This window comes from Pseudopipra pipra, chromosome 8 (genome assembly GCF_036250125.1).
Source record: "Pseudopipra pipra isolate bDixPip1 chromosome 8, bDixPip1.hap1, whole genome shotgun sequence".
NCBI classification, from domain to species: domain Eukaryota; kingdom Metazoa; phylum Chordata; class Aves; order Passeriformes; family Pipridae; genus Pseudopipra; species Pseudopipra pipra.
In genome coordinates, this window is record NC_087556.1 from 7,769,556 (window position 1) to 7,913,734 (window position 144,179).

Here is a 144,179-nt window from a genome sequence, read left to right on the forward strand (position 1 = left end):
GCCTTCTGGCAGGAAAGTGCATGGCCAGTGACTTGGGTTGAAGAAACATGGTCATGGTGTCCCTGTTCCCTAAAACTCTCTCATTGATGGCTGCTGATAATGTTCTAGTTCGAAATAACGGGGGCGAGCAGTCCAGTCTGACCTCCCAGCTGAATGGAGCCTCCTGCATGTAATGAGTTCAACTATCAATACAATTGTTTCTAGCAATTCTGAATCAATTTGGTTAGTTCCTGAGCTTTTTTCCACATGTTGTCTTAACTGAAGTAACAGCAGGTTGAGCATGAAAGCAAGAAAGAAAGCAGGAAGGGAAAAAATGTAAGGCAATAAAATATATTTAGTATGCACAATTATGGGGGGGGAAAATAGCAAAGCTGTTCTCCCCCAAAGCATAGACCTGTGAAAACTGTTTTTAAACCGGATGCAATGTTAGTAATCTAACTGCTGTTGTCCTCTTTATCCTGCAAAACGCTCCTGTCCATGGCAGAATGAGCTGGAATCAGTAGTTAAATCCTCTTTAAATAAGCAGCAGTTTCTAAATTGTTTCTGAGCTTAACACATGGCATGTGGGCCTTCCATGGCTCTCCTGCCTGGAAGGCATCTTTGGTAGGATGAAATGAACTGTTGCACCAGCGTTCCAGCACATCAGCTGCTCTGTGAGGGCTCTGAACATCACTTTGTAGCAGCTGCCAGGATCACATCTGTTACCTGTTGGGGTGATGCTCAAGTGCCTCTCATCTAAACCAGGTGTCAATGTCAGCCGAATTCAATCTATAATGTATGGACTCTGAGTGGAGTTTAAAATTTGGTGTTTAGATGGACTGCATCTGTCTGGTGCCCTTCACCTTTCTCCTTCACAGAGGACCTTCAATTCTCAGCTGAAGAACAGAACCTGTGCTTTTTGATTTTGTGTTTAGCTTTGCAGGCTGTCAAAGGGTCTCATGGGAATGACCTTACAAACTCCTCAGTAATAAAATTCTGCAGAAAATCACAGCAAACCCCAGAATAACTGCTCCATTTACATTCCAATACAGGGAACAGCACTTGTGATTCCTGGCTCCTGTGCCTCAGTGAATTCTTTTGATTCTGAGCAGTGAAATGGCCAAGTATATGTACAGCAAGGCAGATGGGATTGATTCATTAGAGTTCAGTAGGTTATCATTACTGTAGGAATAGGTAATGACATATATTCTAATTAGAAAAAAGACTCAGTGGTTAGGGTAAATTAAAGGCTAGAGCTGATTTGACCCCAATCAGTACAAATGAGGATACAGTGCTCCATCATGCCGACAGCCCCAATAGCATCAGGGTTCAAAAGCCATCTGTTCCTTCCAGCCTTTCACAAAAATGTGCTCAAGGGTGTTTCTAGGACTGTGGTGTTTCAAACTTCAGTCTGTTCACACAAATGGGAGCGAGCTGGGCTTCTGGAGGGCAATCACTTTAATTCTCACTTAGATCACTGGGAAAATTTTAGCATCCTGGCAGAAATGGTGCCAAGGCAATGCCAACCTACTGCCCGTGTGTGGCCTGAGAGCTGTGGATTGTAGGTTAAAATATGAACTCCATCACCTGGTCAGAGTTACTGAACATCCACAGGTTTGCAAATCATAGTACAAAGAGATAACAAGCAATCAGCCTACTGGCTGTTGTTTTTACAGTTTCTAAGATTCTTACATAGCTCAAATAAAACTAAAATTGAAATTATCTCATTGAAAGAAGCATTACCACTAAAACATATCCAAGCATATTTCCCAGCACTAGGATGGAAGTCAGGTTGCTATCTAGTAATTGCTACCTATAAGCTTCTGTTTTATACTAAGACCAGTCAAACACAGGGTAGGACATAGCACTTTGGATAACTGCAAATGGGGAGCAAGAGGTCAAAATTGTCATTAATGTGTTAGCTGGAAACTTTAGCTAAGCATTTTTTCATATTCACCTGCAAGTAATATGTCCTAACAATTCATTCAGATGAATGCACCAGTTTCCATTTCTCAAACTAATGGATTGTTTTGTGTGGTCTTGGGCTTGAACATGTATTAACATATTAGCTTCCCCTTTGATCTCATATTTCTGGTCATTTTTGCAAGTCAAATGACTAAAACAGAGTGTTTAAGCCATTTAAAAGGAGATGATTAGGCTTTGGAGCATAATTTCAAGGGAACAGAAAAGCAAATGGAGGCTTTCCACATCAACTACAGCAGATGCAGGAGGGGTGAAGGAATGTCTAAACCAGCTGGATAAACAAGAGAAAGAGTCCACAACAGACCTGAGAAAACAGGTATTTAAAGTTTTGCTCACCTCCATATTCAATCCCTTCACAGTTTTCAGAGGACAGTATACTCTTGGCACTCTGGTTCTATAATCTCTTAGTGAAGACTAAATCAGCAGTGAAATCAGGTACATGGTGAAGAACTGTCACCAGGTATTCACAGCTGGACTCCCATGTGGTCCTGAAAATATGAAAGCAAGGATTAAAGTGTGCTGCAGTCTCACTGTAGCTGCTGCAAGTCAAACTTGGAATGTTTAACTTTTATGAAAATGTGCAACTAGCAATCAAGGTCTTAGTGATAATCACAGTTAAGGAAGACTTTGTCATACAGTCCAAACTGGAAGAGAATTTCTTGGGTAATGTATCATACATAGGACTTATCAGAATATTAATATCACTAATAGAATATTACTAATTAGACCTTATAGGTTAATACAAGAATATAATAGATAATAAGAATATTTAATAATAGGAATATAATATTTAATTTCTTAAAATATGACAACAGGCTCCCCAGGGCAGTGGTCACAGCATCAAGGCTGACAGAGTTCAAGAAGCATTTGGACAATGCTCTCAGGGGATGGGCCTGTGCAGGGCTAAGGGTTGGACTTGATGATCCTTGTGGGTCCCTTCCAACTCAGCATATTGTGTGATCCTGTAACATTGTAATTCTTGCTTTTTTATAGCTCAAGAAATCTAACAGAAATAGAAAACGTAAAAATACAACCAATACTTCATTAAAGAAGGAACAAAGTCCAAAATATAAACTGAGCAATATTTGCTTATTCTGTGCAAGAGAAACCTCTCACTGGTACAACACTTGTGTGGTTTTGATTCCAAAAATAGGGAAATAACCTTGGAGTAAGCTTTCCATATTAAAGCAGCTTTCTTCAGTTGATAAATATTGGCAAAAAGTCTTATGAAAAACACAGCTTTAAAATGTAACAATATATAGCAATGCATAACATAGCCAACTTCAAAGTGCATTGTAAAAACAGTTTGGGAAGACAGAGAATTGTCTTTTTCCCCCTCCTTTTTAATTTTTTTTTCTGTATAATTCTACACTGTTCATCAATTTGTTCCTAAAAGGATTAGCTAAAGTGGAGTTTAGATTCCTTACCTCACTTAGTTCAGTTCTTTAAATTTATGGATTGCTGATGCTTACCTCTTTTTGGTAGAGAGGTCTCTCTTCCTCAGTCAATTATTTTTCACATCCTTGGCCCCTGCCCTGCCTAGGCAGCTGTACAGGAACTCTTAAGCATCTACAAATGGTGCTAAAGTTGGACCTGGATACCTTCCAGTGAGGAAAAAACATTTAATTGAACTAGTTCTGTTTACTACAGCTGTATCCAAGGTCAAAATGCTCAAAGGAAGGGATGATTCAGTCACAACCACAATTTAAAAAAGATTAGAAATAAATCATACAATCTTATATTTGGTAACTGTTTAAATTCCACTGGCTTACAATGATGTGGAGGACTGAAAGAATGATGGGGCAATGGCAGGTTTCCCTTGGCTGCTTTACTTCACTCCTTCACCTCTGACTTCTAACATGTTAAGAGCTCTAATGAAAGAAAATTAAAAAGACACTACCTGCTCTGGGCTGTGGTAGTTTAGGTTTTACATCACATTTTATTTTTCATTCATTGACAGCTCAGTAATACTAAAACAGGCCCTGAACACTGGGGAATTAATGTATCAGCCACACCATCCCTGTGAAATAGGACAGGAGATCTGTATTTCCAAGAAATACTTCAATGCTGAATGTTTCCACTGCTGGGTGAGCAGCTTGGCACACTTTGGTCTAAGGGCTTCCTGGGTACAAACCACTCCCATGTTCCAGCCACTTCCATTGTTGCTATGGGGGTACCAGGCATTTCAGCAAGATATATCTGCTGTCTGAAGTTGATCATCCAGGAATGTAGAATGCTTCTGAAGATTTGACTTTGTGACTTACTCAAGTTCATATAGCAATTTTATAGCAGAAACAGGATGCAGAATTCTGGCCTTAACTCTAAGGCACCACAAAAGCCACGGCCATTAATTTTAGGTGGGGGGGGGAAAGGTGGGTTTTTTTTTCAGAGTGAGAAGAAAGAAATGCAACTAAACAGCAGCATTCTGTGTACTGCTGGGCCAGATCTTGTTGATGGAGTACCATGTTGACAACGACACATTTTATTCAGGATGGAAATCACCATATCACATAACTGGAGGTGTAACCTGCAGTGTGGGGAGTTTGATTCTGAATATTTCTGTCTCTGCTCTGAGGTGCAGAATTAGAATTTTAGCCTTACTTTTATCCTTTCTTGAACTTGGGGTTTGACAGGAGTCTGTCAGCCTTTCTGTTCTGCTCTTGGGAGCATTAAAGTCACACATGAAAGGGAACCACAGGTTAATTACTGTTTTCTGCAAGCCCTCCTTAAAGGCTACTGTGAGAGCACAGAAGAAATAATTTACAAAGTTTCAGGATCATGTTTCACAGAGCCTTTTTTCATGGTTGCTTTTTGATCGTAAACTCCATCTTAGTATTCCACCAATAGATTTGAACACATTGGGAGTAACTTTATTGGCAGCTAAACATGTGCTCATGCTATTTCCATGTATTCAAATTGGAAGGGAGGGCAGGAGCAAAGCAGGGAGAAAAATTCTCTTGCTTTGAAAATTGAGAGTGATTTAAAACCTTGTTGGATGAACAGAACAACAACAGAGCTCAATTTCAGAGGTTTTCTGATCAGCTTAAAAGGTTGTGGTAGGGATCTTTACCAATAGAATCGAATAGTAGAAACTGTGTGGAAGAAGAGTTCACTTAGAGGGAATATCTGTTAAATTACAACTAATTAATTAAATAGGTCTTCAACAGCAGATGTCACTGAAGCCTTAAGATTTAAGAGAGGATTTCAGAAGGCAGAGGAACTGAAACAAATGAGCCTTGGTGTTACTTTAACCTTGAATATACTTAGCATGTACATTACTTTTATTACTCTGAGATTCTCATCTCTAGAAGATGCAACAAATTGGCATTTTTTATTGCATTTTTTACTGTTATATTTGACTCTAGCTTCACTAATTTATGCCCGTGTTTAATTTTTTCTCCTTAAAATATCCTTTCACATTTATAGCTCAACTTTATCAGCAATAATATGTGTAGGAGGCATTCAGATAAAGATTATTCATATTAGCCTGCAATCTTCAGCCCCTGCTAAGACTCAGCCTGTTCCATGCAGCCTTCAGAGAGGGAATATGCTGCTGTAGCATTTTTAATATGGGCAGAGAACCCAGGGAAGGAGCGTCCTGAATAAAGACAGGAGAGATTAGCCTCCGCGTTGAGTGAGAGTGATATTAAGCTGCTAAGTTGTCCCACTTTTTCAGGTCTTCTTAATAAAGCTGCTTAAAATGGAAGGAAGCTTAATATCTGCGTTTGTAGCAGCCCTCACTGGTACAGCTCAGGACAAGGAAGTTTTGCATAAGCAGAGTCTGATTTTTCTGTGCCAGATTTTGACCTTATATTCGGCTTGTTTCATCATTCCCTATTAACGTAATGCAAACGTAATTCAGTTTTCTAATGAGAAATTGAGCCAGCCTACCTGACTGCTCTGAAACAAAGTGAGCCGACAGTCACAATCAATTAGGGCCAGTGTGGATAAGCCCAAATATCCATATGGATGCAGTTATAAAACATCTATATCTGGTTATGTATCTTAGAGGCTTACATTTTTAAGCACCTTTTGATTGGGGTGTCAGACACTGGGTTATCCAAGCTGAAACTTCCATGGAGGACGCTTAGGAGAATGAATCTACCACTCTTCATTTTATGCACTGTTGAGATGATTTGCATAAGAGAAATTAGATAATGGTACAAGTGTCACATGCTTTCCTGTCAAAATGTGTAATGGGAAAAAGGCTGTTTTTTTTTTCCATTTTCATCTGCTTCTACTAAGCTGCCGAAAAGAAATCAGTTTCCCAAGCTCTTCTATATAGTTTCCTCATCCAAAATGTCTGAAAGCACCATTATTCATAACAGTAATTCATTCCTAATGTGTAAAAATAACCTGGAGCAAGGTCAGACAAATACCTTGCATTAAAATCCTAACCTTAAAGTGTAAGAATTGCAATAAGACAGTCTGAACCTCCAGGTAAATATGCTGGATTTGGGCAGGGTGAAGAGGAAACTAAAAAACCAAGGGAGGCATATACATCCCATTCTCCCACGTGGGCACAGTGGGATGTGGCACAAAACCTCCCATGTCCTAGGAGGTGTTTGCCATCGCGTGGTTGAGCAAATCTCCCCTTCTCTCTCCTTCTTCTCATCACCTTGTGTGGCAGGGTTGGCTCTGGCTTGGCAGATAATCACAGACACACTGCTTTCTTACCCAGTGCAACACAGGGAAGGCTGAGCTGTGCTCAGCTAACATGGATGAATAATGAATACCGTGCTGGAGATGTTCAGGCTCAATCCCTGCACACTGTGTAAATCATTGAAAGAGTCAGTAATGTTCCTGCTTTATTACAACTATTCACCAAAGGGCACTCTTGATGATTCACCTTAGAAATTTCAGAGATGCTCTGTTTTGCAAGAGGAACTCTTCCTACATCAAGCTGACAAGATTTCCTGGTGTACACACAGGCTATACTTTGTATCTTTTGTTTTGGATTGCAAATAATGAAATCTGTAGTTACGATTGCCTGCTGCTGATGAACAGCCACAGGTTGAGAAGACTCAATTCTTAGTTGTACTCTCCAGGGACCACTGGGATTAGTCCAGACAGACTCCATATAAACAAACAAGCCAAAAAAAATATTCAGTTTATACTGAAATATTATCACAGGTCCTATAAGACATTGTTGAAGAGTCTCACCATCTCAATTTTAGCTGTTTGCTTAATTGCTTCAGCTCTAAATTGCTCCAAAGAAAAGAGTACTCTCAGGCACAGAAGTAAATGGGATGGCATACAGATCCTGACAAACCATTTAAATGTGTCTGTGGAGTAAAATACAGCTTATGTAAAGAAATCAGAGTCAAAGAAGAGGCAGTAGGTCATTGTGACAGTAGAATTACTAAGCGGAATAAAGACACATCACAGGCTGTACCATAATCATTGTATAGGACAGCAATAAAAAAATCATGATTCTATTAAGAGTACATGATGATAAGTAAGTAAAGATTGGAGCACAGTGTGTATACCCAGAGGAAGGGATGTGCACTCATAATGCTTGGAGTTTTCTGAATAATGGATGCTCAGCCATTTAACTAGAGAATTTCTCCAAAACATTTTCACATGCAATGTATGTTAACTGCTGGTAACTGTGACAGCCACCGAGGAAGGAGCATCTCAATGCATTCTTTTCCTTTCCTGCTGTTGTTCTGCATCTGTTTCAGGCAAAAGGCAATTTCAATAAATTGTTGACATTTTTTCAAATAAACAAAATAAACAATAAACAAAACAGAGTAGTAAATGAAACACACACTCTAAAACATGTATTGATTACTGAGAAGGTACATTTCAGAACTGCTCTGAGGTGGTGTTATGTCCAGCTGCGACAGCTGTGCCATAAAGAAGGATTGTACCAAATTGCCAGTTGCCAAGCAGAGGAGCCGTGGTGGCCAGGAGAGCAACAGGGGCTTTTATGTTTGTTTGGAGACTCGCCTCAGTTCCCAGCACTGCAGAACACTTCTCCAAAGCAAGGATGCTTTGCCTGTCCTAAATTTAATCTATTGGAAAAAATCTTTTAGATTATAGCTGTGTCCCTTACTGACCCTCAGCTCTTACCAGTAGGTCTTGGTGCCAGTATCTTAATTTTTCATTTTATGCTGCTTGCTTTAACAATGTGTTCTTTGGCAGGCAGCCACGTCTACAGCACTCTGCTGTTGAAATGGCTGCTCTGTGCTGCAGCTGTCCATTTACTTTATGAACTGATCAGCCACTCGAATGTAATTTAAGAGAATGGGAACAAGTCATAGTTGAGGGCACAAAGTATCAGCTGGTTTGCTGTATGCAGGTCTGTCCTTCAGAGGTTTTTGAGCCCAAGTTGTCTTACTACATGTTTGTTTTTTAATTAGTGCATAATGTGAAAAAGAATGACCTGACATGCTGCACAAAGTGGGTGAATAAAACCAATACTGCCCTTGTGGAAATACTCTTAGTACCAGGAGAACTCAGGAGTGACACAGTTGTCAGAGTGAACGTGGAGCATAATACTTTTCCTACTTAAATGTTATTACAGGTCTAGAGGGCGGGGTAATTTGAATTTGTAATGGCATTAGCTTTAACATTTAAATAGAGTAAAGATGATCAATCCTTAGAAGACATTCACATACTAGAACTAAACTGTAAGATGGATTTTTATGTGAGAGACATTTCATAAAATGTCCTATTTGCCTATAACAGTAGTGGGTGAGAGAGATTGTGGAGAGGGTGCTTACTGAAGGAAGGGAAACAAAAACAGCTACTGATACCACCCAAGCACTGTGTTGACATCATGTCTGGTAAACAAGGGAGGAATGGAACCAGAAATTAATGGAACATAATTGATGTGCAGGCAATTAGAACTAACTGGCAGGCAGGGCAATGGGGGGATGACTCTGCTCCTTATGTTTTTTGCAGTGATTAGAAAGTGTGGGAAGTGACCGTGGAGAAAAGGCTGGCAGGATGGAAGGAATTTTACTGTCATCTCTGCCATCTCTAGTATCCCTGGGATTTGGAGAAGCACACCTGCTTCCCCCACACCCTCCTCAAAACTGCATCATTACTGGGCCTGATCTAGGGATAAACACTGATTAGGTAAGCCAGAGATAAGGAACATTGAGATTGTGGTCTCATCTCCATGAGCAAACAAAACCTGGGAAGACCTCTTTTTTCTTCTCTGCCTTAATTTTCTTCTCCCATCTCTTTCTTTAAAAATCTGGGCATTGGCAAGACATGAGTTGCTCTGTCTCAGTATTTCCATAAGCTGCCTGAGAAGCAGCTAAAAGCAATGCCTGAAATGGCTCAGCAATGGTTTATCTTTGCCAAGTTTCTGAGTAGCCTGGGACTGAGTACTTGAATTCATTCCTCTAAGAATAGGCTGCCAAGGTTATCATATATAGAAATATATATGAGATATATATTCTTATAGCTATAAATAGATGTAAAAAATGGAGGCAGGAAAATGAATGATGGAAATAAACAAAAAACTAAAATACGGATCTAGTTTTTATTCTTAAGTACAAACAAGAAGCACCAGGGCCTGTAATAATGATAATTTTTGTCCTCTCAGTAAGAAATGAAGCATCTTTGTAGACAGAAGGTCTCCAGTATATTCCTTCCTTCTTATTCTTCCCCTGTTTATTTGTAAGCTAAACAATACAGAATTTACTATGCTATTTAAAATACAATCTCCTGCAGTTGACTGCATTTTGATATGGAAATATATTCTGACTTGTATATATTATTTTACAGAACTCAGTGTTGCAGAGCAAATATAAAACCCATTCTCTCTAATCTGGTTTTATTCTTTCTGTTTACTATCCACATGGATGAACTTTTACTGCCAGCTTCATTCCCTCTTGGCAGTGACCAAAGACCATCTAATACAGAGCCTTAAACATATTATTAGCTTTTAAATGAGTAGATTTCATATGAAATTACATGCTCTGCAAAGACAGAGGTAATGGATATTAGGATCTTTATCTCAAAGGAGCCGTAAAGGGAACACAGAGAGATTTAATTCACAGTCACCAACTGGGTCACATCTCAGTGCAGGCGATGTATTATTTCTGACAGACAATATGGTCTGATGGCTATTAAAAGAGCAACAGAGTAAGTTTTAGTCCCAACCCCGTCCTTGGAGATCAAACTGCCAGTGGAAACTGGTATTCTTAGTGGTTATCAGCATTTCAGTCTCGTGACCATGTGCTCTTTATTTTGTAAGGTTGAATCTTATGTTAGTATTTGGGCAAAAAGGGCAGAGACTAATTAGACATGGATGCTGAAGAGGATTTCTTAGCTTAGAAGAGAGATATGTTGGCAGTGCAATATGTATTCCCTAAAGCTGTTTCAAAGTTATGTAGAACTACAGGATTATGGTTTTCAGCTTCTTTAATCTGGTACCTTTATCATCAGAGCTTTCTAAATTTGTAAGAAGTTCAAATCATCCTCTGTTGAATTAATAATTATGGAGAGATCTGAAAAGAACCATCAGTATATCTGTGGGTTGTTTCTCATCCATATTAACTTTTATTGTAAGAGTTGACATCTGTCATCAGCTGTGGATCCCTTGTGGATCTCTTGGTGCATGGAAGCTGGAATCAACATACTTTTGGGAAACAACATGGGGAAGAGAGCAGGAAGCTCAGTGGTTTTTATGATCCCTAACAGTAGTGAGAGACTAGGTATAATTTTCTTGTTAAATCCTCTTGAGGATGCAGGAAAAATGATTGTGTCTTCCAATATAGCCTTAACTAAAATACTAATGTTTAAAATTTATTTATGAGGGCACATTATTTTAAGCAATAATTTTGTATGTTCATTGTGCCTAAGCCAAAAGTTTATGAGGAAATGTTTCCAAATCCATCATGCATGTACAGGAAATATGTGTTTAGAATGAATTCATTGAAATTATATTTGAAAATAAAATATTTGAAATAAAATACTACTCAGGTTGATACTGAATCTACAATTTGTACGTGGAGGAGCAGGACAGAACTAGAAGTGTCACAGGACTGCAGATCCTTTCTTGAGCTTTTTTAAAAAGCCAGTAACCTTGGTTACTAATGTACTAACACTGTCAGGTAAGCATTTCTGCATTTGAAACTACAGTGGACTTCCAGCACTCATGAAATGGCATCTATTCATTCAGTGGCAAAGGGAGATTGATATAAACACTGATTTAGAAAGCAGATCTAAGGACCATCATGTTTCTATCCGACACATACATTTTAATTCACTCACTGAATATGCAAACTGTATATTTAGCTAAGTACTTAAAATTGGCCTCAGGTGTAAAATTTTGCAGATTGTACTTGTGTCTCCCCAGTGATACCCTTGTTTATCTCTCTCATTAGAGCAATCCCACATCAGATATTAAAAGCATCATCGAGCGAGTGCAAAGTAGGGGCTTCCACCCCTCCAGGGAAAAATGACAGGCCTATTTTTTTTTAACTTCTCTCTTCAATACTTCCTGAGACCTGTTCTTCTCTTACTAACAGAGTCACCTTCTGATTTGGAAAACTTTTTTCTGTCTCCTTTGTAATTTTCTGATTCCCCTTCTTCCTAATCTCTTATTCCCCCCTGTTTTCTCCCACCTTTGGACCACTCTGGGTCATCTGCATCTAGAGAGATAATGCTTCATATTCTTACCTGCAGCTGCTTCTATGCTTTCCATAAGCAAAAGCCTTTCACTGGGACTATAAGAGAAGGACAGTTCCAGGGAAAACTAAGGCTCATTTCTCTTAGCTAGAGCCTGCAATACTTCTCGTGATTTAGATGCATCAGCAGCACATATTACTATTTTTTAGTATTGAAATACTTCACTTTAAATGCACACTCTCACACTGCCTCTACAGGGATGAAGGGTGCAGGTATTTATATAGGTGATTGGACCTGTAAAGAATTCTGTCCTAAAGAAATATAACACTAAATTTTTTTTCCATCTAATTTTTCTCTTGTGAAGTATTTTGGAATCAGTAAGAGAATTTCAGTTGCTGAATTTTCCCATCAGTTCGGGTTGTCATCTTGGCAGATTTTCACAGGATTAATAAGGTATCTTTTTATAATAAAAATGGCTCAAAACCCCTTTTCCCTCTGGACACCACAGTGCATCTGAGCTAATTATGATTAGAAGTTCTGGCTCCAAAAGGAAACTTTTTCCCCTGAAGTGCTTTCTGATGAACACAAGAAAATTATGTTCCATGCAAAGGTGTGTAACACTGTGTGTCACTCACACAGCAGCAGAATCATGAGTCTTAGCAGGAATTAAATCCTATAAACATACAACAATACATGTCACTGCATGCAGTGGAAAAGCTTTAGTTCAGGTAGTACCATTGTCACTTTGGTAAGTGAATTATTTAAAACATTCCCCTTTCACCAAGATACTTCGTTCCCCATAGATACTGTATTCAAATCCAGCAGCTTATATCACTGATTTAATAGGAGCTAATATATTACTGAGGCATTATGTTACTGATTAATTCTCTAGAATATTTGCCCTCACTTTTTCTTGCAACTTAGAGTCATTTTACCAGAGTACTGCACTGTTCTTGGAAAAGAATGGCCTTGTGTTTTAAAAACATAACATAAATAGAAAAACAACCAACAGACATCTAAAACATCTTTGCAATCAAATAAACAGACTGGAAGGGATACTGAGTACATTTACAGATGACACAAAACTGGGAGGAGATGTTGACTCCCTCAAAGGCCCTGCAGAGAGACCTCCACAAATCAGAGGTCTGGGCAATCACCCACCACGTGAAGTTCAACAAGGGGAAGTGGCGGTTTTTGCACCTGGCATGGGGCAACCCTGGATGTACGGACAGACTGGGGAATGAGATGGTGGAAAGCAGTGCCACGGAAAGGACCCTGGGGGTCCTGGTCACTGGCAAGTTGAATATGAGTCAGCAGTGCCCTGGCAGCCAGGAGGGCCAGCCCTGTCCTGGGGGGCATCAGGCACAGCCGGCCAGGGGAGGGGATTGTCCTGCTCTGCTCTGCACTGGAGTGGCTTCACCTGGAATACTGGGGCAGTTTTAGTCACTGCAATATGAGATTTTAAGCCATTAGAGAGTGTTCAAAGGAGGGCAAGAAAGATGGTAAAGGGCCTTGGGGGGAAGCTGTGTGAGGAGCGGCTGAGGGCACTTGGTCTCTTCAGCTGGAGGCGACTGAGGGGAGACCTCACTGCAGTTACAGCTTCTTCATGAGGGGAGGAAGAGGGGCAGGCACTGATCTCTCCTCTGTGGTGACCAGTGACAGAACCCAAGGGAATGGCCTGAAGTTGTGTCAGGGGAGGTTTAGGTTGGGTATTAGGAAAGGGTTCTTCACCCAGAGGGTGGTTGGGCACTGGAACAGGCTCCCCAGGACAATGGTCACAGCACCAAGCCTGACTGACCTCAAAAAGTATTTGGTTCATACCCTCAGGCACGTGGTGTGACTCTTGGAAATGGTCCTGTCCAGGGCCAGGAGTTGGACTTGATGGTCCTTGGGGGTCCCTTCCAACTTGGCAGCTTCTGTGATTCTACTAAAGCAAATTCTGAGGATACATTCATGTTTGCAGAGCACCAGGATTTCCTTGATTTCAAGAGGTCTAGAGCACAAAATATTTCTCATAACTATCTTGACAGTGAGACTGAAAGAGCAGCAGTTTTTCTCATGATTTTGCATGTAAATTTTTGTGTGCCAGCATTTTCTATCTCCCAATGTAGATTGAAAACACATTTTTAGCCATTAAAAAGCCAGAGTCATGCTGTTTAGAACTCGTCCTTGAGCTTTGTGACAACCACGGAAAGCATTATTATTTATTGCACACATTTCTAAAATAGTTTAGTCTGTTTCCAACTTGTTGCTATCTACAGATAGCAATTACTAACTCAGAGGAAAACACCTTCCACACCTGGTTTAAAAGCACAGCAGAACCCTTACTAGACAAAGCAGTGAATGAATCTCTGGTGCCAGTATTTCAGGAAACTGTCAGAATCTCTTGGGATAATGTCTTCAGAAGTCAATATATCAGAGGCAGGCACTGGCTTGTAATAATAAAGTTACTGTTTTCTCTTTATGAGAATCCAGCTTTCCCGCTTGACAGGAAATCAAGTATTTAGCACTCATTGCAACTGAATTTTGTTTGACCTTGAAAGCAGTTTCCAGAAAGATTCAGTGTTAAGGAAGGACCCTGGAGACAGATTGATGGCTTATTGTCCAGCCTGAGCCAGGCTGGGCTACTCAACTCCACAAGGAGGAGCAATCCCTAATGACCCTGGTAAATTGTAACTCCAACAGCCCAGGGTCGCTGTCTAGCAATCATCTAATTATCCAGTAGCATTCTCCAGATGATTCTCAACACCTAGAACAATTTTGTTTATTTTTATATATATACACATACATGTATATCAAGGTTTATGTAAAAGTTGCATTTTATAGAAATATATTTTTACTTGTACACACATGCATATACAAACATTGCTTTCCTGAGTAACTAGAGTTAATAAAATAGGAGTGATGGAGTAAGTAAAAAAAAGAAAAAGCCTTATAAGGTATTTTTTGAGATAATATCTCATGATTTTTCCAAGTTACTGTGATTTTGGGCATATAATGTTACTGTCCTTGATGTTCCTGTGGAGCTCTGAAACACTGTGATTCAATTAATTACTGCTTGGTTACATACATAATTTTGGATAAGGTCAACTCATTTCTCAGTGCACATGTTACTGCCACGTGCCCAGAGGAAAAGCAATTGCATCTTTTAATCTGTATCTTTGAGCTCTGTTTTTTTCATTGCCATTTAATACTGCAAATGTAATGGAATTTCAGCTTTCATTTTTTTATCTTCTGATGCTTTGACATGTTCAGACATGAAAAATTAGGGTCAAGTACATACATGGGACAAAACTATTTTTGAAGTCCTGACCTATGTTTTGAAACTGCTGTTTGCTACTGGTACAGTCTGCTTGTATTTTCCTTTAAATGTCTAAGTTAATTTAAACAAATTAGTTGCATACTAAAAAAAAAAAATAGCATGATTGAAGTAGCATTCATGGAAACAATATCATTTTGTTTGAGTCAATTCCTTCCTGCAGTCTGCTTCAGCTATGAATCAAGACTTGGAAAATGTATGATTGCTCTTAAAATATATTCACGTTTCATCTGAGCAAGTGGGAAGTATTCCCTGTGCCAGCTTCTGGTAAGCTGGAATCCTGCACAAGGTCCAGCTGCTCCATAAACCAGCTGCTCAGCCAAGGACTGTCCTGTGGTGCACAGGCAGCAGGGACTCCTGAGTGGGCTGAGAGATGAGCCAAGATCAGGGAGGTGGAATATGGTTTGCATCTATCAGGCGAGACACTGAGCTGTCACTGTGCCTCTCCAGGAGGATTTGTAGCCTCATCATTTCAGGTTGCTGTGGACAAAATCCCTGGGAAGTACAGCTACAGTGCAGGATCTGTTTGCTTTCCTCTCCTCATCGGCACTGACAAGTAGATAATTAAATTGATCAGAGGACATATTGTGATCATTAATGCCTCCTTGCTATACACAAAATACATATATATCTGTCTTAGGTTTCTTATACTGAAAGAGGGCAGGTTTAGATTAGATATAAGGAAGAAATTTTTTACTATGGGGGTGTTGAGGCACTGGAACAGGCTGTCCAGAGAATGCTCCATCACTGAAGTGTTCAAAGCCAGGCTGGGTGGGGCTTGGAGCAACGTGGTCTAGTGGAAGGTGTCCCTGTCCACGGCAGGGAGGTTGGAATGAGATGATCTTTAAGGTCCTTTCCAACCCAAACCATTCTGTGATATCACTTTATGATTCTTATATAGTCTCTCACAATGTTATAGAATATCTGACACTGGTAAAAACAGTACCTAAAGAAATAAAATTATAGCTTATAAAGGTAACTCCTTAAAATTCTAAAGCAAAATATCAAGTGTTACAATGAAACAGATGCAGACAAAATGCAGGAATTTTATTTAAAAGAGATTTGAGGGAACATCATATAATCAAATTATTGTTAGGGCTGGTGAAATGACTGGGTGTCGTAGCAGAGAGGGTAACACCGAGTTTGCCAAGAATCCAACTGGTGTCTCAGCTCTCTGTGAGTTCAAGGTACAGCCTCATCAGCAAGGGTAAAAAGGAACAACTGCACTCTGTATATCACATTTAACTGTGAGCTAACAGCATGTAGGAATCTTTGCTCACCACACCATCCAGGTGTCCTGTGCTTTCTAAATATTTTTTGAACAAGACTCAAAAGAATCATATTTAGCTCTTCATTTCCAGCTGTGAGTGATGCAGACAGTGTTCCCTGTGAATGAATGTCAACATGAATGTTGTACTTTGAGCAGTCAAATGAAAACAAACACAGAAATGTGATGCTCTTCCTGTAGATATTCTTTTCCTAGAGGCTTTCTTTCCTTCTACATTTTACTTATAAATGTGTATAGCTCTATTGCTCCACTATCCACTTTGGTCTGTGCTGATTATAAGAAGATTACTAGTTCTGCAAATTTCAGGATTAAATACTGTAATGATATTGAAAATGGAGGGCACTGGCTATATAAACAGGAAAGGTTTCATTTCGTCTTCATTAAACATTTTAAGGATTGTAGTATTTAAATTGTTATTAAATTAAAATTAGCAAACCCACAAATTATCCACATTAGCCAGTTTAGGATTAGCATTCATTTAAAACAGGATCCTTTTTAACAATGTTTACATAAAGATAAGCCATACAATCCCAAATATATTTTCACAGTTTCTACTGAATTCTAGTGAGATTTTATGGAATTCCAGTCAACTTTTCTCATTCTGTTAAATTTGGAGGCCATTATTAGTAACATAAGTATGCTGTTTGTTGTGCACCATAATGACTTCACAGACTAAGAAAAAAATCACAAACACACTAGATAAATTCCCTTAGCAATGTCACTAGTAAAAGGCTATTTTTTGAGTTCTGAGATTATCAGCCAACCTTTCAGTAATGAAATGCAATAAAAATTTTTATCTGGCCTGATTTAGAATATTTTCTAATTATACAGACGGAAATAATTTCTGCAGCTGTAAATCAAGCTGAAAGAAGAGCTTTTACTTACATTTCAGAATCCTCAAAAATCCCACTGAATAATGGAAATGTTAGGTATTTGTATTCCTCTGGCCCTTCAGCCTATGTGAATGCAAATTAAGTTGCAATGACACATAAAGAAGAAACCTTATCAGACTTACATGAAATATATAATACCCTAATTTGTTTTAACGGTTAGAGACCAAGAAGCATTATCTGCTTTAAAAATAAATGAAAGAGAGAGCATCTGGATTTTAGAAATGTGCAACGTGATTTTACTCACTGCCTAGAAAAGCATTTCTGTGTTTGGAAAGGTTGGAGTGCGGCCCCTGAAGACGCGGAGCAAAAAAATGCCTGTATTTTAGAAGCAGCTTTAACTAGACTTCTTAAATAGTTTAACTACTCTGTTTACATAATTTAGATCTAAGTAGGTCTAAATTAGTTAGACTAAAGTCGTGTTTTGAAACATCATGCATGGTCAGCCCTTAGAAGAAAGGGCACAGCAGCAGCAAGGTGTAAAGACTGGCTAAGGTTTCAGTGGCAGATTTTACTGAACTGGTCCAGGCTTCTTCTGCTGCAGCACCACCGAAGAATAAAAGCAGTTTAGGCCGGTGTAAATTCCCTGTTTTTCCCAGCATAAGATAAGAAGGCTGAGTTCATCATTCACTCACCAAACCCATAGATACAGCAGCACTGCCTTTGCACATCCAAGGTAGGCATATGAGCCAATTGTTTAAATAACAAAGCAGCTGTCAACTGGCAATGAACAATTCTTCATTTAAATAGTACCCTCTTTAAATGTTACCTAAATATTTAGCAAGTGGTAGATATCAATAAGGCCTGAAAAGATATCAAATATTCAAGTACTTAATTTGGATTATTTTTCAAGGCTAAGAAAAATAAAGGACTTAGTCTTAAATGTGATATGGTGAATGTGTATTTCAGCCAAATGAGTTTGAGCTCATCTCTGTGTTTTCCCATATGTACACAAAAGAAGATGCAGTGATGGGGAACCACTAAAAAGACCTCAACTTGCACCAAGCAGAATTTCCTATTAGTTATTTTATTCTTATACAATTATTTATTGCAGAATGCTACAAAGTTTAGTTACCTGTGGACACCATGCATGTAAATAATACATATACACACATCTGAACACACTCATGTAAGTATTTCTGCATGTGACATTAGCCCATTGTTTTCCTTCTTTATTATCTCAGCAAACAAGCTCATCAACTTGAAATATTAATTTTAGTACATAATTTTTAAGGTAGTACAAAAATGAAGTTACCTGTCTAGTTTAAAAAGTATAAGAAGTTGCAAACTAAATAGGTAAGTCTGGAGACAGTGACTCCTTAGTGTCAAAATAAAACTTGGAAAATATAAAGGATGTGTTCCTTAATGAAAGAATTATTGGTAGAGACAAGGTTAAGAAGGCAGCTGACAGTTCATTTTTTGATACCTGTCGATGAATAAATTTTACAGAATCATGAGGTATTTTGAAATGAACAATTTCAACCCCTAACCAACTTCATGTACTGTCATATATTTAATCAAAAGTCCACCTAGACCCCCAAGGAGAATATTCATGTGAACATCAATAACTGCACATCCAGCAGTGCAGCTGGTGTGGTTGGTGCTTGGTGTTACCCTCTGCTCTGTCTCTGGGTTTTGGAAGAAGCACAATGCCAGTGAGTGAAGGGGATAATAAGCTTCTAGTCCATCTCCCAGCATAATATAAGGTCCATTTAAATCAATTCAATATAAAATCAATGCAAGGTGAAAACCTCAAGCTGAAGACATCAAATATTAAACTGGCAAGAAAAGATACTGCACTTGATCATGGCTAGATCTCAGTTTGCAGTCTGTCAGTAGGAGGGTTAACACTATCTTCTGAGTCAGAGGCTGGAGTTGTGTATGTAATGCTTCCCTTTTTTGAAGTTAATTTTCAAAAACTATGAATTCTGCTTCAAGACTGGATCTTAATCTGAAGAGCCTATATAAACATGTGAAAATCTGTTCTGTGTCTAAACAAATAGAGGAGGTTCTCAAATCTGTCCTAAAATATCTCTAGGTGTTTTCTTCTTTTATGTATCTACTTTGCTTTCAGAGTTCTGTTTCATAATCATTTCCGGATAATAAAATATGAGTTATACCACCACTTCCAGGTCAGCACACACAGTTTATGTGCCTCCTTTGCGCTGGTTACAACTGTTCCCAGTTCCCTGATCTTTGTTCCTTGATCTCCTCCACTGTGCCTTTGGGTACCTGCCTCAGAGATGCACATAGAAGCTGCTCAATTGCTTTGTGAGCTGATGTTCAAGTGTTGGCATTGAAGAAACACCTGCCAGTGCCTACAGAAAGGCAGTGGGAAATTTAAGACTCTCATAGTGAATCTGTAATATCATTTCACCCCCTAAGTGAGTCTGTAATATAATTACTTTTACTTTTGGGAAGGAAATAGAGAAGAAGTTAGTTGGAGGAAATTTCAGTGGGAACAGTGAAGTCATTTTGATGAACAAAGTAGAGAAAAATCAAACCTATGCTAGTGCAGTTGATGCTCAGAAGCTGAGAAGGACTGCAAGAAAGGACGATTGTGTGGTTAAAGCACTGATGCCCGACTGAGGAAATCTGAGTTCATTTCCTGGCTTTGCTATCTCTTCGGCTTTGAGCAAGAGATTTAATCTCTCTGCTTGCCTTTTTTTCTTCTCTCCTTCCTGTACCACAGGGGAGTCATTATGCTTCAGACTGTTCTAAGAATAAATGCATTAGTGTGGCTGGTACACTTTAGGCAAAAAGACATACAAAAGCTTCAGTTCTTGTTCCTTGTTTTTTCTAAAAGGTCTTTCTGCTGCCTATGGGGCAAATGTACTGGTGTCTTCATGCCCTGTGTCTAGAAAGATGAGGAGGCACTTGCAGTGCCTGTGCTGGCATGTGCCTAGTTTCTAGTGAGGAGGCTGTGGTGAACGATGCTTATCGATTACAGGGTGTTGTTTTTTTCCTGCACAAATGTAGCTTGAAGCTACTGCTTGTCTTCCTCCCTTCTGGGAGGCCTGGAGAAGCAGGCAGGTAAAAACTTAGACAAATTTTTGAGAGAAAAAACTTTTGAAAGAAAAGAAACTTTGAATCCCTGAAGTTGAGGCACAGCGATACAGACGCTGAAATGCTGTGACAACACAAACATGAAGGTCCCAAATTGGGGGAGGTGCAGAAATACAGGCCCCAGTGGGGTGTTAAACAGGGATTCAGTGAAACCACCCTGATCCATCTAATGTAACCACCAGCATGGAACTTCCTGAACCTTCTGTCAGTGCCTTCTAATTCCCAGCACAGGCAGAAAATTCAAGGAAATTGAAGTCTCAGTTCATTCTGTGAGCACCAGCATGGAGAAAGCCTGGTCTCCCGTGGTTGACTGCAAGAGTCCATCGGGATTTCCATGTAGCTGAGTCATCTGTGAGGCCTTTCCCCTGCGAGTGCTCTCTGTTGCAGTGTGGGCAGCAGGACCAGGGCACTGATCACCCCCCTGTGCTTGGCATTGCTGAGGCTGCACCTCGAGTGCTCAGTTCAGCTTTGGGCTCCTCACTTTAAAAGGACATTGAGGTCCTGGAGCGAGTCCAGTAAAGGGCAACAAGGCACGTGAAAGGTTTAAAAACACACCTTGTGAGAAAGGGCTAAGGCAGCTGGGGTTGTTTAGTCTCAAGAAGGCTCAGGGGCGACCTCATCACTCTTCACGACCACCTACAGGAGGTTGCAGTGAGGTGGGGGCCGGTCTCTTCTGCTGTGCCTGCAGAGACAAGAGGAAACGGCCTTAAGCTGAGACGGGGGAGATCAAGGTTATATATTAAAAAAAAAATATTTCACTGTTTGGGTGTTCAGGCACTGGAATAGTTGCCCAGGGAGGTGGTGGCGTCACCGTCCCTGGAGGTTTCTCAGAATATTCTGAGTTGGAAGGGACCCACAAAAATCATCGAGTCCAGCTCCTAAATGAATGGCCCGTGAGGGGATCAAACCCACAACCCTGCTGTTATTACAACGGTGCCTGGACCTGGCGCTGGGTGACGTGGTTTAGTGTTTCAGGGGGTCACAGCGGTAGTTCTGGGCTGACGGTCGGACTGGACGACCTTAAAGGTCTCTTCCAGCCCCGATGACTCGATGATTCCCTGCCGCAGGGCCGGCACACCCGCAGGCCCGCTCGCTTGCCCTCGGCCGCGCCGGCGGGCTCGGTGATGGCTCGGGCGGGCTGGCACAGGGGCAGGCGGGGGCTGCCCGGGCGGCGGGCACGCTGAGGGCTCAGCGGCCATGGGCGGGGCGGCTCCGCGCGGGCGGGGCGGGGCGGCCGCGCTGACGTCAGGGCGGCCGAGGGGCGGCTGCGTGTCCCCGCCTCGCTGCGCCCCTCCCTGCGCGGGCCGGGCCGGGCGGGGCCGGCGGCATCGGGGCGCGGAGCGGCCCTGCCCGAGGAGGCGGTAGGGCGGCGGTGAGTGTGGGGCTGGCCCCTCACCGGGGGCTGTTCGCCTGCGGGGCGCGGCTGCTGCCCTGCTGCGGTGCGGGAGTCGCGGCCGGGCCGGGGATGCTGCAGCAGCGGCGGCCGCGGGGGCTGGGGAAGGGCGGGAGCGGGCGGGGCGGCCTCCTGAGCGTCCCCCCCCTGCGCGTCCCCGCGGCCGCAGCGCTCGCCCCCGGCCCGCCGGGTGTCACGGCCCACTGGGTTTCACGGCCCGCCGGGTGTCACGGCCCGCCGGGTGTCACGGCCCGCCGGGTGTCACGGCCCGCCGGGTGTCACGGCCCGCCGGGTGTCCCGGCGGGCCCGGGGAGCGCCCTCGGTGCCGGCCCCGCGGAGGTTTGTGCGTCCTTTAATTGGGTGCGTGTTGGGTGACACGCACCTGCAGGAACAGCTGCTGCGAGCCCCGAAGGTCTGGTGGCTCGGGGTTGTGTATCTCGAGGTTGTGTATCTCGAGGTTGTGTATCTCGAGGTTGTGTATCTCGAGGTTGTGTATCTCGAGGTTGTGTATCTCGAGGTTGTGTATCTCGAGGTTGTGTATCTCGAGGTTGTGTATCTCGAGGTTGTGTATCTCGAGGTTGTGTATCTCGAGGTTGTGTATCTCGAGGTTGTGTATCTCGAGGTTGTGTATCTCGAGGTTGTGTATCTCGAGGTTTTGCGTCTCCGAAAAGGGGAAGGAGCAAAAGTACCCAGTGTGTGGTTGTTCAATGGCAACAGCGAAATAAAAAAGGATAGTAACGGTGGAAAATAATAATAATAATAATAATAATGGTGGAGTATCCAGTTTAGCTGTTCAGGTTTGTACCGAGGGGGTGTTGTGTACGTTGTGGTGATTTCGCTTTAATGACACTGAGACTCTGCTTTCGTCACCCAGAGCCTGCTGTTCACATCGCGTTCTGTCAGATGTACTTTGGCACACAATGAAACGTAGGCAACCTCAGCCTTTAACTTTGAGCTGGAGGAGGTCGAACTGTTTATCTTCGGTTAAAGAAAGCAAAACTGCATGGGAACTTTGTGCTGTAGCAGAGTGTTAGTGTCCAGGCCAGACAACAAATTAAGGTAAGGATTGTCGATCTGGTTCTCCGTCTGGTACGCCGTGTAAAGATGTTAACCACTTCTCAGGGGTTTTGGTTCAACTTGTAGGGTCTGTACTTCGTTTTTTTAGCAGGTTTGGATTTAGTGTCTGCGGGCTTTGAGCCTCAGTTTGATGCGGAGGTTATGAAGGTATTAAAAATGAAGTGAAGTTGGACGTAAGGTCTCATTTTGTTACATTTTTATAGTTGAGAACCACTTTACATATTCTCTGAAACTTTAAAAGTTTCATGTTTGAGGAAATCAGAAATAAAAAACTCTTCATCAGGTTAGTGTGAGGCAGTAAATATTTACATTGTTTGGTGATACTGACTGAAAATTGCCAGATGTTTTCTCATGTATATAATGATCACATAACTCAGGCCCATTTTGAATTAAATGCCTCCAAGCTGAAGAGTGATTGCCAAACAAATGAACATTAGTAATAACCAGCTACCTAAATGTTAAGGATTTATGTGAATTACAACTTAGTGTAGAAAAATTAATTTTAAAGTCAAAGTTTAATTTTTCCTCATGGACAGTACTTTTCATTATTGAAATATCACTGTTTGGGCTCCAAAAGCTGCCCAGTATTGTCTTCTAACTAAAGCTGTTGAAACTGTAGAAATGTTTCAGGTTTAGAAGACTTTATATTTAATATTTTTGACCACTGTAACACCTCGTGTTTTTGAACTGAAGCAATAATTTCCTGTATATGAATACAGGAAAAATAAATGTCTCAATTAACATAATGATCTCATTTAATGTATTGTTATACTAATGAGTAATCCTGTTTAATGGAACTGTTCATGTAAAAGCTTATTGGAGTAAAATCCATTACTTTTGGACCTGATCATCCTTTAAGAGGGATTGGTTATTTGGAATAAACCAGTTAGTAAGAAGTGTTGGCACGGGCTCTCTGGATAAAAAACCATCATGCCATCAATCTTCAGATGAACACTGAAATTGTTAGAAAGTGTTGGTGTCTCAAAATGGATAAGAGTTGAAGGAACTCTTCTAACTGAAGGTAGCCAGTTAGAGCAGTGGTTTTGGTGTTCTCTTTTAGCCACTATTTGGAAGTGTAAACAGCAGCACCATCTTCTTAATTAGAAGCTTTCAGGCAGGGTTGAGTTCCATGCCAACAGGAACACTAAGGAGATCAAAATACTAATGGCGCTTTCGATAATTAGGTTTAAAATCCTGTATTGTGTTTCAATTGGAGCAATAAAAAATAGCTTATGTAAATCTCTGGATACCTGAACACATGTATGTTACAGTAAAATCCCAACAGCAGTAAAATAATTATCCCAAAGTTGAAGTTTAGCTGGGCAAGACAGGTCTTTGCATTTCTTCATAGCTTTGGGACACATACTCCAGTTCACTCTTAAACTGCTATCAAATAGGTGCATTTTGGAAGACATTCTGAGAATGTTGTTTCCTCCTTGATCAAAAGTAGCTGGATTTGCAGAGATCTGGACTTTGCTCACTAGCTCTTCTCTGTCCTAAAAGGAAGATCTCAGCTGCAGCAGTTCTGCTGATAATATCCTAAAGTAATTGAAGGAAGAAAGTCTTCTCAGGGTGGGAGTGCTTAGCCCTGGTCACATGGGGAACTGATGTCACAAGTTCTCAGTAAAATGACTTTTTGTATGAGCACTTTGTGCTGAGCTGAGGTCCTGCTCTGCAGAGTGCATTTTAATGGCCTCGATCGTGTGGCAGTGTTGGCAAGGCTCTCGCTGCAGGGAGGCTTGGCTTCTTAGCCAGAGGAAGTGGCTGATAAGGATTTGCTTTGATGAGGTGGTTGAACAAGTATAGATCAGGAATAACCCTTAAATTGCAAATAATTTATTCCCTGAAGCCAAAGAAATTCTGTGCTTTTAGGCTAATCAGCCCAGGTGGCTTGTGACACACACAGCACAGGGGAAGCATCCAGGGAGAACTGAAAATCCTGGTTTCTTTTTACTTAAAAATACCTTGTATTTTAAGCTGGACACTCAAGAATCTCTTCTAGATAGATACAGAGATTGTCACTACAATGTGGATTACTATGATACAAAACCGACTCGTTTTTTTGTAAATTGTGTTAAAGATAGGCTTTATTTAAATGCATTTTTTTGGTCTTATATGTTAAAATTATCACGTAGACATGTTGATATATAGTTTTGATGAGTTGGGGGATGCTATGGCTTTTTTTCATCTCAGTAAGGCAGACTTGCATAGGTGGGAATTTGGCAAGGCCCAAGCTGCTGCTGTTTGTGCTCCTCTCCTCAAGTCTCCTGCCACTGTCTTTCAACCTGCATAGCCTTGTCCATCAACGGAGTTAAAAAGAGAAAAAACTGATCTTTTAACCATGAAAGCATTCTGAAATGGTAATTTATAAAAATAAAACTTTACAATGACTAAATTTGAGATCTTGATTAGCCAAAACAAATTATATTTATCACCTTCCTGTAAATTTTAGGAAACAATAAGCATAGATGAGTAACTCTGAAACTAATCCTGTGGACAAACTGTCACTGGTAACTGAAGTTACAAGTGTCGGTTTCTTGGAGAATCTTTTTTTTTCCCAGGAAACTGACCTCGGTGGGTACATTCCAGGATAGCTCTGTATCAGAAAATCGGTAGGAAAACACAAAATACAGGCTGCCAGTCTGTGGGAAAAACATAGTGGTGTTTGTTATGACAAGTTGTTTGGTACTCAAATATTTTTAGGGAGTTTGGTTTTGAGATTGGGAACTGATTTATAGCAGTGCATTAGCCAGAAGCTGGATGTGTCTAACACTAATGAAATTAAATTCAATAGCAAGAAAATGATAGTTAGAACATGTGGTTCAAAAATTAACAAGTTTCAACTGAAAGCTGTAATACAGCAGTATTTTTTGGTTAAGGGTGGATGTTAAAGAGAAGTCAAACTTCAAATAATACAGGATCTTCTTGAAAGCACGTGGATGTGAAACAAACTGCTGTGTTTGTTAGCAAGGAGAGCAGAAATCAGTGGCCCTTCCTTGCAATGCAGGGAGTTTACAAGTAGTTTTAGTAGTTTTCCTTGGGAATCTGTGCAAGACAGTGAAATAACCTTTAAAAGAATTACTAGTAGGGCTCTGGAACTCCTTGCTTAAGGCAGTCATGGATGGAAAGTTTAGGGGCTCAAGGACAGGTTACATAAGATAGTGGACAAGAGATCTGTGGAGGGTTCCTAAACAAGCTGCATCAAATTCAAGAAATCCTATGAATTGAAAGCAGCTGAATGTTGAGGAAGGCACATTGAATATTTGCTCTGATCATCCCTTCCCTGGTACATTTTTTTTTTTTAAGGCTACCCTAGGAGACAATGGGATTTTTGTATTCCTCACCTTTAAAATAAAATTGACTGTCAGAACTATATGGAGAATTGAATCTGGGCATTGAAGTGTCATGATCCAAACCTAGGGAAATATCAGGATTTGTATAATATTTCCAGCTTATCCAGGATTCACTGTCTATCTTTCATGATAGTAGTGTTGAAGATTTTCTTTGGCAGTCCTTTTTCTAGTATTTTTTTTAATCCAGCAGTGGCTGACTTAACAGTATGATTTATTTTTTTTTTTAGATATGTAGCTATGTGTTGACATGTTCTTGCCTGAAGATTATGATCTTATGTAAAAAGCTAAACTATGCTGAAATAGCATTGGCAGTATGTAGAAAAGAAGATCTCAGAACTATTTTCTTCTGTCTTCCTTCTGGTTCATCTTATCTAATCTTGCTCACTTATTACCTGTGAACCTCTTCAAGCTTATGGAAGATATCTCAGTAGCAGTGGCTCTATGAATTACATGCAGTCTCCCCCAATTATTCCACTTGTCATTCAGCTTAACCTATAACTATAATTCTTAGGCAGGAGGAGAAAGAATGATCATGTGTGGCTGCAGGGGGAGAAATGCTTTTATATTGGTGGAAAGGACAGCCTCCTTGCAGATTTAAACTAATGGAAATTCTTAATCTTTAAATAGCCACATAGATAAACTGTTCAGCAGTGGTTCAGACAGGCAGTATTGTTTCTGTCATTAGTCATTATTTAATCATTACAAAATACATACTGAAAAATATCTGTTTGTACCACTGTAAGATGTTCTAGCTCAAGGCATCTCAATGTTTTTCCATGGAGAAGATGCATCAGTTGAATAAACAAACTAGAGGGGTAGGATGGACAAGATGGCAGTCTAGAAGGGATATTTCCAGTTAAAATTAGTTCCATTCCAAGTTTCACTGGGCTTTCAGCCTGCCTGTTCTTATCAGCAAGAAAATCCTGCTCCAGGTACATAAGTAGCAGAAAATGGTAACTGGAAGCTGACTGGAGAGTATTACTGAATCAATAGTGAAGTCTTTCCAAGGAGACTTAGAGGTGGGAATGGTGTGTTGGAATCATTTGGTGACAGTGGGTAGTGCTGAGGAAAAAAAGGATGCTCCTCTGTTGTTATGTGAAATATTTGCCAGAGAACAGCAGGTGATTCTTGCTGGTTTGCAGTATGACATTGCTTTTCAGACAGATGTGATCTTTCTGGATTTATTCTTACAAGGCAGATTAAGTTACCAATGTGAAATGCTATTGCTGAAGGACTAATACCATCAGCAAAAGCAGTGGCCTGTTTCTGCTCTCAGTTGCTTTGGTGCTGACACAATCACAAAATTTTTGAAAGGAGGGATCGACATCCACCATTTCACTTGTAGAAAGCTTTAATTCTAGACTGCAGTTGATGTTTAGGGTTTTGCAGTAAGTCTTAACCACAGCATAAAATTTAATTTGCCTTTATGATATAAACAAGGAGTGTCACCTTTAAAATTGTTCTGAAAGATATCTTTCTGACTGCCTTCTACCTTATTAGCCATGTAGGAATGCCAAAAATCAGGGATCTGTTTGAGAAACCTTAGAAATAAGACTTTGATGGGAGAGATCAGAGTCTTTCCAATACGTAGGTACACACACAGAGACATGTACACAATTGTGGCTTATTTTGCCACAGAAATCTTGCCAAATACAAGGGAGTGTTAAGACAGCAGAGGAGAGGAACCTAGATATAGATGTGCTTTATAGTATGTTTGTTTGGGGGTTTTTTTGTGGTGGTGGGAAATGCTTGAGTAACAGAATAGTTTTTTGCTTCTTTGTAGCCGAGTGACTTTGTCTTTAGGTTGCAGGGCATTAGATCTGTCAGGCAGGCAGGTACTGTCTGTCTGTCCTCACTTTGGTTTTTCCCCTTTCTGTTTATTATCCTTGCAAATTTGGTAACAATTTAAAGTGTCATCAAAGAGTTGAAGCAAATAAAGGCTCTTTGTGTCTCTCCAGCAAAGATGTTGAGAACAATGTGTCTTTTGCAGTTTAAGAGCTTTTAAGCAACCCTACTGAGGAAGCTTGACTTGCTCACTGAGATTGAATCTCTTGAATTGGTTCAGTTCACAGAAGGCTGTTTGTTGTGTAACGTAACAAATGAAGTAATCCACATAATTTAATTCCCTTTAACAGCCATGTTTCATCACTGGAGCTAGATACTTGTCATGACTATGTCAGTGGATGTCAGTTGTTTCTGATAGATTACAATGTATCCCGCCCACCTCTTGTGGTGTTCTCAGGATCAGCACACCTAATGCAGTGCTCTGTCAGCTGCACCTTGTGTCCTTTGGGTTTCCAGTGACAGCCACACTGTGTTTTGGGTCGTGTGTTTTGGAGTTGGTCATGCAGGGACCATGTGGTGTTTATATGTGCAGGTACAGAGTTGACTTTGGTAGCCCAGGTTTAACAAGACCTTTTGAAGAAGGGAATTGAAGACTTCCTCAAAGAGGATGCATCAGATGAATAGCAGCTTCAGAGGGGAGTGGTGCCTCTCCAGTGGTTTATTCCAGTTGCTGGCTGACCTCTGTCCCTGAGAACAGTTAAGCTTCATTGTCATTTTCTAATGCAGAAGAAACTGTCATTTCACTTCATGTCTATTTATGAATGAACTATAATAATCTGCAGTAACATTTATGAGGAATGCGAAAGTGCACTTTTAATTCTCTTTCTTCCTTTTTGCAGACTCTGATATTCTATTTTATTGGGAGTAATATAACCCTACCCCCAGGTATCATCTTCCATCTCCTTTTCTTTGTGCTGAAGCTGCTCCTTGCTGCAGCTGGTGAAGCATCTGGACCTTGACGGCTGTCTTGCAGATAAAATTTATATGACATTTTTTCAATAAAGTCTTAAGGAGTTTATGATAGCTCATATCCTGTTTGGTTTCAACCTTTTGGTAACGCTTGATGTAAAGATTTGGGGTTTAAAATGTTTAGTCTCTGTTTTGCTAATATGCAAAGCACAAATGGGCAAATGATTAGAAAGCATACAGGTCTGTGCAGATAGCACTTAGCTCTTTTTTGCTTCCTTGAGGTGCTCAGTGTAAAGAGCATTAATGGCAGAGTGAATTGAGAGTGTGGCCCTTAGGGATGTGAGCAGAGTTTTTTATTCTGGAAGTATTTTGGTAGCTTTCTTCTACAAAACAGAGCTGCATTTTGCTATTTCTTTTTCTCCAGTAAGTGCTTGTGTCCTCTTGCCTTACAAAGCATTAAGAAACCCTGTTCTGATGAATCTGAACAATGCCTTTAAAGATGGCAAGAGATGTCATATTTTTTGCTGTATTGACTGAAGATATTGTTCAGTGTTAGAAATATAGAAATCTCAATCTCTTCATGACATATTTCTTATTTTCTTCTCCCTTTATCTCTACTCATTATCATGTTCTTTGTCCTAGTGCATTCTGACTGACAGTAAGTAAAATTCAGCACAAGAGCAGCTTGGATGACTGGTTTGCTTGGTGTTTGATAGATCTACCCTTACAAGTGGATAGAACATCATAAGCTTGAGGGAGGAAGAATAGAGAAGGACTTGCCTCTAAGCTGTCTTGAGATCTGAAAACAGAATCTCACAACTTCAGACACAGAAGAACAAGGTGATTGCAGAGAAATAGAACAATAAGCACTGTCTTGGAATTTCTTGCCATGCTTCGTGGCAATGGTACCTTCAGAAAGCAGACTGTCAAGGAAGCTGGTGTTAACCACTGCAGCTTGGACATAGGAAAGGGAGAGAGGCTAAAATTCATGGATGCCTACATAAAGCATTGGGCATTGATTCAAGATGAGAGGTGTTTTGGAGAAACCGAAGAGAGGAGGAGTAAGGCAGGGTTGGAGGATTTTACTGCAGAGCTGGTAAATTTTATTGGATCTTGCAGTTGAGAAGTAGTGGCGTTTTTGACTGAGCTGAAACTGGTCTGTGCTGGGTAAACAACATAAAATATATGACAGTTGTGAATACTCAGAGTTCTGTCTTGGAGCCATCAGAACTTCTAGTTGCATTCTGATTCAATGTAATTCGTACAGCATGCAAAACTTCCTCAGGACTCATGATCCTTGATTCCCCAATGCTTGTCCTGCTCAGAGCAGTTGTTTGCTGGGCAGATCTGCCAGTTTTTTGCATTCTGCTGAGCTCCCATGATTCTCTTAAAGCTACAACTGATTTGCAGCCGTGCTCCTCATCTTGCAGTGTTCTTAAGTAGGTGATAAAGAAGCCTTTTGCTGCATCTGTTTTAGGGACCTCCCTGATTTTTCCCTTACGACATTCAATACCTCCCTACACTGTTGGAAATATGATATATTCACATAACTGCCCTAATGCATTTTTAGTTACATTTTTAAGAAAAATAGTTCTTAAGTTATGTTTGTTTCACTACAAATCAGTGGTGAAAAGATCTTCAAACTGTGTGTCCTGAATAGAAAAACAAATAAATAAACAAGAAGCTGTGGTGCTAAAACCCAGAGATGTAGAGAGAGGTGGTTTTGTAGGTCGTGCACAGGACAGAGTTGAAATGCACGTGCACTTAAATTCATGTGACTAAAACATAAATCTGGAGCTGTTGGCATAGCAATGGGTCTGCAGAATGGAATTGATCTCTCCTGTCACCAGCCTGTCAGAGATGCCTCATCCAGTAGCTGTATATTCCACGCTGCTGTGACAACAGGAGGAGAATTCAGTCCCACTAATGGCAGTCTGGAACTTGAAAATGCTGTTAGCTTTCTGGTGGCGTGGATCATAGGGATCACAACGTTTTAAGGAGCCCAAACTTTGAAATGCATGAACCTTAAGCTGTCTTCTGCTGTAACAATCATTCTGCAACACGTAGGGCAGAGTCTCAGATGCAAAGCTGAACTTAGCTGAGAAGCTAATGTGTAGGAAACTGCTTTCCTGGGGGTATTGAAACAAACTGTGAATGAAGTGAGAGTCAATGTTTTGCTTTGTAGTTGAAACTAATGGTGGAGGATTTTGTCGAGGTGTAAATAATCCTATAGAGAAAGTACAAAGGAGAGTGAGAATGAATATCCTTTTGCTTATCACCAGGATCTTGAATATCCTTGAAGGTAAGGAGGTAGCAGCTTTTCTGTTAATTCAGATTATACTTCAGAGAGGGTCTGTGAGTTTTAATTCCTTTTCCCTGGATCATTATGTAAGGCTAGGCTCTTTATAATTAGCTTAATTCCTGATTAGACTTGTGTGCACCAGATAATATATTTCCCAAGGCAAAGAATATAAAACTTGTTTGCCCAAATGTCTGTTTTAAAAAATCCATAGATTGCTTAAGTCTAAAAATACTTTGAATTTCTTTATAATACAGCAGACTACAATTTAAATTACATTGAACCTGAATTTTGTGGGATGCAGAAATCATTCTATAACTTGCAGGTACTGTGGTGCTTGATAAGGGAGTTTCCTTGTTAGGATACTGTAATCCTTAGCAGTAAATATTTGTCAAGATTAAGGATATTTTAGAGAATTTAGTTTCCCATTTTCTGGGAAAAACCTGCCAAACGTGATGCTGTTTAGTTTTGGTGTTTACTGGTGGCAATATATTTCAACAAAACAAATGTAACCCAAATTTGAAAAAGTGGCACAGTAGTTACAGTTAAATAGCTAATAAGATACAGACAGTATTGTTTGTCTTTTAATTTAATTATCTGAAGTGTTTTAAGCAGTCAGTAGAGTTTTCTTGAAGGTAATGTGCTGTCTTTGCCTAATCAAGGATAAATGAGCAAGCACCCTTCCTAGAGAACTGAAAAGTCTCCTTTTCAAGTTTAATGTGCAGCACTTGGTGGAGGATTAAAGTAATCTAATTAAATGGCCTCATTTAAATTTTGCAGTCACCTAAGAGATGGTAGACAGATGTGAAAAGGGAATTATCCATAAAGCATGAAAGTTAAATTAGCAGCTTTCTAATTTAACTTTTTTAATTTGGAAGATTTCTTTACAAGACTTGCCTTTTCTTTAGAGTTGGGTTATCTTCTGAGGGATCTGAGGATTCTGATGCTTGCTGGGAGTCAATTCATCCGGATGCTAAAGGCCATTTTTTTGTTCATGGAGTTATTTTAAAAAAAAAGGTGTACTTTATTGCCTTTACTGTATATTGTTGACATAAAGTAAATATCTTTGACATTTGCTCTTAAAGCATAATGATATTTTCCTTTGCGAAGTGTGCGGGTACAATGCAGGCAAAAATCTAACATTAGACACCTAAATCCACATAGAGGCAGGTGTCATACATGATAAATTAAATATTCTGCTGTTTCTGGGGAGGAAACACTTATGTACTTCTTTGTAAACTTGGGTGAGGGTTCTGTCTCCTAAGTGCAAGAATTCCCTGAGTATTTGAAAGCTCAGGATTTATGTATTTCAGAATGGAAAAGCCCTGCCAGTTGTAGGATGTGGATTCTGATGTCTTCACAAGTTAGGAGCCCCTAAAAGCCATGTCTCCAGTACATTTCTCTTTCTATCTTTGTAATGGAAATCTCCTTCCAGAAGTGATGCTCCGGGGCATCCTATTCACTGATAAAATCCTAAAGGCACTTCAGTTTGCATGAATTTAATGCCACTGTGATTTTATCTAAAGTGTTTCTTAGTGAGGTCTTGCAGCTTGGGGAGTGACTCACTTTAAGGTGATGCTTGCTGTGGTTACACAGGATAATTTCTGTAGTTTGAATAAGTATAATGTTACTTGCTGTGTGTTGGTTCTCATTGTGATTGCCATGGTTTAAAGATTTTCATTTTTTTTGCAGTCTGCTAGATGTGTATAGGTCTGGGAAAAGAAAAATATGGGTAATGGTTTAAGGGGATGACATATGAATGACTGAAATTCTGTCTTTACACCACTGTAAGACCAATGGGTGGAACTGATAAAAACAAAATCCAGGCTAGCAAAGACAAGATATCCTTTTACAACTGTCCTGAAAAAAAACCCCAGAAAGAAACCTGGTCTTGCAAATACAGAATGTAACACAAGGCTAAAACGTGTCTTAAGATGCAACATTGAAACTTGGAGACTTCTCAAGGTGGTGGTGTCGGAATTACAAGTCTTTAATAATAGCATTTAGACAAGATTGTATTGTCTAGCCAGGCACACCAGCAGACTGGTGCTGTACGAAGGGGTGATGGAGGCATAGTTAGTTATCCAAACCATGGGGCTGGAAATGGTCATGAGTGGGAAAGAAAGAGAAAGTACATCAAAGCAAGGAGATCACAATTCTCAAGGCAAAAGTTTTTGAGGCAAAGATATGTGTGTAAAGCAGAAATGGTTTTATAAAATAAGTTTGATATAAAATAGACCAAAATGACGTGACTGTAAGTTGAGATATAACAAATCTTCAATTAAAGAGTGTGGTCGAGTCCCTGTATTCCAAATCAGGTGGATGGAAGCAAAATTCAAGATATGGGGGAATGCATGAATTCTACAAAGATCTTTTTATCTCACACTTTGTTAGCTGGGATTTTGTGTCAGTGCATTGCTGCACAGAAGTAAAACTCTAGAATATACTCACTAACACTGACCTTATGCAACTGTTGCCCTTTACTTCAAGTCTTGTACATGAATAAGTAGATTTCCAAAACAATTTCCATACAAAGAGGGGGAAAAAAGTGGCTAGGAATGTTAATCTTGATTTGGGGATATCAGTAAGGTCTGGGAAAAAAATTTCATGGTGAGGGTATATAATGAGTGATTATTTCCTGTGTTATAACATCGACATTGGGGAAACAGAAAATAATCTCAAAAAATTAGCTTTCAGTCTGATTTTATTTTTGCAGGTTTACATTGCTGACCATGGGTTTGTGCTATGTATATTTGTGGCTTTTAAGAAAAAATACTAAATATCTAAGCTTGTAATTTAATAATTGTATCACAATTGAAAAGTGCAGTTTGCTGGTCAAAATGGGTAAATGGAAAAAGAAAACAACAAACCAAAAACCCCAGCCCAACCCCTTTTTAAGTTTATTTTATAGATTTCAAAAGGAAGGAAAAGAAAAGGCAGTTTATGTAGAGAAGGAAAGCTGGGGGAGGGAGCTGTGACCTGAAGAACATATTACTGCCAAATATGTTCTGGTGGCAGATATTTCTCTGAAGTTCATAAAATGTGTACAGGTTACTTTTTATCCCCAGGGTACAGTTAGGCACAGGAATGTAGGAAGCACACAGATGCAAATGTATATAAAACTATGTTGTTTAATGTGTGGGTACTCCAGGTTTAATGTTTGTTTGGTTTTTTTTTTATTTCTTAGATTCAAGCACCCTTTAAGGACCAATGTACCCAAATAGCTCATGGAAGAAAAAAATCAAACCAGAACATCCTTGGTTTCCAGGCTACCGAAATATGGAACGAAAACTTTAGGGAGTGTCTTACAACCTGTGCCCAACGGGACGGCCCTTAACTTAGCAGGGGGTCATGGGGGCAAAAATTTCGGCAAGCACAACGGCACTGGCCGCGGGTCTTCCTTCTCTTTCAACTGGAAAAAATCTACCAGATATCAGCTTAACGATCAGAATGGGAGAGAGGCCAACTCTAAACGCAACTGCAATGAAAAATTAATCGATTCTGAGAAGTACCCTCAGTCTCAAGGAGCATTGGGCAACGATGAGCTCAGGGTGGGTTTGAACAGTCCCGCTTCGGTTGCGTCAAAAGCAGCAAAGCAAACCAATATGTTTGTATCTTCTACCGAGGACTTAAACCCAAAGTCTTTACCTGGACTCTCTGGTTCAGCTAAATTCACCAAAGGTACCCTGCCAGGAAGGACCTCATATTCTGGACTCAATGCTCCAAGATCAAATTTAAATGGATTTTATGGAAATAGGCCAGTGGTAGGTTTGCAGAGACCTAGAGCTAATTCCAGTGCCACAAGGACAAGTTCAGGAGAAAGCCTAGCACAATCTACAGACAATAGCAAGGCTTTTTCCTGTGAAAAAATGGTAAGATCACAAAGTTTTTCACATTCCATTCAGAATTCTTTCCTTCCCACTGCATCTCTAACCAGGTCACATTCCTTTAATAAAGCTGTGGATCTTACAAGGCCTTATCATAGTCAAAATCTGGCTGCCAGGACGTCTCAGAGGTCTACTTTGCTGTCAAGAAACGCGTGTCAGTTGGATGTACCCAATGGAAATGAACCGATGAAGTATGGGTTTACCAGACCGTACTCTGGTGTGGCAGCTCCTTGTTCCAAGAAACCCCCACTGTCAAATGGATCTGGGTCAGCACCTTCCTTTGGATACAGATTAAGTCGTCCTTCTCTGCTCAAGCCTACCAGGCAGCGCTTTGCTGGGAATACTGCTGTGGATGGCAGCAAAAGTACCTCTCCTGACACACATGCCGTGGAGAGCTCTGAAATTTCAACAAATATTAACAGAGCAGTTGAGAAAAACAGTATTATAGAGAGCAGTGCTCAAAGAACAGGATCTGATGAGGGCCTGCATGAAAGTCTGGGAAAACATGGGTCAAAAGTCATGTGTATGAGCGATGATGGAGATGAAATATCTATATCTTCTTTGTCGTCCTCTGAGAAGAATGATTTGAGTGAAGATTTCAGTGATGACTTCATAGATATAGAAGATGCAAACAGAACTATACAAATACAGCAGAAGGAGAGCTGCCTTCAGGAATTAGAGCACGGGAGCATCACGTCCATTGAGCCGTTCACGTCTCTCAAGGAAAGTGGAGGATCTCGCTGTAATGCTGATGAGTGGCTTGATATAAATGTGTCTGGTAAATACTTGTTTTTTATGTTCTGTTTGAAATTTTAGGTACTAAATCAAAATTCTCTGACAGTAGTTATTTAATGTAATTGCCCATTGTTTGTGAATTGTTTCAGAATACAACTTGGCTCTCTGCTGGCATATTTGTTTTCTTATGCCTTTTCTGCATAATAGTTCTTTCCCAATCATTAGAGCTCTTTGTGATAAGAATGAAGGTTACCTCCTTTAAACACATTTGTGATATGGTTGTATCCTTGCTTTGCCATTCATTTTTCTGGGATGGTGATATTTTGAGAAAATTCCAACTCCTCCTCCTTCCACTTCTGTAGGCAGAGAACAGCTGTAACTGCTTCTAAGTGGTGTAAATAAGTGTAGGATGTCTAATTTAATAAGTTAAATTATAAATAGGAATGTTGCTGGTTTTTTGTTTTTCCTGATATGAATTCTTCAAACATCAGCTGAAGACACCAGAATATGCTTTTGAAAGCCACATTTTCAAGTCTTTGATGGGCTGCTCATGATAAAAGCTTGTTTTGAAAGATATTGCAATTGAAAGACTAGATCCAAAGCATATATTTTTGAACCCACCTTCTAATATGTTAAAGAGATACAGAATTCTAGAAAGTAGCTTTCACTGTGGGTGAATTGGGGCAGCATAAAAGGTTAGCAAAGATATAGGTTGGAAGAATACTTAGTTGTAGCTACCAAAACAGCTTGAGCATTTTTCCCCTCTGGGATAAGGGAACAATACTGTAGAATGCTTTCAGATATTCTGTTACAGTATAGTTTCAGAAAAGTTAACACCCCAGTAATACACATTGTAACATTTATTTTTTGAATATTGGATTGTTTTTGGAACCTTAACTATTCCTGTTCTCTTGAAGCAGTGGATGACAACAGCGAAAGCACAAAACATACTACCGAGAATGTCATTTCTTCAGAGATGAACTATAGAGCTGGGTCCTCTTTTGAGCTTTCTCCATCTGACAGTTCTGATGGCACATATATGTGGGATGAAGAAGGGTTGGAACCTATAGGAAGCGTCCATCCATGTGGAAGTTACGACTCTTCGGAGATGAACAGCATAGTATGTATTTATACACAGAACTTGAATGATTGATTGTATTGGGTTAAATTTATTGCTTATTAAGTGTATTTTTAAAATATCGATGCATTTTTTTATTTGATAATTGTTTCCTCTTTTTTCTGTAGTTGATGGCTTTTTGAAATTTTTTGTTTAGAAACTCCTGTTTCTGGACCGGAGTTAACAGACATTTTTTTTTTCTCTAAAGTAAGGACAAAGCAGGTCACTCCTTATGCAATCTCATAGTAGTGCTCACAAATAAAAGAATTTAATTTCTGCAATTGATAGGTTAAATAATCTCTAAACATAGGAGTGAAAAAGCAAGAAAGTAGCTATTGCCTCTCTAACTTCTTACATGTGTTGTTTCAGTACTATGTGCCTAGAGGGTCTCTGTGAACTGAAGATGACTTTTGATTTCTCAGTTTGTTCAGGCATAGAATCTTTCAGGTAGATACCTGGCTGTAGCAGGACTATGTGCATCTCAACTGTGATGCATAAGGTGCATCACAACCTTTTTCTTGTTGCTAAACTTGAAGCTGAACTGCAGGAAGCATCATTCAGTCTGAGGGATGGATGGAGAGTTGCTGTGCTGTGATCCTCCAGCTGAGGTCAGGGAGCCAACCTTGGGATTTTGGTGGGCCTGAGGAAAATACTGTCTGTCCTGTTCATATTCCCTTATCTTTGAATTAAGACTTTTGAATTAAGCAACTTGGATTTTATTAACATGATAAAACATTTTTAACAATCAGAACATCGAACAAAACCTATTTGGTATAATCAGTGTGTGTTTCAGATACTGTGTCACCACTGCCAATTTAGTAATGTAGATACCCCTTTCAGACTTGGACAGAGTTTGTGGCATCTACTTAGGCTTTGATTTGTAATTTTAGTAAGGTTCTTTGCTGCAGCCCAAGAGCAGAACAGCAGAGATTGCTCCTGAAAATTGGAAATAGATATGTAATTATCTTCTTTATGTATAACTACATACGAATTCCTGATATATTTTTAGCTGCTTGTGGTATTGTTTGCTCAGTCTTAAATTATGGTATTGGGATGTAAGGCTTGAAAGAATTTAGCAATGGTTATTAACTTTTTGTGGCAATTGTGGCCAACTTGGAAAAGCAGTTTGAGACTTTTGTACTATCAGTTTTGTAGCTTTATTGGTGTTTATAGGGAAAAAACCAAGTTTAATGTAGGCCACTGCAAAAACAAGCACCCTTATCCACAGATACATCTGCATATGTCAGGAAAAGAGAGAAGTTTTTAAACTTTGTGCTTGGTAAGTTATAAATATAGATATTTTGATACATACTGTGTAATTTAACAAACAAGTGGAGGATGCTTCTTTTACCATGCTTTTGGACTATATATCTGAGTTTTGACATGTGACCTCCATGCATTAATTTGTGCATGTGTATGAATTGATAGTGGATCAATGTTCTGATTGACAGAAGCTGTTGTAAGCCATGTGGAGCAGAGGTGCATTAGAAGCCTTTGTTTGCTATTTTGGTTTCTTTCTTTCTTTATTGAAATTAAATATTTTTTAGAGAGGGCTTAAAAATGGAAGAATGTATTTACTAGGTTTTGAGGAGGTGGAGAAAGGAAGAAGTGGTAAGGCTTGATGTTGAATCTAGAAAGTCATGTGTTGTTTCCACCCATTTTGATTTTGATCCTGTTAGTGCTTCAGAATTTCAGTGCTTACTGTGCTATGAATTTTTATCTGAGAAAAACATCAATAATACTTGTTTTATTTTTACAAGGCAGAAATGTATTTTCAGTCAGCTTGGATTTTGAGGGGGGAAAATGTAGCTCTGAAGTGTTGTGTTGCCTTTTAGTGGTGTTTTTTGGTGTTTTTTTTTCTTATGCTTTTTGATTTTGGCAGAAATCATGATATATTCGATTTATTTAGCCTAAAGATTAAACGATTATTGTTTGTAATCTGAAGATGCAGATGAGTTTCTGATGTGATGATTCATTATTTCTGAAGAATTAGGTTCTTGGATAGGTTACTGTAAGCTTTTGTTCCATGTTTTTCCGTTTCTCTGCAAGCAAGGAGTATAAGGACAGGTTAGAAAAAAAAAAGAATAATTATTGTGATTAGTCAACACATCTCATGTTTTGATTGCTGGGAGATACGTGATCAAATTATGCAGTTTCTCCTGTGGTGAGGTAAAAGCAGTTCATATCTGTGTGTCAAAATCCAGTTGATGAGAGTCAGATTTAAGAGTTTGGAGTGCTGGAGCTAATGCCAGCCAGACTGCCCCTTGGATTTAGTGTTTCCAGGGCAATCACCAGAGCAGACCGTTGGTTCTGGAGTTTCCGTGGCACAGGCTGGGGTGAGTAGAAGCAATGAGGCTGAGTAGCAATTCAGGGAACTAGATGGGGACTAATTGGTCGTGTAATTTGCCTTTTTTTTTTTTTCATTTCCATCCTGCTGTTGTATCGTTTGTCCTTTAAACTGTATCCTCCTTGGTATCAACAAAGTGCTAAATGCATTTCCTAAACTTTTCCATAGATGGCAGTGCAACTCCTATTGGGTGATCTTAGATTCAGAGTGTTTGGACTATCTTTGAAAAAAAGGCAGCTTTTGCACAGGGGGGTTTAACTGGGCTTCTGGAATGACAACCAGCATAGGAAGGCAGTGGAAGGAGCTTACTGGCCCCTCAAGCTTATTGCTCCATTTTTGCAGGAAGAAAAGCAGATAACTTTGCTATTCCCAGTACATCTTGGTTTTAAGGTCACTGGGGAAAGAAGAAAATAAATTTGGTCTCTTTTAGGGCAGTCCTTCTGTTCTTCACTGAGTGAACAGCTATGAAGAAAACTTGCAATCCAGTGTTAGAGGTTAAATAGTATCATCTAAATAGTATCTAAATAGTATCATAAGGTGATGCTGTGGGGACTTACAGCTTGGAGGGAAATGTGTGAATATTTTGTGAGGATGAAAACATTTTTATTATTTCTAATTATGTATCAGAAAATAACTCATTCCACTATCCCTGCTTTTGTTCCATTTTCAGTTTTGAGGGCAACAAGTGGATTGGTTAACTTTCTAACTGCTGGACTCCTTTCACGTTTCTAAGCATTGATTTTGTTGGTATTCTTTATACTCTTTTCATCAGCTGGTCTTTGCTGCTGAGCACCAAATCACTGATGCTATTCCTGCTCAGTTCTGTGTGAGAGGACTGATGATTAGCAGAGCAGTTGATGGCTCTGTAAATTAGCAACATAAACAATATTTGTCTGTATGTACTCTCACTCGTGTTTAGCTGTGCTGTTTGCTCCTGTCCTGTGTTTCAGCTACTGCTTGTAACACCCAGCTGCTTCACTGTTGTGTGGCAGAAAGCTGCTTAGCAATGTGAGCTTCATTTCACAGCCTCTGAATGGGTAGTTAGAACTGAAGCTTACATCATAATTAAAAGCAAAAAAGCCTTGAAACAAAATAAGGAGTTACATGGCAGAAAGGAAGGGGAAAAAACCAACGAAGCAACCAACCTTAATGGAGATTTACACATTTGCTGTGTCTCTAAGTTTGGATTTTGCTCATGATTGTAATGATTGCAAACAACAAAACTGCAGTTTACAGAGCCAAGCTGAAACCAGTGGTTGAGTTCTGTAGTTCCTATAGATGAGTTCTTTCATTGAAGGAGGGGACTGTTAGTATTTTGCTTGCCAGTGCCTATTCAGCAGCTGAGAGGGCTGGCAGTCCCTCAGTAAATGTCTGGTAGTTACACATCTGCAGGACTGTGTCTGATTTCTACTGTGATCTTGGAAATAGCTGCTTAGGACTGAAGTCATTTTACTTTGGAGTGCAGGAAACATAAACGTGTTTTTTCCTGTTTCTTGGAATGGGGACTTGTGCTGTAGTCTGATATATCAACCTTGCTGGACTGTTGTTTTCCTTAGTTTCTGGAAATACAGTTTACCATACATGTGAGCAATGTAGCCCAAAACATGCATCCTGACTGGAATCTCGTGGCTCCTTTGCTTAACCAGAATGAAATGCTCTCTTGTTGTAGTGAGGTTTGAGCTGTTGTGTTTGCTCCTGTCCATTGCATTAAGTAGACACATGAGAAACATAAGCTTTAATAAGTGTTTGCTCAGTGTAAGGCTTTGAATATTTTTGGAAAGTGCAAGTCCTTATTTACATTTAGAGTAGGATAGATAATAGAGCTGTTATTCTTCTGAAGTATGTGCTTGTTTTTAAACTATTCTAGTACTTAATAGTCTGCAGGAAGTAAAAATTTAAACTGAAAATATTTCACTTTAGTGCTTTCTTTAATATTCTCTAGAGAACAAGTTGTTCTGATATGATTTGGTTTTTCTTCTTTTCTCTTAAAGCAATTTCATTTGGGCAAATAGGTTTAGATAGGAAGCTTTTACGAGTGTTCCTTGTATTATCAGATCATATTAAGACCCTGTCTTATAAAAAGACAAAAGAGATGGAGTCCTCTGACCCCTTTTTACTGTAGGCTCCAGGAAAATCTGAATTTTTGTGCTGTGTTAGTTCTTCCTGAAATAAAAAAGCCAGTATTTTGTGTATATGCAGAGTGAGCATCAATGTAATTATAAGGACATAGGATTACTGAATAATAATTGAAATCTGGCTTGAAGAGACAGATGGGTTTTAACTGCTTTGCTGAGAATTTAATTGCTCTTGGGATGAAATGTGGATCTCGTTGGAATGAATCTGTTTTGACACGTGGCCAGACTTTTAGCTGGAGTATGAAATAGTTACATTTTTCTCTTCTTCTGGGCCATTTTTGAAGTCTTGTAAGTTTTGTTTTGTTATATTTTTCCGTTTTGTGATTAGAACTTGGGAAAGGGCAGTTCTTTTTAGATGGGTCAAAGTGCTTTCTGGTTCCTGAAGCACTGGTACTCACAGTGAAATGTGCTCTACTTCCTAGAGAAAGAGAAAATGAATTGCTAAGATAGAATTGTTTAGTTCAGTCACTATTTCTTTCTGTAATTAAGTTATTTACAAGTAATTTAGTGTTAATTACCTTAATTTTCTTTAATAATTCACTTCTCAAAATGGCTTTATAGTAAGCTTTAAATTGCTGGTTTGATTTCTCAAATGAGTAATTTATTACCTGAATTCAGACTTGTAGCATTTGTAGTTCTAGTACATTTATTTTCTTAGAGTGAAGTGTTCTAGGTATTGTCTTCTACCCATCTTCCTTCCTTTAGTTGAACTTTCTCTTCAGGAGGTTAGTGCCAAAGCCTTTAGTTCTTGTTCTGTGAGAAGCCAGGCTTTTAAAATTCTGGGCTGTTGGGTTGCAGCTGTAATAAAAATAAAAGTGCAAGTAAGCTTAACATAATGTAAAAGTGTGGAATAAAGCAGCTATCCAGATCCATAAGGACTGTTTTTAAAGTATTATTTGGGAGGTTTTTATCAGTTGTGATCCCTTAGAGATTACCACCTGAGATAAGATATCCCTTGCCCCGTGATTTTTTTCGTGGAACTGTGTAATAATATGATAGAAGTGCTGAAATTAATTTGGAAATGGTACAATTCCAGTTGCAAATAGGGTAAACACTGAGCCTCCGTTCTGTGCTAGCAGCACTATATAACAGCCATTAGAAGCATTTTCAGCACAATTGTTTTCTGAATTAGAAATAATGTTTACAGAGTTGAACACAATCTAAGTGGTATACTGAAAATGAGTTGCACTGTTAGGAAATTTTTCAGAAGAAGCAGTGGCTGATTTATTGGGGCATTCAGTGGAGTATTCAGAAGATCTTGTGCTTCATTTTCATTCATTAACAGGGTGTAGTGAAACTATGTATCTTTTCTCTACACAGACTTTTCTTTTTTTGCTATAACTTTCTGAAAGAGCAGTTGTGAAATGAATCCTTTGGGTGCAAACTAGTTCCAAGAAGCACACATAAAAAGCACTTTTCATCAATGAGGTAGTTAAAATTTGATTCTTTTTTCTGCTTTTCATCTTGCAAGGAGCAATAAAGATCTTTCTCAAAGCTGAGAACAGCAAAAAATGTCTTTTTATAATGACAGTCTGCTGAGATGCACAGTGTTAACTAATTGCATTTCCTCCTTTCTTAGAATACATGTTTTTGGCTGGCAAAAGGTTAATGCAGAGAATTAATTGCAAGTTGTGCTCCCATGATGCTTCCTAAAAGTAATTTGTGCACTGCAGTTGGGCACTTCCTTAAGAAGGGTCTGAATTTGTTCTGTGACTGAAAGCAAAGGATAGTTTCACCTCAGTCAGTGCCATTTTGACTAAAATTCATTATGACACTAATAAATACACAGTTCTAATTTTGTTTGTTGTTAGTTTAATTTTTTTTTTTTGATAGTGATTTTGATACAGTGACAACTGATGACACTACTTGATGTTCAGCATGTTAGTGAGGGTGTGAAGTTGAAAGGAAGGATAAGGCATTGTTCTTGTGGTATAACTATTTAGTTAAGTATAATTGTTCTAGTTTTGGGGAATCTTGTACCTATACTGGGCTAATTTGGATTTTGCAGTACCTGTTGCCTTTTTGGCACCTGAAGATGCTGCCTAACAAGTTTGTAAGACCTCAGAGGTTTTAGTCTTTATTGCTGCTGCCAAGTTTATCTGGTCACTGTTGTAACAGAACTGGTCCACAGAGGAGGAAACTGGGCAATCTCTCCCTGTAGGTGAGTGAATGGATACCAGGATTCATTAGTGTGTCAGATAATGGGACTGACTGTGAGAATGTAGTGCCAGTGCAGGGGGAGGTAATTTTATCTGCCTGTTACTCAGAAAGCATTCAAGCAAACCAATGGTAAAGGCACTTCAGAAATCAGGAGGTGTGTATGGGCAGTAAGGGGAAGTCTCGGTGGCAGGAATGTCTGATGGGGTGTGGAGACACTGCAGTGTACAAAGTATCTGTGGACCTGCCAGGCAGTGACTAAGAGCAAACCCAGAGGGTGTCAGATGCTTTGCATTTGTGTTGTACCTCCTTCAGCATTTCCCTCTGTGCCCAACAAACTGGAGAACATGTTTTCTGATAGAGCTGTATAGCACACAGCATCAGTAATGTGGAAGGGCAGTGTGGAGGTGGTTCTGTCCCCTAGGACAGATTGAATAATTCACTGGTCCTTCACATTCCTTTACCCAAAAGCCTGGCTTTTGGGTTAGGCCAATATTTTTCTTGGCAAGAGATATCAAAGTAGCACAGCAAGTCTTCAGTGAGATTTTAGCTTTTACTGATGCATTCTAGAAAATGACAAGCACCATGTCTGAATTTTTACTTCTGATACAGAAGGATTCCTTGGAAATACATAATCTGGTAAGCTGCCGTTTCTGTTTAGGTTATCCACATGAAAAAGCTTTCTCTTACTCAGTTTTCTAAAATTTATAAAGTGGTCAAACTTCCTGCTCAGATATATAGGGATTCTGGGATTGGAATCTAATACAGGTGTCAGCCTTAAAGGTGTTTTTCATTCCCATGCAGCTTACCAGCAGCTGCTCTTGTTGGTAACCTCTGTTTAAGCTCATAACTTCATGTCCAAGTTCCACAACTCTTTGTCCCAGCAGCTCAATGCCATGTTCCCAAATCTGACAAAAATTATTCTTACTTAAATTGTATTGTTCTAACTTCATAGTTTTCATTAGGTCAATGTAATTGTTTTCATTTTTCCAGTATTACAAGTATAGAAATCTTGTGGCATTTTTTTTTCATATTTTCGCTTTCTAAGAATCTTTGGCATGCCTAAAAATTTCTATTTGGAAGACCACTGGAGTGCTCCTTTCTGACTTCAAAGCCTCAAAAATCAATATCAACTTTTTGCATTTAGTCTTCATTATGAACAGATAATATTTGTGAGCTTACTGAATTAATGGGAGAGCATCTTTTGATTAACATGTCCACAGTTAAGCTTTTAGTAGAAAACTGCAACTGCTACGGAAAACTCAGTCTGTATTGTTTGTCAGTACAGAGCTGAGAGTATGAACTGGTTTCAGATGTGTTAGCAGGGCTCCTGAGCCATCCCTTCAGCTCAGTTTGCTGGCAGGCACTCTTCTGCTCATGGCAGAGAAAGGAAATGTCATGAAAACAGAGACTATGATTTCAGAGGCACTACCTTCAGAGTGAAAACGGCCACCATCTACCCTCCCACCTCTGCTCTGGTCTTCAATTTCGGAGTTTAACAGCAAGGGGAGGTAGTGAGACACCAAACTGCTTAATGAGATGGCTCTTCTGTCTGTGTCTTGTGTGCTGTAGGTGTCCCTGCTGTCAAACATGATTAGGAGGTTATATGACTGAATTATAGTGTGCAAACCTCTTGTGATGTTGGTTTGAGATGTCAGATTTCAGATGTTTGTGAACAACCTTTTATGGCAAATGACCTTTTTCCCTTTGGGCTGAGGAGGCCTTGGAGAGCTGCTTGATTCAGAACTGACATACTTCTGAATGTTCTTTGGACTGGTAAAACTGAGTAAGGCAGCTTCACTTATACTCCTGTGTTTTGTTTGTGATAGCTGTTAATGACACTTTTGGATTTGTATGCTGGAGAGAGGGAGAAAGCAACAGCTGATGTGAAATATCAGAATAAGTACTGGTAGAAGTTAGCAATGGTTTTACTTCATAAGCTTGTAAGGAACATTTCCTGTACGAGTTGGTAACTGCATATCCACTGTTGTGTTTTAATGGGAGTCTGTGCTATTCTTTCCAATTTTTTTATTTATTCCACCAAGTAGCATAATTTTACAATGGCAGAAAGACTTCAGATTTATTCTACTGTACTTCATCAAACTGTATTGCTGATTTTTTTTGAAGTCTCACATGTTGTTTTCCTTACTCCTAGGAACTCTTCAAAACACTGAGCAGGTGCTCAGATTACAGTATTCTTCAAGTTGGAGTGTTTTTCAAAGTTATCTATCTAGTATAAACAAGAAAGCATTTTTAAAAGATATGTAAAACAAACTGAGACATATATCTAACCCATTTAAATGGTTTTCTGAACATTTTAGAGATAACTTGATTAAAAACACCTGGGCTGACACACAGTTTCCTTTTATTCTTCCTGTTTATCTCAAATGATGTTCTGATAAGTTATTGGAACATTGCTGTTGAATCTTTCTGTATTATTTTCTCTTGTGAGGCATCAAAAATTTAGGGGAGAGGCATTGTCTTGTACACGTTGGGGTGAATTGTTTTTGCAGTGCACACAGCTTTGGTCCCTCTGAATGAAGTGTGTGCACCCAATTTCAGTCTTAGTACCCCCCCAGTTCTAAACACGGGGTTTTCTTGTTTTTTGAAGAACACTTGACGTTGCATTCAGGCCATGTTGATACCAACTGAAGTCTGATATCACCTTATAACTCTTAATTGTCATCCTTCTTGAAACTAGAAAGTCAGCAAAGCACCACTTTCCCCCATGTGAGGTGGATCTGAGTAAAGAGCATTTTGGTGTTTTTGTGTCCTTGGCTCACACTGTTGAAATGTATCAGGGTAAGTGTGGTGAGAATACACTTTTGCAGCAGGATGATTCCTGAGTTGTTAACAGTTCATTCAGAGATGGGTCAAAATAGAATCGTTCCAAGGTAGTTAGGAGGTATTTGAGGATTGTTTTGGTTTTAAATAGAAACAAGTATATTAAGCCGACTGTGTAAGAATAGAACACATTAATGCTGTGTAAGGTGGTGTGTTCAGGTTAGTCCAGAAGTCTCTCAAGGGTGGAGTTAAAGCTTACTGCACAAGGAAACTTAACTGAGGTCCTGGTAGCAGCTTGTGCCCCAAATCCTCTGAATTTTGAGGTTATTGTTTTGTTCCTTTCTCAGCTGGGAATTATTTGAAGCCTCCCTATTTTCCTCTAAGCCAAACCTCGCTCTTCTGATCCAAATGCAAGTCAGCGGAGTGAGAATCATTCACAATTAACTCTGCCAGTTAAGAGTAGCTATAGCAATTACATACTGCTTTATAGTGTAAAAAACCCTCCATTGTTGGTTGGGTAAACTGTAAAAGCAATGCTGAACTTCTGGTATTGTTAGTTTTTGTGCAAACAGACTGGAAGCAGTGAGTAGGAGGGACTGCTTTTCCTCTGCCTCTGCTGCTCCTCACTGCTCATGGCTTTCTATTATCATGTTTAATAGTGAACAGGAAATTCACTGCTTAAAAGCATCTGCCTGTTTAAAAAAAAATTAGAAAATCTTAATTTTTGCTGTAGTTCTGCAGAAAGATGGTTAAAGTGCTGTCTCCTGTTCAGTTTTCCTTGTGGGCTCATTACTGGAGGCTAGATGGCAGTCAAGGAATGCTGCTTGTGGTGGAGCTTGGGCTGTGTGTTTGAAAGTGCTCTTGTTTATGAATTAGTGAAGTCTCAAGAGAATAGCTAATATTTCTGTTTTCTTCTTTCTCTTCCTTCATCGTGCTTTTGAATTTCAGATTCCTTACGCAGTCTGACATCTGATTTTATAATTTAAAAAAAATAAAATTATAAGAGCAGCAAGCATAACAGCTTAAGATACAGTGGGTAATAACTTTGGCTGATAATTAATTCCTGTATATTTACAGTAAACCTAGGTGGAACATACAATGCCTCTATAAAAATGTTTTCAGGAATAGTAAATATTTATTTAAAACCGTTGAATTTAACAGTTGAACATGAACTTTGTTCTGAGAATCCAAAACATTTTATGTTAGATGGTTGCTGTGACAACAAATGTGTTACAGAGCATGGACAAAATTACAAAATACTTGTTTGGATGTTTTGCTTCACTGTCTTTAATGTGACTTGTAATGTAAAGCATTTAAAATAACTTCTTATCCTAGTTTTGGTATCCTGCAGAGTTCTGTCCTGTCTCCTCTGGGTGTTTTTCTCTTTTTTTCTCTTTGTCTCTATCGGGGGTGTTGTCAAATGCTGAAAATAGCATTGAAAAAGACCCTGAAGGTCTCCTTCTTCTCTTCTGTCAGCCTTGAATTGTGTTTGACTTTGGCAGTTATCCTTTAGCTGCCCTGCAGATGACTTATCTACCCAGTCTGTTTAGGGTTTGTTTTTAAAAGCTACTTCTGTTTTTCATTCTTCAGGAACCTGAAATGATGCTTTGTTGGTTTCTGTGCTACTCTCAAATGCTTCACTTCTCTTGAGTTTTTTGGCCAGATTCTTCTGTTATTCTCTCCTTTTACTCATGTTTATCTTCTGCTGTGGACATTTTCATCATCATTGGAAGCAACACTTAAGTCAGTAAATCAGTAACAAAACTAATTAGTTATTTTCCTTTAACTGCTTATTTCTTAAAGGTAGAACAAACAAATGAGGTCTGAGCTCATGAATTGTGGAAACAGGTAAAAATACTGTTCCTAACATTCACCACCAGTTTGTGACTACCTCAAAGCAATTGCTTTTCAAGCAAAATATCATAACTTGGCATTGGAGCTCAGTTGGAGCTCAGGCTCTTCTCAGTTCTGTGAACACTCTCTGAAATTATTTGAGGGCTGTTTATCTGGAACTGCTTTGTATTTTTGCACTAGCCCAAATTCCTGACTTCTTCCTTTTTTTCCTTAATTCCAGTGTAATATACATTGTGTTGTAAACTTTCACTGGTCCACGTTTTCTATGTTTAATAGGGAGAAAATGTAAATATATCTCTTTCTCTTCTAACTTGGGCATTTTATGCTTTATTTTTGGCTGCGTTATAACCTCACAATACTTAGCTTGAGAAATAGGAAAGCTGAGAATCAGGCCTCTTGCCTAGGCTGCTAAGCTAAATGGAACTCAAATTGGTGGACTGAAAAACACTGCTCTTCAGTGGAAGAAAAAGCTTATGATGCATGTTGCATGAGGAATTTTTAGAAACTGAGCTTTATGAGAAGAATATTTTGCTATTCCAGTTTATTGTGGTTGACATTGTTTTACATTGAATTTAAAGTTGTTCAGCTTCAGCAAAAGTACCTGCTCTACAGTACCCCAGTCTTCAAAACATTGGTCTTAACTTATTATTGATATGTCTCTTGAGGAAGAGGTGCTGAACTCCACACATCCAACAAATTGGGCTAAAACCCTGAGCAGCTGTTGGGTGCTTGTTGAGCCTGTGCTAAGACATAGCACCTGAGGACAATCACTGTGGAAAGAATTTGCAGAGCATGGAAGTAAACTTGCTGGATGTGGTGTAATTACACACCTGGTGTGCCTTATTCTCACCTCTTTTAGTCTTTTGCCTTCTCTTTATTCAATATGAGGGTTTCCTGCTGTTGGGGTTCTTGGGTTACTCAGTTCTTATACCAGTACTGACAGATCTGTGTTTCACCTAAACCTTTCCCTGTTCTATTACAGGAAGCAAGCAAAGCACTACTGCCTGTGGACAGTGGAAAAGCTTTGTGGAGAGAGAGGTCAAGGGGACAGCATTGTAGTTTGATTTGGGATTTTGCAGTCCCAAACTTAATCTCTGACTAGGTTGTACCATCTTGAAAATCTAATGCTAAATCAGCCTTGTGAAAAACACACCCCTTTCAATATGCATCATTCTTTTCAACTATAGAAATAAAATGGAATTCTCCTTTTTCTGTAACTTGTAATAATTGCTGAAACATATTATTCTGTAGGGTTGGAGTTGATGCACTTTTAAAAAAATTTTTTATTTCCTGTTCTGTTTGAGCTCATTGCCCAAAATCACTTGATGATGCCAATTGCTGTTAAGCACATATTATTAACTGTGTTAGTGCCAAGTAGTTAACTGCAGTTCCTTTTGCAGTAGAAAGAATAACAGTGGAAGACTTTAAATATAGGGGGGTTTATGTACTAATGTGCTGATGAAACCTCCTCTTTATCTTATGGCTATTTCAAGATGACATCTACTTGGATATTATGTTTCCCAAGTCACCAGCACTGGGAAATGCTCCAAGTGCTTTCACACATGGTGCAGTGATTACAAAGACTTGGTATTCGCAGTTGTGTTTTCCAGCATGGAGTTTCCTTTCCCGGAGTTTCCTCGGTGTGGGGAGGAATGTATAATTACAGAAGCATAATGAAATGTGCTGTTGACAGAAAAGTATGCTTGGAATCTCAAGTGCTGTCCTTCTCTGACACCATTAAAGTTCCAGAGTTCTGATACAAAGATAGTAAAGTGACTTATCCAGGTTTACTGGTTAGCACTCTGACATACTATGTTTTTATACTGTGCATTTTTCAATGCGATGGCAAAAGTTTTCTACTTTATGTGTTTGTGGCCACAGTTTCCACTTTATTTGTCATGCTCATTAAAGTTCCTGCAGTAGAGGAAAATAATGCTTGTTCATACTAATTTTGAAGATCAAAGCATGGCATAGAAACAATTTATCAACTAACAAACCAAAGCTGCCTCTCAAACACACAGAATTGTTTAAAAAATATGGGTTAGTTAAAAATCTGTTAGTTCCGGGAAAAAACATAAATAAATGGAAAAAAAAAAAGAAGTAAATTTCTACAGGCAGTTTGTTCTCTCAAATATTAAACCCATGTTTCATTTAAATGGATTCAATTTCTTTGTGAAGCTTGTCCATAGTTGGATTTATTATGATTCACAATTCCTTGATATGTAGGTTTCCTGTTTTTTCCAGTAGATACACAGAATACTATGTGTAAACAAAACAATGCCAGTAGGACTTTGAAATATAACAAAAACAGATGGTTCTGTCTCAAGTGTTCCATCTTTCCTTTATATTGCTCATGTTTTCCAAAGTGCATATCAACTATTTTAATCTCACGCTCTCCCTCCTAAGTCAATAAATTACTTGCCCTGCAGAAATGCAAAATGTTTAATGTTCTATATCACAAAAACCTCCAAAATCTTAAAATATACTTAGCTCTTGTCACCATTTCTAATAAAATACAGTAGTCCTTTGTGAGCACTGTAGGAAGGCTGCTGAAGAAAAGCTGGAACAGCAGTTCAGACAAATGCCTGTTAATATTGTTCCTTTACATCTTCCATACATCTGTGATAAAGTAAATATCATAAATGATAGCCAGCAAAGGGATAACTTTCCAAGGGAATATTGTTTTGTAGTGTGCTCATAGTCTGTGTTCTATTAAGTATTTAATGATCATGTTTTGATAAATAATTATAAAGCACTTTTTTCACTTGATATTTGGTAAATTTTTCAATATTGGTCCTCTGAATCACCTTTAGGGGTAGCAGATAAACCCAAGAAAAATCTGCATTTCTGCTATTAGAAAAAAGGCAGATGTCAAGTGCCCAAGTCTGACCTTGGGCTTTAAAGCTATGGCTTTACTTGTGAGATCAAGAGTTAGAGCTCTATATCCATTAGCAGTTTCCTCAGACCTACTTTGTGTTATAATCATTTGGTATTAGTAAGTTTAGTTTTCTTTGAATAATGAAGTAAAACACTGTCTGGGTTCTCTGGTCAGGTGCTGCACTTCATTTGCTGCTGTGCCTTTTCAGCTGTGTGGTGCTGGCAGTGTCTGACTGTGCCATGAGCTGGGGTTCTACGACCTTGATCTTGAGTTTTTCCTGCTCTTGCTGTTCTTAAAGGAAGAGGGGTTAGTCTGTCTTTTTAACACAGACTAGACTTGCCCACACTACAGTCCTTATTCTTTAATATACCTGCCTGACTATATTGAATATGTGTAATTCCATTTAGAACTAACTCTATATTGCATTTTTTTTGTGCTGTTAGCACACCCATGCAATATGACTGTTAGCCCTTATAGGAACAGCTTTGTAAGAGCCACAGTGTTAAAGACAAAAGGAAGCAGAGCTTAATGCTGATAATAGCATATTTGAAGTTTTACTGGCCCAAAAAGTCAAGATAACATAGGTCCCCCCACTTCCTTTCAATGATGTCATGATAGTATGAGAGCTGAAATAAGGAGATTCAACATCTTCTTTTCACAAAGCTGTTTTTTAATTCTAAGTGAGCAAAGTAATTTAGTTTTAACATGCTTCCAACTGGGGAGAAGGCAGGATATTAATGAATAGAAAAATACCTGGAGTATTCCATTGGTGTCAGGCAGAAAAAAAGTTTTAATCCATCTTTGTTTTGTCTCTCACTGTTATTGTTTCATATCACTGGAGGTGTGATGACTGTTGTTTGTATAGATGGTCTCAGGTAAGATGCCTCTCTAAAGAGGAGGTTGCTGGTAACATCGTGTGTACAATACCAACGTAACAAAACACTGAAATAATCCTTTTATGACAGAATGGTAAATGAAATATCATAGCACAGTTGTATCTCACTTTTTCTTTCCTGCAGGATATCTTGAATAATCTTGATTCATGTGATCTTGAAGATGATGATCTTATGCTTGATGTGGACCTACCTGAGGACCCACCTCGTGACAAAGGTTGGTAAATCAGCCAAGCCATCTTACACAGTGAAACTGCTTCGTGGGCTTAAGAGGTTTTTGAGTTGCTTTGCTCTGACTCTTGATTTAATAAGTCAATGCACTCTTCACATTGTGTTGTTTGGTTTTTTTAAAGTAACAACTGTTTCTTATCTGAAATATAGGAAGGGCGGTATTTCTGTTTCCCCAAATACAACTCATATTTGAAGAATTCTAAAGTTAGAAATTTCCTGCCTTTTTAATAAAGGTACAACCTTGTTTCATATTGGTTTTTTTTCTTAAAATTATTTCAGTAGAATCAGTTACAAAGTTTTAAGTTAGTCTTTCAGTCTCATGCTTCAGATACATTTGAAAATGTTGGGACAACATTTTTTTTTTTTTTTTTGCTTTGTTGAATGACAGTGTCATTCTTTGAGATAAGTCTTTGTTTTCTTCTACAAAATATCTCCTATATATTGTATACAAATTCAGGGTAACAGAAACTTTAAGGTGTGATTTTTTCAAGTTGTCTTTTATGCACTCTTACTTTCAGTGAGGGTGCTGGCCAGCTTCACCAAGAGAATAGTGGTACCTAGATGCTGTTGAAGAAATACAAATCCAGAACAGAATGAAATTGGTAAAGGAAATTACGGCTACACTTTCTCAAATCCTAGAATGGAAAGCTTTGAGGCATTTGCTTTTAGTTATTGCTGACCTACTCATAGGAATTGTTGTTGTCATGTGAATATGGGTATTAGCTTTACCTCCAAGTTCAGTGGAGGTCAATATATTTTCAAATGAACAGAAACACTGAACATGGAACACTGTTAATGCCCTACCCTGTGCAAACAGGCACTGAGAGAAAGTAATGTTCAGCTGCCTGCTAAAGTTGGAGGAAATTTGGCTTGTTTTGAAAGCACTTCTGAGTTCTTTGAGTGAAAAATCCTGGATGTATGTAAGATATGAAGCCAAAATAACAGTAAATACATACATAGTTTTCCATCTACCACAATGGTGGCACATCATGTTTTAACAGTGTGCACATATGAAATGCAGTATTTAATCTTGTAAATCTCAGAATGAGTCTTCTAAAGGACTTATGTGAAAGGCAATTATCGACAACATTGCCAGTATGAAACTTTTCAGCCCTGACAGGTGTGAAATTTTTATTCTTTACATAACTAATTTTTCAGAATGGGTAACAATCCCAGCCTAGGGCATATTCTTTCAATAAGGGTAATTCTAGTTCTGTTGGGAAAAACTAAGAAACGATTTTAAAGGGTAGATCAATTTCTCATAAGCTTCCTTGTTTATAAAACATGCACTGCACTTGCATCAGTAATTCCATTACAAATTATTTAAAAACTGCTAGGAAGGCATGTGTTTTAAAGGTGAATGTTTGCCACAAAAACATTAAAAGGTAATTACTGTTAATTTTGTCATGTTTTTAGAGGTTGGGTTTCCTTATAAAATTAATGTGGCATAAACTGGGTATCTCTGCTTCTTCTCTTGAAATCACTCTATTTTTAGCAAAGAGGGTCTGAAAAGCAGAATTCCAAAGCCACTTCCAGGCTTTCCCTTATGTGAACCTGACCACCTGAAAAAGCAAAACTTCTTGGTTAATATCCATGTGTCTTTACTCAGTATCTCAATTTAATTTTCCACAGGTTACTTATAAACTTAAGGAGGGCTTATTTTGCTGTTAATTTTCATGTGTTGTGACCTGTAGAAGGATATTGCTAAAGGAAAATAAACCTTCTGTTACTTAAGTTGAATAAGTTTATTTTCTTATGTAATTTTTTGGTTATTGAGCTATGTGATAAAAACTATGCAGCTCTGAGTTTTTGTTATAATGATGTGTAAACCCCTTTTTGCCAACACTTTTTCCACGATTCTGTGTGACCTCACTGACGTCAGCCTGTTAAGGCTTTCCAGGTCCTCAGAAACTCTCCTAGTTTCACTTTGGAGTCTGGGATGCCGCTTGGCCACTATTTATAGAAACAGTTCTAGCTCAACAAGTATGCAGGGAGCGAGGACGGCAGTTTTAAATCACAGGGTAAGGCTGGGCTCCCTTCCCAAGCACACGCAGGCTGGGAGCTGAGCAGGAAGGAAGGCCTGGTTGTGAGCGGCTGGTGCGCAACTTGTCTGAGTAGGCAGCCGAGTAAACAATGTTCTCCTGTGTGGAGTTTCTCCCAGCAAAGGACTGCCAATGTGAGGAAAAACTCCTTGGGTAAGTGAAGGAGAAAGTGTGGTGGCAAAATAGCAATTCCTGACTGCTTTTGCCCTGTCTGACTGCCCGGTTTTGCTGTTTTGGCTTTCTCTCTAGTTGTTTGCAGGCTGTTGCCAAATTTAGCATTTGTTCCCTTAAGAAGTTTGTGGAATCTGTGGGGCTTTGTAGAAGTTAGTATTTTGAAGAGATTATGTGGTTTCCTTGTTTTAAATCATGCTGGTTCTCCAGGTAAATAAAGATTAAGTGCCTCTGAAACTGAAAAACAAGCATGAATAGGGTGAGCAATATCTGTATTCTAAGTAATGAAACTGGTCTCTTTTGGAGTGCAGTACTCTTCTCTTTTTACAGTGTTGTCTTGCTGTGTTTGTGGGTCGTTAGAACTATTTAAAGGCTTGACAATACGGTCCTTAAGAAAGACAGGAAGCAGTTACTTCTGGATTTCTTTTCTTCCCAATAGCTCTGCCTCCTCCTAATGATTTTCTACTTGAACTGGAAATACTATTAAGGCTGGATTCTGTAGTTTCTCCTACAGGTTACTCTTATTCTTGGAACAAGTTTATATGTTGGTAAAAATGTGACATTGTTATATAAGTCTGCTTGACACTTCTAAAATACACAGTTTTGTATCAGTTAAACAAACAAACCAACCAGATTTTACACTGCATTTGTTACTAGCACATAGAAAATATTTTATTTGCAAGGTCCTGGGAACGAATTTTATAATTTTTTTTTTAACTCTATGCTCTCTGTAGAGGAATGTGAAAATATGAGTCGTTATGATAGACAAGACAGAAATGCTAGACAGCACCAGGAAGGATTCTGGAAAAGAGCACCACAGCAGCGATGGAATGCACAGGATCACTATCATCTCGGCCATACTGATCATTATATCCATGGTAAAAATGATTTGAACAGGTAAAGCACTTGTCTTTATTCTCCCAAACAATGCAACAAACACTAATGAGAAATTCCTTTTGGCATTGAAGGGTCTCAAGCAATACTGAGTACCATGACATTTTCTGAATAGTTGTATGTCTGAGTGGGAGCATCACTGAGGGTTGTAACAATTTCTTTACAAAACTTATGCTTCTGTTTTTATTCCAAATACTTGTTACTTGTGTTGATGTGATACTATAAAAGCTTGACTAAAATACCTTATGTGTTCCATGGAAAACCATTACAATGTCTTACTACTTGCATGTTGTAAGTTTGGACAGTTTGTTACTTTTTAATTTGTTGGTAAATTCAACGTAATCCTATAGTCCTAATAGGATTGAATGACAGTTTGTAGAAATCCTGATGACCAAGCTGATTTGAGGGCACTGTAGTTGTTAGTCTGCAAGAGGCCTCCACAAGTAGGAAGGAAAGCTCTGCATTTAAGTGAAATGGCATTGACATGTTCTGATGTATTTATTTTCTGCCACAGCGTGTAAGTATAGCCCACGTTACATAACGCCCTCCTTTTTTTACTAAATGCTTTCTAACTCCAGTTTGTCACTGCTGTTGTTTTTAAGTCTTGAATTCTTTTTCAGGGGATCAAACTACCGGGAATCTCCTGTTGGTCACTTGGAAAGCTACGGAGCACCCAATTTGTACCAGGCTCCCCGCCAGCTGGGGGGTTTACCGGAGAATACTGTGATGCTGGATGAAATGACCCTGCGGCACATGGTCCAGGACTGCACAGCTGTCAAAACTCAGCTCTTGAAGCTCAAGAGGTTACTGCACCAGGTGAGCTGCTTAAATGGAAGAAAAGCAGTAAAGTACGTTGGAGAGTGAGCCTAGGTGGGCTTATGTTTGTTTTTCTTTTTTGGCCTTATTAGGCTATTGGCATTTCGTTTATACGTTGAATTACAGTGTTCAAGAAAGTGGGCCTTTTTATTGCTATTTCAGGTAGTACTTTTTCTGCTTCTTGAGTGCTATACTGACTGCAAAAAGTATTAAATACTGTTATCTTACTTCCCTGAGGAAATGTCAAATTAAAAAAGAATATCCGTGGATGTGAAGACCAGCTTTTATTCAGTAAGATCCAAAAAAGCTGGGAGTTAAGAAAAAATTAAAAAATATTAAAATTAATCCCATTGATCAAACTTGCATTTAGCAAGTCAATGCTAAGAGTTTTTTCTTAAGGCTTTGTTTTGCTCATTCTTTTCATCCTTTCTGTGTGTTTTGACAAGAAGCTTAGCAAATCCTACTGGGTCATCTCTATTGGAAGTGTTCAAATTTAACCTTCCTATTTTATGAATTGTCATAAGCTTTTAAGGAGCTTTTTCATTTCACCTCAAAATGTAGCAAGTTGTGGGAGTAAACTGCTAAATGACTCAGCAGAAGTATGACATTTCAACTACAAAAATTCCTTTGTTTACATGAAAATAATGAGCAGTCCATGAGACCTTCTTTGGAGGCATATACGGATTAGCACTGGGAAGTATTTGTATGATGTTCTCTTTTAAGAGTAGATTTATTGCTCTTCTTTTCTAATAGGATAATGTAATGAAAAGAAGTTTGTACCTTAAAAGTAAGACACTAAAACAAAACATAGCAAAACAAAAAGCAAATCAACCTTGAGGCTAATTCAAAGGTGTGACTGTGCCTTTTAGAAATGGGAGCATTTGCATCCTGTGGTAACTGAGATGTATTTCTATGTATTTCTGCTTCTGTCAGTGGGAAAACAATTGTAACAAAAATAATGTATTGTCAGAGTGGGAAGGTGTGTTCTTAGAAGCCAGTGTTGGTGGACTGCATAAACTTTGTCCCCAACAGCCCCAAGCATGCAGTTAATACAGAGACAGCAGGGGACTTTTTATCCAGAGCTTTTAATGCCTTTAACGCAAGGACAATTAGGCAACTTGAGAGAAGATCTCTGTGTGTGTGTAGTTCATTGTGTAAAGGCATGCACATTATAGCCAAATAGTGTGTGGCCCTGCAGAATGTCATATTTAAAATCTTGATCTAGTTTATAATAGCCAGACTTTCCAAAGAGGTTGTAGAACAAAACCTTGCCTTCAAAAGCTGAGATAAAGCTTTTTGAAAGAACTTAAATGCACAAAATGAAACAGTTACTCCTAATAAGTACATTTTTCAAAATTTCCTCCTTCTCGTGTCAAAAGCTTGATCTTCTCCCCCTCTGTCCCTTTAGCAGTGAGTTATTAGTAATAACAGGTATCACTCTTCCCTTCAAACTTTGTCACTCATACTTCTATTTTCCTGACCTAACCTAACCCTATTTTGACTCACTGCTTCCAAACCCCATCACTGGACTTGTGAATGTTTATTCTACTCCCCTGTGTATTATCCAGTCTTTAAATCAAACAATATGAATAGTAATGTAAAGGTAAATTAGCCTGCTGCAGAGTGGAAAACTTTAGACCTTTACTACCTTCATTTACTAAACAATTAGGGCAAAACTTGTATGAAATATCTTTTCATTGCGTAAAGTGTTAAATTCTTACTGTAAACATCAAACTCCATGCTAACAGGAGTGAGTAAAAATATTGCAACTTTTTTAACTTCTTCTAAAGAACAGAAATACATTTTTGAAAACAATTAGTTGAACTTCAGCATTCTGAACTCTGAACTAGGACTTGATCTCAACCTGGGTCATATGACAGATCTCTTCTTGCAAAATATAAAAAAGCAAGGTACAAAGTCGACTGCTTTCAAACTCTGGCTCTAATAAGGAAGCAGAAGTTCTTCTATTAGCTTCACCAGCATTATACATTTAAGTGTATGTCTTGCCTTTCTCCAGTTATGACATTCAGCAATAATATTTAGTTTGAATAGGTAGAAATAGAGCTGTAGTCAGGACTTAGGCATGAGGTCTCACAGGAACAGTTATAGTGAAATAGGAAGAGTTAGTAATTAAATTCAGTTTTATACAATTATCTAATCATCTGTAGTGTGACTTACTGTAGAGCACAGCATGTAATGAATGTGTACCTAGCAGAGTCCTGGGGAGACTTAATGTGCTGTACTGGATTCATTGCTGTGACTGTAGCTCACATAACTGTATGTAAATTACCTTGAGTATTACCAGCAGCATGGGCTTGGTGTTGCATTCCAGGTTCTGCTTGGAAAAATAAATAGGTATTTGAGTAATACAGCCTTTTCTGAACTCCATGTGGCCAGGATAACAATGCCAGCAGTACACGTGCTGTCTGCTTACTCCTCACGTGCTGCCAAATCCCCGTATCTTCAAACAGTGAAATCAGGAATAGGACTCTCTCTCATGCAGAGTTTTTAAAAATTTTCACAGTAGTAAAACCTTCTCTGACTTCACAGTAATGTTATGCTACTTATATGGAGTGAAAAATGTAGATTCTTCTTACACTAAGTGCAGTTGTAATTATTTACAGGGAGATGTACTACAGGTAAATGTTCTCTCTTTAATCCTTAACTGGAGTGCTACCTTTGTGTTGTAAGAAAGAAAATGCTTTGGAAGTCTAATTCTGGTAATAATTGACATGTAAATGTTAATGCCTCTTAAACATGGACTAAGGTACTTCATCTGCATGCTTAATAGTAAATAAGTTTTCTTCTGATCTTAAAAGTTTCTTCCTCCTCCTCAATTAATTTCATAAACTTGCTGCTCTGGGTTGAGGCTACAGAGCTAATGTGTAAATACAATTTTAAGTAAGGATGTTCTTTTTCTAATGCCCTGGAGCCTTTGATCTAGGCAAGGATCAACCATCCTCTGTAATAACTTCCTTCAAGACTGGCAGCAATGCCTTGCAAGCACCCTGTGTTATCTCAGATCAGCCCTGACTGCTGTTTTAGGGAGGACTGAAACGAAGCGGTTCACAGAACTGTGAGATCTGTGAAGCCCTTTTTAATGTGAGAAGCATGTTTTATAAAAAAATGTTTCTTTTCATCTTACCTTTCATGAATGGAAATGACATTCTATTTTTCAACCACAGATCTTCATTGTAACTTATCAGATATGAGCAGCACATTTGTATGAAGAGGTGTGAATGAAAAGGTGAACCATGGAGTGCAAAATTGTTAAATGCATCAGTACATTTAGATTAGTGAGTCACTTGTGTACCTTTGAAATACATATTCATTGTGTTCTTTTCTTTTTGCATCTGGCAAGATCTGTAAGAGAGATTTATCTTTGTTTATAAGAAGCCTGATGATAAGGAAGAAACAGGTTTATGAAATGCAAAGACTTTTTGTGTCATGTATTAAGTTGTATAAATTACCCCTACAATTATTATTATTTTTTCTTAGCCACAGAGTAGTTCACCTCAGTGACTTAACTGTGCTTGAAAGAAACAGAACCGAAAGAAATCAACAAACAGTAGCAAAATCCAACTGAAAAACTGTAGGTTTCAGCAGCTGGTTAACTTTTGGACTGTCACAATAACAGCATTCCACAGTGGGCAATGGAAACTACATGGCAGTGGTTTGTAGTGATACCTGAATGGAACTACACTTGAAGGGCCAAGAAGTCAGCAGGTGAATAGCACCCTCTGCTTGATGGACACTTAACACATCTTCACTGTTCAAATGAGTAATTCATACTGAAGGAATCTTTGCATTGAGAATTGAAAGCTAGACCTTGATAAAAATTTAATAACCTCAGTAAACTTCAGCAGCATTTTTCAGCATTTTTCAACTTCCTATTACACTATAGATAGTGTAATAAGTATATAGATAGTCTAATGTTGAAAGAATTCTCAAGATGAAATTATCTGTATAGTCTTAGTAGTGTATTTTAAAATCCTGTGTATTAAAAGGCAACATATGCTGTTAGGGAACCACAAGATAATTGCTGAAAGTGCAAATGGGTTGATTTTTGCAACAGAAGAACTTAAAATATGTTAGTGTAATGATAACAACTTTTGTCTTTCAGCTTTAAGCTTTATATCTTCCTCTCAGGCAATATGGGAGATTTCTTCTGAGAGAGGATACCATTTATCTTGTTTCTTTTATTCTTTTAGAAGTTCTGTAGTTTTTCGTTATTTTACATGTGCTTTTAACTAAAGCCTGCAAGTAATATGACCCAAAGAAAGCAAGGGGAAAAGGGAAGCTGGAGAGGACAGGCAGTGAGAACAGCTGTATGCTGTATAGAGGTGTATGTTTATGATGTTCAAATATGTTCCCAGGACTGTTATGGTGTTTTGAGTCACAGAGCTTGATTTTTGGTGTTAATCTTTAATTTTTGAAAGAAACAACATAAAATGAGAACATGTAGCTGTTGAGAGGATAGAAGAAAATACAAGCAAATGTGGCATTTTTGAGCTGCTGAACTGCTCAGAAAAACTGCAGTGCTCAAAGCCCCACAATCCATAGGAGGTAAACTGCTGGTGGGAATAATAAGCACAGCAGGTTGGAAAGGTAGTGAGGATTTTTTAGTCTGTTCTTTACTAAATACTTGTATCTGATACTCTTCTTCATAAATAGTAATCTGTCACTAAGGAAAAATCAATGTTTAATGTTCAGTTTACAAAAAAGCAATAAATGAGTTCTTTGGAAATTTGTAAGGTGAAGCAAGCACAGGTGTGTCATTGATACTGAAGATTTCACACTTGTAAAATATTGGCATGAGAGCATGGTAAGTACAGCCACTCACAGGTACAGGTTCAATTTGTGACTGTCTTTGGATGAGTTGCAGTGTCCCTGTGACAGCCATGGTGAAGAGTTATTCCAATGAATATTAGCTCATGTTTCTTGAGATGGATTAAAAATGACAGATGAAGACTTGAGACTGTAATCAAGAGCTTCAGTTAGACTGTAACATTTGGGAGCAGGTTTGTAAAAATGTTTGACGTGTAGAAAATTATTTGTCCAGAGAAACACAGTGCCTGACAGTGGGGAAGAAATAATTGTTACATAATTTGCCTATGTGTACACTTAAATTGTATCTGTAACTCTCACTGAGTTTGTCTTAAAACAGTAAGATCAATTGCTTTGTAGAAGATTGAGATGGTAATTATTTTCTCAGCAGATAACTTTTGCAAAGGAGTATGAAGCTTAAGTAATATTCAGCATTAAACCAAATTACTCTGATAGCCATGACTGAAAAACTTTAGACATTTCTCTGGATTTGTTGTGTAGGCACTATGCTGATAAATACTAAAATGTTGTTGTTGGGGGGAAATTACATCATTTCATACTTGTCTTCAAAGGTTAGCATAAAGGTTTTCTCAGAGCAAGCTTTTAGTCTTGGAGTATTCCAAAAGTGAAGAGAATGTGTGTATGGATTTTTCTGCACCACAACCACCTGCTCCCTTTATGCAGGTATTAGTAAATTTAGGATGGTTTTTTAAGTCTTGCTTGAGTATTTTCTAATGGTTTCTGACTTCAGGTTTGCTGTAATTTTATAAGCCTCTTGAAGACATGTCTTGAGGTGTGTGGTTACCTCAGGGTAACCACATCGGGACCCCCCAAAACTAGCCAAAAGCTGAAGTGTGTTCTGTTGACTTAAGTCCAGCAAAAACTTTCCAGTGCATGTGATGGAGTTGAAAATCACTCTAGAAGGTAGTGGTTGAAATAAGTTTCTGTAACGAGCAACAGGGAAAGAACTGTGAAACGATCAGTCACTGCTCAATTACTTGATTGTTTCTTAAAGGAGTATGTTATATTCTTGGATTAAACATTGCATGTGAATATATATATATACACACACACACATACATATATATATACGTATATAAATTTATATAAAATTAAAATAATCTCTAACTGAAGACTATCCCTACATAGCTCATTAAGTGTGGAAGTCTGCAATGTTAATCCTCCATCAGTTTACGTATTTCAGGCTATGTACCTCAAGCCAAGTTTCATAGATTAATCCAAATGTGTTCAAATGGGAGGCTTGAGTTTCCATTGACAGTGTTAGAGCTGGTTTTTTTTCAGTTGCCCTGTGTTCTTTACATGTGTATTGAGATAATTAAGGCAGCAGTAAGGGAATTGATGCAAATGAACTTAGTTCCTGCTTTGCCAGTGAATGAGTCAGGTATAGTATAGGGCTGATTTAAATCACCAGAGACTATGTGACATACTAACCTTCTTTGTAATTAGGCCTTAATCTGCTGTTGTGGAATGTTTTATTGCTCCACTTACATGCTTTTTAATGGCAATAAAAAGTATACCAGAGGTATAGAGCTTTTAAAAGCCATGCAAGGTACTTTTGCCTGACATGGCTGGTCTTGTTTTGTGGGTTTTTTCCATTCACATGATTACTCCTTCCCAATTGTAGTAATTGTGACCATCTGTGGCTTTACTTCGAGTGTGTGACAGAGCTGCAGCTATTCCTACAGATCTGTGAGGAGGGGAAGACTGTTCATGGCCCTTATTTGGGCACTGTACATATGCACAAGGAAGGCTTTCCTATCAGGGAAGAAAAGGGGAAATTAGGGGTAAGGGAGGTCAGGCATTGTAACAGGTTTTGCAGAGATCTGATGTGTCTCCATCCTTGAAAGCAAGTTTGCAATGGAGCTGTTTCAGCAAGTAGTTCAAGCTTGTGTTCTTGTTTTGTTCTCTGGTAGAATGATGACAATGTGTCGCTCCAGGACATCAACCTCTCAGTTCCATCGAGTCCAGAACCACAAGAACCTGAGTCCACTTTTAAGGTAATTGGCACTGACTGACTCCACAGAATTAGAAATACAAACTCGTTTGTATTTAAAAAACACACCAAAAGTGTGTGTCACTCTGAAGTACTGCTTGTTGCTTCTTTCTTCTGTTTAAATGCAAACCTAATGAATGTTTATACACTTCCTTTTTTCAGTTTTGTTAAAATAGAAGGGTTTATTTGACCTTTGAAAATACAAACTTACAAATGGTAGCACAGATTAAATAATTAAAATAACTTGTTGCAGTCGTGTGGGAATTAAGAGCTGTAGAGTAACTTTTTCCAAAAAACTTTTACCTGCTTGCTAAGTACTAGAATTTGAAAAGACAGTTTTTGCTCTGAAGTGTAATCATACCATACTTATTCAATTACTTGCTCTGTTTCACTACTTTTTACTGTTGGCTTTAGTTTAAAATATCTTTCATGTAAGTTAAGTTTTCCCCAAGATGATGCAGGTATGGCAGATGTAACTAAAAAACAATGTGAACCCCACAAAGGGAGTTGCGAGGTTATTGTTTTACAATGGATATTAAAGGTGGAAGAAATCACAATGGATATTCCAGACAGGATCATCTTTTATGGTCACAGACTTGTAATGTTGTGCTTTCTGTGGTGGTAAGGTTTTATAGCATGGCCTCTTATTGTAAAATTAGTAGAGAAAGATACTAATTCTCTACTTATGGGAGGGGAATAGTATTTACTGAAGGTATAATGAAGTTATAAATACTTCTTGAAGAGGAAGAACACTTAAAATCTAATTCCTGTTTAGGGCTCATCTGTCCAGATCCTGGTTTCAGGGCATTAGAGGTTTGTTAAAGCTGTGGATCCATATGCATCATCCTTTAGGAACCCTGGTTTCTACATTGATAGCATTTAGTTGTTGTATGATATGTAGTTCTACAGTCACCTCCCTCAAAATCTTAGAATTTTAGTCTTGGAGAAAAAACCACTGCTTTTTAACTTAACAAAAACCTGTGAGATTTAACTGACATTTTGAATTGTCACTTCTTTAATTGATACTAGCATATGGTTTGAAAAATTGCACAACAAATCAGGTGTCATCCTGAAGCAATAACTATTAACATCTTTAGTGAAACTGGAATAGTAAATGCATGCTGCTAAATGGAAGTATTCCCCTTAATTTATGGCCTAGCTGTAATGGGCTGGTTATAAAATATATGCAAACTATCATGTGATGAAAAATGAGTTTTTAAAAAATTCATTCTTGCATATTTACCATTTTTTTTAGTCTCTGAACTTTGCATAATTATAATGTCTTCATTATAATGGCCTCTTAAAGAGACTTCCAGTCAAGCCTCTTCACTCTGTAGTCTGTCTGCCTACAGCCCATCTCTCCATGGGAATGGGAGGAGGAAAGCATGTGCTGTTACTGCCAGTCCTCCATGCACATCTGATGTAGTATGTCCTGTAGGGGTGTGGATTTAGGCTATGTAGTCCTTAGAGAAAACCTCATAGTGCTCACTGTTCTGTTGCAGATGGATGATCTGCTGAATGAGATCAGGCAGCTCAAAGATGAACTGAAGAAAAAGGATGAAACAATCAGCCAATTAGAGCATCAGCTTGTAAGTATAATGCTAAAAGTTTAGCAAAATCCCAAGAGTGCACTGCAGAGTGGAACTAGGCAATTCTGGTGAAGGCTTTAAGGCAGCTAGACAGCTAATTTTTTTTCCTGCACTTTCATTATAACAAAGGAAGGTTTGGGTTCTACTTGAACCCACTTGGCTCTTGGGTTGAGAACCTCTTGTTCAGTTACAGCAGACTGATTCTACATGTCCCAGTGTGTTTGCAGTTGTGCTCCTGAAATCTTTAATTCTGTAGACTAGTCATGATTTGTATGTGTGGCACTAAGCAAGGATATTTATACCACTGTTGAAAGTATTTAATTTCCAAAACTGTTTTGAACATAAAGTTCTAGAAGCTGCTAAAAACTATCAATGGGCAAAGATAAGGCTATGTTTAAAGTGTTTTAAAAATTAACAAGTATTGGGCTTACCATTCTTGAAACTTTTGTTGGTAGTTTTTTTATCCCTCTCCATTCCTCTGCTGTCTGTTGGTTTAATAGAGAATTACACCATAGAATTTAAAGCTGAGCAAGTTAGTATTCAAACTTGATTTTTTTTTTTTTTTTTTTGAAAAAGCAATAAAAAGCATGTTGAATAGTCAGATTAAATTGGCCAAATAAGGACAAGTTACGGGGACACTTTTGTAATAAAAGGTTCAGGAAGACACCTCAAGCAAAAGTCACGTGTGCCTTTTACCTCTTTGCTGTTGTTCTGAGTTTGGATTTTGCAATGTGTATCTCTGCTTTTGATTCTGGTAAATTCACCTGCTGTGACAATTCTTGTAAAATAGCCCCATGTGTTCAAGCCATTTCAAACCGCAGCAAGATCTTACAGATAGGGTAGATGAGATGCCAACAGGTTCACACCATATTTATCATAGTTGGAGGCAGTGTTTTGTGTGATAAATAATGAAATGTCTAGCATGTGCTTTTGTACATATGTGCAGTGGAGCTGACCTGTGCTCTTCTTCTCCCTGTCTCGTTTTCATCATTCCCCCTGAAACAAAAATGAAAGGTTAAGATTGGGCTTTCTTCTCTGCTGTTTAAACAACAGAATTCCAGATCACTTTTTCCAAAAGTCAACATTTGTTCTGGATTACTTGTAAATACACTTTGGGAAATGCAGCAGTTGTGCAGCACTTTAAAGAGTATTTCTACAGTTTAATCATATTGTGCTCTACAGTCACTTAATGCATGATGTTTGAATGCTGGGCCTTGACTGTACTTTTCAAGAGGCTTAGTTGGTTAACCTCTAACTGATTCTTGTTTCTTTTTTCTCTCTTTGGGGGTGATGAAGGCCACTAGATGTAACTGCCAGAAGGACAGTCAAAAACCTGCAGGGGCATCGCGCACGCACGCTGATAAATTCACACAAACCTCGTGGAGGAGGAGTTCTGTGAGTACTCTGTGCCCTTCCTTCCCGGTCACCACCACCTGCAGTTCGTTCTCCACTTCTAGTACTTTTGCTGCCACACAAATTGGCCTTCTTTAAGAGATTCTGTGCTGTATGTGGGAGTAGTATCCTTCCTGCAGTGCATCACTTGCATTCTTTTGCAGCCCTTTTATTTGTTGCAAACATTTCTTTTAAATTAAGTAATTAAATTTTAGAAGTTGTCTCTTTAAATAATCACCCTTTGTGCTATTTAAGTTACAGTCAGTCCAAGCTGTGTATCTAGTCATACTTAAAGTATTTTCTTATATCCTGACTTTAAAGTCATAGCTATATCTTTGGGGTTTTTCCTGATCAGATTTTCATTGTTGACATTCTCATATTTATTGCAGAAAAGCAACTAAGTTTCAGTGCATAGATGTGAAAGCAAAAGTTAATATTTTTAATATTTCTTCTTATTATTTTGATAATTAATTTTAATAATTTGACTCATTAAAAAGATTATTGGGTGAAAATCACTTTGACAAAAGACATCTTCATTCCCATATGTTGTTGCATGGTTCACATTTGCTTCCATTATATAAAACTTATATTCTTCATGAAACACTAATAGAACACTTAAGATGGGGAGAGACAACATATTTGATATTATGTAATAATAGGAAATTACCTTTGAATCCAAAATAAGGTCTTTGTCAGTCACCAGCAAATAGCATTTGGATCTTGAAGCTACTGCTCTAGCTAGAAAACCCAAGGGGTTTTATTAAAAGGCTAAAAATGGGTTTGATTTTTTTGTTTCTTAGTTTTTACCCTGTGTTGAAGTACCTGATTTAAGATTGTGGTGAAGGCAAATCACCTCTGCTATCCTTCTAAAATTACTCTTTTAAATTTATAGGACTAGGGTAGAAATACCACCACACTTTATGTTCAGCATGTGCTGGCAAACAGCTTTATGCAAGCTTTCCAACCTCCTCCTGTCTGATAAGAACTCAATGTAAAAAAATCATAACCTTAAGTAGCTTTTGGTTTGCTTTGACACCTCTGCTCCAGAATGTACATGTCATGTCTTTGTTTACCCCATTTATTTCTTTTACTTTGGAGCTTTTGAGCTCTTGCATTGTTTCTTTTTCCTATGATTTAATTACATGTGTGTGATGTTCATGTCATGTTTTTGTGCACTGATACTGTTATAGTGGCTGTTGTTTTCATGTTCCTGTTTTTCTATCTCATTTTTCACATTAATTCAGAAACAGATTAGTAATCATAGAATGTTAGTTGCTGACTACACAAGTTTTAGTTTGAGCATCTTGTGGTATTAATTGATAAGACAAAAATACTGGAGAAGATGTGGAATTTGAGTTGCTGTCTCAAGCAGAAGGAATCACTCAGCAGAAGTGTCTGTTTTGGTCAGGTTGGTCGATATATTTCTTTTGAGCTATTTAGTAGTTTTGTTCAAAAAGACACATTTTTTTGTCAGGAGGAAGTTTGGGTTAAGGGGCAGTATCTTTAAAAAAATAAAAACTACTGTGTTTATGGTTGTGTGTGTGGATATATGTAATGATACACATATGTAGTTGTGGGCCTATGATCATTAGATGCAGATTCCAAACATCTCAGTATTTTTATCTACGTGCAGAATTTCTCATGAAGTTGATAAAGAACGTAGGAAAATTCATGAAGTATTGACAAATTTCAAAATACACTGCTTCTCAGGAGCTTTTATTTGTGAGTGATACCTGTGAAGTTTTGGGCAGAATGTGTTGGGTGTGTTTTGGGGGTTTTTTTCAATGTCTTCACTGGCATGTTTGTAAGTCACAGGGTTTCTATAAGCCAACAGAAACTGGTGGGAGCTCCTTAATGTGGGATTTCTTCAAGGAGGACCATAGTTTGTTGTAGCCAAGTTTTGGTTCTGATGACCAGACGTCAACTGTCTGGGTTAATGCTTCCTCTACTAACATGCATTTGGATGTTTCCTTGCATGGCTTAATAGAAGTATAAATGTATGGAACCAGTTTTGATCTAGAACCCAACATCAGAAAATGTCTCTTGTAGTGGAAAGGAGACACAATCAGCTCTTACTTTCTTGAGGTAAGAATACAATAAATAGAACCAAGGAGACACCTGAGTAAAATGTATTCTCACTAGTAAAAAAAAACCAACCCAAAAACGCTCTTAAAGAAATTGTTTTGCTTTATTAGCATTCCTGTTCAGCTTATTTTAGTGGTCTTAGGAGTATAAGGATTATTGGTCCTAAATGTGGTATAAATCATGAAACATTCTTAATGTTTATGAAATTATGAAGTTTTTATAGAGACTACTTTTTTTTTTTTAAACTGAATTGTAATTAAAGTCTTGGCAATGAGAGAATAGCTCATTTGAGGCATATAAGCTTTTTGCTTCTTTAAGTTTAGTAATAGTTTTCAGTGTTGGTGAATATTTAACTATTTTATTTTTTCCTATTAGTACTGACCTGCCAGTCACTTTAAATGATTGTGGATATCAAGGAGTTACTTCAGCTCAGTTATCAAAACTTTCAAGATTAATGTGGCAGTTTATAAATTCCTTGTATTCAATATATTCTCTACAAATCAGAACTGATACAATGTGCTTATTCCTGAAGTGTAAATAGCAGTCTGGGATCACAGTAGTTTAACATTTCAAGGAATACTTTAAATGCTTACTGAATATTATTTCATAAAGAATAGATGCTAGAATAAACTAGGAAACAGTGAGAGTGGAAATCAGCTGTTATAAGACTTCAGTTAGAAATTTAAGACCATATGAGTTGCAGCAATTTGTTGCTATTCAACTGGCCATTTGAAATAACTAATTTTTCTGCTCACTTCATGGTTCTGCCAGTAAACAGGCAAGTGAATATCATTAAACATACTCTTTTTTAAAAGTCATGTTTGTATCTGTTTCTTTGTTACTAGACATTTCTAGAAAATGACCTGTTCTGATGTGATGCTCAATTTTGTCTCGTGGTTTTCTCTTTAGGGACCAGAGCTTTTTAAAGTACTTTTAGAGTTTTTTTTAGTATTTAAATTTAAATATGCACATAAATGGAAGCTACATAACTTTAGATTAATTTTTGGAACTTAGTGCTCATGTAGTAAAACCTAGTGGCTGAAAAACAATGTGTTGGAAATTGGGCACCTTACAAATTAATTGGTAGCTACCTGTTGCCCCGTTGCTGTGTCTGTGACATGGCATTTCTTGTAAGCAGTGTCCTGAAAGGATGCTCAAAACTTAGGTAAATTCTAACTATGTATTAGTTTTGATTAACTATGCTCTGGATAAAGGCTTTTACAAGTATTCACTGACAGAAGAGACCATGACATTCCTAAAAGGATTTCTTACAGATCTCTTATACAGAATTCATTGCAATTAGTTTATGTCTATCATTTAATTATCATGGAAGAAAATAACTGAAACCTGGAAGAAGATAAAAAATACCTGAAGAAATTAATGTTCATGGACAGCTTGCAAGGAAGAAAAAGTGAGCATCCATTGCCACAATTGTCTTGCAGGCTTTGCAGCACTGTTTCTGTAGTACTAAATACTGGTATTTACTTTGAGAGTAAAGGGGTTAGATGTCAAGTTTTTGTTGATAAGTGATTTCGTTTCTTGAACTGAAAAGACTGTTTGCAGATGCTGAGAAATAAAAGACAAGCAAGCAAATTACAAAGCCCTGAATCTGGTTGAAGATACAAAGGATTCTGACCCCTGGGGTCCAGTTCCTTAGCATAACACAACTCCTAGTTCATGTCTGCTTTTCCATTCCCTGTACAGTGTGTACAGTAAAAGTATTTCCCCCTGGTATCAGAGCAGCTCACAGTGATGAGAATAACCTTTGCTTCCCAAATGTGGGTACAAGGTCATTCTTGTCTCTGATGAAATGACAACAGAACCTGTCAGTGTTCATGGGAACATGCATGTTCTTGTTCTTATCTACATCTTTTTTCTCCTTTTGCCTTGAGAGATTCTCTGCCTTCCATTTGAAATTTGTTACACTTCATAATTCTAAAGCCTTTCCTGTCAATTGTTTTGATGAACCTTTGTAATACCTTGGCTGTCTTTGTGTACTTTTGTCTTTTAGGTCTTATTACCTCCTTCCATCTTAGCCTTAAACCTCCTGTATGTGTCAACTCCCCAACTATGAATTTAAACTTCCAGGTTTTGAAGCCTAGTCCCTGTATATTAGTGTTCATCTTCACATCCAGCCTTGGTTGCTGTTTGCTTGATGGTCCATTCTTACACACCTTCTTGGTGAGATGGAGCCATAGCTCAACCAGGTGGTCATGTTGTGCACCTGTGTCTTGTGCTGTGACTGTGCATGACAGGGAGGCACATCCACAGAAGAGAGGTCCCTTGAACCCTCCGCAAGCAATTCTTGTTGGGGGGTTTTTGGTTTTTTTTTTTATCTGAATACATTCAAAAAGACTACTGCATGTCAACTGCTAATTTATAATCTTTCTGGGTGCTAGGCTAGCAAGAGGAGTCTGCTGCAAAACCATTTTGTCTGCACTGACACTGAAGTGTGTCACTCTAGGTTTGTTCATGATGTGGAACTCTGAGTTTGTGTGAGACAGCTGGCAGTGCTAGGTGAGATGCAGCCAAAATCATCTCTTCTTCAAAGTTCTCAAAGGCTCCAGTTGTATGGACAAAAATGGATCTTTGTGTTTCTGCAGCAAAAAAATGTTGGGGTATCCCTGGGAAAAGAGCTGGAATATTTGTCTGTTGGGCTAAAATTACTGTGCAGCACTAGCTTAGAAATATTTCTCTTTTCCTTTTCTGCTAGGAACAATTGCTTTTGTTCATGTGATTGCTTGTTCTAAGGTTGAGGTTTGTTCATAGCAATGGAAAACTCTGGCCTTAAAGTCTTCCTAGTAGCATTTAAAAAAACAAACGACAGCCAACAGGTTTTCCCAGTGCAGTTGGAGTCAGAACTTCCTAAAGCATTTGGCAGCAATAGTACATTTCATCCGGATCTCTGAAGAACATTCATCATTTTTGCTGGTTTGGAGGCTGCTTTATTTCAGCTGCTCTTATTTTTCAACTCCTGAGTCTCCTGGGTTTTTTTACATTGTGATTCGCTTCCCTTTGGGGATACTTTTGCTGTTTCACAATTCCAGTATCTGGGAAATGAGAGGAATGGGATTTAAGTTAAGTAGCTGGATGCACATAGCAGCTGAGGGGAGGAACTGTTCTGACTACTGTCTATCATTAAAGTGTAAGTGGAAGGAGTTTCTTCAGAACCCAGAGGAATCCCATCACATGTGGGGTTTGTGTTTTTTTTTTTTTTAATAGAAGCTGAGGTAAGTTCAAAATTCAAAAATTCAAAATCTGTGTATTTTCAAGGTGCACCATTGTCTGAGGATAGGTGTTTATTAGTCTGTTTCTTTTTTCCTCTTCTTTGGATTTCTTGGGAACCTCAGTAAACATTTGACTAATATAAGGAGATGAATGTGAATTGTTGTTTAAAGGATAAACCTTGATAAATTTGCTGGAGTTTTGTGCAATAAATACTATTAAGGGAAAGTAATCTTTTCGTAAACCAGGCTTATTTGCAGATAGTACTCTTAATGTGCTGTATCAATGGGATCAGTGCATCCATTATAATTTGTAAAATCAGTGTAGGCCATAACACTCAATAAATTCTCAGTGCTGTATTTCCTGGTTCTTACTTGGTTCAATTGATGTTGATTTTAATTACCTTATTTGATGTACAATTGAACAGTACTTGTTAGGTTGTTTTTTGGGGTTTTTTTTGGTGGGTTTTTTTGTTGAGTTTTTGTTTGTTTCACAAAAAAAAAAAGTGGCATTTATTTGACATTTGCCTATATGGAGCAGTGTCAACTGCAGTATTTGGGAGAAGGGGATTGCACCATGCCTGGAGAGCAGTTCAGCTTAGCAGGCAAAAGACTCAAGGAAGTTACTTGTGCTTTCTTCATTTACTTCTTCAGTCAGAGTGATGATAAAATACCATGAAGAATTATTGAGAAGACTGTACTTAGTGCTGTGCTTTGAAGTGCTAATATGGATGTTTAAAAATTTCCTGAATGTTTCAAGACATGTAAATATTTCATTGCTTTTACAACAGTATCATAACTGTTATGTAGCTCAGCTGGCTTGTGCTTGTCTTAATCTCTCTTTTCAGAGAGTGGAAGGGAAAGGATATAAAATTTTCACCTCCCTTCTTAGTGTGTTAAAAATTTCAAAGAAATCTGAAAAAAGCCCATTGCCAACTCAGATAAGTCTGTGCAAAACCAGACTTGTTCTTGATGATAAAAAATGTGGAGATTCAGTTATCTTTTGAGAATGGAAAGAATTTTTTGTTCTACTGTCCTGACAGAATTTAGGATGAAATGTGAACAAGCCTGCAAAATATAGTGTTCTTTGGTATGGTGCTGTGAAAATCCAAAGCTTTTGATCATTTTCTCATCAATCGCTGATTGATTAATCTTGTTCCCGGGAATATTTCTATATTTAATACCTATTCAGCTGATGCAACACGTTATAATATTTTGTCATATTGATTGACTGAAACTAGTACTGTTTCAGCAGTCTAAATACTGTGATGTTAAAAACTGTGTTGTCCTCCACTGATGGAGGACTGGAAGAAGACATTAGGTAATCAATATTTCCATCTAGAGGTAATCAAATTGAAGAACTTGTTTCATTTTTTTCCCTTAGATTTTGCTCCAATAATTGGTTTTTCTCAGGTTCTGAAGAAGAATAAAGCAATCTTGTCAGTTTTTTTCCTTTATTTCCTGTTTTAGATTAAGTGTTCTGGCTAGCTGATTCTAAAACTTGATTCAATGAATGTGTGAAGTTACATCTTAGCAGTGCTCAAGCTTGGAATAGTGGTGGATTATACCTAACTAGATTAGGAGAACTGGAAGATCAGGGACATGTTTAAAGTTCGCTAAGATAAATAAAAGCAGAATATTTATTTATGGAAGTAATGTGATCTTTAACATTATTTTAAAAGAAGCATGGAGAGAAAATACTTTATTGTTTGTGCAGCCCTGGCAGTATGATCTGCAGCTGATATGCAGCAGAGAAACTGGAGAGAAGGGGCAAAGTGGCTTCCTGTTTCCTTTTATACAGGTGTTCATTCGAGTATCTTAAGCCACCTGGCTGAAACAGTAGCCACAACTGGTTGCTGTTGGCCAGGAGACAATGGCAGTTGTCACTGTCAGTACCAGTATTCCAGAACTTATAAAAAGAGTTTTCAGCTGCTCAAACAGTAAAGGAGTTGTAAAGTCTGTCCTGCTGAAATGGGAAATCAAGATGGTTATTTAAGAGTGAAGTTGCAGCTTTGGTAGATTTTTCAAAGGTAAGGGTATGGAGAAAAGGATACTCTACATAAAATGACTTTTTCTTGTTTTGAGAGTGCAGCAACCACAGTGTGTCACACTTGTGGTGATCCAAGACATCTGACAGGCAAGCCCTGAATGCCACAGATGTGCACAGTTCTCTGATCCTTTAATGGACTAAAGCTCCAAGAGCAAAGTGCAAGGAGAACAGTTTTATGTCACCTCTCCTCTTCCACATTCAATAATAATGTCAAAATAGGAGTGGACTCTAAAGCACCAGGATTTGCTAGAAAATTTGTTTCTATGTATTAGAATTTTTTTTGTTGTAAACTAAAGCGGATTGGTTTTCCAGTAGATTAGAACTAAGCAAGGTACTGCTTGGTGAGGCATTTCTAAAATATTTTTGAAAGCTGTATAAATACATTTTTATCATGTATTTTTAACATGAAAAACTCAGCTTCTATACTCTTCCCATAAAACCATCTTTGACAGAAATATGTGCCTATGTATTGAATAAAAATGGAGGGGTTCTTGTAAGATTTATGACTAGTTTAAGACATCATGATGTCATTTTTCCTCTGGGCTTCAGTAACATGCAGCATTTGCTTTTACAAAGCTGAACAACTGGGAAATATAATGATACCTTTCTGTGGGGAAAAATAAAAAAAATGGTGTGGCTTTTTGGTGTCTTGTTTTTTTTTCCCTGTTCTCTTTTTTTATTATACTTCTCCCCCTCTCTCTTTCTGCACAGGGTGGGTATTCTGCTCCCTCCTTCTCTCCCTGGCAGGGCTCATTCCAGGGCATCCCTCGGACTGTTCCACCGCACCGCAGACAGAGTGAGTCTGTACCTCTCACTCATCTCCCTCACCGTGTTCCAGTAGAAGCTTCCCCTTTGCACGCACTGTTCATCTCGTAGTATCCTCCTCTCTCAGGCAGATTTCCAGGCACACACGATAGTCTGTGGCTAACCAACATGCTTCAATCCTTCAGCCAGCGTAAAGCAGCTCCAACTTATAGCTTTATAACAGTTATTAAATGCTGATAGACCTCAGCAGTTTTTCAGGCAAACCCGAGTAGGCCCTTGTTTCCGGTCTTGTCTTAACATAAAAATCTTGCTTGCTGCATTTTCCCTGTTTTCCATGGCCGTAATACACTCTCCTGTTTGTGTGTGTTCTGTTTGCTCATCCGTCTGCACGCCTGCATTTGTGGATGTATTTACGTAAATACCTTGTGGCTGTATGTAAAAATATCGGTGAGAAAGTGTCATTGTCTCTCACAAGAAGTTTTCTTAACTTTTCAGAATGGCTTCACTCAAACTAATTTTTTTTTTTTATTCCTCTCTTGGTATTTGTTGTAAAAAGGCTTTTAATACATTGAAGTGGCTGTTGCACAACTTGCATGATTTATTAACATTCCTTATGTGCTAGCTACAATGTGGGCTGATGTAAAGATGCATTTGTTCTCTTGGCTTGGATCTGCAAAACAAAAGACAATTGCTGATTTTAAAACTGTATGCTTACGTAGACATAGAGAAATGGTAAGTCTTATTTTGTGCTTTGGTATTGCATTATAAACAGATAAGTGTCTGAAGAAATATAACTACTTCATAATGCTAAAGTTATATTTTTTGAATGTACTGTAATTTGAGAATTACAGTGTTTGCCTAGCAAAGCCCAAGAGTGTATTTGGACAAGAAATAAAGGAAAAAGTAAAATTATGGAAACAAGGTAAGATTTCCAGGGCCAGTGGAGATCTGAAGAGTAAGCTGCACCTTGGAAAACAAAGCTTACATGTATTTCAGATTGCAATAATCCTTAGTTAATTCGATTACAAGAAAAAAAAATCTTATGTTTTGTAAATCGTGTTTCAAATACTCTCTTGGCATTTCTGTGACAATGTCATTTAAACAACTCATCAGGAATGCACAGTCTATTTCATGGGCTTTTCTCTGTGCAATGAGGGGTGTGCTTCATTTTCCTGTGGTGTCTGATGTGGGACTCTGTGTGTGTAAAGAGCGTAAAACCCCTAAAACTAATGATCCTCTCACCTGTTGCTGAGCGGAGGGCCAGCAGTGGCACAACCTGGCTGATTTGCTGTCCTATCAGCAGAGACTGAGTTTAAAGAGATAGTTTTAGACCTGAAGAGCATCTACATGTTATGGTTTTGGGGCTTAGTGGTTGGAGAGTCAGACCAGAGGATGGTGTCTGAGCTGCCCGGTGGGAGCCTCTGGTGTCACATCATTCACAGGGGCTTCACTGAAGGAGAAAACTTTTTGCTGATCTCTTACCCTGAGCCCCAGCCTCATTCCTCAACCAACGACAGTGGCTTCTTATTCAGTATTCCACAGCAAATTTTTATTACTAAAGCAGGTTGGATTTTTTTTAGTATACATCTTATATATTCAGTTCTATGAATTACTAGTAAAGAAAATAAAGTAGGTGAAAGTGGGCCCTTGATTAATTAATCCAAACTGTAATTAGCATATTGTTTAGGAAAATAAGTTTCCTTTAGTAGAGTGTTCATAGCTTTTTTTCATTAAGTCTTAGGTTTAATCAAAAGATAAATACTGGGAATAAAAATACAGTGTAAATTATGAGGTTTCTTGGACGTTTTTAACAACATTCTTGTGAAATCAATGATTTATCACTGTGTGAAGAGTTCTATATAGTAGAACATTACTGGGATTCTCACTAGTATCCTTCTTTCCCACTTGTTTCGGTGGTTTTAGGTTGCAGGTTTTCGAGCTGGTAAGAAATGCCAGCTGTGGGGTTTCCAGGCGAGTGGTGAGCTGGGTATCACAGCCTTAAACACTGACACTGGCAGTGTTCTTTTGCAGTAATACAGAGAAGGTGATGGGAATGTGAAGTAGTCTCAGCTTTTGTCCAGTTGTGTTTTCTGTCTGGAGAACTTGGAATTCAAGCACTTCTTTTATAATTTCTGGATCCCGAACCTAAATATCATCTGTGTCTGTGAATACTGCAGGTTTCTGATAGCTGATGAACACATAGATCACTTACAAGCACTGTAGATTATAGGGGTATAAATGGGTAAACTGTTCATATTACAGTACATAAACAACTAAATATAATTTCACTCCTGCTCTACAGGACAGGTCATATATCCCTGCTAGGTAATATTATAATACTACTGTAGGCTTATGGTTCTTCTCTATTAGCACCATTTACAATGTCAGCATATACCTGCTGCTGAACTGCCCTAGGGACTTACCATGTCACTGCACTTCAACACACTTCAGAATTGGATGTATTTTTTTCAATTTTAGTGACAATTAATTTTTAATACTTTCACATTTATTAACTTCATGTTGTTTCACTAGTCTTGGAAGCAATTCAGCACTTTTCATTTCATAACACTTTGATAATAGTACATGATTTTTGTCATTTCAGGAATAAAAACCGTATAATTTTGGTCCTGTAATTCCCATGTGTCTTGAACTAAACTCCTGGGTAATGGTCCTTTATTTGTCTCTTGGTTATAGGATATATCAAACTTTGTTCAATAGAATTAAAAACTTTTCCATTTGTATTCTGGAGCTTTAATGATGCAGCTCTAGAAACACAACACTTAGAGTACACATTGGTAAGGAACCAGTCATGAGCTCATGTTGTAATGCAAGAATATTGTACCAGTTTCTCCAGGCCCCTTGTCCCAAGTGCTTCTCCACACAGAAATGCTGATGAAAACGGTTCTGTTACTCAAGCACTGCAGTTGTTCACATCTCTGCTTACTGTGCACTTCATGAAAAAAGCATTTAGACTTTTTGTGTGTAAGCATTACAAATAAAGGTAATCTAAGCAATTCTAGCAGGTGACACATAGCTTGTTGTCACCAGAAAGAAAGCTACTGTATGCATGGTGACTAGAAATCAGGTCCAGGCTGTGCTTTTTCATGCATTTTCTTTTAAAAAAGGTTTCTCAACACTGAAATGTTTCCAAACCTTTACTAACCAATTCAGGTTCTTTGTAGGGTGTACAAAGTGTTTGTGTTAGCAGAACAAAGCTGCTTCAGAGCATTAGCAAGGAAGTTACATGACTCATGTTAAGAAAGTGACATATTATTAAAATGTCCTGAAATCATTACATTACTGTCTTTTATATGTAATTACTTTTGCTCCAAGAGTTAAGTGTTCACCTTTATGAAGAAATGTCTTTTAGGTAAAACTCCCTTCTGCCAAATTAGGTATTTGTAGATTCAACTGCAAGAGAAATGTCTCTTGTACCTAATGAAGTATGTTTGCAAACAAAACTTAATTTTGCATATGGTTGTATTTGTCTGCCTGTTGCAAATGTGTCTGTAATTATGGATGAAATACTTGCCTTGATGGAGTTATATATTACTTGGAGTAATTTTTCTTTGTGAAAGTCTTTCTAAGTTGGGATTTCTCTACAGACTACGCAGAAAAAAAATATGCTTTGACATAATACTGATTATTTTACTACTCTCATGCTGTGATGAGTGGTGATTTAAAAAAAAATTAGGGTTGTTTTGTATCATTCTTTGAAGCTGTACTCCTTACTGCAGAATCCTATTTTACAGTGTTGAACTACACATATAATATAGCTACATAAAAGAGAGAGGAAAAAAAAATTGAAAATTAAGGTATTGGCAAATGCTACAGATTTAAGGTGTGAAATCTTGATGTTTTCCAGAGGTAGAAAATGAGAGCTTTCCAATGCACCCTACAGTAGGGCTGTGTCTGCACAGGCCTTTGTTTGAAATGACAGCTTATCCTGTGCCAAAGCAGTGAGATGAGGGATGTCAGAACTGATGAGGAAATGAAAAAATTATGTAGCACTGTTTGTGTCCCTTCTGCCCTGCCCCTCTCCAAAAAGAAACCATGGGAGCTGGGAGTCTCTTCCAACTTGTGAGTTGGTAGAAAGAGGAGTTATTGACAGTATGGGCAACATGATCCAAGGATGTAATGCAGTGTTTTTATGACATTGTTTTTCATTGTTAGATATCTAACATGTATGTGCATGGATGCAAATATTTCTGATGTGTAAGGATACACACAAGTTCTAGTTACAGTATTTGGAGTGTAAGAGATTAACTGTGTTAAAGAACTTGAAGTTATAAGAGCAAAGATATTCCATGCAGGTCTTGCTATAAGTATTATTTGTACTGCATTACTTAAACACTATTGCTACCTTTGTTTCTTGAAGGAGGATTAAAAACCGAGGGGGGACCTGGTAATTGCAATTGAAATGGTGAAAAGTTGCAGTTCTGTCATGGCAATTGCTCATTGTTTTGTCTTGGTCCTCTGACATCATTGTCCTTGTCTTTTTCTTGTCTCTGCTTTCCCATTATGCCATTGGCAAGGAGTTGAGAAGTTAGTCCATTACTTCTGTGATAAAGCGTGGTACAGTACAACTTTAGATTTATTCCCATCTCCTCCCCACGCGTTTTCACTGTTGGGTTTTTCCTTTGCCCTGTGCATGATGCATGTCTGTGAGAGATGTGCATGCAGTTCTCGGATTTTTCATTGCATCACTTCCCTTGTTCCTCATGATACTGCAGGGAGAAAATGCCTTTATTTCATTCTACAGAGGTATTGCACAGGGAACTGAGTTGCAGATCGAGAGAAGCAAAGCAAAACTGAAGGGAATTTTCAAGTATTGATATTAAATGAATACCACTGTCATGACCACGTTGATTTAACTTCTTTTTCAGTGCAATACCTGTTTCAGTTTTCCAACACAAAGCTAATACAGTCTCAGTAGTTTGATAACTGAGCAGTAATGGTAATCTTCATCATGGATGTAATTTTTCTCTGGATGGTGTAACAGCCAGTTTTACTTTATAGAAATAATAGAAAAATCTCTTAAGCTACCGAGGTAGGGACTGTAATTGAGTAATTTTGATTAGTGTGTCAATATTTGCAAGGCTTTGAAGCTCTTGCCAGTACAGAAAAATCTGTTTCTTTGTGCAGAAAGGAGCATGTGCAAAAAGCATTTTGTCTAATCCTAGAATATGCTGACTTGGAAAGGACCCACGAGGATCAACCCTTAGCCCTGCACAGGACCATCCTCAAGAGTCACACCCTGTGCCTGAGAGTGCCATCCAAATGCTTCTTGAACTCTGTCAGCCTTGGGGCTGTGACCACTGCCCTGGGGAGCCTGTTCCAGTAATGTACTTTCAGGCTGGGGAAAACTCATTTTCTTCAGTTCAATTGTACTTGAAATGTTTAAGTCCAAATTTGCATAGTAGGAGCATCCCAGAGGAATGCAGGTGTTTGTCCACCTGCATTTTTCTTTGTGGGACACAAAAAGAAGTCAGGTTAGCATGGCAGTCGTGGGGTCTGTCCCACCCCAAAAATATTGCCAGAAGTGCACTCGAAGCAATGCAGATGGCAACCTTTTTTTAAGACTTCCATGAAATAAAATACTATACCTGGAAGGTAGAATGCTTCTTTATCTTTTCTCCTCCTTCTTGTGATGGAATTCATCAAGTACTAATCCTTCAACTGACTTGGTTTGTTTGTTGTTTTTGGTTTTTTTACTAGAAACATAATTTCTAAGACTTCCTTAGTAAAAGGAAAACTTGTGTATAAGGCAAAGCTGTGAGCTGTGGGTGACAGTAGTGCAGTTGTCAGTGTGAGATACCTCATGAACTGTTACTTGCATACTGTGCAAGTGGCATGTTGCTGCTTTCAGTGTCATCTTGAATGTTAATGTATGTAGCAATTTGAAAAGATTAAAATCTCTAATGATAATTGGACAGAGCTAGAGTAGAAATACAAAATTAAAAAACAGTGTTTCTAAAACAACTTCACAAAGATGATAGCAGAGCTTTAGTGTCATAATTCAGAGCATGTAGCTGTTTTCTACCTTTGGATTGCTAACTTTCTGCATATTAAGCTGCTTAGACTTTTTTAGGTTATGAAGGATAACGAGTAAAACACGTATTTGGCTGTTTTTATATGTAAAACGCAAAGTTACCCAGAGGGAAAAGCTCAAATACTACTTAGTCTTTGTCAAAAGAACTCGAAATAGCATTACTGAAAGCTTGCTGCTTTGTTCTATTTCAGATGTGTTTGTGTTTAACTCAACTTGCCATACAAGTTTAGTTTCTTCTGTAACTTACACATTCTTTCATTTTGTTGATCAGTATAACTAGGATTATTTGATACAAAATTAGGATTCGTAATGCTCAGATTAGATATTTGTCTGTGTTTTTGAAGACTGGCATTTAGAAACCCTTTCTAGGTGAGGGGAAAAGGGTTTCTGACAATTATATTTCCATATTTGACACTTATATGTTTGTTATAAGTATTTTAATTTTTTACTTCAAGTAGGATTAGAAAATTTGATTTATTTGTTGAAGTATTTGTATGGGAATCAGGTATATATTCCTTTGGTTTCTGCGCTCATTATTAGCAGTTTTGTTTTTACAGATGAGATCTCAAATCCGTAAATAATTTTGGCTAACATCTGCCTGTTAGCTCCTAGGCTGGAAGCATAATAACTCCTGTAACCCATTACATAAACACTGGAAAATGACAAAAATATCTGGAGGATTAATTTTATTTAAGCTGTAACTCAATATATTGAATATTCCTTGTGCTTAGTACTTCCTTCATTTAGGATCATGTATGGTTAAGAAGGATTCATAAAGCTAAGCTAGTTTTGGGTCATGTAAGGAATGATGTTTTGATACTCATCTGACACCATTTTGGAGGCTGCTTTGCTTTATTATTTTTTTTTAAATCTTCTTCATGTTTCCAAAACAATTGTGTTCAGACAGTCCAGGATGTTTGCACTTATGTGCCTGTCACTGGTTCAGCTTAGATTTTGCCTTTGCTTACAGGTAGAACCAGTATATTCTAAAGGGAAAAACTTTAAATAAAAAGTAGATTGAGAAACCTTTATTTTTCTCACATTACTATTAAACTTTTTGATGAGGAATTTTGAGGATTCAGTTGTCAGTAATCCTACCAGGGAAAAGATGAAAAGTTTAAAGAACCCTGAGACATATTATGACCCTAGAAATGTAACAGGAGTCTGGCATGCACAGCTATCTTTGCATTCCTCCTGCTGATTCTAAGAAGAACTGAAAGGACCAGACAAATAATTGGTTTTCTCATTTGGAAATTGTGAACAATTCAGGAAAGTGACTGAAGTGATGCTGTTAGTCAAATCTCTCAAACACAAACATTGCTTCTTTTTTGTTGGCTGTATTTCTCTAGTAAACAAGCAGAATATGCCTGTTTGCTGTGTACATGCAATCTGTCAATTGCTAAGAATTCAAGTAGTTGAGTGATAACAATTTGTAGTAATTCTGTTCCTCTCCTTTTAAAGAAAATGAGAAAATCATCCAAATCTGCTTAAACTGTAGTTTAAGTTTTAATAGGTTTTTGGTTTTGCCATGAATTGCAGAAGTTTTAATAATGCTTCTAAGATCTGTATCCAAGTTTGAGGTCTAGGATGTGGCTGTGAAGTTAGTGCACACATTAATCTTTTAAGTCTTTTTACAGGGAAGAGCAAAGAGAATAGAAATGACCCAGAAGAGGTACCGGCAGTTCTCTTGTCTGATGCGTGTCTGATCAGATTGTATCTTCTGATCAAATGTAAAAACTTTTCATTCAGTTATCTTTATCCCTTGGTTATCAGTGTAGTAGTATGTGATCTCTAGTTTCACATGTACTCTGTTCCTTTATCAGCCCATTTGAAATCAATTCAAGATAAAACAGTTCCCTAAGCCTAGTCAGTAGCCTGATTACCACACAGTTGCATCAAATTTTCTGGCCTCACTAAGGCAAGAAAAATGCCCTATAAATTCATGTGGTCCATTAAACACCTTTCCTGCCTGTGCAGTAAAAGGGTTGGGATAGTTAACTTCAGTGTGCCCCGAATAAAAATTAAAAGATGGATGCAGCCTGATAGCCGTGGTGTTGGTTTGAGCACTCCAGTGAGAATTGATCGGCACCAGCGGTCTGTCCTGCAGATTTAGGTGAAACCATCAACCATGCCTTTTCATGTTTCCTTTTTAAGCTTATTGGTTTCTTTTTTTGTCTTTTATGTTGTTGTTTATTTCAGTGCTGATATATTTTTTTTCCCCTTAAGTTACAAGTCCCATTTGTATGCGTCCCATGAACCATCCTGTTTTGCCGAAGTCAAAGTTTTGATTTAAAAAAACCAAATGTACAGCCCTTATCAAACATCCAGCCAGCGCACGTTGGATTCAGAATGTTATCTGGTGTCTTCTTGGTCTAATATATTCTTGTATTATTTTCTCTTGAACAGCCTCAAGTACTACAGCCTTCCAGCAGCCTTCCCAGTTCCACAGACCTCGCCCAGGGAAAACTAGTAAAAATGCCACATATCGAGGCCCACAGTGAATATCCTACACATGATCTGCATGAAAGTAGCAATCATCAGAATCCAAATGCTGCAAATGTCTCTCTCCTAGATAGCCTGAATGATGTAAACTCTTTAACAAGCCTACAGTTAAACATAAAAGATGAAAGTGCATCATATTTGGACAATTTGAAAAACAAAAACACTGAAAACCCTGGAGAGGTGATGAGTAATAAAGAAAGTACATTGCCATCTCGTTCCCGTTTTCAGACCTCTACACGAGCTGATGCCAGAGAGGTGCAGACTGAACTACCTGTGAAAGGTCAGCCCTCGTTCACAAACCAGGCTTCTCGGCCAAAGACTTTAAGAATCGCAAAGCCCCCAAATGCTTTAGTGCCTCCTACAATGGCCGTTCTCATACGATCTGCAAATCATTCCGCTGCTTCCAAGGAACGTGAGCTTCTACCACTAAGTAGTTCAACTCAGCTACAGCCAACATCTGGTCAGGATAACCTAAAGGGTAAACAGAGTCAGAAGGTGTCTAAACTTCGCCCACCAACTATGTCCTTTGTTAGAGCTAAGCAAGTGAGCGGTCAGAAATCCACACCACTATCTCCGGAGCCTCAGAACACCTCTTTGAAGTCTAACATCCCAAAGCCACTGGTACAGAGAAAGGAAAACGTGCAAACACACCCCACCAGTTTGCATTCTGGGGACAGCGTGCCCTCCAGCCGGCATTCCCGCCTCCCCAAACCAAAGACGCACTGAGGACGTACCCACATCTCACCCAACGACGCCACACAACAAACCACTTCCTGTGTCGCGACTGCCTTCGAGCCTGCTGGACCCACAGCCTGCAAATCCCGAGTCCACGTTCAAAACAGCAGCTTCTTTTGAGGGTTTGCACGCTCCACCCTGCGACGCTCTGAGGCTGATGTTGTGAGCTGTGCAGTTTCTCTTGAGAGTGTTCTATCTTCTCGTAAGTCTGTAATAAAGATTGTATTGCGGTCTTAGTAATTAAGCAAATGCTGAAGTCTGTGGTGACCACAAATGCCAGAATGCTGCACTACCTATTTCAGGATGGCAGAAGTTATTTCTTACCTCTGTTTCTTTGAGTTATTAGACAATGAAATTGCTGTTCTGTTTAACTTCTTGGTTCTGAGTACTCGTTAGGTCAGAGTGGTGGAAAGTTAGACTTACTAGCAGATGTTTTATTGGCCATAATTCTGACTCTGTATTCCAGAGGCCTATGCAAAAATCCTTGTATTTATCATTATCTCAAGACTGACATATTTAATGTTATTTAATCTGATGGGTTGGGTGGGTTGTGTTGTTTTCGTTTTGCTGTAATCTGAAGTTGCTCTGTTCTTTATTTATCCCATTTTCACTGTTCACTGACATTAAGCAGATTTCACAGGGTGAAACAAGTCTTCTCGCTTAAACATCATCATTTGTTAAAAGATTGTGGTATGTTTTTATTGTGTTGAATGGACACATTACCGGGTAGATTCTTAAAACGCAGTGCAAAGGATACTTGTGCAAAACCTTCCAATGCAGGCTCTTATGAATTGATAAGTAGGGAGCCTCTGGGAATATGGGGTCCATAACACCTATGTTGAGGTTGCACAACATGCATTTTAATTAATATTTTAAACTTTTATTGTATTACTTGTATTTATTGAGTTCTGTTTAATATCGAAAGGCTCTGAAGTACCTGACTTGAAATTTTGCACAAACTTTGCCATATGTGTAAGAATTTGAAACTATTTTACAGAATAAAACTTGTATTAAAAATGCAACTATTTTTAAGAAAGGAAAAAAAATTAATTAACCCCACTTATTTGCTTTGAGCAATCCTATTATGTCCTAATCCAGAGCTGGTACTCTTAAGAGTTTTTCAGAGATGTGTATTTTGGTTTTGGGTTTTTGTAATTTTTTTTTTTTTTTTTTTGTAATTTCTGAAGAAGTGCATGATAACTGGGAAGGAGCTTTTTGGGGAAATAAAGCAAAAAAAAAAATAATTTTGTGCCCTTTAGGAGAAGTATTTTTTCTGAAAGTAGTCTGGAAATATATGCCCATCATGGTGCACTATGGGACCATGACATGTCATGGGAGTTAAATATATACATATCCAGTGAAGCTTTCTAGAAATTTGATGTTATGTCCCATCTACAATTCTTCCCTTCTTTCCTATGACTCTCTTTGATGTTACTGGTTGGGTGGGGGGTTTTTTTTCTGTCCTTTAACCAGGGGTATCCTGATGGAAACCTCAGTTCGGTGAAGGAAAAAAACACTCATCTGAGTTTTCAATGCATAGTTAATATTCAAGAAAGTTTTTGAATTTGTCACACTAATTTTTTTTTAACTGACAATGAAGTGGAAAAATTAAAAGGCTGGGGGGAAAATGGGTAGGGGGGAAGTTCCATTTCAGAACTACTTATATCAATCTGAAATAAGGGAGCTGCAGGACCTTCTGGGAACTGTGACAAAGACAATGTAAGCAAGACATAAGGAGCGTAATGTTAATTGTTACAGTTGGTATAGGATCAAAATAACTACAGTTTGAGATTGCAGTAACAATTATTCTCCTGGAATAATTTATTTCCTTGAAAAGCATTGAACTGGATGTCCTTTAGTGTAAGTATTTACTTCCAATAAGAAAATAAAACTGACTTATATTCCCCAAAACTAGCTCCTGGCAGCTAACTGTGTTTCTCAGGAGTTTAAAGACTGCTGAGGGAATGATCAGATTCCTGGTTTGTTTTCTGGTCCATGTAGATTTCTACGGATGGAAGGTGTTTTTTTTAAGTTTACTTTTCTTGAAGACAACCTGATTTTACTGTTACATGTATATGATTTTGTGTAAAAATATGATTTTCATTTAATGGTATTGACAGAGATATTTCATCCTGAATTCTTTTGCATCTTATTCTGGAGGTATCGCCAGCTTGATCTAGTGATGTTAAAATTTTTATGTTTACATTAAAAGTATAGATATCTTATCTATCTGCACCTTTACTGAAAATTAAGGAGAGTGTGATCAAAGCAAATTAAGCAAAGAAAATTGAGATGATCAAGGTTTTCATAAAAAAGAGAGTTCCTAATTTTTCTTTCCAGAAGAAAAAGGTTATATTTATACAAGGGTGGGGGTGTCTATGTTAAAGGAACATAAGTAGATTATAGTGGGTTTTTTATAGCGTTTCCCCATTTTGTTCTGACAGATTAGTGAGATGATGAGCTGGAGACAGCAGGATTTGCTCATGGATGAGACAGATGCTAGCCTGACTTGTATTTGTGTTCATCTGCTAACCTCGCATCCCTCTAAGGACAACTCCATGTTTTGGCTCTTCAGACTTTCCCAGGGAAGGCTCTGTTGCATGTATAGTAAGTCCAGAGTATGAGCAAAGCCTGTCAGGAGATGGGCAGCTGGAAGAGTAGTGGTGAAGTGAAGTTTGGAGCTTCACTTGGGTTTGGGGGGTGATGGGTGAGACGGTGCTGAGTAGAGCTTCTCAGACGGGATTAAGTGTTTTCAGGTAACGTATCTACCTTATGGAAGGTGCAGATATATCATCAGTACTGGTGCAGTTATCCAAAAGGCATGAATTTAAGTGTTTGATATCTTCAGGGGTTTTTTTTTTAGGTTTATGAAACTGATGTATTGCCATTTTTCTTTGTTTTTGATTTCTCATTCTTTTGTGCAATATTCACAAAAGTATTAAACTACTGTTCAGTATGTGTGTACAGAGGCAATTACGCGTTTTAACAAGTGAATAAACACAAAAGAAAAGAACAGAATTGCACTTTAAATGAGCTTTATTGCTTGGAGTTGTGCCTAAAATAATCTAGATGCCTCCTGCTGTGTGTGGCTTTTGTTTGAAACCAATTTCCCCGGTAGTGTTGCTGTTTCCAAGGTATTTTCACATCACTTTCACAGAATCGATACGCACTCTAGCATGTTAAAAAATATTCATATAGTGTACTGAGTTTTTGTTGTGCAATGACTTTAATTTAACCGTGGAATTTTAACACTGAAGATGCAGCCAGATTATTATTACCTTCCCCTTCCCTGAAGCCAGCACTTCCTACTGCCAATCAAAGCCCATGGCTAAAATTCCCCAGGACTAGCATAGCTCTGAAAGAATAACGGCCCCAGCCCATGTTTTTGTTTGAGAAAAGAAGTGCAATATTATCTCAGACTTTCTCTAAATAGTCACAAAGGCCCTGAAAATCCAAAACAACTCTGAATTTAGATACAGTTCCAAAAAAAGTGTGTTCCTCAACTTTACATCTTGTAGCAGTGAGACTGCACATAGCAAGTAGACTGCATCATTGCTCAGTAAACTTCATTTCATCCTTGATCTAAATGCCAATTTGTTGTAATGATGCTGGAAAGCTGAGTACCATTTGCGTGATTTCCTTTGTCTGCATGTCACAACCATATGCACATTCTAAAGTGTCATACTTGGGTAGGTTGCATGTTGGGGGGGAAGTGTTTCTGGTTTTGCACAGCACATAATCCTCTTAATATGGACGTTTTCTTGCTGTACAAATGGAAATCAGTTCTTGAATTGGGCTTCGTAGCTATTCCTTATCTCGTTACAGAGGCTTTTTCTGAGCAGAGTGGATTTAATACATGATCCTGATGGTAGGTCTCAGTGTAGTCATCTTACAACGATGCTATCAAGGAAAATCAGTCACTGTTGTGGTGAAGCTGCTCACTGCCTACTTAATTGTAAAAGCACCACCGTAAAACGAATATAATTCCAGTGTAACCAAATCTTAAATTCAATAATAGCTAAAACAAGAGGTACTCTTACTATCTGCTTTGTTTTTGGTTTTTTAACCCAGGCCAGAGTAAATACTGTATATTGGAATTTGCTTGTAAAGTTGATTTGAAAACCTGTATGTAAAAATTCTTTCCTCAATGTTGCTCTAGTGAATAAAAATAAAAGTCATAATTCTAATAAGTATCTCTTTCTCCTGACTCTTCACTTGTGTGTTATTTTAAGTCATTGCTCAGAATGTAGACAGAAAATTTGGGGAGAGAAGGAGATTATGCTTGTGCTTACCGTGTTTTCATGGAATTGTCTTTCTCCCACAGACTTTGTGGGTTTTAGCATGAGACTTTATTTATTAAAGACAAAAGAAAAGGAGAAAAAAAAAGACTAAACATTTTTAATGTGTTGATTCCAGATGAGCATGGACTGATGTGGCTAGTTCTTAAAGTATGTCATGTCACCTGTAGTGCACAGTTGAGAAGAGTATTTAATAGTTTTTTAATGTAATTAACTAGCTAAAGTCATTATTATAAGAGGTTACTTTGAGAATGTTATTTCCCCACACAAGTCCAAATCAGTACAATTTATGCATACATGTAAGCTCCTAATTGTCTGTCAGTATTCTGCCCATGGTTTGAATGGTTTACTCTTCTTGAGATGAAAGGAAATCTGCTCTGTTAATTAATCAGGCAAGTTTCAGTGGATGGAAGCTCAAGTTTTGAAATTACAATCAAAATTTGGGAGTTCGTAAAGGGAGGATAATCCTGTAGTTTGAAGTAAGAATATTTTAAATATGATGCAGGCAGACACTTGTAATCCTTAACCTGAGGTTTTATTTTGAGCTTTAAGATGACTTTTGAAAATTTTCGTGGGTTTTGGGAGTGGGGAGAACTCCTGCATAGGTTTTCCAAGCCCAAACACACTTTAGGTACCTTCCTCAAGGCCCCAAAAGGTAGGTAGATACTTTAGATCCTCCTGCCTTGTTCTGCTGGGTAAGTGTGCTCTTTGTTACTTGGTGGACAAGACTGTGTTACAGTGATATCTAATCCTGTCAGTGTGATCATCAGCTCTTAAACAGCTGGTGCAATGACTATGTAAGTAATGTCCCTAAAAGCTGTGATTGACAGCTTCCCTGTCTTCCCTGCACACTCTCATCCAGAGGGAAAGGCTTCCTGGCAGCAGTGAGCAATCTTCTGCTGACAGGACTGAGAGGAGTGGTCTCCTGACCCTGGAGCAGACCTGCATTATTGCCACTGGGCAGACTGTTAGATGTGAGGAGAAGGTGATAGAGGGTGAGAAATTTCAGACGTTTCCCTTCTTTTGCAAGCCAGAATCCCCACCCTCGGCACCTTTCCTTCTATAGAAGTGTTTTGGGGTTTTACGAGCAGAATTGAAGGCAACTGAACCACAAGACAAGTTAATATTGAAGCACAAGTAGCATCAACCAGATTTATGCAGTTCTGCTTTCTCTGGGTTATGGATATTAGCTGCTGTTTCAAGCAAGAATTGGCTTTTAGCAGAGGGCACTAAACATAAATGGTACATCTCTAAAAATGAGTTACTCAAGTATTTAGTGCTGATCACTCAATCTGAAAGCTCAAAGGGTGGGTTTTTGTTAGGATTTCTAGTTGTTTTCTCTGAAACCACAGGCAGTAAGAGCCCTCTGGTCTAGTACAATACATGCTTACTCCAAGTCCTCACTGAATACAGTAAGATGCTGAAGGCAGAAGTAATTGACCAGAAACTCTGTTTTAAGAATGATTTTGAATTTGGTTATGCCAAAGCAGAGCACAATCTGAAAACTTCTAAGCTGTTTAAAATACTTCCACCATCACAGCCTCTGAGAATCCCTTCAATTACTGAGAGCATTTAATGACAGAGGTAGGCTTTTAAAGCCCATTACAGTGCAAAGCCCCTGAAATAGCTCAAGATGGCAGGCATTCAAAAACAGTTGTGGACGTGGGACACTCCAACAGTTACTTTATGTGTTCTTATAATTTTTTTCCAGAAAATTCCATAGAAATGTGGCAATTTGCGAGAAACGTTTAGATTTCAGTGGAGCTTCGCATTCTGACGGAATGTGGTTCTCAACACCTCTCCAGTCAAAACAATTACTTATATTTTATTCTGAAGAGACCTGCTAACATTGTTGTCTTGGGTGCTACAGTTAGAGAGAGGCATCCTTCAAAATAAGCCTGTCCAAATTTCTCTCATCTCCCTGTATTCATCAGTGTAGAACACCTTTTGTGTATACAGTGATCAGCCTAGGAATGGTAAATACCACTAATTCAGCTATGTCACAAATGTATGTATATAAAATCTATGAGCCTTTAAAGGCTTGGACCATCTGGTTTGATAGATTTCAATGCTCAATAATATAAAAGTCCAACTCTTATTCCCACAATTCTTTACTCCATTTTAATTGCTACTCAGTATGACAAACTGCAGTAATTATCCCATGCTACCTGTAATCTCTCTGCCTGAGTTTCCTCATGTATAAAATGAGTATAATACCAGTGTTAGCAAAGTCAAGACTTGCAAGATCCTATGCTGACAGCATGAAAACAATTCCCTGGGGAAATGAATCCTCCCTTATTTTCTTGAACATTATATTAATCTTCCTGCATTTGCCTGTTGAGTCTTTAAATAAAATGTTGTAAGTAATCCCTTGCATGCAACTTTTGTGGACCTCGCTGAGGCTATTTTATTACTACAAGATCCAGTGAATTTCCACCTTAAAAGGGTTCCACAGCAGTTATTTGCAGGAATTCATTAAGTGTAAATGAGAGGGAATGGTTTCTTTATGTGAGTTACGTGCAGCACAGTGGACAAGTTCTCTGAAGCCCTGTAAAGAATTTCTCATGGAAATCTGTATCCCAAACAGTACACTGGCAGTCTTGTGGGGTGATGGGAACCTGTGTCCCCATCTTCTGGGAGAATCCTTAAGATCTACTTCACATTTATGCAGAGGTGTACATTACCTTTATACAAACAAATTGGATTTGTGGGATACTTCTTTTAATTCCCCTCACCTTTGACCAGGTGATTCCGTGTCACTCAGACTGCTCAGGCAACTCTGAGCTCAGTCCTGGTTTATAATTCTCCCAAGTTCTGCTCTGCAATTTCTGTGGGCTGTTGCTGTGTTGTTTTCCTGTACCAGAGTGCAGAGTGAGATGGTTTATATCATACAGGGGTAGGGAAGCAGTTATTGCTTCAAGACACACAGCAGAAGGTTGTCAGGCTGAGCTGATCTGCCAGGATCTGAACTTATGTTTCTAGAAAGTCTGATGTTCAAACCATATGCTTATAAGCTGTTGCAGGTTTGGCATTACCATGCAGGGAAGCCTAATGATACACAAGCTCTCTGCTAATAATTCTCCTGTGCTTTTTATGCTGGCATTCAATTTCTGACTTCAAAAGAATTAGTTAAGGTCTCTGTGTGTGCATTATATTAACAGCTGTTGAAAGCTCTCTGTGTGGCATTTCTGGGATATTCAGGGCACTGAAAAAATACTGTGTATTTGTAGTTTGTATTTATGCATGAAAAATGTGTACTTCCTTTAAAATGTGTTTCTAATAACACTTTTTCTGAGCTGCTTTGAGGGTGTTAATTTTCTCAAGGTATTATCTTTGAAAGTTATTATTCTGTTATGTAACATTGTTTGATTTCATACAAATTTATTTCTTTTAAAGGAGAAAAAGGGTGATGGAGGTAATTTTCAGTGCTGTATTACATTTCTTACATTGCTGACACAGAACACTACATCACCTGTGTTTTGTGTGCTTTCTTCAGTCATATCCTGGAATGTGCTAGAGTGGGAACTAAGAAATTTGAGGAGGGGTGTTAGAAATACACTAATGGCCGCAGGATAAATGTTACAGAGGGGCTTTTCAGCTGTTACTGTAAGTTGGAGCTTTGTGCTAAGTGCTCTAAGCTGAGTACCACTTGCTCAGGCCTCAGCAAACATGTTTTAGTCACTGTCTGTAGGGTAAATAACGAAGTCTAATAGTGTGCAATCTCCCGGTAAAGCACCTGGAACTCTACTGACAGAAAAAGACAGGAATGAAGTTTATTAATGTAAGTGCATTTAATTGTAAGTGCATAGCAGGCGGGTGGATAAGAACGAGCCAGATGACATGCTTTGTCTGGGAAAAATCCCATGGAGAAGCACTTCGATCTACTCCCTTTCGCTCTTCAGGTGAGATTAAAAGCGCGGTCGCGTTTCCATCGGTTTGGATAGCGAAAACTTGCGCTGTCGCCCTTCCTCGGCCGGTTTCGGTGCAGGCTGCTGTGACAGCAGAGGGCAGTGCAAGACAAGCAGCCGGACACGGCGCTCCCAGCCAGCCCCGTTCCCTGCCTGCCGAGCACCTTCCCAGCCATAGGTGGGGCTGTGACTTTTTGCCTGGCGCAGACCATCTATCTCCTCGCTCCCTGCTCCGACGGGCCAGCCCCAAATTAAACAGCACTGATTTATTTTCGGTGGGCAGGAGCAACGTTTCAGTGGAAAGAAGCAGTGATCTGTTAGGAGCTGGAGGAGGTAAAACACGCATTGATAACCTCAGCTGAAGAATCTGTGTAATTTGAACTGGAATAAATTAGTTGTTTTCCCTGCTCGGTCTCTGTGACAGGCTTGTCTTGTTCCAGCCAACTCTATTTATCATTCAAGCTCACTGATTGCTCAGGTTGGAAATCCACAAGGGATGTGGGAGATAAAGACTAAATGTGCAAATATGTTGGCAACTCCAAGCCCTTGCAGAAATCTTTGAACCACTCTTTCAGTGCACATACCCTGCAGAGAAAATCCTTCCTGCCTGGGAAGAGGTGGTCTTTTCACTATCTTGACACAATTTGTTTTCCTGGTGGTCACTTTCAGAAAATAACTCAGGGAGAACCTGTGTGTATTTACTTTCCCTTTTAATTGTATGTAAACTTCACTATACATGACACAGATGAAATAATCACAAATCAGTATCGCTAATGGGTCCTGTTTTCAGTGTGCTTTAAATGAGCCTGATTTCTTGAGCATATTTCTGTTACATCTTTAAAAAAAAAAAAAATTAAGATACAGTAGGTAACACTTCCTCCTCAGACCTTCAGCAACGGAAGCCATCACTTGTGTTGCCTACCTATACTGCTGCATTTCATTTCCCAGTGGTGTTGGGTGCCTGTTGATCTGTTAGGATTTGTTAGGATTTGCGGTTTGGTGTGCAGGGGTCACAACAGTGAGTTGCACTGAGCCTTCTGTTCTGCAGAGGAGGAGGTTTCTACATACGAGCACGTTTGAGAACTTGGTTTGAGTTGCTTACCACTGAGGATGCACTGAAATCCGGTAAGAATATTTAACATGGAACAAACTCGGGATCAAAACTTAATTATTTGGATTTTATTCATATTAAGCCCAAGGCCTGTTGTGATCATATTAATTTAAAGATAACATTTCTGTCAGTAGAGTGAGTATGAACTAAGGTTAGAAGAACATATGAATTACACGTTGCTGCCCTGAATTAGGATAGATATAAGCAAGCAATTTTTCAGGGAATTAAATTAGTGTTGTATTAGACCTGGGGCTTTACACTGGGACTTGCTTGTTAGTTTGACTTGGAGCTCTGGGAAACCTTGGACTCAACCATTTTTTTTGTAGCAGTTCTATTCCAATATACAACAAAAAGATTCTTAATAACTCCTAAAATGCAACTGTGAAAATATCCCTTTAAAGTAAATGAAGTCCATGTTAGCCTGTCCCCACATTCTCATACAACTTTACCCATATAGTGCTTATTTAGAAAATTTTTCCTGGCTTCTGTTCTCTGATGGTGTTCTTATTTGAACCGATAGCAAACAAATCACTCTCAAATGACAATTTATGTGAATTTTAACAGTGAGCAACCAGGGCTTTATACCTTGACTGTTAACTCTGTAGAAATACAACATAGTACTCAGCAAGCATGTTCTTGCTCGATCTGTGTGATCTCTCAGGACAGTGGTGCTTTGTACTATTCTGTAGAAAAATTCATTTTTTTTTCAGACCGAATCCAGCAAAGGGAGTTTTTCGTTCTTTTTTTTTTTTTTTTAAATAACGATGGCTTTTTCTCCTGTGTCCCACAGATGCTTCAGTGAGAGTTATTGTTGGAACCCAACACTTAAGCCTAAAGGACAGGAAGGTGCTGCTGACTCATGTCATTATAAAAGGTTTGCCAGGAGCTGTTGTGGGCAGGAAGGGTGCTGGGTTACTGAAACTGTATGAGAAAGCTGTAACACCAAATCTTGTAAAATCTCTTGGAGGAAGGAATGAGCATAAAATCAGCAGGTTTGCTGTGTAGCAGAATACTGAGCAGACTTACCTGAGACTGCAGTAACTTCAAGACAAGTAGCAGAACAACAATGTTAATAACTCTGCCTGTCCCAACTAAATGAAAATGCTCAGTAGCTGAAAAAATAAATCAGCTCAGGTAGGCACCAGTTAACTCCATCGTGTTTGGGCATACACGTGCCTCTTGTTTCTCTCTGTTTCCCTTTTCCAACCTTACAAAATGAATCACAGCCAACAGGGCTCACAAAGCTCCTTTTTGAACTTCCAAAGGAAGCATAAGGATGCAGGAGGTACCTCACCAAGCTGGAACAGCACTGTATCTGTGGAGGTATTTTTTAACAAAAAAGGAGCAGTCAAAGGTTCATTTTGATGTCTTCTGTCTTGCCAGCTGTATCACACTCAAACTGATACCTGTGGCAGATGTGGGATATTTTCATACATCTACTCACTCCCACCTGCCATGCATCAACAGTACTCTTAGCCATTTAAATATGTGGATTCCTTTTATTTGTAGTTATAAATAAATGTATCGGCCCATAACTTAAAGAATTCTAAATCTTTTGTCTTCCTCTCTTTTTTTAAGGCCATCTGCAGATTGTTTGCTCAGCCCAACTTTCGATCACTTTGCCTGCTTTTCCTGTCAGAGGTTACATTTGGTCTTGGCAATTAGTTATTTGGTTATTGGTAACTACTTCCTTGTTGCTCTCTTCCACAGTGAGCCATGGGCATTACTGAGCTTGTCTTTTCATTGCCTAACTACAAAGGACACAAGCCTTTCAACAGCAGAGTGCAAACTGACAGTGAATTAACCTCTGAGTAGGGGAACCAAGGAAATGGCCTTTCAGTCCCAAGTCTGCTCCTCAGGGATGTCTCCTTGATGTCTAAAGCTCCATTGTCACCCTCTGTGCTATCAAAGGTATAAGAATAATTAATTTTCCTCAGCTCAGGGGTTTGGGTTGTTTTGTGGAGAAACAAAGCACACACTGTCTGAATTCATTTAAAGTCAGCTATTTGCAAGTCTCTTGAAAGCTGCAGCTTCGATAAGGGTTCCACCTCTGTTTTCTCCCTTTAATTTACTCCATTAAAACATGTATGACCTCTCAGCACACCTTTGGCACTTGCCTGTGTTATGACTCCCTACAGCTGAGCCTGCTGCCACGGCAGGAGACCTGGGTGAGATCTGATGGAAAGGCACAGCCCTGACCCCAAAAGCAGCTGGCCCAGCTGCTGACAGGTCTATGCAGAGCTGTGCCTTGCTTTGTTCTTGTGTTTTGGAAGCTAATGGCCAAGGGTCAAACAGATCATTTCCCAGAGTGGCCCGTTTATTCAGACATGGTCTTTTTGGTTGATTTTTTTTTTTTTTTTTGGTTCCTTGAGTTCTTTTGTTTTGTTTGGGTTTTTACCTGCACAATGCTAAGGTGCCTTGCTGCCATGATGGGAGGTACATGGAAATCTCTGGCCATTTGCCCTAGTGTTGGATGTCCTGCAGATTTTATTTGCCTGTTCAGCAGTTGTTAGGTTCAGGTTGGATGCACTCTAGTGCTTTGGCTCTGTGTTGGTCACAGTGACCACCTGTCCTGACTGACCTGACAGATCTCGTGATGCTCAATGTGACCTGCAGTGCCAGTGCCAGTGCCAGGCACTAAGGAAACTCACTCCCTCAACCCAGAGTCCCTCTTGATTTTTATGCTTCTCTGACACTTTTTGTGCTGATGTTGTGCAGAGGCTGTGGTTTTGCTGAAGGCAGCCATGAGACTTCTGTGATCCTCAGGAGCATGTCAGAGCAGTAGGGAACTTCACACTGGAGTGAGATCAAGGCTGGTGCAAATATCCACATCTCTGGAGATTTCTGGAAGGAGAATTGCCATTGCTAGGCATTATGTTGGTAGGTGAGAGGCCCCAACTACTCCCCTTTGGCCATTTTGTGTGTGCACCATCGACCACTGGTGACAATGGCTGCAGGACAGTGGGATGGCACAGAAGGCACTCCTGGGGGCAGGAGCCAGGAGCCTTGGGATGCTTGGGAGAGCAGGGGGAACCCCCTGCTCTGCAGAAAGGGCTGTGAATAACCAGCTGCTGGTGGACCTGGGAGTTCCTGGGGGAGCTGCCTGTGGTCTCAAGGTACACAGTGCTCTGTGCAGAGGTTTTTAGCTAAAAGGTGCAGCTGCAGCACCTGACCAGGCTGGGCCATCCAGGTTCTTGGAAAGGATTAGTGATGTTTGTTGCTATATGTGGGTGTGATTCATGCAGGGTCTGAAAGGTACAGAAGGTTTCTTGGCACTTGTAAATGCCTGTTACTTTTCCCCTGCAAATGAAGGAAATAGGAAAAAAAAAAAAGGTGTCTCAGTGTTGAAAAACAAAATGGTTCTGATTTTCTTGTCCTAGTGCCTCAGATGATTCATGGAAGCCAGTTCAGCTTCTGTTTACTTTTAACAACATTGGTAATTCAGGTGACCTTTTATTTCTTTCACAAACAGCTAAACAGCACCTTATGTACTCTTGAAGAGCTTACCAACATAAATGTCCTGAGCAAAAGATGCTGCTTTTCCCCATTTGGGTGCCAGCAGTTTGCTTGAGCCAAGCAGACTACTGAATGTCAGATTCAGTGACAGACTTCAGAGTTTTTGGTGGTGTATCCCTGCGGATGAAGCTGGAGAAAAAATTCTGACCTGCCATCAGCCACTTCTGCTTTAGTGGATTTAATTCTGCAAACAAGTGACCTGCTTATGCAATATAGCTGATGGTGGGTGTCCTAAGTTAGAAGGCACAATGATTCCTGCCTAATGTGGGCATTTAGTGGACTTTCATTCCGTATTTGCGTGTAAATGCTTTTACATCCTGTTATTTGGTCATTCAAAGGCCTCATTTTTTCCTCCTTTCCAGAAGAATCTGCTACAGAAAAACAAATGTGTTTTATTTCTCAGGAACGGTGAGCTTGCTCGCTACTCTCTGATAGCTTATTAACAACTTGGCTGTTAAACTTATGGATGCAGCCCCTTCTAGGTAGGTTCATCAGCTGTGGTGCTTTGCTAAAAACTAAAAAGAGGTTATTCTTGGCAGTGGTAGAGACACTATGAAAAAACATCAAAGATCACTAATGCATCTTTTGTAAACACTGTCTCTTACTAATATCTTTGTGCCTCTGCTTCTGACTGACTAGAAGTTGCCTGCTGAGATTCCTGCTTCAGCCAGTGCCCCTTTGGGGTCCCATAAGTGTGAGGCTCCTGAGCTTGTGCTCATTATTATTAATTAAGGAGCAGCTCTGTTCTTGGCAACCTCAGGCACAGTTTCAGGAATCAAATGCAAGCTGTGCTGAGCTGATCAATGAGGGTCTGTTGCTTTCTAAAACCGGAACCACTGCTTTATAATACAGTGACTTTTGATTTATTTTATTTGTAAGTTAATTGCTATTTGATCAGCCATAAAAGGTGGTCCAGAAAGATCCACTTTCTCTTGACAATCTTTGCCCTATGATTGTCCTTCACTTTCCATTTGACTTATTTGGAGGCAGGTGTGCAGTTTTTAATTGGCTTTTAATTCTCCTCAGCTCTGTGAGGCAGTGACTGAACAGATCTGCAATTTATTTATTGATCCATGTTCACAGCTCTGAATTATTCTTTTATCAGCTTTTACTGCTGGTTCTTTTCCTCTCTTATGCAGGAGGCTAACACTTTTTTTTTTTTTAATGGAAGAATTGCTAGAAAACAGTAAGTAAAACAGCAACCAAGTGTTTTGAGCTGGTGCTCAGCTGAGTTCCCATCTGTCTTTTCCAAAAGCCACACTCAGGAATGAGCACAGCTTGTATAAAGAAGCCAAGGGCGAGTCACTTATGGAGCCAAGAACTGAAGGATCAGATCATAAATTCAGGCTGACTAAGCTTTTGCTGAAGTTCCTTTACCAGAAGGTCTTAATATCCTTCCTGATAGACTGTGGTGGCTTCTGTACATGCTGTTTATCATGCTGCAATTTGAAACCCATAAAGCTGCTACCTGAAGCTCTTTTTGAGAAGGATTTTCTGAAGAGAACTGCAGTTGGACTGGATGCACTGTTCAGAGGGGCTGAGCAGTGTTGACTTGTTTTAATCCATACTATTCCCTGCGTTTTTGGGGGGGGGGGGGGGGGAAGCGGGGGGGTGGTATTGCTGACAGGTCTTGCAGAGTGCAGGGTGTGCATGTGCATGCTGTAAAGAGGAAAATGAAATTATTTGCATTGTTTCTGTTTTCTGGATACCTTGATATGTTTGACGTGGACTGAGCTGGTCTCCCTGTTCCACTATTTTAAAGTTATAGGCTGTGTTGAGTCAGAGCAGCTGGACCCACCAGGGCTACTCATTCCTCTCCAGGGCTCTGGGCCTGATGACCTTTAGGGAAATGGCTGCTGGCCTGGAGATGGTGTGGGTTCCATCTGTCCCCCTCTCAAGTACAGCTGCCTCCAGTGTGCTGAGCTGCCATCAGTGCCTCTCTTCTTGCCCAGGTCTGCTTTAGACACCAGCCATGGTGCGTGTCAGGAGGGGAAAAGCATGCTGATGGAAGTCAGGGTCATACAGGAGCCACCTGAACTTTGTACCCTGCCTTCTGGGGATTTAGAAGAAGAGAATCTGAGAAGTTGTGGGGAGAGAATCAGCATGGATATTGCCCATCCAGAAAGTTGCAAAGTTTTTCCTTGCCATCAGCTGTGCTCTAGCTTTGTGGGTGACCAGCTGTGCCAACCTCCTGCTTCAATGGGAAGAGGAACAGCCATGGAGGAGACCTCCCCACTTACACCAGTGACTGCTTGCCTGGGTTGAGTGCCACATGATGCTGCTGCTGTGCTGGACACCAGCTGTGTTAGTGAACAGCATTTGTGTGAGTGAACAGCTTCTGCTGCACGGGGCCAAGCTGGGTCACTGTTGGTGTGAGCTTGGTAATTAAATCTCAAAGGAGCAGCAGAGTTGTTTCCAACCCTAGCATGCATGTAGCAATTAAAAGAGCTTGTAATTAATGGAGACTGGGGAGGGAAATCAACTGGAACCTGTCAGTTTGAGCTCTGTTTTGGTGATGAAGATTTACTCAGCAAAGTAGCCAGTTTTTTTCTACAGCTTCCATAGGTCAGAGCTGTACATGACCCTGTGAACAGCCAGTGAGGCTTTGCAGCTGCATTAGACACACTCTCCCTGCCTAACCAGGGGAAAAAAACTGAACTCATTAAGTATTTTAATTATCTCAGATATTTCATTTTACCTGTAGGCATCTGAGACTGCCACTGTAGTGATACAAGAACATGTGTGTTTATGGAGGGAATCCTTGATTTAAATACATGGATATTTCCTTGGCCATGAGAAAAGCCCACTAAAAGAATAATTAAAATAAACTCGTGAAGACTGCAATGCAGAGCACTCAGAATCAGGAAGGTGCCACAGTTGGTTACCTCTTTAGTCTGTTATTTGATCTCAGGCATTTTTTTCTCTGCTGCAAGGCCTGTCTCACTGCTTTAATGTGGAGAGTTCAGGTGTTGCCTGACTCATGGTTTTCAACCCCTGTGCAGAATGTGAAAGTATGGCTCCCTCCTGGGCTTTATATGGGTCTCATCTTGGAACATATTTGGGGAGCTTCAGAATCAAGTGTAAGGACTGTTGCAGAGCCATTGCTACTGTCATTTTTCTGTACAGTCTGGCAAATGCCAGTGGTAATATTATGTTATTCTTTCCTGTGGATTGTCTTAAGTGTAGCTGCCCTGAGAGAACTACACCTGGAGCTGAACCCAAGTCCCCTTTTTTCACTGCTAGATTGCAGTGAGTGAGTAAATTGAGAGAAGTCAGGGAAAGTAAAGCAAGTTGAGCCTTGAAAGACAAAACCAGATCCTGCAAGCATTTCTAGGAAGTGATTTTATATCTGCATGAGAACGGATTAAATGGATTTAAGGGGACAGAAGTGAAGTGTGTGCAAGTGTGCACGTGTGTTCTCAGAGGGGTGTATAGATGTGACACTGAATGGAGCCAAGAGTAAACTCATACAGATATGTCACTTTTCTGAAGTGACATAAGGATGCTGAAATGAAGAAAACTAGCAGGAACATAAAGCAAGATATTGATTTAACTGTGAATTGGAATAATATGCAAAGTGAAATTCCCTTAAGAACACCCGTTTCTACCTGTATCTTTAGCAAAAGCTTAACTGCCAGGTGACCAGGTATTTTTTGATTGACCTCTCCTGGTTGCCATTAGAAGTTTTGTGCTGAAAGCTGGTAATATGCTAACAAGCACCTACACCTGCTGTCTTTTACCCCCTGGCCAAGTCCCCTGGTCAGAACTGGTGCCTGTGCATTAGGCAAAAGCTCAAGATGGTGCAGAACATTGTCTTGTGTCTTACAATATCTGCAGGAGTTATGAACTGGGAGGAGCAGTTCCAATGGTTAGTCATCACTGGGGAGAGACATTCTAGACCCTGCTCCTTGCTGACTCTCTCAGAAAAAGCTGTGTAGTAGTAAATTTGGAGAGATATTAAATGTATTTACAAGTGCCCTACACTTCCCATTTCTTTGTGAGTAGTCCACTGCAAAGAATAGTGCTGCAAAAGAAAATTACTGTCATCTGATACCTGGAGAAGTGATGGAGAGACTCATCCCTTACCTGCAGCCTGTCAGCAGCGCTGAGCCAGGCTCCCTTAATGAGGTACAGCAGCAAATCCTCAGACTGCCTCTTAAACTGGCCTGCTCTGGTCACTGTGTATGTTGTGCTGGCTGATAATTGTGTGGGAGCAGGGTGTGATTTCTGTTTATTGCTGTTCAAACAGGGATTTGCTTTCAGCTGCACAGTTTGTGTTTAACAAAAATGTGTATAAACTGTTTCTGATCAGTGGCATCTGCACCAGCACTGCTAGAGCAAAAGTAGTGCTTTGTGTATTTATTGAGGCAGTTCTGTTTAGACCTTAGATCTCTAAGTCTCTCCTCTTTGGCTGGATTTCCTTTATCTGTAGTCTGGGCAAAGTTCTAGGACTGTACTTCCTTTGGCTTGTATAGCTATTATGTCAACAGTTATGAGTTTCTTTACTTCAGGTAAATCTGTACTTTCACAGGGACAGTATTTGCACTGACCAGAGATCCTCCTTCTTTTTATAAAGCCCACACGTTTTCTTTTTTTTTTTTTAATTTCTTTTTTTGTGATAAAAACATTGAAATAAAAATGCTTTTTGACATTACTAATCATAATCTATGTGTGTCTCTTATAGACACACGTTCTCTGTTGCATGGCTGGGAGAATGTGTTCCATCAGGCCTTTCTCTGTGTGTGGTTTCAAAAGTCTCTTCCTTTCCACTTCTTTTCAGCCACAGCGGAGTAGTTTGAACTAGTCTTTCAGAGGAGGCCAGAGCTGTCACCATCAGCAGTCTGTGTTGATTACTGTCCCACAGACCTTCACTTAGACAGATGCCACGGTCCGAAGGGGGGACGGGACACGAGGAAGGGTGCAAGCAGAGTTCTTTATTCAGGCGTGCCCACTCTCTTTTTATCCGCTCGGGAGCTGAACGGGCAAGAACACAGGGCGGAGCATGAGACAGACAAGCAGAGGGAAAAACCAGCATAGGGACACTGGCAAGAGGGGGAGGAGTGGGGGCAAACTCATGGCAAGCCTGGGCTTGTCCAGGCTGTGCAGTGTGAATCCAATGAAATCACAATAACAGCAAACTCCACACAACAAAGTCCCGCCAATCGCTGCACGCTTCTCTCCACGCCCGGAACTGTTCCCATCCTGAATCGTGTTCCCTCACAGACAGAAAGCATTGATACAGAAATGCAGATGGATTTTAAACTGTTGCTGCCCTGAATAAATTACCTCTGCAAGTCTGTCTGTAGTGTCTGTCATACCTCTGGGTGGTTATTTGCTTTCACACGTCTGTAACCCTGCTACCAAGGTTGACAGAAAAACTGTGAACTGGGTGGACTCCTTTTCCCAGAACTTCTTTTTCATTGGAGACGTCTGTCTCCTTCCACTCATGGTTGAATTAGACTTTAGAAATCACTGTAAATAGAAGAACACTCAAAGAATTTTCTGCTATAAAATTATGAAACTTGTGCCTAATTCTGCATATTTTGGTGATTTTCTTCCCTTCTTGCAACAGAGGCAAGCAAATTCCTCATGTTTGTAGGATCTATAGCTTGGAGGTTCAAATTGCTACTGTGTTGGGAATCTTTACTGGCCTTCTCAGCAGGTCCTTGAACAACTAACTGAGAGGGTGACCGACCATCTCAGCAGGAGTGGCCATGGTGGGGTCTGTGCTGTGATCTTTCCAGGAACCCGCTTCTGTAACCACGACCTGATTTTGTCCTTCAATGCAAATTTCACAAGTTTGTTCCCAGCATCCAGAAGTCTACATCAATCAGGAGAATCGATCTACAAACAGGATAAGTAAATAATTGAGCTGTACTGACCAGAGACAAATCTGGCTCCAAGGCAGTGAGAAGGAGAATTGTAGGTATTGCCTGGTAGTGTATAGCCTTCTCTGTGTCTGAGATAACAGCCTTGTTGAAATGACATGTCACCTCTCTGGGATTTAATAAGTGTTATGTTGGAAGGCATCCCTCCCTGCTCTTAACTGACCCCGACAAGCAACACACAGAATGGCCTTAGCCAAGAAATGCATTGCAGGACTTCCAGCTGCTGATTTGCTGCCAGGGATGTTTGGAGGATCCATTCTGCCACTGAAGCTGCAGAGGCAGTTTTACAGCTTGAGTGTCAAAATGCATGATGCAGGGGGCAAAAAGCCCAAATCAAACTGTCTTTGAAGAACAGAATGAACTGGTGCTTCAGAAGCTCCAGTACCTTCTCCCACATCTGGGAAGCTTAGCAGAAGAATAGTGCCCTGTGTAATGAAGCATGAAGGGGGAGCTACCAGACTCTTCCTCAAGATCTTTTTTGAGCTGCTGGTTTTGTAACAGCCAAACTTTGCTCATATATTCCTCCTGTCCCCTTTCCCACTCTACCTGCTCCCCCATTCCTCAGGCTCCCCTCCCTCCTGCCAGTTGGAGAGAGACGCCTGAACATTTAGCAAGTAGCTTTCAAAGCCTTTTTATGGGTTTTAACTGCTCACTTCCTGCTGTTCCTAATGGAGTCAAGCAGTTAAATCCTGAACTTGAAAACCTGAAAAGATCAAAGGAAGTTAAATTCCAGGTATGTGGTGTTCTGGGATCGCCCCTGTGCACAGTAGGAGCAACTGTGACAGTGTGTTTAGTACACAAACTGCCTGTCTGCTGGGCCTTTCCTTGAGCCCCTGTGGTACTCCTGGATTAGCACGGCCATCTCTCATCCTGCTACTCCAAACAGCAAACCTGCAGGGCCAGCCTTGGTGTGATTGCTGTGGGAAGATAATGCATGACACCAGTTTATCCAGGTGGGCATGGCCCTAGCAAGTACTTCTTGGGCAATCTTTGACACCCACTTTGGAAAACAGCTGGGCATGGACTTGCTCTCAGCTTGGCTTTCTAACTGAAAAGTGTCTTAGCCAAAATATGAAGTGAGCAGGAGAGACCTCGGCTACTGGATGAATGGCAGAGAAACTGTTTTGTGGTATAAGGTGGAAAAGAAGTTTTCTATGGCTAGAATATTTACAGGCCAAATCCATATCTACAATCCAAATCCAAACCTCATTAGCATGGAATAACTTAGTTGCAGAAGCACTTAAATAAATTAATAGGAATTTATGTGAAAGAGTCAAGTCAGATAGATGGCTTTAGTGAAGAACTTTTGTCTTTAAGTATTTTAATTTGCTAACTGTTTTTTAGAAGAATTGCCTTTAAATTTCACTCTTCCTATAGATTTTTTCTCCAAGTTTTAAAAAAATTGTAATGTTATCTCACTTTCAGCCAGCTCCTGCTTTTAGCTGGCTGAAACTTATATTACCTAGTGATGTGTTTCTTGTTTTGTAATCCTAATTAGACTATTGAAAGAGTTAATAGATGTCCATTTCAGAGGCTGTTTTTGACATCTTAATTGCAATATAACTAATTTAAACCTGTGAGGTGTACTTATCAGTGTAAGGTAATAAATGCAGCCTGCTAGTAAATATTTATAGGATTTTCTCTCTCATTGATATTGGGAATCTTTTCAGTTTGTGTGTGATTCATTAGTGGTCAGTTCCATACTGGCAGTTCAAATCTTGGGATTGACACTGTGTGACCTTCTCATCTCTGAAAGCTACTCACTGATTTGCTTTTGGAGTGTGAATACTCAGGCAGTTCCAGTGATGTCTGTCTTTAATATGTTATTATTCTCAATCCTGGAATGCAAACAAGGGCTAGAAGCTTATTCCATCTCATTTGGTGATGTATTTTTACATGTATACAGTTTGTTCTGTTCATGGACTTCATCAATGGAATTAAGGTGTTATGTCCTCTCAAAGATGGGGATATTCAGAAGAGGAAGATGCCAAAGCACTTCAGTTGCTACCAGTAATTCAGACACTTTCAGAAATTTTATCAGTGGATTGCATTGTGTATTTTTTGCCATTTTGAAATCATAAACAGAATTTTATAACAAATGATAAGACAGAGATAGCACCTTTTTTTAAACTTTCAATCATGCACATTTCTTAAAAGAAAAAAAATGTGTTGTTGCTGGTTTTAGGTTTCACAAGCTTGATTATGGGTACAAATAAGATAGGGATTTAATACTGTCATCACAATATACCTGAATAAGGTCAAAGGGTCAAAAGGAGAAATGTTCTTTCAGTTTTCAATTAATCAACCTTTACAAGCAAGCTGCTTCTGATATGCTCTTTCATTCACAAGAAGAAATTGTTATTCACCTCCATGGGAGGGAGTTGGGGGACTTGGAGCTGAACATCCAACCCAACAAGAGGGCAGGGCTTTACAACTCTGCCATTATCACTACATCACCCTGTGGAACAACAAGGTGTACCTTACTGTGTGAGCTGTGTACTTATGCTTCTCATTTGCCTCTGCTTTTTAGTCCTGAATTTGGTTCCAGGTACTGACTATGGCATAAACTGGTTGCTCTCCATTCTGGGAAGTACCTGTTACTGTTGTCATGGCTGAACCATGTCTCCAGGCTGACAGCATTGTCAGACACAGCTCTGCAATGGCTTCAGATGGGTCTGCTTTCCCTTTTCCAGCTGTGTTTCATCAGTCCTCCACCAGTGTTCTCTATTTTCCCTGAGTTTTGTTTCTGTAAACTAAATTGACCAAATTATGCTCAGGGATCCAGGCTTGCTGATGAGTTTTAGATTGTGAAAGGCTGCCAACTGAATAAAAGCCTTAACAGCATTTTGGACCATTCCCCTGAATGTAAATCTTAACTGTGGATTAGCTGCCTTAGAGGATTAGGACTGTGATACACCAAACTTGCCACCCTTTGATTAGTGCCTTAAGTGGTTAAGAACTGAGCCTGGGTCAGTCATGAATCTGTTTTGCTGGATGAGAGCTGGGTCCTCATGCTGCTTTGATCTATGACCTGTGCTGATCCTTTCCTGGACAGTTGTTTGCAGTATAAACCTGTCTTTCTCATCAGTGAAATTGCTGCCTAATGCACGATCTCTCTCAGCCTTTAGCGTTTATGCTGCTGTGATGAACAACATCCTGAATTCCAAGTTAATGAATCGATGTTAATTAGTACTCATTGTCCACAGACGCCCACACTCCTACTGAGGGTGGAGAGAACAGTCTCTTAACATCCCAGTGGCCACAGGAGGCACGAGGGAGTTCCTGTCTACAGCTTTTTGTTGGAAGCTTCCCAAAATATTCTCTCTCCTTGCCTTAAGCTGACTCTTCAGCGTTTCTTTGTTGTGTCTTTTTTGAAGCGGCTTCCATCTCACATGTTAAAACATGTGGGCATCCAACACACATTCTGTGCTTTGGGAGTTTCTTTTGGCTGGGAAGCTGCTCTGTGCCTGAGGTTGGCTTTCTGTCTCTGACCACAGTCTGATGAGTGCAGTGGGGAACTGCTGTAAGGGAATTCTGGCTTTGCTGGAGCATGTGTGGGAGCTTAATGCTGCTTTCATAGCTTTGGTACTGAGTGGGAGGTACTGCCAAAGGAAATGAGAAATCTGCACCCAGAGCTATGTCTGAAGGATTGGAGAGAGTGCCCCAAGAAGACATGGGCCAGTGGGACTGAAGGTTTAGGTGCAGTGTGAGACAGTATGGAATGGAGTGATCCTTAGCATGTTTGAAACAACATTATTAGCCTAATAGGTTATATAGGAAAGCACTTTAGAGAAGTTAGAAGCACAGTATATAAAAATAGAGAACACTCCATTTTTGAGTAGTATGAAACAGCATTCACAAACCTTGTCTTATGCTTGGCATGAAGGTTTAGTGCACATGTCTTAATCTGTGATGCTAGGACTGGTAGTGCTAACTGTTTTAAACACTTGCATCTCCTTGTTTTGACAGTGAACTTCCTGGAGTAAGGGGTCATTTTCCTTTAGAGAAACAACACCTTCTCCAACAATGCTAAACAAAAGATTTCTGGATGCCTGTTTATAAAAGGTAAATCTCTCTGGGTTTCATTTTGAATTTGATTTTAGTTTGTGTGCTTTTCCGTCCTAATATCCTGAACTGGGCTTGAAGAATGAACGTTCATGATTCAGTCACACTGACTTGCAAAAAAAGAACTCTTCCCTAGACCAATTTACCAGGTTTATAAAAAATGGAGATCTGAAGCTTTTTCTCTCCTTACTGAGCTATGTTAGCAATTATCTGAGTAATTCTGCAGGTTTTGCCCCATTTTCTGTACCCCCAGATCTTTGCAAATCAGCTTAGAGGAGACTTCAGAGAGGCAAGGGTAAGAACTGCCTTGTGAGTGAAAGTGTGTAGTCAAAGGCTGCCTCAGTCTGTTCACTCTTCCTTCCCTTTTGGGGAAAGAGAATGAAGCTGAGCTCCAGCAGTGATGGAAATGAACACTTCTAAATGAGGAGCCATTATGAACATCAGTGTTTAAAGGAAGATGGACAGTGAGACTTGACTGACTGCCTCTTATAGACCACAATTTTGTAGGTTATTCAGAGTGTATTGATTGCCAGGAAGTAGTCTCTGAGCTGAGTGGATTTTCTCTTTCTCATTTTCAAGTTTGTATTTGTTATTGCAGTAGCAAAGATTGTGAGAGCAGCTAACATGTGTCACTCCACCAGAGTGAAGCCAGAAGGGGTCTTTTATTACTCTCTTTTTCTACATGTCAGTGTGGCAGGGAGGCTGTTTCAAGCAGGGCATATCCATGTCTGTGTATTTTCTCAATGTTTAGTGCAGTTATTTATTGTGAAGTCACGATGTTTTTCCAATGTAAGGTGGGTAATGTGCTGTTGTAGCTCTTGATCTACTGCTTAGACCTGAGGTTGTCTGAGCTGTCAAGAGTACAAGGCCTTGCCTATGTATGCTATGGAAAAGAGATAGATTAAAGGCAAGGTGGTGGCGGAATGGCAATTGTACCCTAAAGATGGAAGTGGAAATGTGGGGTGTTTCAGTCTGTCTTGCTATGAACTCAACTATGAACTTGCTATTTTGCAGTGTAATGGCAGGGAGAGTGTACAAAGGATAGAGCCAACATCTTCCTGGAGGTGTTTAGTGACAGGATGAAAGGCATCAGAGGCAACAAGGGAAATCCTCATTAGTTATTAGGAAAGAAAAATTGATCATGAGGGTAGTGAAATATTGAAATAGGTTGCCCTGACAGTAAAGCTCAGCTGACTAACCTGACCTTAGAGGACCTTGCATTGAAGGGCAGGTTGCACTAGAAGAGCTCTAGATGCTGTACTTACTTTTTCTCTGTTTGCTGCTTCTAAGCTTCCCATGACTGTGCTGTACAACCCAACCACACACTGAGAGTTTCTGTGCCTTTTGGAGAAGCAGTGTGAAAGCCCGTTTGGTGAAAAACGCCAATATCTTTAATGACACCTGTGCCTTCTGAGCAATCCTGAGGGAACAGCTGCGACAGAGAGGGAGGAATGCTGCTAAATCTAGTGTGAATCCCTGTCCTGCCTGTGCCTCAATGTCACTGCACACTGTGAGTCCAGGAGGAGTTGTTTTTTGTGATATTTGCAGATGCAAACCAGATGGAAACCACTCAAAAAGGAAATCACAGCATGGAAACAATCCCTCTCACATCCTGTCTGGATATGCTAAAGCTAACTCAGGCTGGCTATGCCAAGCAGTGCAGGATGGTGTGGGTTAGTTCACCATGATGTTCCATAGCACTGCCTTGGGCATTCCCATCTGGAAAGTTAGTTTCACATGACTGTTTCCTTTGTTCCCACAGATAAGGTAACGTGGAAGCTGTCCTAAGAATGAAGTTCCTTGGTGGCACATGACAGTCACACTCATGAGGCTGGAAGGAGATGTGCTGCACCTGTGTGAGAGAGCAGCAAGAGTTAAGGCAAAGATGTGGAAACAAAAGAAGCAGGGGAAAAAAAATAAAACGTAGTAATTCCAAACTGGAGCCTAAATCAGAGAAAACAAAGGGTATATTTGTTGTAGATTAGTTCTGGTCTGATGGAATTTCTTTTTGAACGTGCTGGTGTGGGTGGGGCAATGAATCATAAGGCAGAAACCATAACTTTGATAGGGTTTCTATGCCACTGATTCTGAATTTAAATCACAGAGCACTTAATCATTGTCAGCTATGGAGGACTGTTGACTTCCAGGCCATTAACAAAATGATACAATGTCCCAGACAGGAAATAAAACATCCTTTCGGACTTGTCAGGTTGGGTTAAACAGCTGGGGCTGGGGCTCCTGAAGGCTCCCTGCAGTTGTGCAGTAGCTGGGACTGGACCCCGTGTCCTCAGCTTCTAAATTAGCCATGGACCAAGGGAGCTGGGGGACTGGCCCTGTCACTGTGTGCCTGTGTGCTCTGCCTGCACAGAGGGCTGACAGCAGGGGCACAGCAGCCAAAAGCAGAGTTCCCTGGGCTGTCATTCTTGTCTGCTGGCAAACACAGAGTAGCCAGAGCAGTCTTTTCCTAAATGCTGCATTTCCAGTGTTCTCCAGGATGTTTATTTACTTGTTTTGGCCTACAGAGCACATGAAACAGTATTATCTTCCAGAAAGAAATGCATCTGTCCTGGTTTCAGCTGAAATGGAGTTAATTTCTTCTCAGTAGCTGCTACCATTCTGTGCTTTGGATAATTTGTATTTTAGAGTTTATCCAACTGTAATTTTTTGCTTACTGTGGGAAGTGGAATGAGAACCAACCATCAAAACTTTTGTTGACACTTTTTAACCACAGTTGCAGTTTATCATCAGGCAATGGTAAATAAATAGCTCTGTTAGTATGGGGGGCAGCAAGGTGGCTGTGTAGCACTGTGGTTTTCATCTGTTTTTCAGGTTTCTCAGCACTCAGTCACACTCAGTGTCTTGGGATGTTGCTCAGTATTGTTATTGGTTTTTTTCCCCATGGTTTTAATAATGACACCTAGCATTTGTCTTCAAGCACACTGTGTTTGTCCCATCATTGTGCTGATAGGCTCAACTCATGTTTAGGAATCTTCTGCTAATATTAATGGCAGGTTCCAGTTCTGTAGAACAGCTCTGGGTGCTGGAAGAATATAAGGGTGGAAAATGGAAAAATTCATCTTCCCAGCTACATTTTGCTGAGATGTGCTCAAGTTGCTTTTGTAGCACTTGGAACCAGGACTCTGTAGAAGAGAAAAAGAGCAGGAAGAGGTGTATACATATGTAGGTATGAAGGTGGGCCAGATCCTGAGGACGTCTGAAGTCAATAAAAATTATATTTGCAGAGTGAGCGTGGTCAGTTTTTGCTTCCAGATATTCCTGTTTTGCTGCCTGTTTTGGCCTTTGCCTCAGGGAGAGGTGGAAGACAGAAAACCTTTTACTTGAAAGGATGAATTTTTTGTCTTAATTTTATCATTTAACATAAGAATAACATGCAGTTAAAGAAAGTAGAGGTGATACAGCCTTTCTGGGAATGAATAAATAATTAGCAGAAGTACATATGTGGGCTGTGCCCCTACAAAGCTCATTTGTATTTCAGACCAGGATAGGAGCAAGTTCACAATTGTCTCCCTGTCAACAAAACTCCCATGTCTTTTTTTGGCCCTTTCTCTACTGTGTCTTTGTAAATGTTCCTCTCCTGGGGAAAAGAGAAACCTTGGACTTGTGTTTGCATTAAGAGTTTTGTTTTTACATTTGCACTGGTTTTCTGCATGGAATTCTTTACTCCCTCTGCTCTAAAATACCAACATTTCCCTTTCCTTGAAATAGTTTCTTCTGAGGAGTGTTTTGCAATAGTACATAGAAGAATGCTACATAAAATTAAATGGTATTGTATTGCCTCAGTGTATTGCTTCTCTTGCAGCTCAGGCCAGGTTATATTCTGGCTAGGAACAAGGCAATTACATGAGAATCTAGTGCTGCCTGTAGAGTGTTATTTTGTATTATAGACAGAATAATAGGCTCAACCTTCTGCCAAATGCCCTTTCTTTGCCACACCCTTCTTACCTTCTTCTGTTTGTACAAGATTAGTGAAGTATAGAGAATGTTTAATTAAGTTTAATTGCATGACAGCTTAAAAGTGGGAAGGTAATTACTCATTTAATTATTGTGCTGCTTCGTGCTTAAAGTGTGTGTATAATTGCTCTTTTTATAAGGACACTCAACTTTGCAAGCTTGCATGAAGTTATAACAGCCTCATACCTTTTAGCTCCTCTTTAAAGTAAAACTAAGCAAGTAGCATCTGTAAAACAAGAGAAGTGCATTCTGTTACCCAGGCACTCTCCCTTTTCCATTCAATTTTGAGGGTGTCATCCTCCCTCCATGACATTTCTGCACTGGGATGGACTGTAACATTAATCACATAACACACAACCCATGGTCTTCTACGTATTTTTCATTAACAGCTGTAGAATGTGTTGAGAACTTGGGATTGCAGACATGCCAGTGTAAATTATTATTTCCTCTACTGTCTTCCTTAATTATTTCTACAGTGGCGACCCAATATATCATGGAATTTGGTTGTGTTAAGTACTGAAAGGTTAAGTGACTCCTAGTAACCAGTGCTGATAGAAGGAGACTTATCCAACGTCCTTAAGGGCTCAAAGGTATCTAAACAGCTGCCCTTCTTTGCAACAGTTCATTTCTCCTCTGCCCTGACTAGAACTAGCAGTAAGGCTGGGATGCTGAGGTTTGGCCAATCCAATAATGCCTGGAGCAGCAGTTAACCGTGATGCCCAAAAGATGATTTCCCTGTAGAAGTCACCAGCGTGGAGAGAGAAGCAGAGCAGCGAAGGAGAAAGCCAGCTATTCAAACACAATCACTTTTGTAATTGCAAGGGGACTCAGTCCGAGATAGTTGCAGGCTCTACAAGATTATTTTTTGTTTAAATAGCAAACAGTTAGATTACGTGAAATCCCGGTGCAAAAGGTCCCTCTGTAGCCATTAGGCAAGGAAAAGAATTTCCTGAACTCTCTCAAGGTTACTGGTCAAATTAATTTCTGTATTGATGAGTTCTCTTTACCTTTCCCAAGTGAGTGGTAATAGGGGGTATGTGTGTGTGGCAGGGGGGTCATTTGGTGAGTTGGTGCTTTTCTTTGGTGACCCTGATGTGACACAGCAGAATCAAAGCACCGTGATTACTCCCTGCCAGAGAACCAAAGGGCTCAAGCTGCCGAGGACCCAAGAGCTGTGAATGTCTGGATTGGGGCCCCTCTCCAGTCTGCAGCTCTCCTGGTTACTGCCTGTGTGCCTCCAGGCATTTTCCCTCCCTTTGAGGGCAAGGTGGTCTAGAGTAATGCAGGTCTGTCCCCTCGGTGCAGTCCACAGCCCCCATGGGATCTCTTCTGTGCAAGGGAGGCTATTCCTTGTCACTGGTAGCGGCTTTCAGCCTTCCCTTCCTGTCAGTCTATATTCCTGCTACATCTCCACATGTCCTGTCATCCTTTGACACCCCCAGAGCTTCTTCACTGTTTCAGCATTCCTCCTGCAGCTCAGGTTTTTGTTTCAGAGTCAGTAAGTGAAGGAGATGATTTGGCCTTTCCATAACTCTTTAGGAGCTGCTGCCATTCAGACCATGTACTTCCCATTGTGTATCCTATGGCTATTATGGAAACAATTGTCAACAAGATAAGGTTTAATGATAAGGCAGTAAGCACACTTGTGCCATGAGCACTGGGGTAAGAAATTTTTAGTTAAAATACATGACACCCTTCCTTGCCTACTCTTTTTACTACTATGAGTGGGGAAAAATATGTGCTGAATGACATGTGAAGGTGTTGCCATTAACGCTGAACAATTAACCTTGTATGAAGACTGTTTGGGTAATAACAAACAGGTGATCTTGATTTTCTTCTAACTGTCACCTGAACTTCATCTGTTGATTTGGAAAACCAGGTAATGAAGAGCTGATTTCATCAGCTGTGTGACCTGGGCATTCATAATCTCTGGAAAGTTCTGTCGACCATTCAGGGGCTGTAGTTCTCCAAATCTGGATGTTTTATTGGTATTTTAGTGCTCTCTCCTGTATTTAAAAGGACCTTCTCTTTCAAGGTAAATCCCTTTATGGGAAATAGCTATTGCTTGATGTGGGTGGATATTTGCATTACTGCAAAAACAATTACAGGTAAAGAACAGTGGCTGGAAATGTGCTTGAATGCTTTGCTTGAATCCTCAATTTGACTTGTTTGAACAAGTGGGGTTAATTTTTTTCAGAGGAAAAATTATTAAAATGTTTCTTGGTGGGTGTTTTGCAGATAATAATAGTGCCACAGTGTCAATAAAGTTAATAAGGCTGTTTTACTCCTGAGATGCTTTTTGATCAGAAACTGGAAACTGTGGTTTTAGAAAAACTGAGCTACTCTCACAGGCTTTTTCTCCCCATTTGTTTTTTCTCATCTTTTTATATTTTGCGAAGAACAAATCCTCACCTCAGTCAACAGGACAGCTAAGATTTTTATTTCTTTTTTGTTTTCTTGTTTGTTCTTCTCCATGAAATGAAAATTTTCTCTTATGCTTCATGTTGAAAATACAAAAATAAGTTGATAAATGCAATGCCAGAAATTTGTTTTCTTGGAAATGTCACACAGCCTTACAAAAAGATATTGAGTTGAAAGACCTACAGAAGTAAGTATTAACAGATAATTTTATCATGATTATACATGGCTTCTCAAAAAATGTACAAATAACATGCTGGAAAAGGAAAGGTCAAGGTGATTCCATGCAATTTAGGTCTTGGAAAGCATGAAACATAACTGATATTTCTGGCATTCCTCTGGAGGTATGTCCAGTTGTTTATGGCTCTAAAAGTGCATAAGAGGCAGGATGTATATGATGACAGGCTTACTTTCCTGGGGAATAGATTAGTCTTGCACAATTATTTCAGAGAAGTGAATTAACTTTATAATTTCTGTTCTTATTTTACTTCTTATTCTGAATGATTTCAGGGGCACCTGATGCTCTGAAATTTTCTGTTGAAGAACTCTTCTGTATGGGAGAATCACATAAGTGTAAAAAGTTGAAAAAAACCCAATTTATACTAAAATTTATTGGATACAGTAGGTTGGCAAAACTGAATGTGAAGAGGTATTAGCTGTCTCAGATGTTGGCAGCCTGAAGGATAAACACTGTTCCGCTGTGGCCATGGTGCTTGCCACCCAATTAATTACAGGTTTGTTAAACTGAGGTGGTGCTAACTTTGCCTTTATCTGGGAACAAAGTAGCTCTAGACCTCCTCAAGCAGCTTTTGTGCTTCTAGGCTGGCCAGGGTGTTGTTTTGATCTCAACAGCTCTTCAGGCACTTGACTTTGTCTTTAATGACAGCTGTACCATTCTGCTGGGCAAAATCAAGTTGTTTTCCAGACACTAGGAGTGTGTCCATGGATGCCCTGGGCTCCCAGGGTGCTTATTTGCCAGGGTAAAGCTGATACCCCCTTCCAAGAAGGAAAGACTACAAAGAGGGTGAGGGTTTAGGAAGAAGAGCTCCCCATCTCTCTCTGTGGGGGAACAGTCAGGGAGGGGCTGACAGAAACTGCTGTGCAGCGTGAGCAGAGGAGGCGAGAGAAAGACGATGGAAAGCGAGGCTTTCAAAGGGCAAGTACTTACAAAGATTAAATGTTACAGAGCTTGATCTGCAGCTGGTAAACAGGAAAATGCCAGGGTGATATTTCTGATGTGAATGTCTCTGCAGATTAACAGTAATTAAAGCTGCTCTTAGTCTGCGTGGGGCTTTCTTTTCCCTCAGTGTCCACATGCCTAGCCATTAATGTTAAGAATCAAGTGTACTAATATCATTTTAAAATATCTATTTTTCTTTTTTTCACATAAAACCTCTACTAGATTATGGACCAAGTCTGTGCTGTGTAACCCCAATTGCTGCAGAGTAACACAATTCCTCTGTCTGTTATCATACTTCTTTTCAAGTGCATCTCTCATTTATAATCCCATGTATTTATGTTATATCATGTTTAAACTTCCCCATACAAACCACTCTAAAGTTAATAGCATCAGATAGACCGGTAATGTGAGTTGCAGACACGTTGGGTATCAAAATTCTCCTTTGCTGTAGACAGGCTTAGGAGCAGATTTTTCTGTTTTGTTGTTTGTTCGGGGGTTTTTTTCCCTCCCTTCTCCTGCTTTCACTGCTTCTTTTTTATTTCTTCTTCTTCCAAGAATATTTGCATTGAGGAAGAACACAATGGTGTCTGAAAGATGCTCTTTTTATGCAGGATGACTCGTGCTTGGGAATATAGAATCCATACATCTGCCTGCTTGTTATATGTGTGAATTGTGACCAGCATGTTCTCACCGAGCAGGGTATGGATCAATTAATCTCCTTGACCTGGGCCCTGATGTGATCACAGCTGAGTGTTTCTTTACATTCACCCCCCTGCAGAGAAAATAAGGCTCTGCCATCCTGGACACAGCTTTCTGTCTTATATACAACAAGCAATCACAAGGCAATTGCATCAAAGACTAATTCTAGGGAGAAGGACTGTAGTTTAAACTACTGTAGTAGCATAGCATTGAATATGTACATATTCTAGCACCATCTAGCAGTTTTCCAAGGTAATGTCTATAATAATAAAACATGAAATAATAAAACAATGCTTGATAAAAACTCCACTGAATTATCTTTCATGCCAAATCTTATGTACAAATGTGTTCTTACTGTTAGACTGGGACTGTTAGATTCCATTTATTTCCCATTCCTGCTGGTACAGGTGGCATTTGGAATCAAGCAGTTACAATCTGCCTATGCAGTTCTACAGATAAGCAAGGTCATACCACCAAAGTGTTTGTCCTTCTCAGGGTATCTCTTTAGCCACTTTGCTATCTTCCCTGTGATGGCTGTGAACACATCAAATGAAAGGAAGGTGCTGTTCTGAGCCACAGTGCAGTGTGAAGCTGGACTTTCAATGGCTGGGTCCCTTCAGGAGGTGCAGTGGAGTCTTCCTGACACCCTGTGCCTCGAGTAAAGCTGTTGGGAGAGGTGCAGGTTGATGACACAACCTGGTCTAATGTGTAGCTACCTATTTCCTCCTCCTTCCCTCAGGTGGTATCCTGTCCTGGGTGTGCTGGGTTCCTGGAGTTAAACTGGCAGGAAGGTAACCTCACAGAAACCATTTTTCCTTGTGAGGAATGCCAGTGTGCTGGGCAGACACGCTCTGTGTATCAGACCCATTAGACTGCAATTATCTGGTGGTGGGGAGGAACATCAGTGGATCGACTTGGGGCAGTTTGGAATCAAAAAATAAGAAATGCACAAATCATTGCACATGACATGAGATGTGAAATGAGACCCGTGACAAATCAAATACTGTGATTTTTATTTTTTGTTACAGAGCATATAATACCCCTGGGATCCACCCTGTTCTCACTGAATGTAATAAAGTCAAGTAAAGGGCAGAGAGATAACTTAACAGTTGTTGGTATAAAAGGTTAGGATATAAATGTTATAAATATTAGGTTGCAAGGCAAGGCTGCGTAAAGCATAAGGTATAGCTGTCTGTTTTTTGGAGGCAAGAGATAAACCCAATCAAAGACACAGACAAAAAAACCCCAGTCACACAGTATCAGATTTAAAAAAAAGGAGCCCTGAAATGTTATTTTATCATAGCTAATAAAACTAAATTCTTACTAGCTTAAAACAAACAACCCAAAGCCAAACAAAGAAAAATAGCAAATCACCAAACCAATAAAACAAAGCCGGAACAGGCAAATCTTGGAATCTCTGTAAATCACAGCTTCCTCAACTTATTTCCAAACGAGCAATTCAAGACCTCAGCAGTTGTCCTTCTGATGAGCCTTTAAATCACTAAGCCCTTATCAGCAAGGAGTAGAACAACTTTTCTTCCAGCAGATTTATCCTGCCATTTCATTTGAATTCAGCAAAACCCATTAGCACGGTGTCACTTCCCCCAGAGTTAGTGTAGCCATTGTATATTCTCTCTCTCTCTCTCTCCCTCTCTCCCTCTCTCCCTCTCCCTCTCCCCCCTTGTTGTGGGGAAGGCTTTGCTGTGGGGCAGTTTTCCATAAACTGAACTGAATTGTTTTGCAGTCGACTGCAGCCTGTCATTTACTTGTGCTGTTGGCCAGGGCCCAGCACTCTGCTTTTAATGATCTTGTCTGTGATGTTGCTTTCATTTTTATGGGTTGATTCAGGAGAGCACCTGATACAGGTCCTGTGCTCTGATTTGGGTTGTCTGTTGGCCGTTCTGCGTGAGTGCTAATGGGATTTTTGGTTTTGAAGGAAGCTATCAGTTTAGGTGTTTTTCTGTGTTCTCCCAATCAGTGTCTTACATGAGCTTCCAAGATCAGATAAGATATGGCAATGTGTGTTTTTGCAAAAGGTGGGTGTTAGGTAGAGAACACTGAGCTTATCTATGTATTTTTATGCTTCTTGCTAGTTTGGGGCAGCTGGTCATTCTGTAGTGATCAATCTGCAGTGATTCCTGTTGTTTCTCTAAGTGAGCACAGACAGGACATGTCCTTTCCTTGCAAAGTGCTAGAAATGGTAGCAGCAGACAAAGGACATTGTTCAGCTTTGTCCTTTGGGCCAATGTAGGAGCACCTGAGTGATATCTCCAAACTTCCTCTTGGGCTGAATTGTGGTTGAGTTTTGAGAAATGAACTTAAGACCTTGAGCCTATCCCAAAACAAGGGCTGTGATCCCATTCATAATCCAGAAGGGAGAGAACTTCTCACACTAAACCTGATTATGCTACTCTCTGTGTCCCTGTAGTCCCTACAGGTATCTAAGAGTTGCCTTTCCTAACAGATTGTCTCTCATAAAGCAGTATCTTGTCAACAGCAGGGAGTGAAATTCAAAATCTTCAGCTTCAAAAACATGAACACTGTTTATGCTTCTAGACTCTCATGTCTGACCCAAGTCCAAAGATCTCCCTACCTACTACTACATCTTCCAAAATTGCTCCAACACACTAGATGTTACCATTTGCACTTCTCTTAGTGCAAATGAAGATGTGGCAGGCTTCCAATTCCTAAATTCTGATAGAGTGCAAGAGATTTTTTTTTTTCCTGTGGCATCTTACATGGAAAAATGAAAAATGTGTGTCTTAGATCTGAACAAGAACTGCACTGAGATTCATCTACAGAGGGAATTCTTGGAATCCTTTGAAAGAAAGACTCCTGAGATGGTCAAGAGAGATCCCTCTGGCAGGGGAGTACAGGAAGACCTGTCTAAAGAGACTGGTTACAAAAGGAGCTGTTTCTTCAGCTACCTGGATGTGTTGTTCTTACCTGGAACAAGTAGTTGCCATTAAGCTGTTGGCAGATGAGTACTAGGCAGTACTTGGAGTTCTCTGTGGCTGCCAGTACCATCTAAGCTCTTACCTTATGTATCTGCCTTTCACACTCTGCTCTAGCATATGGTCCTTCCTCTCTGCCCTGAAAATTACCTCTATTCTTGGAGCTGTGACTGTTCCTAAGTGCCATGACGTGTTGGCAAACATCATGTAAATGAGGTAAATGCTCCCTGGAGGTTTTCCACATGCTGCTGAGTCTCCAAACTTGCTATTCCTCATGCTCCTCTAGCCCAATTTTCTTGCTTTTGCTCCCTGACTCCTTTGAAACATTCCTCTGGAGCCTCTACTGCCTTTCTAGATAAAGAAGAAAGTCTGAAGCTAGACATAACATCCTTTTGCTGCTGCTTAAACTGCAGATCTCAAGTATTCAGATAGATAACCCATTTATCTCTAGTTGCACAAACAATGTACTGTTTTCTCACCTTCTGCTCCACTGTTAAAAGGAAAACCAGAGAGGCAGAGAAAGCTCTGAGGTTCAGAGTAAGTAGGAACAGTAAGTGGAGTGAAAATGAATGAATAAAATATTTCCCAGCTCTTTTTGCTCTCCATAGTTTCTGGTTTAGTTGCTGCTTGGTTTACCTCTGCTCTCCTCCAGCTTTAGCAGTCTCTAGGGTGAGTTTATAACAATCAGCTCAATGAAGGGGAGGAGTAGGAGAGCCACTGACCTGTATCCCTGGAATAACTTTGATAGGCTGGAAATTGGCATCATCACCCTTGCATTAACCACTTAGATAGACACACAATTACATGCAATAGGAAGATAAGTATGTAAATGAGAATAAAATTGTTCAGGCAATATCAGGAGAGAACAGAGATATCAGTTAGTGAAGCAGTGACTTCCTGTGAGAGCTTTCTTTTTTGGATAGCATGTCAACAAAGTCAGCTTGGGAAGCTTGGAGGGACAGAGAGAAAGGGGGAAGAGGAGGTGGCAGGGAACAGTACAGGCATCTTCCAATGCATACAGAAAATTCACTCATAAAATAAGCATAAAGTGACTTGGAGGTTTTCTGAGGTTTATGAACGACTCTGTAGTAGCTCAGTGTCAGGAAGTGACTAGAAGGAACCACACAGAAAATTCCATGGTAACTAACAGATGAGTGAGCTGATGCATTGCAATGAGGAGCATTTATTAATTGTCACCGTAAAATGGAAACAAAATAGAAGTAATGTATTTACTGTCCAATACATCTGGGCCACAGCTTGGGGTAAAATGCTCTCTTATCACCTACTGAGCAGAAGTGAAAAGGCTCATCAGTGCTGCGTTCTGAAGACATTTAGATGAACAGTTGCTGCGAGACTGCACAGATGGTTTCACAGTATCCGAGTGTTACAGCTGCATCTTCAGCCCGTGCCTTCAGACACTTGGGCTCCAGGGGAATCTGAGGGCTGTCGATGCAGGATGAGCACCAATCCAGACAGGCAAGACTGATGGTTAGGAGCTTAGAAAGTCGGGCTGATTGGACACAGGGGCAACTGGAAGATCCATCAGAGGATCACCATGTGCCACAGGACTGTTACAACAGTGTCCTCCAGTAGGGTTTGGACAGATTGATTTCTCTTTCACTAAAAAATTGATCTTTGCATTTAGAATTTTTTTTTCTGGGCTCATGCTTCTCATTCAGTAAATACATTTTGAAGGTATGAATATTTGACAAACTCTGCTCTCTAGCTTTGCAAAAAGAAGAGGATCTGAAGACATCTTGGTACTTCTATTTTAATGTTGCACAAAATACGTGATTGCTTCCTCTGGTTTCTAACAGATTTTATTAATGGAAGAGTTTAAGAAAGGCTGTATTGTTAATAGAGAGCAGCTGCCATAAGTTTGGTTGGTTATTGAAACTTGTGACTAAAACAATAATCGCTTTCCATTGGTTTCCTGGAGATGTGAGGCTGGAAGGGAAGACCACAAGGGTGTGATCAGACCTCCTCACAGCACAGACCAAAGGATCTCTCCTAATAATCTCTGCAGAAAATCCTAATTTCTGTTTTGACTAGGGCATTTCTTTTAAAAAGACAGTGTTTTGAGTATGCTGGTAATAATACAAGATACGAATAGTGTTCCCTGGAGTGGAACACTTAAATACAGAACATCCTTACTCTAATTTCTCTGAATACTAATGTAAAAGTTTGTGTGCCAAAGGGAAAAGTATGCAAATAAGCTTAAGGTCCAATTTAGTTAATTTAGAGGTGAACTCCTTTAAGCACAGAGGTGGGCTTCTTGGTGTTGATGGAATTATTTGTGTTTCTAAACCATGTATTCTTAAAAGTCCAGCTGAATGGGGGTGGGGGGTTGATTTATAAACAGCTTCTTCGTTTGGTGAGGACAAAAACAAAAGGACAAAATCTGAATTACTTTCTTGAGTGGAATAGTTACTTCACATTAATCCTTTTGCTGATGCTCCCAAACTTAACCAGCTGAAATTTAGTTCAGTTTGTGTCCGTTCACTTCCAAAGCCAGTTAAACTAAGCTGGGGACAAACTTTTACCAATGACTGCAGCTCAAATATCTTTGTTTAGCAAATGCCTTTTCGGTGCTGTTGCCAAAGGCTTCCTGTCCAGTTCAGAGAAGAGAAGTGCCTTGCACTGTGTCAGCCCAGCAGCTCAGTCTGTAAGATGGGGTGATTTGACCAACCTGGTAAAGTGTGCTGAGCCCTCAGCCCAGACTCCAAGCCATCGAGATAAGACCATTATCAGTGGCTCACTTGCCCTCCAGCACCTATTTTACAAATACTCTTCTGCAACAGTTTGTGTGGATATTTCAGTTGGTGTTGTTAAAAAGATGACTCATTCATTTTAAGCATCGAGTTCAGAATTGGGAAAAAAAAAAAGGAGGCAGCATTTAAAGGAATTTGGAAAACTTTATTGGTACATCAGATGTTCTCTCTGGTATTTGGGGAAAAGAACAATAATCAGTTTTTCAAAGACTTCCTTCTCTGGCTGCTATTGTACCCCAGAAAAAAACCCAAACCCCATATCTCTGATCTGGGACCACCTAACTCTCTGAATTTTGATATGCTGGCATGACTTATGTATTTATTTTAAAATCTAAGCAGTAATCAAATGGAGACACAAAAAATCTGTGCATTTTCTGTTGCATCTTAAAGTAGATACTTCTGATTTTATTTAATCTTTAACTGGCGTTGTACTGCTTGGGAGAGATAATGTGCATCATTCTTAACCAGTTAAATAATTCAAAACTAATGGCAAAATAAATAACATTACCTAAATACACAATTCCACTTCCATGCTACTACAGTAGTTAAGAGAATATTAACATCTCTAAATATTCTTGAACAGCTGTTCGTCAAAGACTGATGAGCAAGTAGTAGCAGACTGAAGCTACTTAATCATGTCATAAAAATATAGAGATAATTTCTGAATGTTTTGGAGAAGCATACATTTGCAGATAAATACATAATTTTAACTATGGTCATTAAAGTATCAGTGTGGGAGGAGTAAATTTCTCCGATCTCTTGTTCCCGTGAAATTGTCCAGAATGATTTTCATGTTCAGATATTTTGCAAATATTGATTTTGGATAACATACATTGTCATTGTGTGAGATGCTCTTTGCAAGTATTATTGCTGTTGGCTCAGTTTCTGCGGGAATAGAGGGACAAGTGTCTTCACCACTACTACAGGGAAGCCAACTGGATCCTTTATATACTCTGCTGGTCTGCCTTTGTCTATTGGTTGAGAACAAAGATTTGTCATGACTAATGAATGTGTCTTACACAGAAGTGGAGCTGGATATAAGTTATAGTACAAAGAGAAAACATGATTGATTTACCTTTCTTTTTTTCCTTTCATTTTATCACATTTGAAAGACTCTGTAATTGCTGTTTGGTTTTGGTTTTTTCCCCCCTTTAAGTGCTTGCAGTGTTTTCTCTTTCCTGATTTTGTGGCTCTTTAGCTGGGGTCTCATGGGCAAACAGAGCCTGTACCAGTGCATATCAGCCATTGACCCTGTGACCAGGAGACCACTGAAAAGGCTACAGGAGATCTCTCTGCAGAAATGGGTTCAATAGGAGGGAGAAATAGCATCATTTTTGTGAAGGGCAGTTATGTCTCACAGATTTATCAGTTTTTTTTTGAGTAGCTGGAAAACAAGTGGAAAAGGGCAATCCCAGTGATGCAGATTACCTTAGTATTGAAGAGGTGCTTGACAGTTAGCCTTCCCTAAAGGAACTTCAAGAATAAACATGCCCGTTGAGTTGCCATAAAAGTTGCATATCCTTGTCATTGCATGGAAAAAAAATAACATAGAAATGGATGATGAGATTTCAAAGAGTATTGGTGTTGTTAGAGAGAAACTTGCATTTGAGTCAGTGCTGATCAACATATAATCTTCAAAATGATCATGGTCAAAATAATTCTGGAAATTGAGTGAATAGACAGGTGGCAGTTATTGACAGTCCTAAGAATGCCAAGGTATTAATGACAGAGACCAACTTCAAATAAAATCATATGAGCTGAAGTCATTGAGTGAAAGAAATGGTAGATGAAACTGTGTAGATAAATGCAAAGTGAAAAAAAAATCCTATCTGTACATATAAAATGATGGGTTCTGAGCTGTCTCTTTCAATTAGCAATCAGATTTTAGCACCCTGATGGACGGTGTGGTGAAAATATTAGCTCAATTCTCAGTAGTCTCCTAAAAAGCAAATAATATGCTGGGCATATTGTGGAAGAAATAGAGCGAATCAAAACTATCCAGAGTCCTGTGCCTGTCCCTGGTTCTCACTGCTCAGTAGGCTTCTGGGTATAACTTGAAATAACTTGCATAAGAAGGTGTTAAGGAGGAACTGAAAGTTCTGCACAGTCAGTGATACAGAGGAAGATTCTTTAGGTCAGAAAACAGGCGTCTGAGAGAGAATATAATGGAGAGACAGAGACAGGGAAAAGTTTGTTAATTTTTTTTTCCTCCTCCAATAGAAAAATTAAGGGATATCAAATGAAATCAGCAGGTGGTCAGTTCAGCACTGGTAAAAAGCAGCAGTAGATTGCACAGCTTGCAGAATATTCTGCATGCTGTGAGCTTACAAGAGCTCAGAAAACCAGGGGGACAATTCCTCTGAGGACTTCGAAATATCAAGACATTGCTTCTGGCTCCAGAAATCTCCAAACTGCAATTTGCTGGAGACTGAAAGGGTACTTCAGGGAAATAACACTACATTTGTCCTGCCTGTATAGTTCCTTTGTGATATATCAGACAGGCTGGGCTGGGCTGCTGGACATGGGAGCTCTTTGGTCTGGTCTATGGTTACCTCTGCCTGTACATTAAAAAAAAAGAAAAGAAGCAGTGTCTTGACTTCTGCTTTGCCACTTCCCTTTGCAAAAAGTCCCCATATATCAAAGAATACGAAAGAAAAGCAAAATCTTTGGCTTGTTTAAGGAGAACAGATTGTACAGCTTCATACGCCAATTCCTTTTTGAAGTGTTGCCAAAGAGGGAAGTATGTGAACAATGGAAAAGGCTGACTCCAGTGTTTTTTCTCCTTTAAAAATATGCTTCTGAAAGCTTGTAAGCGTTCCTGCTTTGCTGGCTGTACTGGTAAATTCTATCTTTAATGGATCGTGGATTAGCGTTTCATAAATTTAAGCTTAAAATTAAAAACCTGAAAAGGTAATTTCTCCTCTCTAACCCACAAGGGAATGGTGTTTTGTTCAGCCTGCTGGAGCAGTCTTTTTGTGAAAGCATAGCTAATCTGAAACACAATAAGCTGTGTTATCCCCATTCCCTCTGCTAACCATTTTGTTAGGATGTCCATCCTTTTACATTTATTAGCATGCTAAGAAAAAAAGTTTAATTATACGGGGGAGATCATTTGCACACAATTGCTTCCTCTAAGAAAATAAATTGTTTCTATTCTTACTGATAATTTCTTCAAATCCCTTTCTCTTTTGTGTAACAAGTCTTGTCTATGTGTTGGGTTTGAATGCTGCAGATCAGTATTAAGCAGGGCAGTTTTTGCTAACATGGCAGAATGGTTCTTCTTCCATCTCAGACAAGAAGGCCATTTGGGGTAAAACTGGGGAAAAGTCTCACCTTAGATGGACATTGGGTGAACAGAAGTTTTGCAGCGGTAGGAGAAGCCTGGTTTTCCATTAGATTTCAATAGTCCATACCAAGTTCTCTGTGCTGTTGGCATTTCTGTGAGACAATGATGTTCACTGTCTCCTCCGTTTATATTTTGTGATTTGGTTGGAGGAATCATTGCAAATGAATTAATGAAGAGCTAAGCGTTTGTCTTCAGTATTTCTAAGTTTGCAGAGCAGAAGAATAAACCCAAGAAAACCTGGGAATGACTATAATTTATTGCTATGAGTTTTATCATTGCTTTCCAGACTCTGCAAACATTTGTCCTACCACAGGGACAGTGTGTCCCTGTCTTCTCTGAACTGCTCTGTGGGATTTATGAATTTCATTACAGTTGATCCCACATTTAGGGGAGTTTCTCATTTCTGTGGACAACCAGGAATGCTTTCCAAGCTACCCAGAAATTTTATAGAAAGTGCAGTGGAGAGGCTTTTGTCAGAAGACTTTACTCTTTCTATCTTCCCCCATTTTCTCTATTTTTTTTCTATCTTCCTTTTGTGTTTACCTCTCTCTGACTCACAGAATACACAGAGAGGTAGCTTTTAAAATGCCTGCGTGTCCTTAAAAAGCCTTGCTTCTTCACGGAAATTTTAGCCATATTTTAGCAAAGAATGAATAAAATGAAAGAAAGAGAGGGAGAGAGAGAAAAGGTTGTCAAGTTCCGTTGCTAAAGTTGACTATATCTTAAGTTTGGGTAATTTATTGCAGTCTGAGTAGGCTGAAATGGACATTTTTCTTTCTAGTTGTTTTTTTCATTGTGTGCACATAGTTGATTCCAGTGACTGCAAGGGTAATTATTTCTTTGTTTGCCAGGAACATTAAAATTGCTATGGTTTCTAAAGAAAATGTGCTCAGACTCCTTGAAGGTAAGTACACAATAGGCTATTACAGCTGCCTTTTCTAGTGAAATTATTTTAAGTAGAAGTGATACACAGTAATTAACCCTTAGTGCTTGAGGATGCACATCATAGTCTCAATCAATGGGCACTTACAGAACAAAGGGACAGGATGGGAAATTTCAAGATTCACTTCTGAAAAGGCTCTAGTTGAACTGCTGCGATCTTCAATAATAGTCATCTTTCAATAGCATATTGGATTTCTCAGATGGTTATCTCATGTGTTACATCAATAAAATACTCACTTTCTTTTTACTCACTTTGAAAAATGTGAGGGGAAGTTATAACTTGGAAAAGTGAGATACCACACCTGCTGCTGTAGACAACTGTAAGTGTAGACTTTCCTGATCGACAACCTTGCCTGAAACCTGACAAAACCACAGCCTCCACCTAACTCTGGTAACATCACCCCCCTTCTTCATTGGCTACAGATAATGTCTGTTCCCCCAAGAAAAGGGAACCACTTGGGCAAATACGTTTCAGTTGTTATTTTTTACTTGAAAAAAAATGAGACCAAAATGTTTCAGTTCAAAGCTGAAAATGGGTTTGAAATTTTCCCAGTGAGTGTATTAACTTCCTTCAGCAGCCCTGAATTGGAAAGCATGCCAAACTGATGCTGAAACGCTCATCTTCAGGCTTTTGAGATAGGCAGAGAATTCTGTGCTCTACACAGAAATGCATCCAACATTGGTTAAGTTTTAAACCCAAGTTAACTGAAGTCAATGGAGAGACTTCATTGATTGGTTTCACAGAGATGTGTGCAATGATTTATCTGTTTCTCATTCTGGTAAATAAGTAATTACCTAAGGCAACACAGACTTCTGGAAAATTAATCCATCTTCGGTGCAAATATATGAGTTCCTAATTTAAAAGTACTGAGGTATTTAAAAAAGATGCTTTCCATTGCAATTTAATCAAACTCATAAACCCAGGTACTCTTCTGTGGGTTTTTTTTCAGTCATTGTATACGATGCAAATATCTGTGAACAGAACTGCCTGTGACTGCACCTAATCTGTTAGGAATAACATGGATCTCTTCTTATTTGGTTAATTCTGCTGGATGCAAATGTGAAGAGAACCTCTCATTTTTGCTATTTATCGTAAATCACTGGTGGTGTTGGTAACTGCACGTTCTCATTTGCACTTCAATTTTCTAGAGCACATTTTTTTCAGAGAAAGAATGAGTAAAGAAATACAAAGCCTGGTGTCTTGGCTGGAGTTTCTTAGTGCATTGTGTACACACATGTTTAATATATTGATGAGACATTTTCACAACTGGTAACTGTAGACTTTAGGACTACGTTTGCAGCGACAGAATTTCTATTTTGACAAAATGAGGGCAGTAAGTTTAATGAATAGGGGAGAAACAATGGGCAGGAAATGCAGTTGCTTTTGACAAACATTTATCTTTTTAAGCTGAGCATGTTTTCCTTTATGCATCTCAGTGCTTCAGAAAGCTCTGCAGTGAAATCTGGCACTGCTTTGACTGGCAAAGGAGAGAATGGGAACTGTTCATTCATGGGCCCTGTCAAAATTAAACTATTAAATGACTTGATTGAATTTAGTGCAAGGAAAAAACTCTTTGAAAAGCCTTCTGTGCTATTAAGAGGCAGGAAAATAGTTAGGGTTCTATGCATTCCCTCCTCTTCAAATTTAACTAAGTTGTTGGCAAAATGTTTACTTAAGATCTGAGATTCTTCTGTATTGGGATTTAAATTGTCAGCCTGTTCCTGCCGATGCTATTTTCTTAAAGGCTTGAAATTCTGCTGGATAAACAAATTCCTCTTACAGATCAGATACCTCTTGCACTTGACTGCATCAGTGGTTCAAATAATTACTTTGATAGGGGATTTTATTGTGTTTTAATGTTATTTGCAATTGGGGATTTTTTTCCCTTTGTTGAGTAACTTATGCTGTGTAGTTCTGGTAACTAATGTTGATTATGAGACAGGATCTTCAGTGATGCTGGTTAGAGTGGGTTGGGAGAATGTGTAATCTGTAAGAATGTGGTGGATTTCATGGACCTTTCAGCAGGTTCCTTGAGTTTGATTCACTTTGTAAGAGGGTTTGCTTGTGTTGGGGGACAAGGTCAGACAGAATGACCAGAACTCCTGTGATCAGGGCAGTAAGAGATCCAAAAGGTCAAAAGTCTGTGGTAAGGACTGGAGAGACTTGAAACTGGATCCTAAATAATACTGTCTGTTCTTAACTCTTCTAGGGTGTATATGGTTCTCTAATTATGAAGCTCTAGAAAAGATCTTGGCTTTAAATGGCAAATTCGGTTTACACACAAAAGCTTTGAAAATATTAAACCTTTCCCCTCAGATCTGACACTTAGGACTCTGAAAATTGACTTAAATTTTAAACAGTCATAACCCCCAGGCAAATCCTGGGAACAGTTACTTCCACTTTTGTTATGTGCTGGGAGCTGAGCAGCTGGAAAAGAGGCAAAAAGGACTAAGGGTATCCTGGGCTGCATTTGGAGTAGTGGTGTCAGCAGGTGTAGGAAGGTGGTCCTTTTTTTCTGCTCAGCACTGGTGAGGTCACACCTGAAGTACTGTGTCCACTGCAGGGCTCCCCAGTGCCAGGGAGACAGAAGTCCTGGAGAGAGTGCCAGCAAAGGGCAACAAAGACAAGGAAGGGACTGGAGCACCACTTCTACGAGGAAAGGCTGAGGGAGCTGGGACTGTTCTTCTGGAGAAGAGGTGGCTCGGTGGATCTCATAAATGTGTGTAAAAGATGGAACCAGGCCATCTGTGCCTGGAAAGATGAAGACCAGAGCCAAGTAAAAAAGAAAAGCATTCAAGAAACTCCATGTCCTGCTTATCAATGTAACGAAACTTGAGCCAGTAAGGAAACCTGGGCTGTGTGAGTGGGGTGTGCAGGGAGGCAAGTGGGGACCCCTTGGGCCACTGGAGCCGCTGCTGTGAAGAGGCTTCAGTCCCAGCAGTGAAAGTCTCTGTTCTTGGGAGTGTGGCTGCCAGGGAGTCTCCTGAGTGGTCAGACTGGGAATTTTCCTTAGCAGTAGCCAGAAGCCCTGTCGTTGCTCCCGTGCTTTTTCAAGTGCTCTGGCACTGCACTTGAATCAAAGCCAGAATAAATTCAAAATTAAGATTCAGAAGTGAATGTAATGGAAAGCCCCCTAAAGGCTCATATTGCAGTGATAAAATATTCAAACAGGATCATTCCTATATTTGTATCAGGTTTCTACCTGGGGTGCAGCAGATCAAAATATAACATATTGGTTTAGTACACAGGTAGGGTAGTTCATGTGCTTGATGAGCAGGAGTTAGATCACTCAGCTTTTCTTTTGTAATATAGTGTATGTTTTATCAGACAGTTAGTATGTTGCATACGTATTTACCTTAATTTCTACATTTTGGTTCATTTGCATTTTATCTTCATGAACTGATGGCAGAAATGAACCCTTTCTGAATATTTTACTACCTCTGAATTGCCCATCTCTTTGCCAACTTTCCTTTGCTATATTCCTCTTTTCCATTCTCTTTAGATTATTTTCTAACTGTTTAGCCATTATATTGCTATTTCATCTTCTAATTTTTATTTCTCATTAGATTCTCTCTAGTTTTCTGTTACGACTTTTATCATATAACCTTTTCCCTTTTAGGCCCCTTCCTTTCTTTTGAAAGCAGCCCTAAAAACAGTACCATGTAACTGGGAGAATCTCAAAATGCATCACTATTCACTCAGTGCTCTCAAAGTAGTGGCTGCTCTTCTCCAAGGCAAAAGGCTGCTCTAAAGCAGCACTGGTGCATGTTGGTGAGTACTCTTTTTCCTTCTTGCAACTCGTCAGAGGTTTGCATCTCGCTGTCTGTCACTGTTAGGCAGGAGAAAGACACCTGTAGCGGTGCAGCTGAGCATGGCTATTTGCAGGAAAGTTAGTATCCTGAAGATTACAGTCATCCTCCAGTAACATAACAGCTAAAACAGGCTCATGAGACCTGAATATTCTGAACTAGCTCTGCAAGCACTATGTTTTGTTTAATTTCTGCTATAAAGCCCTAGGATAGTATTAAACTACTGATTCATTCTGTCTGGGACTGACACTTGCCAGCATGAGAATGTGAATAATCTCTCTCATTAGGCTTGCAAAATCTAGTTGATAGTTGTTGTAGCCTTAATAATCTAAAGATATAAAGGAGAAGCAGTACAGAAAGAGTGTCCCTTATTAATCAAATTGGCAGAGTGGTAGTGGTTGTGCTGCCTGTGTCTAAGGCTGTTGTTTGGTTTAGTTCAGCAGGAGTTTAGAGTATGTTACATAGTGTTTGGATACGGCTTTGGGCCTTGTGATTGTATTTGACTTTAATTCAGTAGGTAGGTAGGTTGAGGACAGAAATTCTCAACTCTTCTGAAATTCTGCAACACTGTGCAGTGTCCTTCAAGTTCTGTGATAGCTCACAGAGGGTTAGAGCTGTTAAGTGTCCAGGGGACTGTGGTGTTTCATGCATGTGGAGCAGATGTGGCTTTTCAGTTTGGCCTTTTTTTCCCCCTATTTTTATGTTATACTATCTCCAAACAAGACATTTAGATATTTTCTGTAAAAGTAACCATGGTGGGCGAAGGATAAAACAATGGCAAATTTGTAGGGAAAATTATCTGTACGTATATCTGTGTATACATGTATACATTTTAAGACTGTCTAGCAATGGTTATATAAATCTTCCCTGTACTGTCTTCTGATATTTGGAAAAAATAGGTGACTTACAGAAATGTTGAAAAAATAGTAGTTTGAAATCTGTAATTACTTCTATGTTTGGTTTTCAGAGCTGGGTACCACTGGTGTGTTTTTATCTTTCCTTGTTCATCATCTTTGCAATTGTAAGTAAAATCCATTGTTCATTGGACTGTAGAGACGAGGGAGGTAGAGTGAGTCATATTTTACCCCCCAAAAGGCAGTTGGGATATGAAACCTCAGCTATCCAGGTAGCCTGACAAGTACAGTTTGTTTCCACAGTGCAAAGTGAGGTGCTATGTCTTGCTGTTACAGAGCAGTGGTAGATACTGGTGATGCAAGTGGGAGGACAGTAAACCAGCCACAGGGTTCTTTGGTAACTACAAAACTAAAGTCTCTGAAACTACCTGAGTTTGGATTTTAATAGTAGCAAATTAGTGCAGAGCAGAAGAAACTTCCAGGCCCTTCTGGTTGTAAAAGAGGTACAGTTGCATTTTCATGGTCACGTTGTGACCACGGAGTAGTCCCTTTAATACTTTGAGTATTAATTGAGGGCTGAGAATACCCTGTCACTGCACTCTTTGGAGCCATTGAGAAGAGACTTTCCATGTGTGCTCAAAAACATGACCATGGAGGAAGTCCCCCCCATCATCCTAAAAAACAGTGGTTAGCTTTGAATAGTTTTTCTTGCCAGTTTGAAAGAGAAAATTCAGAAGACCATGCTAAAAGTGCTGATAAAAGACATGTAGCCAAGTCAGTCTCTGTAGCTGACATCAGCACTCTTTTTAAGGAGCTACCTCAAATACATGTCCCTGTGCTTGAAGCAAGACTTTCTGGATCATGACCTTTTTTTTCCCCCCCTGTATCTGGTTTTCACAGCTTTGTGGTGGTTTATCCTTACTCTGCTATAATTTTGCCTTCTTTTCTTCCATAAGCTTTGATTCAGCATGAGGCACTTTGTTTTAATTACTTCTGCTGTGCTTGTCTCTCTGTAGTAAATAATCTCTCCCTGTTTTTGCTGGTTTGCTGGAACATTCACCAAACCTCCCAGCCTAATGGATTTGGTTATAGAAGAACAATTCCATACAGCCCTGCAAACCTTCCTGGTATTTGTGTGTCTGTCTTGCAGGGATCTATTGCAGGATAAAAAGCTGTATAGAGCAATAGCTCTAGACAGGGTTTGAATTTAACAACATAAAAAAAAAAAGATGTAGAGTTTTGATCCCCTGAATCAGCACTATCATGCAAGAACAGCCTTGCAGACAATGAACAGTGAATGAGCATAACCAGCAAAAACAGAGAAGACACTAATGGTTGCATTTAATCTTTGATTCTGCAAATATGGCTCCAGTTAATGCCAATGAAAACTGTTGATATATGCAAAACCCAGATTGCATGCCTAATTAGAGCTTGAGGCTGCAGCAAGTTACCAAAGAAAGTGAGAACACTGACTATAAAGACACCTAGAAAAGGCAGATTAAGGTTTGTGATTTGTTTAGGGCTCGATAAACCAACTTAAAGGAGATTTTAAAACGAACAACAAACACAACCAACAACAAACAAACACAGCCCAACTGACAACAAACACAACTCAGCCAACCACCCAAACAAAACAACAGCAACAAAAAAACCCTCAAACAAAAGCCCAAAACAAACACCACAAAAAACCCCGGCAGCAAAACAAGAAAGCAAACAACCATGCCTAAAACAGATGGAACTGACCGTGAGTGACTTGTGAACTTTGTAAAAGTTCAGTTTCTCATCCATCATTTATGTAGCTGTCTGCCCAGAATGGAATGGGAGCGATCAAACAGACTGACCCAGCGGAGAGAAAGAAAGAGTTGTACTTGGGTTTGAGAGCTGGAGAGCAAAGGGCTTTTCTGACAAATGAAATTCAGTGAAGTACCTGAAGGTATTGAAAGACCAGAGAGATGCCCCAATAATGTCATCTTAGTGCTGCTGCTCATCAGAGACCTATTTTGTTTCTGTGATTGATGTCTTTTGCTAGGAGGGTCATTGCTGTTAGATACCTTTCTTTCTATGCATGGCTTTTTGCAAAGCAGCCACTTAAGCATCTTGGGGAGAAATGATCGGTAGCTACAGAGAAGCCACTTTAAATGAACTGCTCTGTGCCTGAGACGTGAAAATAACTCACAGCATCTCACAAGTAGATGCATTCAGTTTGTAAGTGATATGAAACTAATTATGGACTGGCAGGAAGGTTAACTTTCATTTCCCTTCTGTATGGATTAATCTCTGTGTGAAGATTTACCTGCTTCTCCACGTGTTTTTTGGGGGGATCTGGAACTTCCTGTGCAAAATGCTCTAATTGTATTTTATTAAATAATAAGTTTTTACCTTGAAACCAACAAATGCAGAAAAACCAGCCCAAGTGTATGTTTTGAATTGACAAGATAGCTGATTGTTTAATCTCCCAGGAGTCCAAGTGCTATTAAAGAACTTGTGTTTTGGTGTTCTTCTTTCAATTACAGAAATAATTCTTTCTCCCAGGCACAGAGTTTGAATCTTTTCCAAAGAATTTTAATGACTTGAACACTGACAGATATTATTTAACATTTTAAAGGCTCTTTCCAAAGCCAAAAGGGATTTTTAGGAGCCTGTGATAATTTTTATGGTCATGCTATATTGCCTCTTAATTGAAAAATACTCTAGAAATAGAAGATGTAGGAAAGAAAGATGTAGGTAGCAAAGAAGACTTAATTTTTCCTATTTTCCTTGATTCTAGAAGGATTTTTATACTTTGGCACCTGGATAATTGAAAGATAGTGGAATTGTGGGGAGGAGGAAGATCAGGACAAAACCAACTGCAGCAGCCTGAATGTCAGTGAATATAAACTGTTCTTTCCTTGCTTGCTCAGTGTTCTTGCTTTCTATATTTATTTTGACATATAAGCTGGAACTTGGCCCTTACAAAATGTATTGTGATATATGTAGCTTTTTTTTTTTTTTTTTTTTTTTTTTTTTTTTTTTTTTTTTTTTCCCCCCAGGGATTTTGTGCCTTTTTTGGCACATCTGCACAGAGGTTTTAGAACAAGAAAGGGTCCATATGTTCAAGTTCTGATCACTGTGAGACACCAAGTTAAGAGGACATAAAGTACTAGCATAAGATGGACTGTCTGCCAGAGGAAGTCAGGATTGTATCAAGTAAAGGAGGTCTTTTCTCTTGAGATTTGATGGTGTGAGCTTTCTTGGGTGTCTCAAACTCGTCTGCACTCAGCATCAATCTTGGCTGGTTGACCTGTCTTTATGGCACCACACTCCTGTGGCTTTTCCTACTGCCTTTTGTTCCAGAGGTCCCAGTTTGTCCCTGTAGCCAGGTTGTCTGGGGGGGGAGTTGTGCTTGTACCTTTTCTGACCCACTTCACACCTGGACATTGAAAAGCTGCCCTTCTTGGCCATTTCAGGCTACAGCCTGGATTAGAAATGAAACCCTTTCCAATGGAGTGGTGCTACAGAGAAGCTCTCAATCTCCCTCTGACTACAGACCCTTGAACCTGAGGGGCCTGGGGTTGAGGAAGTGTCCTTTACTAGGCTAGGTGGCATTTTTGTACCTCCAAAGCTGTCTGCAGAAGGGAGCAGATTTTTTGAATGTTTCTGTGTCTTGTAATATTTTATAATCTCATTGAAGTGTGGGGAGAAATAACTTTGGATGGTAATCTCTGCTGAATGATATTTAAATACGTAGATACTTTGTTGATAGGGGGATTTATTTGATAGAACAGTGTTCTGTGTGGATATTTTTCTGATGATAGGAGTGGCAGAATACCGAGTGCTTAATCTGCTTTTGTTACTAGAATGTAAGTTGCATTCTGAGATATCAAGAAATGTTACCCCTAAAGTGTAAAATTCTGGATCTGGCATTTGCAATATGGAGATATTTTTCATGACTGATTCTTTGTGTGCTCAAGAAAATGCTGGAAACAAATAATCTTGCTGTGAGAGAAAAGTATCAGTGGCTTTTTGTATGCTTATAGAGTATTTCTTTTTCTGTTTGCTTTGCCTACTTACTTTGTAAGTAATTTTTTTCACTTTGATATCAGGGAATTATATCAACCCTTTAACTACCCAAAGGAAAAAAAAAAGAATCTGAGCTCTAACATTTTAAAAGTGTTGTCAAAGGAATGGCTTTATTTTGTTACCTCAGTGAATATCATAGTATTTTGCTTTTCCTTTATGGTCTCTCTGATGCTTAGAATAATAAATAACAATGATGCTTTGCTCTTACATTGTGCTTTTGTCCATTGATCTCAGGGAGGGTTATAAGGAAGAGGTCAGTATTATTGCCCTGTTTCAAAATGGAGAAACACAGAGGTGAATCGAGTTTCTGAAGGTTATCCAATGTGAGAGAGCTGGCAGAGAAATTTCTGTCAGTGTCATTTTTCATCAGAAAAAGCTGATTCACTGAAACCGAAACCTTTCATGGAAATTCATTAGTGTCCAAGAAATTAAGCATCTCCAGAAGGAAATGGAAATGTCACAGGCTGTAGCAAAAGAGCAGCTAGAAGCCTGGTGTCAGGGGTACCTGGTGTGGACAGGGAGGACCCAGGTTTCACTTTTGGAACTGAAGTGAAAAGGAGTTTGAATCTGTCTCTCTCAAAGGAGTATCCCTGTCCATAGACATAGTCTGCTGCTTTGTCATACCCAGCTGTCAGACAAAGCCTGGCCTTTCTCAGACAGACAGCTCAATGAACAGTGTATACAGTGAAGGGGTTTAGTCTGTTAAATCTGATTCCATGGTTGATCCTTGGTGTGGATTGGATTTTTGTGTGCTTAGGAGTGAGTAGATTTAATAGCTTGCATATCTTTAGTATGTGGGGAATAAAAAAGCTCATTGGGGTCTAAGGCTTTACAGCTAAGAAAACTCTCTTCTTTGGGACTGCCTTTTTCATCCAACTTTTTGGAAGTGCTTAGATTTCAAACTTGTTAATGGATTAAAAGTATACTTTGAGAAAATGAAGGAATGAGAGTGGGAGGATAGACGGGTACAAACATACTATGAGGTCATGTGTGGTATTTTTCTCAAGAACCCCAGGCAGAGTCATTACAAGGGCATTGATTTTTATCATGACCTGTCTAGGAAACTTTGGAAACAGCAAGTGTTTCACTTTTCCATCCACCAACCGTAGCTGATGATTTTGGACAAGGGATCACGTTTACATGCAGAGAGGGTGGTGGCTTTTTGCCAAGGAAAACCTGAAAACAAAAATCCAGAACAAACCTCTCAGGTTGAGTATTTCACATGACAAATTCTTTTGGACTTGAAAATACAAAGTTCAGACTGAGTGTGAAGTTCCTGTTACATTTCATGTATGTAAGGATGAAGACAAGAAAACCTGTTTTGCTCAGAGGCTGGAGCAGCCATTGGGATAGACAGCTGGAGGCAGCTTGACTCTGCAAAGAACAACAGGATAAATAAAAAATAGCAATTTATTTTCAATAATTCAGATTGAAATACTGAAGAAGGGCTTTGTTGTTGTGCAAGTCATTTGAAGAAATGTTGGCAGTCTCACATAAGAGAGCGCTGTGAGCTTGTTCAAGGGATCAGTCGAGGAGGCAGCCTTCATACACCTTTCTGTGCTGAGCCTGAGTCAGACAGGCAAAAGAAAAAAGGGAGAAAAGATCTTCAGCAGGGAGGGAAAGGAGGCACAACCCAGATCAGGGTGTGAGTTGTAGCATGACTGCAGTGGGTAGGTCAGTGGTTTTCCTCCCACTTTGCCATTGAAGGGGAAGCAGTAGGACAAAGTGGGGTGTGAATATACAGCTCATAAAGACATGGTTTGTATGGCAGTGAAGTTTGGTTTAGAGAGAGCTGGGGTCGTTTTTGAAGACCTAGTTTAACTATCAGAAAGAGAGGGACCTCTGGTCTTACAGGACCCCAGCATTTGGTAGGGGTGGGAGAGAAGAAGATGGGAGGGGTAAAAAACATGGCAGTACACAGGAGGGGAAAGGGAGTAAGGATGCATTAGGGGAATACTGATTTGTCATCCTGAGGCATTCTGTGCAGCACTGTCTGCTGCTTTCTGCCTGCCTTAGTTCCTACAGGGGATCTGCCATACCAGTTACTATCTTCTCATAGTCCAGCTAATAAGAATTGCTGCATGTGGCCTGCCACAAATGAAATGCTCCTCCTGTTCTCTGAGAATTTTAAGCAACAGGTCCCCATCACAGGAAATTGCTGCTGACCCCCTCTGCCTTTTAAGAGATCCTTGCTATTACCTAAGTCTGCCCAAGATTCACAGTCAGTATAACAACCTCCCTGACTGTGACTGTGAACCTCATTATAACTTTTTTTCCCCATGCTGAAAGTCCACCTCTTCTTAATCTTTGTCTTATATTTTTAAATCAGTTCCTGTCATGGGAGAGTATTATACAAATTTAAAAAAAAATAACTGTGGAGCTGCATTAATCAAAGGAATGGTGTGCTGAAGGAAATGTCAGGCCTATTAGCTTGTCAGTGATCAGTGGCAGAAAAGCTACTTTCAGCTAGTTTGCATTGTTTCCTCAACACTAATTAACAGACTTGGTACCTTCTACAACATGATAAAAGGGTGAGGCAGGGGAAGGCCCCAAGATGTGTGTTGCTGTTAGTGGAACACAGGTCTGACACACGTGAGGATCCTTAATTCTAAGCACCCCTGTCTTTAAGGTGGCTGTCCTGTGTCTTTTTTTGTTTGCAGGAGATTCCTAGAAACTCAAAATGCTAAGCAAGTTATCAGACAGTAGTCACTTTATTTTCAAAGAGGAGTTTTTGGTTGCCTGGACAGATGGGGACAGCAGCAAGGGTCCTGAACCTGTTATGACTACCTGCAAGATCAAGCCATGTGGTAGCACGTGACTGTGCCACTCTGGATCTGATTTATGACTCATTAGAATCTACACAGGTCTGATTCTCAGTTTGCAATTGTAAATATCATTTCTGAATAATGGCTTCATAGTGCTGGTGGGGCTGCCCCTGCTCACTGTTGTCACTGGGTCAGAGGCAGCATGGTTGGCTACCCAGGTGCACCAGGGAGGAGTCTTGTGCTGCAGAGCACAAGGTATGGGCTTTGCAGGCATGCAGATGTTGTTACTGTGCACTCCAAGTGGACACTGTGCTATAGGCCTGACCTTGGCTGTGCACAAACAGCAGGGAAAAGAATGGTCTTTGATTCTCTCTGTTGTCACCAACCCTGACTGCCTGGGTGAATGCTCTGCTAAGTGCATACAAAATGCTGCCTGTAATCATCTCATATAAGCAGACTAGAAACCTTTCTGTCATCCTGGGTATTCTCTACACTTGCTATTATCAGAACTCTCCTGTGGGAGAAATGCAAAGTTTCCACTCTTTATCAGCCCCCCAGTGGTTCATTCTCAAAGCAATTGAAAGACAGAATTATGGTTGGTTTTCTGGGCACTGTGAGGAAAAAAAAAATCATGAGCTGTTTGTGTTTAGTGAGTTATTAGGGAACCTAGTCCACTGAGCACCTCATCCATCATGGGGCTCTTCCCTCAACCATTGTTTAAATGAGATGTCCACACAACTGTGTCCCCAGTACTTCATCCAGTAATTCTATCACAGAAAAGCACAAGAGATGCTTGGTGTTTAACTTGGCTGTGTTCTGAGAAAAGGTTGTAGCAAACCACAGCTGAACAGGATCATATACAACAAAACAACTGTCTCTCAGAAGAGGTGATATATGAGAAATATCCAAGGGTGTCAGAGGGTAGACTTTAAGGACCTTAAGGTCACTTAGAATCAGAATTAGGATAATTCTGATAATTGCAAAATATTTTTTTTTACCACTCATTTTGTTGCCACTCAGAGGTCTCTTGTAATCCACGCTTCACTTTCCAGAAACTCTGGTGCTTCCAACATGTAAGCAAATGGGTTTCAAATGAAAACAAGGTATTTTTTTTTTGTCCTCTTTCACACAGATACATACACACACACACACTTAAACTAATACCTCAGAGTTCTGGTAAATAATTTCAAGAGTGAGAAATTCACCATGCATTTCTTCTTTTGCCTCAGTTAGGACATTCAGTTATATAAATATTCTTTCAGAATGAGGAGTAACATTTTGCTTCATGATTACTGCTTACTTTTTAGATGTTGTAGATTCCAGTGGGATTACTTAAAGTTAAGCATGTATTTAATTGCTTTTGCTGGATGAGGATATTCTCAACTCTGAAACTGCACCTGGGCTATTGTCATGTACATAATGGCTGTTATATTTTCCCACTAAGCTACTGTATTTATTCTTTATTCTGACAACTCATAAACCCACCGTGAATCACAAGAAGTTTCTACCATTAACTTCCCCATTTTTCTGATTCATTTCAGGATGGAAATAGATGGAAGTTGCATTACACATTACACACCTTGTGATCTTCATAAAGCTAATTATCAGTTAAAATTCAATGGGAAATGAATCAAAATATTTTTAAGAGTTCCTAATAAAGGACAGTGCATGCTGATACACACTTAAAGCTATTTAGAATTTTTAGCAAAGATTGTACAATTTCAAAGGGTTTTGAGAACAATCCTTCCCTACCATCACTTTTGGTGGTCTTTATGTGCTAGGCATGTATGAAGGGTACTGAAAGTGATTGTGCTGAGAGATTTCCCTTGCCTCTGCTCATGAGAACTCCATACTTCTCATAAAAAATGTTTCACCTCCAGGGCTGGCAATTTGGCACTTCTAGCTAGTTGTTTCCAAACGGGCTTTTTATGCAAATAGGCTGGGTTTGATTGAATTCAAGTACAAAAAAAATCAGGAAAAGCTTCAAAACCCAAAACGTTCCATTTCAGCCATGAGAAAATACTGAAATTGCCTGATTTAAGCGACATGATTTAAGAAGTCAGCCTTTCTCCTCTCTCTGGTTCCTCAGTGGGGGTAAACAGCTTTATCAGAAGTGATACTCTGAGGGCCTAGTTATAGGTCTTGCTGTGAACTACCCTCCAGGAGAACTTATTTCTCTCCTATATCTGAATGGAAATTAATCTCTTCACAGAACCTACCTTTTGGCATCCTAAAACCATGGCAGCAGGAATACCTCCCAAGGGTGGTGAATAAAGTTAGACAGATAGGCCTGCTTGCCTGAAAATAAAAAGAAAATGGATGTCCACATCTGCTTCTGACTTGCACCTGGGCTTAGAAGGATTCCATGCAAAAGTAATCAGTGCTGGTTTAGTTAGCTCATTTTCATAGCCTTCTATAAAGTTGTGCAGATAGTTGGTTACATTAAAAAAAAAAAAAAAAAGGTGTGTGTGGACTTGGTTCTAGATACCAAAATGAAAAAAAATAGAGCTGACATACCTTGTTTTGCTCCATATGGTGCATTCTATGTGACCTTTCATTTCAAATATTTGCAAAAAAAAAAAAGTTAAAAGAATAGATCTATGCAGCACATGGAAATGTAGTGTGTTCCCTGTTGAGTAGGCTGGTTTAAAGATAACCAGTCTCAGAAAGCACCATAGGCCATTGATGCAAACACCAGTTTGGAATCAGGCAAGGGTTGTATTTGAATGTGGAAGAGTAAATGTGTGAGAAAGAAACATGCATCTTCTCAGGAATACCTAAAGGAGTCTTGTATAGAAGAAGGTGCAATAAGCATTGCCATATTTATCTCCTAAATTTAACAGAGTTTTCTCAGCTTAATGGTTACTACAGCTTCAATTTCCACTCAGTAGCAAACTTTTCTAGTGTCTGTCTCTAAACTGTGAAGGGAAGCTTGTCTTCTGCTGCAAGGAGCAACATAGGACAAAAATAGGTAAGGGATGTGGTGGAAGATATAGTCCTGTGACTTCTGATGTGTAGGCAGGAAATGGCTGTAATTTAGAGATGTTTCATTCTGGGCAATGGCTGCTACCATCGTCCAGCAAGGGCTGAGTCAGGTGCTGCAAGTTGTCCTGCAAGCACTGCTGGTGATTGCTAACAGTGTCTGGGAGTGGAATCCAACCAGTGCTGAACCTCCAAGTCGGCAGTTTCAGCCAAGTCCTATCAGGGCCAGTTTGTGATGGCCGAAGCTTTGAGCCTCAGTGGCAGACAAGCAGTTTGACAACTCTGCTTCTTCTCCTGTCTCAATAGGAGATTAACTAGTGACCCAGTGCCCTGCTCTAACTCAGTTTTCTTAGGTGGAAGAATGCTTGTTCTTGGTGATCCTTTGTGAGCCTGCTGGGAATGGAGGTTAGTCTTTTGCTCTGGAGAGGAATTTAAGATTTTCCTCAAGAACAGGGAGTCAAATCCATGAGCGATGACTGAAGCCAACTGCTTGGGATCATGTTGGAACTCCATTAAAATAAAACCGATCAGCCTCACATCCCAGGGAGGACTTTTTGAGCTGCTACCCATGCTAACATATATCTGCTATAAAGGGTGTCATTTCAGAAAAAAGGTAGAGAAAACCTTTGGTTTACTGCTCTATGAAATTAAGGTGTAGATCAGCCACTTTCTTGCAGAGCAGCTCTGAAGTATTTGTGTGTTATGAATTATGACATCGTTTTGGTGACAAAAATAAACTTTTATTGCTTTTTTATTGTGAGCCTTGCAGATTCAGCACAGCTGTGAATGAGTGAGCTGGAGTCCCTCCTGCTTGCAGGTAGCTCCCAGGATCATTAACTGTTTGCTCTCTTCATTGAGAACCATTAACTATTTCCCTATATTTATTGTTTCTGCTGATGCACAAGCTTGAAGGACTCAGTTGGAGTCTCAGAAAACTGAGTTTTCAGGGCTGGCAATTAGGAAAACCATCGTTTCTTCATTTCTAAATTGGGCAAGGTTGATTTGGAAGGCAGAGAAAGTAAACACATGAATGTTATTTCACAAGGTCACCTTAGAGAGTTGAATCATCTTTTAATTTGGAGCAGTGCCTTTGGAGGGCAGCAGACAGCACTTTATAGTACAGTAAAGGGTGATACCCTTTCATCAGTAGTTTTGGCTTTAAAAAATCAATGAATTAATGCTTTTGTTAAGTCAAGAAATGAAAGAACAGTAAATAGTAAAAATTCCTCATACCAATAATTTGTATTCTCTTCAGGGTAGGGAAAAATGCTTGTAAAAGTAGCATTTGCTCTCACTCATTGGTGTTGTGTTGCTGAACTGAACATTAGTAGCTTTCTGAAAGTCTCTGTTTTGTTCCAGAGGGCTTAAATGGTTGGCAAAGGATAAATCAATGAGACGTTCTCATATACAACTTGCATAAATGTATCCAGCTTTTAAACAGTTTATCTGCAATTCTAATGGGTTGCATTACTGGTGAATTAAACCTTGGCCTCTGCCAAGATTTCAGTGGTGACTTTGGCTCTCTGAGTACCAAGGAGACCAGTGGAAGTAGGAAATCAAATTCAGATGTAGTCTTTTATTGAAAACACTGCAAAGCAGAAGTGGGGCAAGGAGCAGATGCACACTATCATTCCTATTATAAACAGTATTTTCTAGAAATCTCCTATTAGTTAGACATATCAGAATATGAATAAGTCTCATGAAATGTCATGCCTCCTTTAGATAAAGCTGGGATAAACAGTTAATTTTTGAAACCCTGAAGAGGAGTTATAAAGGAGGTAAGAGATTTGCTGATATGCTTTGGCTTTGTCCTGCAGACTGTGTGGTATTTTAATGTTTTTAGGGTAAAGCACAGCAGCTTTGGGTTTCAGAGCAAACTAATAATGTGAGTTTCCTTTAGCTCAGAGTGCCAATTCTGAGTGCTCTCATGGAGCCTGTCCTTGAGGCATTCAAAACATGATTCCCTTTTAAGGCATATCACGTTTACAATTTGCCTTGTTTCCCATTTCTGCTAATAAGGAAAATAAAGTCTGTCTGCTTATCAGTCCTTATCCCCAAGTTCTCAGCAGATCTGTGAGGCAGGTAGTGATTTGGTATCATCTCTTTGCTTATGCTGGAAAACTGTTTTCATTAAGTTTTATTGAAATCCCAGTCCAAGAGAAGGTGCAGAAGTTCAGTTGCTCCAGTTCTTTTTCATGGCAGGAGACACATTACTCAGGAGAGTTGCTCAGATGATCTCCAGGTAGGGTTGGCCACCTCATGTGCCTGTCTTAGCGAGCCTGAACCATCCATCATAACAAGCAACTCACAATTCACAGGGGGAGCCGGCTGATGTGCTGGGAAAGGCTCTTCCCAATTACCATGTGTGTGCACACACTGGAGCACTCTCTCCTCAGCTGAACAGCAATAACCTACATATTGCCATTAATAAAGTCTCTGTCACACATGGACATGATCCTCTGTGTCCTCAAACAAGGTTTTTTTTCCTTCTGTAGGTTGCCAAGCTCATGCTCTCATCTTTTTCTGGCAGTGAAAAGGTTTCAAAAGACTTTTCATCTCCAACTTCTTACAAAATAGAGAAAGTACTGTACATGTGAAAATCCATACGAACAACTGGGGCCAGGAGATGAATACTTGTGAGATTATGAGTCTTTGAGAAAGATAACAATTGACTTAGGGTGTAATATTGCAAAGAAATGTGTTTTTCAGTAAATATAAAGACTACTACCGTGTTGCAGAGCATTTCTCTCTGTCCTGAATTGTGCCAGTGCTGTGCTATTACCCTGTCCTTTTTGTTTGAACCTAACACTGAACACATTCTGATATTTTGCTTATCATCAGGGCATGCTTGGGGTTTTGTTTCAAAAGTAGATGTGAGTTGTGGGCCTTCACAGCAAAGCGTTTTGACTCAGAGGAAGTAACAGTAATACCTCTCTAATGGAGATAAAAGTCTTTCTTTTTTTTGATTTCAATTATGATTTTTATGGTTTTGTCTCAATTTTTTTATTCCACAACTTTGATTTGGCAAGTAGAGACAGTTAACAGATAATATCGAAAACTGTTAGAGAATAAATATATTTGCTTTCCTTGCCAAATTTGTTTTACAATTGAAAAGAAGGGCCATGTGTAAGGAAAAGAAATGGCTAGGGTTAAACCTCAGGATCACAGTTTTGAACAAGTTTTTACTGATTTTCAAAGTCAATCAAGTCCTTTTATGTCTTTACAGACATTTTCTATGGTGGACATCTTCAGTGAGTGTATTCTTTTTGAAGTTATCAAGCATTCTAATTGTCAGATGTCTTTTCTGAAATGTCTAGTGAGTATTTCTGAAGATCCATGTTTTTTATTTTTTGAACAGTGTCCTAGACCTTGGATGCCTTTCCTTATGTAAAGCAACCTGAAGCACTGATCCTGAAGGAACAATCTATATAGATAAATGGATTTCCTGAGTACCTACATGGTGTTCAATTATAGATTAACATTAGCTGATGAACACATTGAAGTATTATGTTGTGATTTGGGCAGTTTTGTATGGTTCTGTATTTTCCCCTGTCAATAGAAATGCCAATAACAGTAATTTAAAAAAAAAAAAGGCACATTTTTTCTTCTAGAGATCACGTAAACATTTCTGCAGGTAATGAGCTCCCCTAACATAAAATAAGTATTAATTTAGCAACCTGTCACTTACATGAGCACAGACTGTGATGTTATAATTTATTCATTTCTTGGCTCACAGTTCAAGTAACTTAAAGTATCATTGATGGACTTTCCACTAGAGCTCCTGCCCTTCATCCTGTTAGCTCTGGGCTCCTGTCTGGGATGATACCAGCAGAGATGCGCCCTTGGCACAGGTGCAAAGGTTTTTCAGGAATGCTCTTGGCTGCCAAGTTTTTATCTTGTTCCTTTACTGCAGTACCTTCACTTTCACTAAAGTGATAGTAGTTCAGGCTGCCAAGCCCACTGGTAGGTGCAGCTGGTACTGCAGGATCCTTTGTTTATCCACTGTCAGAACACGTCCTGCTAAACTGTGGAGCACTCTGGTCCCTCAGACACACACCAGAAAATCCCAGTGACACAAAAGCACTTTCCCCCTAATCTCTAATTTGAGAAATACCTGGAAGTCTTTGAATTTTCTTTGATTGATCTTTTCATTAGCCCTAAGTTTCTTTCCATTACGTTGGTCAAGAGAATTGATCTTCATTCAAGGAATATATCCGTAATGTTGTTCCTTTGTTTGAAAATCCAGTAGTGCCATGTTCATTGAGTGCTGCATGATTTCTACATTCTATATATGGATTATAAATAATCGTGCTGCTCTGTGCACTCATGGAGGTTTAAATGGGTAGGATTATGAGCTGCATATTTTTAAAATTTATATTTAAAAAATACTCAGTGAAGGAAACTTGGATGTGTAGCTGTATGAAAATCTACCTTTCATCCATTTTTTGTGAAAAGACAGTAGTGATCATATTATAAAGCACATGTAACACCCAGTGACTTCATCAGGAACTGTGGATGCTCAGCACTTTGTAGTAATCAGCCAGCCCCACGTTTCCTGATATTCATGCCCTTGAGGCTTTCTCATCTCAATTTTTCTGTACCTAATATAATCTAAACTATATTATCCTATTAGGAGGCTCATTTTTTTCCTCCAACAAGCAGCATGCACCTGTCTGCTTACCATGAAGGAAGCAGTGGCAGTGTTCTCCCTCTATTGTCTGTGTTAAAGGAGAAAATTTAGGCTGTAAATAGGGAAGATTGAACTTGTTGAGTTAAAATGAGCACATTAATTCTTGAACGGAGCTCTGCTTTATGCTTTTGTTACTTCATTACTCATTTTACATATCTTGGCTATCTCTGTAGTGGATGGGGAGAGAGTATAATTTAAAGCACCAGTCTCAGGTCCCTGTTTGGAATAAACAGGCTGTTCCTCTGCACCAGCTGGGGAATGCAGCCCCAGAGCTCAGTGGTGACATTCCACTTAGGCACGTCAGCTACTCGGCATGCTCAGGGTAGAGAGGAAAGATAACATTCAAGAGGAACTGCTATGGTTTAAAAAGTGCTTCTACACTACAGTAAGTAATGAATTGCCAGTCAGGCACAATGCCAGGTTTGAGCTGATGGGAACTCTCATCACAAGGAGATATAAATGCAGCTGTGTTGTCAAAACTTTGAGCTGTCGCAGAGCCCTTTGAACAAGGAGCAGTGTGTTACAACAAAGCATTTCTTTTTCTCTCCTTTCCCACCTCCGAGATTACATCCTTTCTGTTCCTTCGAGCCAGGCAGCTTGAAACACTCTGCACTACTTCCATCTACATTAAACCAGGTTAAAATTGCAAACAGAAGTGATGCTTGGAAAGTCAGAATTCAGCCAGTTGAAAAAGTTGAAAGGCAAAAGTGTTAATTTTAGCTAACATGATGTGCAGTACAGAGCAAATGGTGTTCAGGTTTTCACAAAAGGACTGCGAAAACA

General features: G+C 39.4%; 1 protein-coding gene and 1 long non-coding RNA gene across 10 annotated transcripts; one reads left to right on the forward strand and one right to left on the reverse strand.

The window, feature by feature from the left end:
* Positions 1-15,888: 15,888 nt before the first annotated feature.
* On the reverse strand, positions 15,889-21,297 carry LOC135417856 (uncharacterized). The gene is made up of 4 exons (XR_010432242.1): positions 21,060-21,297; positions 20,672-20,798; positions 17,046-17,116; positions 15,889-16,258 (listed from the first exon to the last, which is right to left on the reverse strand). It is a non-coding gene; the product is annotated as an uncharacterized LOC135417856 (long non-coding RNA).
* Positions 21,298-21,382: 85 nt separating this feature from the next.
* CCSER2 (coiled-coil serine rich protein 2) lies at positions 21,383-87,361 on the forward strand. Of its 9 annotated transcripts, none has more exons than XM_064662435.1 (13): positions 21,383-21,488; positions 22,384-22,568; positions 34,180-35,657; positions 36,532-36,734; positions 51,906-51,996; positions 54,958-55,120; positions 55,738-55,933; positions 62,695-62,778; positions 64,277-64,363; positions 65,660-65,758; positions 73,826-73,910; positions 78,415-78,454; positions 82,338-87,361. In XM_064662435.1, the coding sequence occupies exons 3-13, from the start codon at positions 34,220-34,222 to the stop codon at positions 82,399-82,401; spliced, it is 2,550 nt and encodes an 849-aa protein (XP_064518505.1). In that variant the 5' UTR covers positions 21,383-21,488; positions 22,384-22,568; positions 34,180-34,219; the 3' UTR covers positions 82,402-87,361. The 9 variants fall into 9 exon arrangements, 8 of the variants coding, with proteins under 8 accessions (XP_064518505.1, XP_064518509.1, XP_064518506.1 ...); XM_064662439.1 differs by having other exon boundaries at positions 36,535-36,734; positions 82,338-82,547; XR_010432241.1 differs by lacking the exons at positions 73,826-73,910; positions 78,415-78,454 and having other exon boundaries at positions 21,384-21,488; positions 82,338-83,370; positions 85,613-87,361.
* Positions 87,362-144,179: the final 56,818 nt, after the last annotated feature.

Coding starts and splice junctions, on each gene's coding strand:
- CCSER2 (XM_064662432.1), top strand. CDS start 34,220: ATGGAAGAAAAAAATCAAACCAGAACATCCTTGGTTTCCAGGCTACCG. Junction 36,735..51,905: donor CTTCGGAGATGAACAGCATA/GTATGTATTTAT, acceptor TCTTTCCTGCAG/GATATCTTGAATAATCTTGA. Junction 55,121..55,737: donor GGTAAAAATGATTTGAACAG/GTAAAGCACTTG, acceptor ATTCTTTTTCAG/GGGATCAAACTACCGGGAAT.